At 40.7% G+C, this 144,179-nt stretch overlaps 1 protein-coding gene across 4 annotated transcripts; it reads right to left on the minus strand.

Moving 5' to 3' along the window:
• Window positions 1–17,682: 17,682 nt before the first annotated feature.
• On the minus strand, window positions 17,683–82,324 carry GPCPD1 (glycerophosphocholine phosphodiesterase 1). 4 transcript variants are annotated; one of them, XM_044263417.1, is made up of 21 exons: window positions 72,648–72,716; window positions 67,112–67,188; window positions 63,861–63,957; window positions 59,572–59,656; window positions 53,731–53,806; window positions 51,784–51,825; window positions 49,876–49,999; window positions 45,879–46,110; window positions 44,040–44,202; window positions 43,584–43,716; window positions 42,581–42,635; window positions 39,276–39,368; window positions 36,787–36,864; window positions 36,062–36,101; window positions 33,893–33,954; window positions 31,680–31,745; window positions 28,692–28,828; window positions 28,058–28,193; window positions 27,363–27,523; window positions 22,312–22,383; window positions 21,019–21,093 (listed from the first exon to the last, which is right to left on the minus strand). In XM_044263417.1, the coding sequence occupies exons 2-20, from the start codon at window positions 67,158–67,160 to the stop codon at window positions 22,359–22,361; spliced, it is 1,854 nt and encodes a 617-aa protein (XP_044119352.1). In that variant the 5' UTR covers window positions 67,161–67,188; window positions 72,648–72,716; the 3' UTR covers window positions 21,019–21,093; window positions 22,312–22,358. The 4 variants fall into 4 exon arrangements, with proteins under 4 accessions (XP_044119351.1, XP_044119350.1, XP_044119353.1 ...); XM_044263416.1 differs by lacking the exons at window positions 22,312–22,383; window positions 72,648–72,716 and adding an exon at window positions 82,177–82,324 and having other exon boundaries at window positions 17,683–21,093; XM_044263415.1 differs by lacking the exon at window positions 22,312–22,383 and having other exon boundaries at window positions 17,683–21,093; window positions 72,648–72,715.
• Between the last annotated feature and the right edge of the window lie 61,855 nt (window positions 82,325–144,179).

Below are 144,179 nucleotides of genomic sequence, written 5' to 3' on the forward strand. Positions count from 1 at the left end.
GAGGCAGGGAAAACAGAAATATTTTTAAGAAAGCATCCAACAGGATTTGCTGATGGATTGGCTATGGAGCACAGAACTGTAAGAGATGTCAAGGTTGACTCTAAGATTTGGCCTGAGCAACTGAAAGAATAGAGTTGCCTTCAATTGAAAAGGGGAGACTGCGGGTTGGTTATTGGGGGTGGTCGTGGACATCATGACTTCATATAGGGGATGGGAGGCTCAAGGACCCTGTTGAACCCTCAAGTAGAAATCTTGAAGGGGCAATTGGTTATAGGGGTCTGCAGTTCACAGGAGAGATAACGCTAGAGATATCCTGAGATCAAAGAATTCTAGATCAATCCAGTCATCTCCCCATTGCTTGCTGAATAACCACAATATAAATAAGTCCCAATTCATTTTGTAAGGTGACTTTTTTTTACAGATGTAACTTCCTTTGACATATGGCCCAATCCAGTATTACCTCAAACACAGTTCAGCTGATAGAAAGTATAAGGTCCAGAAGCCAGATTTGTATTTCTACATTTTATAACATAGAGAATCTATAGCTTCTCATCAAGAACTTTCTACCCTCTGCTTGCCCTGCTCACAAGTTGCTCCCATCTCCTTGAAAACTCTCCCTACACACTTGGAATTTTGCTACAAAAAAATAAAATATTGGGTAAAAATTTGGGGGGGTTGAACCAGCCACATCACCTGAGCTGAAGAAAGCCATTCCCTCTGTGTTAGGCCAACTGGTAAACAAGAAATCCTCCTGTTCCAACCCTCAGCATCGAGGTTCCCATACAGAAATTAACCAATAGCATACACTGAAAAACAAAAACACAGTTTAGAAACAAGAAAGTTGCATCAGACAAATCTGTCTTCCCTTTTGCAGTTCCTTGTCTACCTAAAACAAAACACCAGTCAACCCTTGTTTATCACCATTTAACCACGAGTTGGTTCCGCCTTCCCCTTTCTTCCCTCAGAGTCCCCCCATCCCCCACTTCCCATGCAACCAATACTGCAGATGCCTTTTCACATGGACATAACCAGAAAGGCATTTAAAATTGGCTCCCGGGGCGCCTGGGTGGCTCAGTCATTAAGTGTCTGCCTTCGGCTCAGGTCATGATCCCAGCTTCTTGGGATCAAGCCCACATCGGGCTCCCTGCTTCTCTCTTTCCCACTCCCCCTGTTTGTGTTCCCTCTCTCGCTGTCTCTCTCTGTCAAATAAATAAATAAATAAAAATCTTGGCGGGGGGGGGGAAGCAGTGCCCAAACCAAAGAGAGGATAAAGAACCCCAGAAATCCGGAGCTGGAAGCTGGCTATTTCAATGAACTGATTTCGCCCATAAGGAAACCAAAGCCCAGAAAGGTGAACTGACTTGGTCAAGTTTAGAACTGGTCAGTTTCTCAAAATAGAGGATCATAGGGGAATGGAGGGAAAAATAAAACAAGATGAAATCATCGAGGGAGACAAACCATAAGAGACTCTTAATCATAGGAAACAAACAGGGTTGCTGGAGGGGAGCGGTGTGGGGGGATGGGGTAACTGGGTGATGGACGTTAAGGAGGGCACGTGATGTAATGAGTTCTGGGTGTTATATAAGACTGATGAATCACAGAACTCTACCTCTGAAACTAATAAGACACTACATGTTAATTAATTTAAATAAAAAAAACTGGTCAGTTTCTGCCTTCTCTTAACTTTTTGTTAAAGAAAATTTCAAGTGTATACAAAAGTAGACAGAATAGTATAATGAAGGATGTCTGGGTGGCTCAGTGGGTTAAGCATCTGCCTTTGGCTCAGGTCATGGGATAAAGGTCCTGGGATTGAGCCCCACATTTGGCTCCCTGCTCAGCAGGGAGCCTGCTTCTCCCTTTGCCCCTCCCCTGACTCGTGCTCTCCCTCTCTCTGACAAATAATAAAAAAAAAATAGAATAATGAACTCCTAGATACTCATCACTCAGCTACAGTTATCAGCATTTTGTCAGTGTTGTTTTATCTATCTCCCCTTCTGTTGGTACTGGATTGTCTCAAAGCAAATGGGAGATACATCATTTTTCTCGTGCACTTTAGCATGCTTCTTGAACTCAGGTAAAAATACTTAAAAAATAAAAATAAAACCTGGGCACTTGGGTAGCTCAGTTGGTTGAGCAACTGACTCTTAATTTCAGGCTGGGTCATGATCTCAAGGTCGTGGGATGGAGCCCAGCATTGGGCTCTGTCCTTAGTGCTGTCTCATTGAGAGTCTCTCTCTCCGTCCCTCTGCCCCTCCCCTGGCTCATGCTCTCTGTCTCAGATAAATAAATAAATAAACAAAATCATTTAAAAAATGTAAAAACCCCAGACCATTAAACTTTCAATAAAATTAATGATGATTCCTTTAATATCACCTCACATCTGCCCATATTCATTTCCCCATTTATCTCAAAGGTGTCTTAAAAGTTGGGTTGTTTGAAGGGTCCACACATTGCATCTGGTTGTATGTCTCTGAGGTCCCTTTTGGTCTACAGCAGTCTTCTCTCTCTTTTGGCTTTAATGCCACTGATTTCTTAGAGAGTGGTGCATTCTAGAAGGTTCTGTGTTCTAGGTTTGATTTTTTTTTTTTTTAATTTCCTGGGGTGTCCTCCACATCCCATGGTGCTCTCCATTACCTGTATGTCCTGTGCACTGGATGTCAGGTGTAGAGGCTGGTTCAGATTCAGATTCAGCTTTGGAGGCAAGAAAAATCGAGAGTAGGCCAGTGGAGAATTTGCTGGTGCTACCCATTGGGGGTCATATAATAGCTTCCGGCTACCTCTGATTGTGCTAAGACCCTTGGGCAGGCGCAGGTGGCGCTGACCTGATCCCTCCATGAAAAAGCTCCGCATCCGCTTCCATGCGTGATTCCAGCATCTCGTGATGATCTCCGTCCGCACTCATTGTTTCATGGTGCTTGAGGTTGGTGGGCTTTTGGATTCTATCATTCTTTTTGCTTCTATTAGCTGCTAAAATGGAAGACTTCCTTAGCAACTACTAGGTTTTCCTGAAATGCAGCTGATTCAATAAAGATAGGATAAATGCTCGATTCTGTCCATTTATTTATCAACTGTCAGAGAACTGGGTTGTGCCCTTGAAACGTCTAATGGTGACAAGGGCAGGATTTTCTGTTATTTCATTTTGTTCTCCTATCATTATGACGTTTCTGTCCATTATAGACATTATATGCATGTCGGTGCTAAAACTGTTCAGTCTTAGGCGAGTGAAAGTCCTTTCAGATTGGCTCGTGTGTCCCTTTGACTTCATTCCATTAGCCTTTGACACTTTCCTTGCTTCTGACTTAGTGAGATGCCCATGCATGTCTCCCTCCTGCCCTGCCCAAGACCTGTTAACATCTATTTTCTGCTGGTTGAGACATTCCATTGCCTCTCTTTATACCCCCTATTCCTTTGGGCTGGTCTGCGCCTTTCCTCTGGCTAACGGTCATGGTCATTGAATACTGGTCTTAGACACCTCTATGCTCAGCAAGATACCTTGAGAGTTGTACAAAACTCTGTGAGTTTTGTATGGCTCGTTTCTTTAAAGGCCTTGGAAGCCCTTTGCATGCCCAGATCTCATGCTTTGCTTTGCTTTTAGTTTTGTTTTTGTTTTAATATGGCTGCTTCATAACCACCGAGGCAGAAACAGAGAGGAAGCGGAAGAAATCAGAACATTCTGGAGGTTCAGCTCAGGCCTTGGAAGAATCCAGTGTCAATTCAGGCATTCCTTTGTCTATCCCCTCCTCTCCGAACACCGGTGCCCTTGGCACAAGGTGGATAAGCTCCGCTGAGGCAGGTTCTGGAATCCAACATCCAAAGAACAACTTTCTACCTACTGTTGTCCACTTCTGACTCTTCCTCCATTTCTGAGGATTAGAGACAAGGGCCAGACAGCAGAGGTAGGAGCAGCAGGAGCAGGAGGGACTGAGGCTCAGAGCTGATGTGGGGAATTAGGGAGGATGAGAAAGAGAGGGGAGGCCACAGAGGGCCAGCGGAGGCCTGAAGGTGGAGTAAAATTACCCAGTGCCCACATACTGGCTAAAAGTCCACTTGAACAAGCTGTGCTTGTTTATTTAGCATGACGAAGAACTTGTAAAACAATTTTGTCCTGAGATTGCTCAGGATGATGATGACATCCTTTGTCATTTGTGTATCAAAATATTCATGCCTCCAAATGGGATCAGACCATCACCCGCCCCATTCACTGTAACGGGTGGGGGCGGGGTGTGACCAGCTCCCCATGCAGGGATGGTGGGCTCGGCATGGAAGAATGGGTGGAGCTCGGAGTTAGGCAGAGGGTGTGCCCCTGTGGCCCCTGACTGCCCAGAAGCCAGGACGGGAACATTCCAGTTGTGAGTCAGCCAGGGGCGGGTTATCAGTGAGGCCTGCCGTGGGGATGTGCGTGTTGCCGTCAGACCGTCTAGAAAACATCTGGCCCCAGACTGATAAGTTCCTTTCTCATTCCCTCCCACTGCCTTCCTATAGCCCTCACCCAGCTTTGGAGGGAAGCCCAGAACTTGTTGTGACACCATGGGTGAAGCTGGCTAGATGATGGGGTCAGAACAAGCCAATGAGTGTTTGCAACAAACATGCATTAAATTTTAATATTAGCGTTAACAGTCATCTCATTGAGGAGGGTCCTTGATGACCATCCCATCTCACGATGAGCCAGGGAGCCCTCACCACCCCTAACGCAGCTCAACTTTAAGCTTATTTGATGGTGAAGGCCTCTTAAAATACAGATGAAATGTAGGGGCACCTGGGTGGCTCAGTCGGTTAAGAGTCTGCTTTTGGCTCAGGTCATGATCTCAGGGTCCTGGGATCGAGTTCCACACTGGGCTCCCTGCTCAGCAGAGCCTGCGTCTTCTCCCTTTGCTGTTCCCCCTGCTTGTGTGCTCTCTCTCTCTCTGTCAAATAAATAAATACATAAAATCTTTAAAAAATATATAGATGAAGTGTGTTTACTCTGTGACGCCTGTCATTGTAGGAAATCAGTAAAGGTTTATACAATAACTGGACGAGCAATATCTCCCCTTGGGAGAAGCAGTTACTGGCGACAGTCCTCCTGATACCAGGACAGTGTTCCTGGACCCACCTCCCCATCTCCCCTTCGGTGTTTTAGGAAAGCTCACACAGTGCTGTCCTCCCCACCCACATGGCTTCCAAGTGCCTGCAACCTAGTATCCGGGGTTCGGACACAAGGGACACAGAGAAATGCGCTGTCCCCTCCCTTCCCTTTTTGCCCTCCCCAGAGCTTGCTCCTGGCTTTCATGCCATGGCGTGACATCACCCCTCTAGTGGAGATCTGTCCTGATGCCCAGGGCCATCCTCCCTGCTCCCAGGAGGGGAAGCCACTCCTTCCAGGTTCCAGAGCCCGGAGTGGCCTAGAGGGTCCCAGGCTGACGTTGACTCTATTCTCTCTCAGGGATTCTTGTGGCCTTTATTTTATTTTTTTAGTCTGTTAAACTAATTTTTTAAAATTAATTAAATTAATTTTTTTAAATTAATTTTTTTTAGTCTGTTAAACTAATTCTTTTCTCTTTGACGGGCTTTCACACCCTCCTCTATTCTGTGTTTCCCTGGGCTCTTGTTCCCCACACTGTCTTGCACACCTGTATTCTGGAAGGCAGGACAAGGCCCAGATATCCTGTGCCCCAAAAGATTCCTCCTGCCCTCTTTGCTGATGAGACACATTCCCCAGCACCTGCAACTGGAAACTGACCCACACTCAGGTACAGGACTGATTGGAGGCAAACCTTTCTATAGCTGTGTTTCCAAAAAAAGACTATACAGATAAGTGGTTTTTAAAGTTAACTATATTTCTCTATTTCTGATTCCTTTATTCCTTTATTATTTATTCCTTGATTGTTGATTTCTAGATTACTGAGTCCCCAGAATTTCTGATAGGCTGTTGGTCAGAATTTCTGCAGGAGGAGAGTAGGAATGTCTCCCTAAGCTTTCACCTGCAGAGCCCCATGTAGCATATCCAACATCCTACCTTTGGCTTCAGAATACCATCATACTCACTATGGAAACGTTGTCCTGAAGTTTTTGCATTTTTGAAATAGGCCTATGACTCTAACAAACTGCTAAGTGTTGAATTTCTGACTGTAACAAAATGCAGAGGAACTTTCCTGGCTCATTTGAGTGTGTGTGTGTGTGTGTGTGTGTGTGTGCATGCGCACGTGCGCACACACTCGCAACATTGTGGCAGGCAGATCTCCATGGTAATGACTCTGATCTCTTCCTGGTCAGCCTGCTCAGTTCCAGACCAGTATACCTGGTGGCCAATGTGACCATCCCCTTGAGCGTTCCCAGACAATGCAGACCAGCCAGACCCACAGGGGAAGTCACTACATGCCATCCGGCAGCACATGGCCATGGCATCCAGCCACTCGGAGTCAGTGTCACCACCCTTTCCCTCCCACGGTGTCCCCACACCAAGTCCTGTAGCTCCCACAGCTCTGTGGCTTCCCGCCCGCCCCACACCCCTCCTGCCATGCTGGTGTCAAGGTCAAGGGCTGCGTGACTTCCCTCTGGACTGACCAGCCTCCTCGTCTTCTCTGGGCAATGTCAGTAATAACAGTACCTGCCTCGTTGGGTGGTTAGGAAGAATAAAAACTTGCAAACGTAAAGCTCCTCTCTCCTTGATGAAATAGCCGCCCATTTGAAAGTGTTTCTTCTGTGCGTGCGTCATCATTTCTAGGGCACTGCTTGGTCCTCAAGCCACAGATGGAGTCGATAGTTCCTGGGCACACAGAGGGTTGATGGTCGAACAAAAGCTAATGGAGGTGAGTGTCCTGGGCACTGGAGCAGAGGCTCAACCCAGTGAGCCTTATTCTTTTAAATAAGTGTTTGTTTTGTGGTGAGAGGCTGTTTCAGTATATCTAATTTGCCACATTGCTGGAAATGGATGATGCCTCTGAGAAATCAATCAACCAATCAACCAAACCAAACCAAACCAAATCTTGATCTTGGACTTTCAGCCTCCAGAACAGAAAAATTAAATCTGTTGTTTAAGGCCCCTGCTCTATGGGACTTTGCTGGGATGGTGTTAGCAGACGGATACAGCACCCACCCATCGACTTCAACAATGAGGAACATTCTGCCGTTCTTGCCGCGTATCCCCAGGATCCCAAATCCACATTTTATTTTTGGTCAGATTGTTATTTTAAAGCACATCCATGGCAGAAAATCACTTTGCTTATGAAAACATCATTATCTGTTTCTAACAGGCAAGGAGTTTTTAGACACAGCCCTGGTATTCACATGGCGTTTGATTTAGGATTCCATTCCTGGGAATTGGCCCTAGTACACTGCTGGGCCTCTGGGGAGGGAATGTCTTCTGAGTGGTAGGTAGCTTGCTGACAACGTCCCCCCACCACTAACGCCCCCAACTCCATTTCTGTGCAGCAGTGGGGTCTCCGGTGTTCTACAATCTCCCTACTTCTCTGGAGGCTCATTCAGTAACTGCCTCAAGGGGAGGAAATGGGACACAAGGATCCTGGCATCTCACCTACTCCCGTTCCCGCTCCCTTCCCCAGCACCTTCCCTCCGCTTTCTCACCCCCTTGCCTAATATGATCCGTGAGGCAAAGAAAAATACCCGCCTTTATAACTGCAAACTCTTTTCCCAGTTTTGTACACTTGAGTTTTCTGTGGTATGTGAGTATTGCTATTGCCCCAAAAAATATTCAGAAAAAAAGAAAATTTGGATAAAACACAAACCTTAGAATTCACTTTAATTTCATGTTCTATAGAAAAATTCTAGACTACTTACATACTTCTAGCAAATTAATGCACACTTCTTTTGGCCTGGAGTGATTTATTGTTTTTTATTATTTGTTTTTATTATTTATTATTATTTTATTTTTATTATTTTATTATTATATGTGGGTGAACCTGGTTTGCCGAAACACGATTATTTTTCGAGGCTGTGGGAAGGGACATTTGTGGCATCAGGCATTTCTGATATCAGACCAGACTACTTCTTCCCAAGGCCGGGGCACAGAGCAGTCCACACCTGGTTGTGTAAGGACCCTGTGCCTGTACACAACCCAGTGTGCGTCCTGAGCAGGGGCTGGCTTATCGTCAGCCTGGCACGGGCTCTGATGCGCCACCCTGCAGGGTAAATGTTTCCGGAGCTCTGGTGATACATAGTCAGTTCTTCCCTTCCCCGCAGAAGACAGTGGTAGCTGCTAAGCTGGACAGAATCCCCTGATTCTGGAATCAGCTTTCGAACAGAGCCAAGGGCAGCAGGCAGTTTGGAGAGGTGGCAGTGGCATTGCCATTCTGGGCGAGACACAGTGGCCACTCTCTGCAAAGGCAGCAGAGGGCACCTCAGCTCAGAGATCTGGGTCCCCCCAAAAGAAGCAGGTTTGACTGTGACAGCTGACCAGCTACCATGACATTTGCCATTTATTCAATGAATGAGGAGGAGGTCAAGGACTAAGACAGGAGAGGGACGGAAGACGGACATTTCCCTCCTTATCTTAGAATTTTGTAACTGACATCAGCAAAGACGGAAAGAGAATGCATTCCAGGGTGGGAGGAGACCATCCTGAATTTTTGTCCTTTCGTGTTTATTCACCGTTTTCAAGAACAGGACCCCATGAACAGTGTGGTATCGACTCGGAAGAGAAATAAGTGACTTCAGTTACTGTTCTTTTTTTCAGACGGTATCTGTCTGTGGAGCTGGCCACATGCCCTATAAAATTCATGTGTGCACATTTATAATCATTTTCCTTTTTTAGGTCCCCAGTGTTTATAGTTTCAGTTCATTCATTCATTTGATTAACTTGGGCATGGTTTATCGTTCAACCTGCCTGTATCATTATATATCATCATATATAGTTCCCCTCGGAGTGCTCCCCTGTGACAAAGCAGCCTCATTACTGCTGGGCACTGCTGAGAACCTTGATTCTCCTGGCTCTCTTCTGCCTCCACCCCAGAAGGGAAGGAGAGAGGGGTCTCGTTATTGCAAGTGGAGGTGGACAACAGTTTCCCACTAGGCCTTCTCTGACAACACCTTGGCAGGGGGTTGGGGTGTCAGTTTCAGCCTGGCAGGGGTGCAGTCTAGGCTCTCCATTCGGTCTTTACTGGCTGGAGGGCAGGGGGAGGACGGGGCTACAGGCTTTCCCATGGCATTTGATTGGAATAGAGCAGCTATTGCCTGAAAGATTTGTCTTGCTAGCCTGCCCTTTTCCCTGGTTCTTGGGTTGGAGAGTAGGCTTTGTTGTTGCTTTGGTTTGTTGTTTTCTTCTTTTTTCTATACTTGGTGTTTCCTGGTTGCCAGCTTCTCTGGTATTATCTGGGACAGATGAGGCAAAAAGAAAACCCGAGGACCACACCACCATGGAGTTCCTTGAGTCCTTAGGTCCCTAACTAATCTGTCTTCTCTCTGGCTTTGGGTCTTCTTCTGTTTTACACAGAATGTTCAGGATTTTTAGTTGGACAAGCAGTGAGAATATGGGAAGTCTGTCTATTCCATCTTTGTGGAAGGAGTCCAATTTCTCACTATATATTAAGTCAAAAAATGAGAAAAAAGATCCATAATTTTACTAAAAATAAAATGTACTATTATACCAAATTATACTAATGGTAACATTCAGGTAGTAGGCTTATGGATATTTGTGTCTTTTGTTTACATCTATTTTCCATTTTTAAATAATAAATCGCTTTGGAAATTTAAAAATTGTTTTTCTACAGGTCACTTTCAACTGGTATCTTCCCTTCATGTGAAACCAACAGGTTATGCTCACTTTCCCTATGTGAGCATGGGTTCCAAATACCTGAAGCCAAAGTATTTGAGTCCTTATTTTTATTTTATTTATTTATTTTTAAATATTTTATTTATTTGACAGAGAGAGAGAGAGAGATAGATCACAAATAGGCAGAGAGGCAGGCAGAGAGAGGGGGAAGCAGGATCCCTGCTGAGCAGAGAGCTAGATCCCAGGACCCTGAGATCATGACCTGAGCTGAAGGCAGAGGCTTTAACCCACTGAGCCACCCAGGTGCCCCTGAATCCTTATTTTAGTATGTTTTTTAAAACTCCCAAGCAAGCTGGTGCTTTGCAGAATCACATCCTGGTCCCTACTTTCCAGGAAAAGGTCCTCTGGGTTCTTTTCTGCCCGAGGGAATCACCGAAGCCAGAGGGGAGAAAAAAGCTGGTTATCTTGGGCAAAGGCCCTCTGTGATTGCCGCCGCTAGCAAACACTCTTTGTAAGCCAGCGGGCCGACCCAGACAAACCTGAGCAATGCCACCTCCTGCATGAACGTGATGGGTGCTCTTGAGAATCAAGGTATACTTTGCCACCTTACAGCAACACTGTGATCTAGAATTCGTTCTAACAACCTTTCTTGGGAGATCCGGCTTATGTTCCAAACACCACTAGTTTTATTTAGATGGAGCTAGGATACGAAGAATTTTTTTTTTAAAGATTTTATCTATTTATTTGACAGAGATCACAAGTAGGCAGAGAGGCAGGCAGAGAGAGAGGAGGAAGCAGGCTCCCTGCTGAGCAGAAAGCCTGATGCGGGACTCGATCCCAGGACCCTGAGATTATGACCCGAGCCGAAGGCAGCGGCTTAACCCACTCAGCCACCCAGGCGCCCCAAGAAGAATGTTTTTAAGACAAGAACTTTCAATCAATATACTGAACATGTCACTGCCCCAAATTTCCCCAAGTCTTTGTATAACCCATTTCTCCCTCCCCACTTCGCCCCCACTCCTCTGCCATCACTGATTTGTTGTTTTCATATTCCAGAATTTTATGTAAGTGGATTTACATGGTACGAACTTTTGCCTTGCTTCTTATACTCAGTAAAATTTTCATGATTCATCTATGTTGTTTTAATAGTTTGTTCTTTTGTATTGGTGGATAGCATTCTGTTGAGTGGTTATACCACAATTTTTATATCCATTCGCTTTTTAATGGACACATAGGTTGTTTGTGATTTGGGACTCTCACAGCTATGCTGTGATATACATTCAAGGCTTTATGTGGGCGCAGGCTTTCACTTCTTGTGATAAACAGGAGGGAATGGCTGGCTGTATGCTAAGTACATATTAAAGAAACCATGAAAACAGCTCAAATATGAGGTCACAGGAAAATCCAGTCATTGCTCATTCTCTTGTTTTACAGGTCGTATGAGATTTTAATGTTCCAGCTCCCTAGCCCACTAATTAACGAAGTGCCACCTGTTCATGTTTAATAACTCTCAATAGGAAACCCCTCCTGACAATATAAACCCTGTCCCAATGCTTTACATCTTCTCTTCTTGGTTGTCTTTGGCAGGAAGCAGCCATTTACCATTCTCATCTTCAGAATATTAGAAATTTTTTGCAGAGACAATATATTCAGCTCAGTTCACTTCCTATGGATATTAACTGACATTAGTACAAAACAATTTCACCTGCTAGAAAAGTATTAAATATTTAAATATTACTGTACTGCTGGGCCCCTGGCCATTTGAGATTTTCAAGAGACTGTTATGACCTCTGATTGATGGTAGGCTGATTTTGGCTTTTCTTAGTTCTCAGAAATTAAAAATATCTGAGTGTCCCTGCTACCAAAACAAGAATTTCATTAGTGAAGGAAGTTCATGTATGCTATAAACAAGGCAGCTAAATCTGTCATCAGAGGCCCAGGCTCCTGTCCTTGAGGACAAGCAGGACCTTGGTCTCTCCAATTCACCACTCATAAGAAAGTTTCTGACAGGTCCTTAAGAACTAGAACCAGCCAGGGGAAAAAGTGACTTCAGAAGGTTTTTCTGAGGCAAAAATGGAGACAAATCTTTTTTTTGGGGGGAAGGTGGCTTCTTCTTTACCTTTGGTGTTGGGTAATGAAATATATCTCCTGCATGAGTATGGGATCTGCTCACTTAATGGATGAAATGGTGTGAACATCGCGCTGTGATGGGCACTCATAGGACAGAAGGCAAGTGTGCATGTATCAGGCACGGCGATAAGCCTCTCTGACATGCGATCAGACAGCGTCAGGGTGTTCTTTATGTCCTGGACTCAGACACACAAGTGACAAGGCAAGCAACTGTTAAGTGAGCAGCTGTTGGCTGTTCTGGGAATTTAGGGCAGGGGGTGGGGGAAGGCACTGCACGGTAGCTCGGGAGTTCAGAAAAGGCTTCAGGCCATTGAGCTGGTCTTGCAGGAAAAGGCAAAATAATAATAATAATAATAATAATAATAATAAAAACAATAAAAGCAGATACCACGAAGAGTGTTTAAGTGCCTTCTGAGACACCAAGTAGAGAGGTGTGACAGGAAACTAGCGCTGGATGGCCAGAGACAAGGCTGAGAGGTGACAGGGGAAGCAGGGCACCCATGAGGATAGAGAAGTCAGTCTGGCCACACTGTTCACCAGGCAGCAACAGCACGGGCTGGGGCGCTGATCCAAGACACCTGCCTGGCTAACTGAGATGTGGCCTACCCCGTTGTTCATCTATCCACATGCCAAGTACACGGAGTGTCTGACCTGCGTGAAGAAACCGCAAACTGCCATCCTGAAAAGCAGAGTACGTAAAAATTTTATCTAAACAATTACACACACATCTGTAAGGCTACGTGGTCCACCAGTCAAGCTTCCCTGGGTGTTAAAAAACAAAATTTTCCTCTAATAGTAGAAGAAAGGAGTTTACTAGAGGGATGTAGGTGATCTCACAGAAGTGAAGGGAAGGCCCGAGCACAGGTCCAAAGGAGCAAGCAGGAAGATCCTATGGGCTCCACTGCAGGAACTAAAGTTGCTCCAGAAGGGAAACACTCTAAGTACTTATTCTATCCTTTGGCTGTTCTGATTAACATACAGTGATCCAAGACAGTCGAGGGTCCAGTTGGCCTGGCTCTGTTCATGCACCTAGCCCTTGGCTGGGGGAAAGGAGGACGTTTTATTTTACAGGTCCCCACAGACTGTACCCAACAGGGGAGAGAGAACATCCGCCACCCTCACCAAAATACTGCTCCCAAAAGTAGGAGTTGGGCACTGGGCAGCTAGACAACCCTAACCCTCCACCACACACACCACACACATTAACTCTGGCACCCTCTGGGGAGGAGGAACCTATACCACGGCGCTCTGGGATGGCGGAAATTTTTAACACTGTATGATGATTTGGTGAGTTTGTGCCAAAACAAAACAAAACACCAAATCTTTTCTCCAAATATACAGGGAAAATGGGCAAACCACAAAAAGAGGAAACAAAAATAAATAAAATAGCAAAATCTCCTTGCAGCAGAAATCAAAATGATGGTACCAGGTGGCTCTGGGATGGGGTACAAAGGTTCCCACTTTCTTTGGGTATTAATTACTGGGTACAATCATATACCTGGATTTAGACCGAGATCCTGGAGCTCCTGAGGCAGGGAACCACCAGACTACCAGAGACGATGGAAGAGGGAAATGAACAAACCCCATGAGTTTGCACACCAAAACTCCAAACACACAACTCAATGCTAAGAAAGATAGCCAACAAAATTAGAACAAGCATTCCAGAAAAGCCTGAAAAGTAGAAGATAAAATAAAATAGCTTGAGAACGCTTAAAGAGATAAATGGATGTTACACTTCTATTAAAGAAAAAAGAACTACAAAGTATTTAATATTTAAAATTCAATAAAAAGAGTAAGCTACATACAGTGAAAGTGAACAAGTGACCTGGAAGACAACACTGAGGAAATCAATCATGTCCTCCTCACCAGCCCCAACACGGTCCCCGACCCCCCACAGGTCTGACAGGCATCTCAAATGTTTTTAGCCAAGGAGCCCTACCTTCAAATCACATCTCAATAGGAGAACAAAAACAGGTCAAAGCAGAGCCACTTTGACTTAAGTGGAAGTGGTAGGACTTATCTGTTATTAAACGAGCTAATATCAGGCTATAGCTTAGTGACTTTCCTTCTGTTGCTCTTCTGGACAACCGTTATAAAATCTTGCCTTCTTTAAAAAAAGATTTTATTTATTTGACTGAGAGAGAGCACAAGCAGTGGGGAGCAGCAGGCAGAGGGAGAGGGAGAAGCAGTTTCCCTGCTAAGCAAGGAGCCCGATGTGGGGCTCAATTCCCAGGTCCCTGGGATCACGACCTGAACTGAAGGCAGCCACTTCACTGTTGAGCCATCCAGGTGCCCCCAATCTTGCATTTTTTAAACATGTAATACCTCAACTAAATAATAAGCACGTTGAAGACAGAAGCTGCTTTATTCTCCCAACCAAGCCCTTGGCAAATATTTGGTCATGGTTATCCCTTAAAGAATTACAACACAAGGGAATTCAGTTAAATCAGACTAGCTAAAAACTAAAAAATAAGGTTCATACTTTACATGGTGCATACTTCCATTATTAAAGAAAAACACCTCCTTATACAGATTTTTTTTTCTTTTTCAAAAAGTACTTCTTGTTCCCCTTCTACTAAAACATATTTTTCCAAGGTCAAGTCTATTATTCTACTGTTATAGAATCAGTACCGTTTTTAGTATTGTGATAGATTCAACTCAAGGAGCAAGAAAAGGTACAAAATAAATCCAAATAAGGTAGAATTTTACACACTAAATTTAAGAGCAGTAATTAATGAAATAGTAAAAACATTGCTCAATACTACTAAAGCCTAGTTAAAAAAAAATGTTTGGCAATCTAATCAAGGATAACTTCCTACACTTCATGTCAAAGAAAATATTAAAAACAAAAAAGTGATAGTATCTCAGAAGATTTTACATATATATGATATCCAGTATTTGTATGTGTGTATATATATTACATGTTATATAATATATACACCACACTAATACAGACTACCTACAACACATGGTTGTATGTAGACAAGTAATTTTTTTTAAATCTAGGAAAACTGCCTGCTTTCCCCCCCAAATATAAATTTAATAAAAAAGAAGAGAACACAAACAGGCTATGACTAAAGAAGAAACTGTGAGGGCTGAAAAGAAACACTTGAAAATATGCAGTTTTATAGGAGTGCTTATCAAACCATCAACAGAGGATACTACATTATACACACTGTTCCACATGACAGAAAAACCTGAAAGGCTAACTCAAGTGACTTTATAAAGCGATCCTGATGGTCTCTGAAACTAGACATAAATAGCAGAAGAAAACTAAGTCAATCTCATTTATGAATATAAATAAATCCTAAATGAATCAGCCAATCATTGTCAAAAGAACAATAGGTTTATACCAATTATTGAAGGGTAATGCAACATTAGAAAACATATCAGCAACATTCACTTCATGAAAAATTAACAGATTAAGTGAAAAACTATGATTGTTTTCTAATTCCTCAAACACTCACTGAATAAATTCCACACCTACCCCTTGCGGGTAGAGAGGGGTTGGGGAGCAAAGAAGAGATTCTTTAGCAAATCAAGAAGAAATTTCCTTAATTTGATAGAAACCCCAGAAGCCATCATACTATTTCCCATTACGGTCAGTAAAGAAACAAGGATGCCTACAATTGTTTTTAGTTACTGAAATAAGATAAAGAAAAAGCTGTTATTTTAAAAATTAGAAAAATGTACTTGCAGATATGATTAACTAGAAAATCCCAGATACTTAAATAACAAAATATTTTGACTGAATTCAGCAGAGTAGCTACAGATGAGAGCAATAAGCAAAAACTGTGTATTATTGAAGATATGTAAGGAAAATGGGAATTAAAACTCACTAGTTCTTTTAAACGTAAGAAAAAAGTATGCAACACGTAAATGGAAGAACTCATTTTCCTAGAAGATGTAAAAATTCTGAAAATAATGGAGGCACAGGGACGCCTGGTGGCTCAGTTGGTTAAGCAGCTGCCTTTGGCTCAGGTAATGATCCCAGCGTCCTGGGATCGAGTCCCACATCGGGCTCCTTGCTCGGTGGGGAGCCTGCTTCTCCCTCTGACTCTGCCTGCCATTCTGTCTGCCTGTGCTCGCTCTCTCCCCTCTCTCTCTGATAAATAAATAAAATCTTTAAAAAAAAAATGGAGGCACACTCTGTGTTCTGGAAAAACCCTATTTTTAAAACATTAATCCTTCCAACATATTAATCTAGAAAATCAATCCAACACTGTTCAAAAAAATCCCAAGGGGACTTTTCTGGCACAAAAGATGATTCTATGCTATTAAGCAAAAGAATACATGAACAATTTTTTTTTAATTGAAAAGAAACAGGCAACTGACCTATCACATATCATAAAATAAAGTTCCATGAGCTCTCTCTTACTGGTAACTTGTGATTAGTGTAATACTCCTGAGTATCACTGACTGTGACATAGATCACTGGAGGAAGTGGGATGGGAACAGTTTTACAGGAAGAAGAGCGTTTTGGCGGTACACACATGTGAGGTGCCCATCACACCTCCAAGTGAAGATGCGGACCCAGAGCTAGATGTGTGAATCTGAGCTTAACAGGAGAAATCTAGGCTGCAGAGAGACACATTTGAAACCATGGGACAGATTTTTGCTATACACTTTTAAGCTTTCTTCCTGTGACATTACGTTAGTTTAGCTTTGCACATGTGCAAGCTAAGTTTCAGAAACTCACTTAACCCATCTGCATTTCTGTTTTTGGTCTGAGCAGGTAAGATGGATGCTTGGACCAATTTAGTAGAGGATTAGATAAACTCATCTTTGTATTTCTTTTATTATTCCTGTACCAATATTACTTTCCTCATTATTTTAAAGTACACTTCTCTGGGTGTGGTGCATAAGCGATGAATTTTGGAACACTGAAAAAAATAAAATTAAATTAAATTAAAAAGTACATTTCTCTCATTTTCCTTTAAAATCCATTAAAAAAAAAATCCTCTCCATTATCGGGATGGTTCCTTCATTCTCTCAACACTCCACAACTACTACCCTTGCCTCTGAGTTTACAAAAGCCGTACCCCAAAGAGGCTTCACAACTACCCTGACCTCCATCCACCCCACTCCGCAAGGGTTCAAAGAGCCTTGCTTTAACTTATTATCTCTCCCTCTTATCTCCAACACCAAGAAAATATAAAACACTCTTAATCATATGCTCTCTTGCATTTTAAACATTTCAAATCCATTTCTCAAACTATATAAACTCACAGATTATATTTGAATAGACTTCCACTCAGGAACAACAAAATAATCAATGTTCATATGTGCGTTTTGCTTCCTACCCCCAAAATACACAATCCAAACCTAACATGCAAAAGGAGTGAGTTATATCCAAATCTCAATTAACAGGCCTCCACTGCCAACCTAGAGTACCAACCCAGTAGAAACGTGAAACAGAACGTGGTCAGCTGTGAAGAGGAAGTGCCAAGGCACAAAGGGCAGTGACGCTCCACCAGGGCTAATGAGACACCGGCCCACAGGTCACCTGAGTCCTACCCGAGGCAGCACATCCCACACTCCCAGACCACCAGCTGCGGGATTTAGGTGGATCAGCCCAGGGAGGGCCAGCCAGGCCTGCGGGAGAAACCAGACCTCACCTTCCACTGGGTCCCACAGTTGTCCTTATTCAGCACGGAGCAGAAAATTGGTTTACGGTAACCTGTCTGTGACCTTCAACAACTGGGGCAGAGGGAACTCCACGAGTGTACATGCAGACACACATGCACACGCATGCACACGAGCACACACACTCCAGACGACAGAGCCAAGCAGGCCATACAAAACGGTATGCAGACTGTGAAACAATCTGAGTGAGGAAACTAGGATCGTTGCCACCGTCATTTATTTGTCTAGTTCATACCTAAGGAGAGAACATGACAGCAGTGCTAGAAATGCAAAGAAGTCCCTGCCCTTACGGGGCTTACAATCTTAGGGAAATAGAACAGGCACATAAAAAGACCGTAAGAAAGCACATGCTAGCAAATGCCACAAGAATTCAGAAGGCAGCGTAGTTTAAGAACACGGGGTTAGGAATCACAAAACCCAGTTTTAGTCCCAACCTGGTAAGTCAGTTAACTTCCCTGGGTTTAGTAGTCCAGCTGCGAAATGAAGTCGTGAGATTGAGAGGCCATAAGCATTTGTTTGCATCATGATTCTGATCGAAAGCTGAGCCAAGTTTTATGGAGGTGGTGGCACCTGAGACACAGAGGGAAGACAGAGAAGGCATTTCGGACAAGGAAAGCGGTACTGAGGTAGGTGTAAGCATGGGGTTTGGAGGGGCGAAAACACAAGGGACGATGGGAATGGTGAGGTAATGGGTGGCTGTGGTAGCCCTTAGGCACTACCGACACAGGAAAGAACTGTATTCCTCAAATTTACATCCAGTCAGTTACAGTACATAATTCCAGAGAGTAGAAAACAGCAGAGAACAACGGCGGCATTTTATCGAACATTGCACTCGATTTCCAGAAAATATAAAATGATTTTAACATTATACCTCTACATTTAAAATTGACATCAACAAACCGTTCCAACTGTCAAAAAATGTAAACCAAAGTTTACATTCTTAGTAAACATAATTAAATCTCTTAATTCAAAAGGACATTTGATACAAATTATATTATCCCAACAATTCCAACATTTATTCTCTACCGTGTTACACGCACTGTGGAAATAGCGAGTAAGACGAGTTCCCTGCCCTTGAAAAAGCCCGCAGCCTGGTAGGTGAGACGAACAACGCCATCTACTTAGAATGTGCTAGGACACAAGGCATGATCAAGGTACGAGCATACGGCTATGGAGTAAGAGATGGATTCACACCCTTCTGCATAACTTCCAGCAAGAACTCCAGAGAGGCTGATGGCTCAGGAGAAAGGAGTGTGGCAGGGAGAGAGTGTCTGTGGGGAGGAGAGGGCTTCCAGGCATAGGACACATGGCCACAGACAGGGCATAGTGTAGGAGCATGGCATGGCCAGGGCCTACCATGGGTATAATGTGGCCAGAGCAAAGTGTACAGGGCAACAGTTAGTGATAAGGAAGCCTAGACTCAGTCCTATAGCAATGGGGAGCTACTGCTATGCTTTAACTGTCTGCTAACCCTGGTTTGCAAGGTTGGGAAGGGACAGGAAAGAAAGGGAGCAGTGAGGTTCTGTCTGGGGCATAAGCAGTCCTTGTGAGTTCTTTACAGCAAATTACACTGTTCAGGAAACTCCCCCCTCTCCCCATCACCTCTCCTTTCCTTTAATGATCTGTGAGTCTTCAACATGGAAGCTGCATTGCCACTGGATGGAAAGGCAGAGGGGAAGAGAGCAAACAAACAAGATCAGAAACGTACACCTATGGCTAATCAAGTTACCATAAGGTAATGGTCACTGTATTGTACAAAGGTCTACAAAGAAAATGAATTCCTTTTTAGTAGTTTTCTAAAACTGCCAAACTCACACCAAAGCATGGGGAAAATCTCGTTCAACGTGAGAAAAGTATATAGAACACTTGCAGAAGACTGCATTTCCTAAACTCTTTTCCATTAAATAATGGTGTTATAGCCCAACACCATAGGAGTTCAAAGCCTGTCTTCACACAATTAAGACTAAACCACAATTGCATTGTTTGGCTTTAAAAAGAGATACAACGTGTAATTCCAAGTCTTAGGTTCTCAGCTAGTACTAAAATATGTCAATGCATGAATAAGTTGCCTAGTGAAGAACATGCAGTAAAAAGTAGATGCAAATAAACCATCACTTTAGGGTAGGATTCCAATTCTTAAATTCCAATTTCTCATAGTAATAGTATAGAATCAATTCTATAAAAGTAATACCTTCTTGAAATTTTGTTTTATAAGGAAGAAAATAAATCTGTATATTTTATTTAACATTCATTCTTAAGTTACAGTTATGCCAAAACAATCAGCATGTAATGAAAGAAACCTTAGTATAATCCTAAAAACACGCATATACATTTAGAAGGCTCTTCTACATTTCTAAATAAATTACATGCCTCATATACATTAACCAATAAAGAATACCAATATGAGAATTCAGGACATTTATTTTTCTGCATGGAGATTTAACTATTGTACAACACACACACAACAAACCCACAAAGCAACGGTGTGTAATAGGTAGTGAGAGACACTTAAAATAAGCATACTGAAAATGCCTACAAACAGGCTTTTTTTTTTTTTTAGCAACAAAATATTTTCAGTCCTTGACACCTTCTCACACTCACCTAGCACCACAGATGCAAGGACTTACAGTAAACGCGTACAATCTCATGCTTAAAACCTAAAGCATGCACTCAATAGGATTTATACATTATGAGCTACTCTATTAACTATGTAGACATACTTCTACTATTTCATACATTAAATTACCCTGCAGCATTTTAACATTTATGCAAAACAATTTTTTGAAAGACTTACGAAACAAGTTTTCAAGGATCACCTCCAGGCTGTTTACACAGGCATTGGTTTGGTTAAGTGGGAGAATGGCAGCAGCCTCAAGGTTCATACTGAATGGAAATGTTGTCTGTGCATGTCAATCCATGTAAAAAATACATATGTACATCGATGGCACAAAGATTTGTGCAGTTGGAATCACCAGTGCAAATGCATGCATTTGAGGTACTTATTTTTTCCATGGTCAGGTATAATTATGCATAGTCATGTTCCCCAAGTGCTAAGTGTTTCAGACCTGATCAAATGAAAGCTATAAGAACTGTAAATATATTTATATAGTTAATTTCAAAGCAGTATGCTTTTAATGAACATCTGTTTAACATTATATGTTTATATATTTCGTTTAATATGTTTGCCAACCAATAAATTTTCTCACTGGAAAGAGACTGACTGGTAATTATACCTGGCCAAGTGATTTAAATAGCATACTTGAAATTCGAGCAAGAAGTGTAGTGAAAAGAGTAAAATACTTCATTATTGCTTCAGTGGACTGAGAAACCTAGAAGGCGTAGATAAGACGATGCTCGACGATGAACAGGGAATACCCAGAACAGTGGTGCATGCCCCCAAATGGCCCCTGTCCAATAAGAACTAAGCACTCTCAACATTATTGATGCCATTGGCATCCACATGAATATCAGGCTCCCCACACAGAGATGAGGGAACAAAGCGGCTAACAGTGGGACACAAACAGCTCTTAAGCTCTGGCAATTCTTGCTTCAGGCGTTCCAACTGCTCCACTTGGAATATATTTGGCTGTTCAGGCATCCAATCATATATCCTATGATGAAACAAACACAAAACACAAAAAATAGTATAATTTTATGGTTTACTTAAGATCCGCCTGCCTTAACCTTTTCAGGGCAATCTGATTACAGAATGCCTGGAATATCCATTGTACAAGAGCCCACCTCCCTTTTAAAAGATTAAAGTTATCAGGTTCAGTTTAAAAATAACTTCTCTTCCATCTTTCCAACAACACAGAATAGCAGCATTTCCTTTTGTGCCCATAATGAAAAAGAACAGATTACAAAGCAACTGAATCAGAAAATGAAATAAACCTGTAGTTTACTAGTGATTGATTCGTCAGGTATCTTCTCTCCAAGCCAAGCACCCGGCAATGCCGCATTTTACCGATGGGAAGCTATTAAGAGGCAGGGTTGGAATTCATACCCAGGTGTGACTTCAAAGCACTAAAGATCTGGACTGTGAGAACTGTCCTAAAGTTGTGCAGCCTAGGCCAAGGTACCTCTAGTTGAAAGGCCAGAAAAAGTCCCATGTGACAATGGCAGCACTGCACTGCCCATCAGCAGAGAGAGGATGGCCTTTCAGACCTAAATGTGAGGGCCAGGCAACTCATGCTACAACAGAGGTTGTTGTGACATCATAGTAGGAAAGAATTTCTAAGAGAGTGAGAAGTGACCTCTGGGTCGAGATATCAGACCAAAATCAGAAGCAACTATACATTCTCTGTATATCCCATTAAAAAGAAAACAAAAGAATTTTAAAAGAATCCATGCGTATGGGGGAAAAAAAGAGACACACAGCAACAAAATTTTGGAAGCTGGAAAACAGATGCATAAGTAATAACAAAGTGTTTCAATTAGCAGAACATAAAAGGCCAAATCACAAGCCAGTAGTGGAAAACATGAAAAGGCTGAGTTAAAAGCAGCACCAGATTCCCCTAGAACTGGGGAAAGAGAGGGGTGGCAACTAAAACAGGGAGGATGAGTAAAGGCTCTTGAACAGCATTAAGCATCTCCCTTCCTTCTAACTTCCTGCCATGAAGGCTGCCTGGCACCCCACTCCCCCACTTAGGTTGATTTGATTTCGAGAACTTAACAGAAAACCTCTTGGAATGGAGGACTAGAAGACCAGGTGAGGGTTTGGGCGTTTTACAAAAGCCACCAGCACCAGGGGAATTAGAGACAGTCCATACATATATAACACATGCAAAATTCAGAGACATGCCCTCCCTTCCCCAGCTCTCTTCCCTTACCTGAATCCCAAGAACCCTGGGAGCCAGATCTGGGTCCTCTAGGTAGTTTATATAGACTCTTCTGTGAGGAATCTGGTCAGCCAAAAAGTAAAGTTCTAAATCTACTGACAGCAGAACTATGACCAAACAGGCCACCCAGATCACCCCTCAGTGAAATCCAAGTTAACAAGCCCCATTCACACATTCAGGAGCCTCCAACAAGTATTTAGATCCCAGTTTCTTTCTTTCTTTTTTTTTTTTTTTTAAAGATTTTATTTATTTATTTGACAGAGAGAGATCACAAGTAGGCAGAGAGGCAGGCAGAGAGAGAGGAGGAAGCAGGCTCCCCGCTGAGCAGAGAGCCCGATGCGGGACTCGATCCCAGGACCCCGAGATCACGACCCGAGCCGAAGGCAGCGGCTCAACCCACTGAGCCACCCAGGCGCCCCTTAGATCCCAGTTTCTTACCATGAGAAGGAGTCAAGGATTTCCCAACAACCGAGGAAAGCTTCTAACATGTAAGATAGTGAGTCAAAAAGAAAAAAATTCCAAAGACACAAAAGAAGTCCTTGATGCCTTCACAGAAATAGTTCACTGAACCAAAACAGGATGTTATATGTAGAAGAAAAAAGCATTCAGAGAAAAAAGACAGTTCTTAAAATTGAAGACAGAAACAACGCAATAGAATGGTGGATGATAAGGTTGGCGAAATCTTTCCAAGTAGAGCAAAAAGACAAAGATAGGAAATAGGAGAAAACAAAAGAATTAGAAGTCTGGTCCAAGAGTGAATAGTATGTAAACTAAAGGATTTCTATAACGAGCGGGAGAGAGGGAGAACCCAGAAAAACAGAAGAGACAAAAATCAGAGGATAATTCACAAAATCTCTGTGTCTTCAAAGACACATATCAACAGATTAAATGGGTTGCTGTGTGCCCAGCACAAGGGATGGAAGGAGACCCACACCAAGATCCATCTCTATGAAATTTTATAACACCAGTGACAAAAAGAAGACTCTGTAAGCTTCCAGATAGGAAACAAAGAAATCACAGGTGCAGGAACAAGAATCAACATAGTTCACACTCCTCAATAGTAACACTGAAACTATGAATGTGACAGAGAAATGCTTTTAAAATTCTGAAAGAAAATTATTCCTAACACGAAATTTTATGCCCAGCCACAATACTTCAGGCACACAAGACCAAACATTTACTTCCATGTCTTCCTTTCTCAAGGAGATACTAAAGGATGTGTTCCATAAAAATGACAGGAAAGGGTAAAGATCAGGACTACAGTTGATGGGAGCTCTGACACAGGAACAGTCAGGGAGCAGTCTTCACTCAGGATGACAGCAGTACCCAAAGAAGTCAGTGAGTCTAGGAGCAGTCTGAGTAAAAAGGAAGGCGTGTGGGGGACTACCATCATTCCAAGAGGGCCAATGCCACTGGACCAGCATTGTACCCTAAGGACAGAGCGCCCTACCAGGCCTGATTCAGAATCCTATTTACACATGGCTTAACCATGTGTTGATGATAATAAACTGTCAGGTAGACAGTTTGTTATGCACTGGCCTCCTCCTGAGAACTGGTAGCAGGCTACAATGGGTACAGAACCAAGGGATACAGAACCATCCACTCCACAGGACCATAATCCTTACATACTCTTCCAATACATGACCCACAGACACCTTACAATGGGTTGATTGCAAAACAACTTTGAAAGTTAATACTAGCTTTTAAAAACATGAAGGCCAGTGGCAAAATGGACTAGCATTTCAAAAGTACACATACAAACAGAAAATATCCGAGGGCCATTATTTTTAAAATTCGGTTTCAGGTACTTACTTGTAGATATACCTATCAATGTGTGCACCTTGTCATAGTTTCAGGTACTTATTTGTAGATATACCTATCAATGTGTGCACCTTGTCATAATGTAGAATGCATTTCTAGCTGGGCTGGGTCAAGAAGGTTTGAAAGTCATTGGCCTAGAGAAACACTACACGTTTTCTAGAAGGCCTGGTTCAACAATGTTTACAGCAAACACTGCAAAAGCAAAAACCTGGCAACTCCCTAAATGTTCTCATACAGAATAAATTGTAATAGAGACATAGTCATGAGTATTATATAACCACAAAGATGAACAAATTATAGGTATATACAACAAATAGATTAATTTTAAGAATATTATCCAAGTGAGAAAAAAGTACAAATAAAGTTTAAAGATAGTATATTATTTAGTGATAGAAACAGAATTTAAAATTTTTACAAAGAGAATAATAATTTGATAAGCAGTTTTATCTGAGGGAGGAGATAAGGAATTGGATTAGAGGTATATGGGAGACCTCAAATCTAATGATAACATTCTTCACTTTTTTTTTTTTAAAGTTTTTTTTTTTTTTTAAAGATTTTATTTATTTGTCAGAGAGAGGGAGAGAGAGCGAACACAGGCAGACAGAGAGGCAGGCAGAGGCAGAGGGAGAAGCAGGCTCCCTGCCGAGCAAGGAGCCCCATGTGGGACTTGATCCCAGGACGCTGGGATCATGACCTGAGCCGAAGGCAGCTGCTTAACCAACTGAGCCACCCAGGCGTCCCAACATTCTTCACTTTAAACGGGGGTGTTTGCTACTGGATTTATTTTTTAATCATTTGAGCACAGTAATTTTTTTAATAAAAAGAGGAAACACTGCCTAATTACTGAGGCAGTATTTTCCCCGTACCAAAATGAGACAACAACCAGTTAAGAAAGGTAAATTTAAAGGTCATCTTTATCACAAATGCAAAAATTCCAAATATCAGCGTCAAACATAGCTCTTTATATCAGATAATGTACCATAAAACCATGATTAAATGTAAAATCTATATGTTACTGCCTTTGGAAAGAAGAGAAAAAATCAGTTTTGATCAACTAAAACACCCACTCTCATCAACAATTTCCCCAACGTAAAAGAGATCAAAGGCTCCAAAATCATGAATCGTTCAAAACCCTCCCTGTTATGTCTAGATTTGACAATAAGAAAAATAACAGCATAACCACATTATTGTGCCAAAAGAAACAGCTAAAAAAAAAACCATTAGGGTGGGGCACTTGGGTGGCTCATTTGGTTAAGCGTGATTTTGGCTTAGGTCATAACCTCGGGTCATGAGACAGGTTCCATACACTGGGCAAGAGTTTGCTTAAGACTTCCTCTCCCTATGCCCCCCAACTCCGTGCCTGCATGTGCTGCGCGCGCGCGCTCTCTCTCTCTCAGTAAAAAACATTCAGGCACAAGAACTCAGCTAAAAACAGTGAAAGGGATAGGTATAGGGAACTGCTGATTTTTATTGTAAACCTTGCATACACACACACTTCTTTAATTAAAACATTTAAGAAACCCCCAAACTTTTGCAGGTAAACACAACCCTAACAGACTGTAGCAGAAACCCCGTCCTAGGCTATTTCCTCAACGGCTTCCCACACCTTCAACACAGTCCTGCCCTGAGTCACACTATTGCTTCTCCCTAAAACTCAAATCCTGTCAAAGCAAACGGCCACTCTCAAAATCCAAATCCAGGCTTCCTTTTGAAATTATTCTTACTGACTCAGGCCAGAAAGAGCTCACTTTCTTCAGGGCCTTTAATATCGCAAAGCATCTTCCTGTTCTCCATTACATGTCACAATTTGGTTCCAACCAAGTAAGGCCCTTCAAAGGATCTGTCTCACAAACTGTTTTCTTGCCTGAATCATTCCTTCCTCTTCCTCCAAGAAAAATATTCAAAAATTTTGCTAAAGCCAGCACTTCTTTCAAATGGTTACTGTAAAAATTTTATCTTCTTTTAATTAGTTGGAAGGGTCTATCATAAGTGATATTAACTACACAGGACAAACAGTAAAGTGAACTAAATTCAGTGAAAGTATTTTTAAAAGCAGGCCTGTAAGAATTTCATCACTATTCTTTATATGATGTTGCTCAAGTATTACAAAGCCTGCTAATCCCTTAACAAACTAAATGACATCCCTCCTAACCCAAACTTTCTTTATATTAAGAAATCTTTTAATCTCTCAGATCAGTGGCTCTCAAATTTCTATCATAAACACCTAGGGAGCTTATTAAAAAAGGAAAAAACTTTTGTTCAACAAATATTTGAGCCCCTACTGCATGTCACACATTGTTCTAACTTTTGGAGATACAGAAGTGAACAAAACAGGCAAAGAGCCTGTCCTCGTGGAGCTTATGTTTGTATGGGTGTGTTGGGGTAGGAGATGGAGGAAGAAAGATGTCAATCAGCTCACGTGGGGCCTTGGAAGGACCTTGGATTTTACTCTAGGTGACAAAGAGAACTGTGGGAGAGTTTTAAGCAGTAACAGGATCTGACTTCAGTTAGAACAGGCTCCCCTCTGGCTGCCGCACTGGGAACAGAGAGCAAGGAGGCGTAGATAAAGGAGTGGATGGTAAGCAGACTTCAATAAACCACATGAGAAATGAGCTTGTCTTAGCAGACAGTGACAGTAGTAAATATGGTGAGTGGATACATTCAGGTTATACTCTGAAGACAGAATCAAAAAGATTCTGTCCGATTGGTTTTAGAGTATGAGTTTAAGATGAGAGCCACAAAAGACTCCCAGGATTTGGAATGAGAAACCAGAAAGACAGGGTTGTCATTTATATTGAAATCGGGAAGTCCATAGAAAGGTTAGGTATTGATAGCTGGATATAAAAGTTTAGGCAGTCAGGGGAAAGACACAAAGGTTGGAGGTTTAAAAAAAAAACTAAAGAATAAAGGTATGAAAAGACACAGAACTGGATGAGATCCCCAAGAAAGTTGATGCAGAGAGGTATGGGGGAGATAGCGCCCCAACCCTCAAGATGACACTACATCTGGTATAGAGCCCAGTAATCCAAATGTTTAATAAGCTTCCCACATGGCTGTGCTACACTCCAGAGTTTGAAAAATTCCACTGACAAATGTTAAGATAAACCTCAAGCTGAACTACAGAATTTTAACTTAACTAAGTTTAATATTATTTTTAATTTTATAAAACAACTATTTTTTTTTCTAACAATCCATGGAAACTTTTCATGAAAAACAAATACCTATCATAAATTAGACCATTAACTCCAAGTTCCTTCAGTTTCTTTCTGTTTTCGGGATCATTGGTATCATCACCCCAGCAGAATATGACTAGTCCCTTAGCTTTTGCCTCCTGAATATAGGACGGGTTTCTGAGCAGGTCTTCAGTATGAGCATTGATCCCCTAAAAGAAGAAAAATTAGTTACTCATGAAAAAATAACTTACTAACTGCAAATGCTAAATGGTCATAATCTACATCAGTGTTCCCCAAAGTAGAGTGAGTAGAGAAAAAAAAGTTAGAACTTTAAATTTCGGAAAATAAATTGGAAGAAAAACTTCTAACATATTTTTTCAGTCTAGCCATTTTAGATGATTCATAAAATACACTCAGAAATCTACAAAAACTCACCAAAACCCAATATTAAATGTCAACTGAACTAACCTCAAAAAAAAACAAAGACTGAAAGAAAAAAAAAAAACCTATAAAAATTTACTTGACCTAGGCCAGCAAGAAAATATTTTGTTGCTCATTTAACTGCTTTTCAGTCTGAGATCTAATATCCTTATTTAAGTAAAGCTATCAGCTTGTTATAAATGTGTCAAAACTAACCAATTAGATGTGTAAAATAACATGAACACGTATTTACTACTGCTCTCAGACATTTCTTTAAAAAAAAAAAAAAGAAAAAGAAAAAAAAAAAAACAAGCATAACTTACTAGGAGGTTTTCAAACTGTGCAAAGCTCATTGCAATGGGGGTTGTCCGAGATCTGAGGTCCATGAGTTCAGGGTAAATATCAGATTTTCCTTGAGTCAGAAATAATATGGGGTATTTGTTCTGCTTCTGCCGAACCCTAAAAAAGACAATTTAAAAATACTTTTCTCATCAGAGAGATAATTCTAATATATTGTTTTAGAATTTTAGGAAACTCTAAAAATATAAAGAAACCACCTCCCCCAAAAGAGCATAATCCCATTATTGAGATATAATCACCATTAACATGTATTACACCTGTCAATCAGAAAGAAAGATTTTAAATCATTCTATACAAGAGCTGAAAGATTCTCAGAATGGGCAATAAGAAAGCCTTTGAAGGCTTATGAGTTTGTAAGGAAGATGTTACATGCCTATAAAATGAAACACAGGGTGTGAGGTACTAGGATCCAGTGGGTGTAGAGTTTATTGGAGGAGTTGGGAGGGCATCCTGCACCTAAAGGGATGTGAAAACATATGTAACCTAAGAGGTCAAGTCAAGGGTGAAGTCTGGGCAACCTTCCTACCTTCAACCACAATCTTTGTACCCTAAATCCCAGTTACTATCTAAGGGTGAAAAAACTGAATTATTACTCACATTGTGCAAATATCTGCATCAAATGAAGAAAACACTATTCTCCTCTTCCCAGAATTTTCTAAGACAGTTTTCAAAATTATATCCAAAAACAGATTCATGTCAAAATACGTTGATAAGTTACCATCCCACATTCCATCCTATGTAGAAGAAATAAATAGGAAAACAAAAGTCATTAGATACCCTAGAATCATAGTACCAGAAAAAAATCTTGAGATCACCTAATCTAACTCTTATTTTACCTGTGGAAATCAAAGGCCTAAGAAGATTAAGTAACTTGCCCAAGACCACACAGCTACTTAGTGATTGATTGTGCAGCTGTCGTAATTCAGGTAAAGACACATATACAAAGTGATTATACCATCAATAAACTTTTGCTTTAATAAAGTCAACAAAATAAAAGATAAAACTCTGGAACTCTGCACTCTAATAAAATATTAGAATAAATTAATATTAAAACTATTCAAAAAATGGGCAGAAGATATGAACAGACACTTCTCCAATCAAGACATACAAATGGCTATCAGACACATGAAAAGATGTTCATCATCATTAGCCCTCAGGGAGATTCAAATTAAAACCACATTGAGATATCACCTTACACCAATTAGAATGGCCAAAATTAACAAAACAGGAAACAACATGTGTTGGAGAGGATGTGGAGAAAGGGGAACCCTCTTACACTGTTGGTGGGAATGCAAGTTGGTGCAGCCTCTTTGGAGAACAGTGTGGAGATTCCTCAAGAAATTAAAAATAGAGCTTCCCTATGACCCTGCCATTGCACTCCTGGGTATTTACCCCAAAGACACAGATGTCGTGAAAAGAAGGGCCATCTGTACCCCAATGTTTATAGCAGCAATGGCCACGGTCGCCAAACTATGGAAAGAACCAAGATGCCCTTCAACGGATGAATGGATAAGGAAGATGTGGTCCATATACACTATGGAGTATTATGCCTCCATCAGAAAGGATGAATACCCAACTTTTGTAGCAACATGGATGGGACTGGAAGAGATTATGCTGAGTGAAATAAGTCAAGCAGAGAGAGTCAATTATCATATGGTTTCACTTATTTGTGGAGCATAACAAATAGCATGGAGGACAAGGGGCATTAGAGAGGAGAAGGGAATTTGGGTAAATTGGAAGGGGAGGTGAACCATGAGAGACCATGGACTCTGAAAAACAATCTGAGGGGTTTGAAGTGGCGGGGGGGTGGGAGGTTGGGGTACCAGGTGGTGGGTATTATAGAGGGCACGGCTTGCATGGAGCACTGGGTGTGGTGAAAAAATAATGAATAATGTTTTTCTGAAAATAAATAAATTGGAAAAAAAATATTTAAAATATTTTTATATGGGGTGCCTGGGTGGCTCTGTCGGTTAAATGTCTGACTTTGGCTCAGGTCATAATCTCAGGGTGCTAGGATGGAGCCCTGCATCAGGCTCTCTGCTCAGCGGGGAGTCTGCTTCTCCCAAACTATCCCCACCCATGTTCATACTCTATCTCAAATAAATAAATAACATCTTTTTAAAAAATAAAATATTTATATAATCTTCATGAACTGTAAGACAAAAGGACTTCATTTGCTAATTCATTACCAAAAAACCCAGGTAACTTTTTTTTTTTTTTAAAGTAGGCTTCATACCCAGTGTGGAGCCCATTACAGTCATGGCCCAGAGATCAAGATCTGAGTTGAGATCAAGAGTTGGATGCTCAACCAACTGAGCCTCCCAGGTGCCCCCCACAACAACAAAATCCAGGTAATTACTAATCACTAAATTAAAAGCTTCATTCTGGGGTGCCTGGGTGGCTCAGTGGGTTAAAGCCTCTGCCTTCAGCTCAGGTCGTGATCTCAGGGTCCTGGGATCGAGCCCCGCATCAGGCTCTCTGCCTGCTGGGGAGCCTGCTTCCCCCTCTCTCTCTGCCTGCCTCTCTGCCTGCTTGTGATCTGTCAAGTAAATAAATAAAATAATTAAAAAAAAAATAAAAAATAAAAAATAAAAAAAATAAAAAAATAAAAGCTTCATTCTTTGGCTCTTAAAGTCATATCAAGTACCCTTAACAAATAATAAAAATATTCTCTAAATACAGCTAAGACACTAAAAGCCCTACTGATATTCAAATATTAGATGTTTTATATACAAGTCATTAAAATAATGCTAAAAGCTCAGAAAACTAAAAATCACCTATTAAGAAAAATCACTTACAATGTTAACTGGGACCAGATTATCATAAACAGCTATTTAGAAGGCAAGATTTGAGGGCAGTTATAGAGTATTCTGAAAAAGGAAATCCAGGATATTGCTCTGACTGCCTAGTCACACCTGAATTAAACCCTTTCAGCAACCCCCAGGCCCAAGAACCCTCTTCCCATGCATCCCAACCATTTATACATATCCCCATTGATATATTCAATAGTTAATTGTTTTTTTCAACTAGACTGTAAGTTCCAAAAAGGTAAGGTTTATTATTTGTTCACAACTTGAACCCAGCACCCACAAAATGCCTCATTTTCAATATAAACTTTTGAACAAAAAAAACTAAATCTGGGAATGATTTACAACACACCTACGGAAATTTCTTTCTTGGTTAACTATTACTAGCTACTACTGCCACCTAACAGGACACTGCTTAGGGAATTATTTAAAATGTATATTTAGATGGAGAATAAGAAAACAAAAACTAATCAGTTATAAAGTTAACAGCCCAGTTTTCACATTCACTTTTTAAGTATATTCAGAATAATCCATATTAATGTTCACACAAGACACATGTAAACTGAAATTTATACTATGATACATTCATCATTACTTTTAAGTACTCATATATAGTATAAGGATAAAGGATGCTTTATTGAAAAGGTCCAATAATGTTGGGAGAAGCCACAGTAAGATTTCAGCTTTACTTTCCCATTAAAACAAGGAGATGGGAATAAATGCATTTAAAGAAATGAGGGGGAGAGAGGAAGAAGGCATTACATCAAGGATTACTTACCCTCTGTTGGCAGATCCATTTTATTTCTATGTTAAACCCTACATCTTCTGGCAAAGACTCTAAAACCTAGAGTTTTGTTTGTTGGAGGTGAATTTTGTTTTGTTTTTGGTGAGATGAACAGAATAAGAGAAGAAAAAAAAGAAAAAGAGAATTATTACAAAATGCTACCTATAGTAAAACATATCACTAAGTATGGATAAAATGTTTTGTGCCTTCAGCAGAAACCACTATCTTTTCTCATATCCAAACTGACAACCTGGTTGATGATTAAGTCAAATAAGAAAGTCGACAGAAATTAAACAACAAAAGCAGCAATTTCGGGCAGTGTCAGTGATGGCAGATGCACTACCATCAAAAGGTGTATCTTTCACCTCAAATCCTTCCACCAGCATAGCTCTGGGGTCTACAGCAACCCAATGCATGGAAAGTACAGCACCTAAAACTGTGTACTCAATTTCATGTGGAGCTTTTTGACTTTCTTCTCTGATACCTTTAGCCTTATTTTATTTAATGTACCTATCACGTTTTTACTGGACTAATGCAACATTAGATAAATAAGGACAATAGTGTATGATAGTGTTGAGAGTGCTAAACATCAAATTTACTAAGATTCTCCTTTAAATCAAGACTTTTAGGGGCACCCAGTGGCTCAGTCTGTTAAGCATCTGACTCCTGATTTCAGCTCAGATCAAGACCTTAGGGTTGTGAAATCGAGCCCTGAGTAGGGCTCTATGCGGAGCCTGAGCCTGCTTAAGATTCTATTCCTCCCTCTGCCCTTCCTCCCCCCACCCGCCTTGAGCACTCTCTTTACCTCTCTTAAAAATAAACAGATTTTATTTGGTCTTTTTGGTTTTAAAATTTCTGTGATTAAATCATAGTGACAGTGCCAAAGTACATGAACAGAAGTGTGTTTAAGGTATTTGGCTAAGTAAATGTTAAACCGTTAATACTTTTTTTTTTTTTTTTTAAAGATGTTGTTTATTTATTTGACCGACACAGATCACAAGCAGGTAGAGAGGCAGGCTGAGAGAGAGGGGGAAGCAGTCTCCCCGCCGAGCAGAGCCCAATGTGCGGCTTGATCCCAGGACCCTGGGATCATGACCAGAGCCAAAGGCAGATGCTTTAACCCACTGAGCCACCCAGGCTTCCCAATACACAATTTTTTAAAAAAGTTGTTTTTAACCACAAGTCTAGGAATCATAAGATTTTTCAGAACCAAATGATTTCAGATTTTTGAACCAGAAGGAATGACGTTACTTGGCTGGGCATCATAAAAATCTGGAAAATTATTCCAATCATGTTTTACGAGCTCTCTTATAGCTTCTTTTCTGTTGTGTAAATAATCATGATGAACTGTTGCCTAAGACATCTAGTGTACCTGACATCACCAGAAAAAGGCAATGGAGAAGAAAAGAAGTTAGAGATGGAGCCAGTAGGAAAGAAAGCAGACCCAGCATGAGCAAGGAGAGCCTGGCATCCACAGGGACTTGCCTGATACTGGTCAAGGGATTCCTGTATGAATTGTGTCTAGTTTTAAAATCTTTGTACTAGTATTTGTTACACTTTTTCAAGTGAATTCTTGAAATTTGTGTCTCATTTTGAGTAATGAGGGTAGTTATTTTCTTTGGCTGGAGAATCTCATTTCTCTCTAAAAGCTAAGGAACAGTTTGTTTGTTTGTTTGTTTTCCAAGTTTTTATTTAATTAAGTAAGCTCTACACCACCCAAATGGGGCTCGAACTCACAATCCCAAAATCAAGAATCACATGCTCCTCTGAGCCAGCCAGGTGCCCCAGGGACAGTTTTAAATATTGTAAAAATGCTCTCTTACCATCACCAGCCCCTCCCACCCCTTCTTCTGTGCCCTCTATTTCTTGTTTATATACAGAAATATGTGAATTTCCCATTCTTACCAAATTAACCCATTGAGATGGGGATTTTTATTCATTTGGGCAGAGAAATTACTCTTAAAAAAAGTAGCATACATACACCATACAAAAATATATCTTCTCTAAAAAAAAAATATATATATATATATATATATATATATATATATATATATATATCTTCTCTAAAAAGAATTAATGACAAGTTTATATAAATGCTATCTTTGACACAGTCTTTTTAGTGCCCATCTAAGAGACCAAAATAACTGATTCGGTTATTACAACAGAATTAATGAGACAGCCTTTGCTAGTTTCCCTAAGGAACTTACCATCTTAAGAGAAGGAAACGGCTGATTTTCAGAAAAAGAATTTTCTTCCTCAACCACAGATTCTGAAAATTAAAATTATAAAAACTCAGTAGATAGGATACTATTTTATCACTAAGATCTTATCCTAAACTCTCAGGACAAAAAAAAAAAAAAAGAGAGAGAGATGTAAAGGTAATTATGAGATCCCTTCATATGCAGTATTTTTGAAGGAAATAAGCATCCTTTATGAAAACTAGTTTACCACATTTCATAGAAACACCAAGTTTGAGGCCCCAACAGTTGAGTACTTTCTTACAGACACTGTAATACTACTTTTTACAAAGTAGTCACCAGCAGTAATTCATTATTTCTCAATGGAATTAAAAGCTGTGTCCTCGTGCTAAGGCTTCTTTTTGAAATATTAAAATCAGCTCAGAAGTTAGAAATTAAGAGAATATAAAGAAAAGTTAAAATTGTGCTTTTGTTACACTACCATTTAATTAAAAATAGATTATATCTCAAGACACCGAAGAATTTTTTTCCAAAAGGGAAAAAAAATTGATATCAAACTAATTATCAAACTTTCCTTTTGTTAAGAAAAAAAAACCTGTGTATTACAAAGACTAAAGTCATATAAAAATTTCCAACTAAATAAATAATAGTAAAAATAATAAATAACATTCATTTTGTTATTAACAGTCATGAAATAGCTACAAAGCCTACAAAGTCCTATCAGTGCTCTGGGGATAACCTCTGGAGTCTTTAACACTTTACAATATCTTTACAAAGTCATTCCAACCACCCTGTTACCACAATTGCAGATAAATATCTAACGAGCACCTACTACATACAGAGCATATAAGTGTCTTGGGGAATACAAAAACATGTTTTCCACCCTAGAGAGATTTATATTCTAGTTGAAGAGACAGGACATATATAGAATAAAGTGTTAAAAAAAAGGAGCCATTCACAGTTGCCAAACTGTGGAAAGAACCAAGATGCCCTTCAACAAACGAACGGATGAAGAAGATACGGTCCAAATATACAATGGAGTCCATATATACAATGGAGTATTATGCCTCCATCAGAAAAAATAAATACCCAATTTTTATATCAATGTGGATGGGACTGGAAGAGATCATGCTGAGTGAAATAAGTCAAGCAGAGGGTAAATTATCATATGGTTTCACCTATTTGTGGAGCATAAGGAATAACACAGGGGACATGGGGAGATGGGAGAGGAGAAGTGAGTTGGGGGAAATTGGGAGGGGGAGAAGATCCATGAGAGACTGTGGATTCTGAGAAACAAACTGAGGGTTTTGGAAGGGAGGGGAGTGGGAGGTTGGGTGAGCCTGGTGGTGGGTATTACGGAGGGCACGTATTGCATGGAGCACTGGGTATGGTGCATAAAGAATGAATTCTGGAACACTGAAAAGAAATTTTAAAAAATTAAAATTAAAAAAAAAAAAAGGAGTCACTAAACCTCAAATAAATGGCACAAACTATGAAGTTCTATGAGAGTGCCAAGTAAAGTACAATCACAAAGGGATTTTATAGGCAGGACAAGTTTCAGGGAAACTGAGGAACAAAGTGGTTAAAGTAACCTGCCCAAGGTCACAGCTGGTAAATGTCAGAGTTGGATTCAAACTCCTGGCTCTAGAGCCAGCTTTCATACTTTATATATTGTCCACTTTGTTCTTGGGTTAAGAATGTTTGGAAAAGGGGGGCCTGGGTGGCTCAGATGGTTAAGCCTCAGCTTTTGGCTCAGGTCATGATCCCAGGGTCCTGCTTGGCAGGGAGCCTGCTTCTTCCTCTCCCTCTACTGCTCCCCCTGCTCATGATCTCTTTCTCTCTCTCTCTCTGTCAAATAAATAAATAAAATCTTAAAAAATATATATTGGGGAAAAAAAGAACATTTGGAAAAAATGATAGGTACAAAATTACAGAGAGCTTTGATCATCAAACTAAGAAAACTCCTAAAAGTAAAAACTCGTAATTACTATACACATGACATAAATGCATCTGAAAATGAATATATGTAAAGACTTCATGTCTATAAAATGATTTAGACAGCCCAATATTATATTCATTAAAATGACCAAGGGTTTATTAAAAGAAAAAAAAAAAAAAGGAAATACCATATACATGTTAACTACGAAATGAAAATGGTGCCTCCATATTGGTACATACCTTTCAGATCTTTAGATTTTAGAGCAGTCACATGAGCAAGCTAGAAAACACACACACACAAACACAAAATGCAAGAAAAAAAGCCTTAGTTTATGAAGATATGGTTAACAGAACTATAACTTGAAAAGCTAGCAAGAAAACCATAAAATGTAGACTTAATCAGTTTAGTAAGAATAATCACTAATCACTACATATATTTTACATGTGCACACATACATCTAAGATCATGATTAAATACCCAAGTAGGGAAGAATATAAAAATTCTTAAGAAACTCTTTATACTCAATCAACCATTTATATAGGTATCTAGTGAAAACAGGAAGAGTAATTGTATAAAATTACATAGTATGAAAAACATACAAAGATCCTAGTAATGGAAGTATAAAAACCAAGGAGAGCATAAAAGGTCAACTGTAACAGTTCTATAAAGAAGGGCTAATGCACACCAGAGGCAACCTAGGACTGGATGAGAAGGGTCAGCCCCTATGGTCTACACACAGACTTATAGCCTAGCCTCTTCACATATGCAAAATCAGTGGGGTCTGCGGAAACTTTTAAAGACAGATGGAGTAGCACAAACCCATTCTTCCTACTAGAACAGAGAACCAAGCATACAGTCTACTGATGCTGAATATATAGTCATCTCCATGCAGAAAGAGAACATAAACAAGGTATACATCATTCTAAAACTAAAAGATCATTTTCATTTTATGTATCATTACTACCTTTAACAACTGGAGTTGGTCAAATGTTAATTCCTTTACTGGAATTTCAAATAATTCAACTGGATCAGCATCAAATTTCTAAAAAGAAAATAAAGAGAAAAATAGGCCTGAAATTATTACTGAATATTTAACCCTAGAGAGGACTAACATCCCAACATAGTGAATGATGAGAACAAATGTTCAGAGCCCACAGCAAGCCCATGCAGGGGAGCCCCCTTTTTAAAAAAAAAAAAAAAAAACAAACACCTTCCAGCTCTTAAATTCTGGTTTTTGTTTTTGATGTAGGTGGGAGTGCCTGGAAGAAACAAGCAGCTGGGAGAAGGCTAGGGCCCTGCAGACATATTGAGCCAGGAATCAGTCATTTCCCCTACTTCCTGTCATACTGCTGACATTCTGACATATGCATATCCATGCTACATGACCAGGCAATCAACATGTACAAGTACTGTACAAAGATTAATTTCTGTCAGTAAGTTTCTAAACTTTTCTAAACCTTTTAAACTTAAGTTTAGTTAAAAAACAGCCACATTTTTTCAATGGTCGTGGAAAAAAAAAAGTCTGTTTAGACTTAAGTAGTAATACTTAACAGGAACTCTAATCTATTACAAATGTTTTCCCCATGAAAAAACCCGTTTTATGAGTTTACTACCATATCAAACATCACACTATTTAGGCACCCCTACGTTAAGGAAATGCATTAACGGACCACCAATAAATCATTAATCCAACAAATATGCTAAAATTTACTACATTTATATTTGTTCACATACATAAGGTATAAACCTGTACATATGGCTCTTCTAGAAGACACACAAGAAACTGTTAAGAGTAAGGGAGTGTGACCAAAGACAAAGGGGAAAGGAAGATTTATTTTTCATTTCATAATCTTCTTCAGTTTTATAATGAACATGAATTGATTTTGTTAAGGAAAATAGCAGCTTGAAAATTAAAACTAAAAATACATATAATTTTTTACTTTCATTCTCTAACTCATCCAGATTCAACTTAAGAACAAGACAAAGTCTGGTGAAAACAGGATCAGTAATACTTTTCCATTAACTCTCATAGGTTTTTTGAAATTACGGCTTGATTCATTAAGCTCAATCTTGGTTATAAAGATCTTTCTGCTCCATTCCTTCCTGTCCACTTTCGCATTGATTTTTTTTTCCCAGGGCACAACAATCTCCTCTTTTTCTACTAAGTTATTTTATCTCTATTATCTAAATAGGTGTCTCTCCTTCCCTCTCCTAAGACTATGGACAAGAAGGGTCAGACCCTATGGTCTACCAAGAAAGACTTACAGCCTAGCCCCTTCACATATGCAAAAACATTTCACTTCTAGGAATGAAAGCATGCTTTTTCATACATCATAGCAATCCAAACCCCCATGACTGATTCAAATCCATGAGCAGGCAGGCACCTTACCATGTACACTACAACAATCATGTCTGGTAAAGTATTGTATGTTGGCAAACTAGCCTTAACGTTAAATCACCTCAACAGAAAATAATACCCAACAGTTTAATAGAAAATGCCAAATGAACCTAGTAAGTTCTTAAGAAATCACTTGGTTAATTTATACACTAAAGTTTAAGTATTACACAATTATGTTCGAACAATAATTTAAAATTTTTAAATCCCCTTCTGGACTTTCTCCTCCATCGTGCCATTCTCCATTCTATCTCTACTCTGGGCCAGGCTTACTGTACCTTTGGCCACATTACCACTCCCCCTGCCTCTGGTCTCTGTCCTCTTCAATTCCCCTGACATCAGGTACTTACATCTAGAGGTTTAGTTCTGAACATTTCTCTTCCTGACTCAAAAGTCTGTCACATTCCCCTAGCTCCCAAATCTACACCCCTTTCCTAAGGCCCTCTTCCATTTGCTTGAAAGTGCTTTTCCACTGCGGCTCTTCTCTTCTGGCCAAATCATACTAACCTATTAATCTGAGGACAAGCTTGAGGCAAAACTAGAAGGGAGGCTAGAAAACAGACACTGTGACAGCTTCCTCTCTTGCTTTACTACAGGGAGAGTGGCAGACTGATACAGAAGCCACCTGGAAGGTTCCTTTGTTAGACAGTAGAAGACAACAAATCAGCAATACAGAGACACTGCTCCAGGCAATTATTATTCTTATCTCCTTACTCAACCTTACAGGAACTTGACAGAGGAAAGAACTGGCATTAATTGCCCAAAAAAATGAATTGGTCAACTCTAATAAATAACTGCATGCATATATGTAAAATAAACTTCCTAGCCTTTAAACCTATCCAACTGTAAGAGTTTAAAATGAAGGAATTTGGGGGCAACAGGGTGGCTCGCCCAGTCAATTGAGTGACTAACTTGATTTCAGCTCAGGTCATGATCTCAGGGTTATGAGAGCGAACCCCATGTCAGGCTCTGCACTGGGCATGGAGCATAAGATTCTCTCTCCCCATCTTCCCTTTCTGAAAAAATAAATAAAATAAAATGAAGGAATTTCAACATACCTTTTTCATTGTCAAACAACAGGTGAGATCATGATACACCACAGGCACAAAATCTTTTGAAAGATGTACATCAAATTCTACAAAGGCTGCACCCTAAAAGAAATAAAGGAAATGAGTACTTGAAAAAACATTATCTAGCCCACAATACATCTAAAACTACAAGGACATAAGAAATTTACTGTTCACTATAAACTCACAGACCTGTACATAAAACAAAAAACTTCCTCATGAATTATGTTATGCTTTAAGCTTTTCTAAAAAGTAGTTTCTTCTCTTACAATGTTTTTATCATTCTTCACTGTAATAGCACAGCAATTTTTTTTTTCTGGCAAAAACATGGGCACACTGATCCATCTGAACACACTCCAGGGCCACTCTATGGCAGTAGCCAGCCTGTCACCTTTGCTACTACTATAAGCATAAACAGAGCCTGCCAGAACAGGGAGCGGGGTCACCTTATGCCTTATTTCCCCTAAGTACCATAGGCAACAGACCCTCAAAGATGAGGAGGTTAAAGGAAGAAGCCACTGTCTCAGCTCTGCACCCTGGTGCACTTGGGCGGCACACCTTACAGCCTTTCCTTGCAAAACCCCAGAAGCAGAGTAAAGAGGAAATGACAGGTGCTGCTCAAAAGATAGAAAGAAGCAAGAGGGTCAAGAACGGTGCTGCACAAGCCCAATCTCCTGACAGAGTGTCCAAAGGAAGGAGGATGATGACAATGAGTTAAGGGTGCATTTTTCTAAGTCAGAACCATTCTCACACAGGAATTAATCCAAATAAAGCTTAGAACATAAACTGACCCACAAAGGTGTGCATTCACGGAAAGAAAGCTGGCTGGGATTGGGACGCCTGGGTGGCTCAGTTGGTTGAGCAGCTGCCTTCGGCTCAGGTCATGATCCCAGCGTCCTGGGATCGAGTCCCACATCGGGCTCCTTGCTCGGCAGGGAGCCTGCTTCTCCCTCTGCCTGCCATTCTGTCTGCCTGTGATCGTTCTCTCCCCCCTCTCTCTCTGATAAATAAATAAAAATCTTAAAAAAACAAAAAAACAAAAAAACAAAGAAAGCTGGCTGGGATCAAAGGAAACTAGGTCTGAGCATTCTGTACATTACTGCAGCCTAGAGAAGTGCTTGTGTAAGGATGGATGATATGCTTCCACCCGTCCCCAAGCTTTAGGTCACATGGATCACAGACCAGAATCAAAGGAGCCTATTTCCTTGATGACTTCTGAAGCAGGAAATAAGTTTAGCTCCTTCTAGTGCTATAAACAAGACAGTAACACAAAGCAATTCTACTAGAGAACAAAACCTGCCATCCTTAAACAAATTATAGCTCTGTAGTTTAAATGTTTAACTTTACAGGATCACTACCCTTTAGGAAGGTAATTTTACTAAGAGATAAAACCTGATCCCTAGATCCATGTGTAAGCTTTAAGAAGTAAGATAATAACACACAGAACCCCTTTAAGGATATGTTTTTAGTATTAAAATAAACAAGCCATTAATAACCAGCATATGGCATTCTAAAATGCGATCTATATGACTTATAAAGGATCTCAACAGAACATGGAAGAAAAAAAGCTTAATGAAATTTTCTCTCGAAAAGCACAGAGGGATGCATGGATGGCTCAGTCAATTAAGTAACTGACTCTTGATTTTGGCTCAGGTCATGATCTCAAGGTTGTGAGACTAAGCCCTGTGTCAGACTCTGTGCTAGGCGTGGAGCCTGCTTAAGATTCTCTCCTTTCGCTCCCTCTCCCAACCTTCCTCTCTTTAAAAAAAAAAAAAAGAAGAAGAAGAAGAAGCATGGAGACACTGCAAGTTCGTTAACATGATCTTCATGTGTTTACAGAATAAATCAATGTCTAGAATAGTTATTAGGTACCATGAAAACCAGTTCCAAATAATAAAGTAGAGCCCAACACTCATAGATTTAATATCCTTTCAACAAAAAGGCAAAGAAATCCACTATTCATATTTTTAAACACTAAAATAATTAATGTAAAACGTCATGAATTATAAAATGCTTCATATACCACTAGAAAGAGGAAAAAATGCTGCCCATGATACCAGGATGCAAGGCTAAGAAAGTAGTAAAACCCTTACCAATTGTAGAGATGCTCAAATATGAAAAAAGTATGTCTTGGAATAGATGTTTGCTCATATAAGTGATAAAATTAAACATCACACTAATCAAGTTTACTTGCTGAACTATTTTATAAAGAGGCAAAAGCTTAAGGCATGCGGAGCACACTGTGGAAAAAATGAAAATAAAAGAATGAGTTGTTCCTCCACTTCCTCCCTAGTTTAACTTCAGAGTATGAAGCTTTTCAGTCAGGTACAAGGCAGCAGGGGAGACCTGGAAATCTCAGGTTCTTGATTAAAAATGTCAAGTTGGGGGCGCCTGGGTGGCTCAGTGGGTTAAGCCTCTGCCTTCAGCTCAGGTCATGATCCCAGGGTCCTGGGATGGAGCCCCGCATCGGGCTCTCCACTCAGCAGGGAGCCTGCCTCCACGTCTCTCTCTGCCTACTTGTGATCTCTGTCTGTCAAATAAATAAATAAAATCTTTAAAAAAATAAAAAATAAATGTCAAGTTGTAGTTGCTGAAAAAAACTAAAAGCTAAAAAAGTGGACTCTAACCTTTAATAAATGGTTAAAAGGAATTAAGAAATTTAATATAATCAAGTTGGTATGCAGGAGATAAACTGACAGACATCAAAAAAAAAAAAAAAAACACCACCATCAAATCCTTCTGTAATCATTATTTCCAAGGTATCTGAATGAGACAATATTCAGTTAATGAAAACCAGTGCTTAATGGGGAATGTTTTTCTGGTCCCAATCACTCAAAATTTGTAAACTCAGGGGCTCCTGGGTGGCTCAGTCGGTTGAACATTTGCATACACCAGGGGTCATGATCTCTGGGTTCCGGGATTGAGGCCCACATGGGGCTTCCTGCTGAGTGGGGAGCCTGCTTTTCTCTCTCCCTCTGTCCCTCCCCCTGCTTATGCTCTCTTGCTCTCTCTCAATAAATAAAATCTTTTAAAACAAACAACAAAAAAACCCTTGTGATCTCAAACAAAGATGCTAATGATTCTATAGTTTTCATCACAATCCTAATCAAGAATCTAAAAACAAATGCTCAAAAATACTTTACCTTTGCTTAGAATCATATTCAGAAGAATGCATTTTTAACCTACTTAACCTTTATAAGCTTTTAATGGAACAGACTACCCAGGCCCACATTTCTCTACTTTGCTACCTTTGGACCAACAGTCCCAAGTTTTCAAAAAAAGAGAGGGTCACTTACATGACTAGCAGCATTTCTTAAAGAAGCAATAGTATTTTCTTGAACTTTAGCAAGCCTGAAAGAGAAGAAATATATAGATATACAGTTATCACCGACTATAGAAAGGATGAAGAAAACAAATGTAATAAAGAAGCCAACTGGAGACCCTGGAGGGCTGAGTCATTAAGCGTCTGACTTAGGTTCAGGTCAGGATCTCAGTGTTCTGGGATGGAGCCCTGCTGACATCAGGCTCTGTGCTTGGAGTCGGGGGGATAAGTCTGTTTGTCCCTCCCTGTGCTCTTGCTGTTCCTCTCTAATAAATAAGTAAAATCTTAAAAAATAAATAAATAAAAATAAAGAAGCCAACTATGTCTCTAACAATGGAACCAGTTCAAAATTCTCTATTCTGAAGCTACTTCTGCCATCCCCAAATTAAGACTGTGACCATCACTTGGTGATGCATTTATTCCATAAAAACAAGCTCTAATGACTACAGGTACGTATAAGCCAAATATAAACATATCCCACAGCCACACATACCTCCCCCAGTAAGGTGGCCAGTCAAGGAAAACCACCTTTTGCAGTTGCATAAAGTAGAACACAAAGACTTGCTCCTTGCAATGGTGCCTCAGAGGATTTAATCCTGGTGGACCGGGAGAATGGGAAAAGGCTGAGACCCGGAAGGACAGCAGTATGGAAATGATACCAAGAAGTACGGGTAAGGAAACTGAGACCCAGAGAGGGGAGCACGCGAAAAGTTGGGACCACAACACACACACTGAGATTCAGGTTGCTTCCTGCATCAAGCTTTTCCTCCTGGCTTTCTGTTTTAATGTCCCTCTTTGCATCAGTTCAGTAGATTTTAGACAGACTGTCCAGAGTCTTATGAGAGAGTTTCTACTTAATTTGAATTACATTAAATCCCAGGTAATAAAGGATCCCTGACCTTCAGTGGGTCAACCCAACGGAGCTTTATCATGCACAAGCTACCAAGCACTAGATGCTGCTCAAATATTCAACCTACTGAGCAGTTGTTGTCGAATTCCCTGCACCTCGGTGTCCAACGTCCAATGGTGTTCTCGGCTTCCAGTACTTGGAAAATGAAGATTTCATGTCACAACTGTATCCTGGTAATGGCTTAATAATTATATAGTCAACTTCCATAGAAAAAAGGGGGAGAAATAAAGATAAAGCCGATTAAAAAGGCCACAATGAGCATCTAAATAGTGTTAACATTTAAGTACTTGAACCAACTTTATCAGTCTCTATCAAATAGAAAACAAGTAACATGCCAAAACAGATTCAAAGCAAAGCTTCCAGAAAATTTCACAGATGCCCCTTATTGCTACTATAGTAGATAATTTTCTAAAAACAAATAATTTAACACCATTCCCAAAAGCTCAATTTGAAATTAACTAACCAAAATTCAAATCTAATCTTTGCTCATTTATAAAGGGCCCCTCTGTTTCTCCCAGCTTACCTCTCACTTTGCCTATCGTTTTTCTGGAATTTCTGCTCATTATGGGAAGAGTGAGAATTCCAGCGCTCTTCCCACTCTCAGCAATGGTAGATGATAAGAGGCATGCTGTCCCTACATGTCCAGGAAGGGCATCACCCTGAACTACATGTTCACTGAGATCTTCCTGAAATAAAAAATGAGGTTTAAAATAATCCATATTCTTACACTTCAGTATTTCCCATTTAAGGGTCAAAAAACTCCCTTAAAATTAATTCAAAATCTATTGAAGAAGATCAGTAATAAATAGGAATCAAATTTATATTCAGGTAATTTAGATAGAGTCTTTGTAAAATAAATGATACATTTTCTTTTAGTATATAATATTTTAAGATTTTATATAGTACTTCATTAGTCATAACTCTGGTGATTGGCACTTCTGATTCTCTAACATGTATCAGATGAATTTCAAACACTGACAAAGTTTCTAAGTATCTTTATATTCAAAGACTAACAAACACCTGTAGTGAGCCGTTAATGTGTATTATATTCTCTAAAAATGCTTTCCAACAGAGGACATAAAGGGATAGTTAACTCTCTAGGAAACTGAATACTCATTTGGACATTACACTGGATATTTTATCAGCCCAGTCTACGAATAAAATAGTATTTCCAAAATTGCTAAACAAATGAAAAGCAAGTTAGGACATTTAAAAGTATTAAAAGGTACGTCCTTAAGAAATAAGGAAATGTTCAACAAAAACCTCACATTTTAACAATAAAGTCCCACAGATCCCCTTACTTAGGTAAGATCGAATTATAGGTTTTTTAAAAAATAAAAGTTCTTTATTATAATTTTCTGAAAGGAAACACTTTAAATTTCATACAACGCAAAGCAGCCAAAAAGCCAGTAGCAAAGGCGATGCATAAAGGCATCATCAAATTAAATAATTCAAAGAGTATAATAATTTTAATTGACAAGTGTAACATATGTTACTTGTGGGGTTAAATCCATTCTGTTTTCTGCTATTTTCACAAAACTGTGGTTGGGTGCCCTCATCTAAAGGAAATGGGAGTGGAAGTACCAAAGATCAAGAATCTAAGGAAAGCAATACACACAACCACTAGCTGGGCACAATCAAGCAAGGACCTTCATTAGCCAAGGACCCAGCAAAACTTGTGAGGACGAGAGCACTTGTACAGCCACCAAGTCAGAGGGCTCTAGTGTTAGGAGTCATGAGCAACTCTGGAAGGCTAGCAGCAGATTCTGAACAACCTGGCACAATTTTCACAGCAACTCTTTTTTGCTACATTTTTACAATATCAAGTGAAGTTGCAAAAATGAGTCCACTGTTAAGAATTATTATAATAAAATGCCTCAATAAGCTACACACTTTAGTCATGAGGAGGACTCAATCATATTGAGTCCTGGGTTGCCTATCAAGAGTTACACAGTCTGCTCATCCCTGTGTTTATCCTTGGAGGCTCCTTTGTATATTATTCATTTATACTTAGAATAGGCACAAGGGCGCCTGGTTGGCTCAGTCAGCAGAGCACACAACTCTTGATCTCAGGGTTGTGAGTTCAAGCCCCACGTTGGTTTAAAAAAAAAGAACAGGCATAAACACTACGACATCTGGTCTTGATATAAAACATCAATTCAACTGAGACTTTTTTTATATCGTACTTGAGTCTATCAACTCCAAGTTTTTAAAGCCTGCTAAAATGTATAGAAAAATAAACATCTAAAAGGATGCATGAATCATGGATTTACACTCAGAGACTAAAATAAAAATCAAAACATTTAAAAATAAGCCCATGACTGCATTCTTTCTCAACTCTCTCCATGAAATAATTACTCACCTCAAAAAAATCAAATATTAGCTCCAGGTTATCTGGTTCCATTGTCTGTATGCTGTACTCTGTCCAACGATCGGGCTGCAAGCCATACCCACACTCCGGCTGGGAATGCCTGCACTTGAACTCATTGTCGCTTATTAAGGATATCTCGAGGCTGTTGGACATTTTGTGAAGAACGGTGGGAGACACCCTATCATCATCATCTTCTTCCAGGCCCTCTAATGTCAGCTTTACCCTACATCGATGGAAAAAATAATGAAATGCAAAAAAAGGAAAAGGAAAACTCATACAAATGTTACCCAAACACCAACTTTAAAAGTGCACCCTGAATATGCTAATCCTTCAAGTAACAAAAATATGGTATTATATGAGACTACACGTATTACTGGTTAAGGCGTTAGTTATGTTTTATAAGATATTGATGTCTTTATCTACATGTATTGCTGCAAAGAATTAAAACAAGATAAATGCTCATTGTGTCTAAGGTTATCAGTAATTCTTTTTCTATAGAGGCATTTACTATTATCTCATTTATATATGGCTATCTCAATTTCTTTTGAAAAGTCTCACAAAAGAATATATGTATAAAAACAAGCACAATACTGAAACCATATTCTGTTAGTGTACATTACAAGACTAGAGTTGGAGGCTGTAAATTAAAAATTTTCTCCTTTCAGGTGCCTGGGCGGCTCAGTGGTTAAGCATCTGCCTTCAGCTCAGGTCTTCATCCCATCAGGCCCTGCACAGGGCTCTTTGCTCAGCGGGGAGCCTGCTTCTCCCTCTCCCACTCCCTTGCTTGTGTTCCCTCTCTCGTTGTAGTGTTCTGTGTCAAATAAAAAAAATAAAATCTTTTAAAAATAGGGAGAGGGTGGTTGGGTTATGGACATTGGGGAGGGTATGTGCTATGGTGAGTATGTGCTATGGTGAGGGTATGTGCTATGGTGTTGTGAAATGTGTAAGTCTGACAATTCACAGACCTATACCCCTGGGGCAAGTAACACATTATATGTTAATAAAAATAATTTTTAAAAAAATATTTTAAAGAAATTTCCCCTTTCTTCTACCTTACCACAGTGTTTCCAGGTATTCTGTGAAAAGTACATTATTTTTAAAAAATAGTACACTAAATGTTTATTTGTATGCATGCACATTTTTTACATGTGTGTAAGTACTTCCATATAACTACTTTTTAAATGAAACAAATAAACAGGGCATCTGGGTGGCTCAGTCAGTTAAGCATCTGCCCTCAGTTCAGGTCATTATCTCAGGGTCCTGGGTTTGAGCCCCACATGGGGCTCCCTGCCCCTCCACCCCACTTGAGTTGTCTCTCTCTCTCTTACTCTCCCAAAAAATAAAAAAAATTTAAAAATTACATAAAGAATAGTTCTGGATAACTGATTCTATTAGTGAACCTCAAGGAACATTCTCCACCAGGATATATGAAGAGAGACCACATTTGGACAGTAATAAATAAGCAAGAAAGGCATAAAGATAAAAATAACTATTCTGAAAACAGCAATGTTACCAGAAAAATTTTGTAAAATTTATTTTACAAAAAAATAAATAAATTCAAGTTTAAAGTAATTTATGAAAAAATTTCAGTCATTTATATTAAATGTTTTCTTCAAACAGCTCTGTAATGGTGGTAATCTCTTTCCACTTACAGAGAGAGTAAACTGAATGAGAAGCTTGTTTAAAACTTAGTGGTAATGAAAAAAATTTTTTTAAAAACTTGCTGATAATGAGAAAGAACAGCATGTCTAGCATTTTATTTAAAAGGCATAAGCTGTTGCTAAGTTTTTAAAGTCCTTATATTCTTGCAGACCAATTTATCTCCCACCCCATAAAGGTTTAGTTTATCATTAAATACGAGTTTGGGAGGAAAAGGTGGTCAGAACACAAATTTCTAGTTATACACAAATTTTAATAAAGTTTACCACCTTTTTTTTTTTTTTAAAGTAATTTCTCCATCCAACATGGGGCTCATATTCACGACCCTGAGATCAAGAGTCACATACTCTTCAGACTGAGCCAGCCAGGTACTCCATACACAATTATTTCAATAGCAATCAGTTATTTAATTTGTAGAGCCCACCGAAGTTTGGTTATACAAAAATATTCCAATTTAAGCCCGATTAACACAATAATATATACTAACACTCAAAATAACTTCTATATAAACAAGAATGGTATAGGACTCAGTATGCATTTGCAATCAGAAATCTGCAAGCAGAACCCCAACCATTAATTATCTATTAATTTCTTAACTTAAGTCAAGGAAAGAAAACAATCCTTGTAAGCCCAACCAACCATCTGGTTTATCTTCTACAGTTATTTCAAGGTCTTACTCTCTCTCTCTCTCTTTTTTTTAAAGATTTTATTTATCTATTTGACATAGCGAGAGAGCACAAGCAGTAGAAACCAGCAGAGGGAGAGGGAGAAGCAGGCTCCCCACTGAGCAGGGAGCTAGATGATCACAACCTAAGCTAAAGACAGATGCCCAACCATCTGAGCCACCCAGGCACCCCTCAAGGTTTTATTCTTATTTTAAGAAGACCCTTTATAGTTGTAACACGATTTGTTTCTTCTCTCATGTAAATAAAAGATTCAATTATGTTAAACACTCCACCCCAAGCACAAAGCCAAATCTCACCACCAAGTGAGATCAATACAGGAGCCAAATTCAAGAGGCTTTACTGACTGAGCCACCCAGTCTGCCCCTCCGCCCTAGGTGGGGGGTCAGGGTGGTCTCATGCGGGTGCATTGGAGCTCTCCTGCAAAAAAAAAACCCCTAAATAAATAAAGTTTAAAAGAAGAAAGGATTCAATTATGTATGAAAAAGGCCTAGAAGCACTATGAACAAAGATAAGATACACCCAAAACTTTTCACTTCTCAGAATAGCTAATGCAAAGGACTTCGAAATGCTACCCACTCTATTCCTTTTTAATTTTATAACTGGAATAAGTACTACAGTATTTAAGCAGTTATTACAAAATATTTACGGGTTATTACCTACAGTATTTTTTAAGTCTTATTATAAAGACACTAAGTATTGTATTATTCATTACTTCAGTTGCTGAAAATGGCCCTTTCAACCCAACCCTGACATTTTGTCAGAAAAGGATGCATTACATACCAAAACTTACAACTCTCAGTCCCTAAGTTATAAAAACTCAAATGATAGGGCTGCCTGGGTCACTGAGAAGCCAGCTCATTTAAAGGTATATATGATGGACATTACAGAAAAATCAAGTTACCCACTATGTAGCTATTTACACAAAGCTTGAAATCTACTCCTAATACAGAATTAGGAAGAAACTAATCTGGAACTGCCATGATCACTGTTAACTTTCTTCATGAAAAAATTTTCATTTTCAAGCCACAGGAACACTTCAGATCACTGAAGAATATTCCCAATAGTCATTTTTCTCTGTTTACACCATTATCCCCTCATTTAGCACAAATTCATTTCTGTCATATCAATTTTAAGACAAAATATTGCTACACTAAGAAATTTTAAATGGGGGCACCTAGGTGGCTCAGTTGGTTAAATGTCCAACTCCTAGTTTCAGCTAAGGTCATGATCTCAGGATCATGGGATCTCTGCACAGTCAGCTTGCCCCTCTCCCTCTGCTCCCCCAGCTCACATTCATGGTTTCTTTCTCTCTCTAATAAATAAATACACAAATCCTTAAAAAAAAAAAATTCTGAATGCTAGAAACCACAAAGATATATACATTTGGAAATCACTTACCTAGATAGAAAAATTTTCTGCTTTCAAATTTAGCAATTAATATTAAGAGAAGTATATTTAACTGGAACAATCTGAGTCAGGGAAGCAGTTCACTCTCACAAGACCCTTCAATAAGAAAATGTAACCTTATCTATATGTGTGCTATGTTCTTAGTTTATACACTTAAAGGCTAAAAGCAAATAGGTCAGAAATCTACAGCATTAGTAAAAATGAACAGGTTAAGTAACAAATACACATGGTCATACCTAAATCTAGATTTTTTTAATTTTTTCTTTGTTATTGAGACAGGAGGTTTTTCAGAATAATGCAAACGTAATCGTATTTCAGTCTGACATGTCAGCCATCCAGAATCCAGAGTCTCAACACCATCTGGCAGAGTAAGTAAGAAGAACAGTAATTATTATACACATTTTTTGAAACAATCTGGTAAGTGCAACACACCTTTGACAATTCTAGTTCATGTTCACATTTGCATACACTCAGTTTATATATCACTGGAACTTCTCTCCAAAACAAACACACATGTAGTTTTAAATTTGTTCCTCAAAAACTTTTATATGAAGTCAGGGGAAAAAAGATAAATGTTAACAATTAGCCATATTTAACCACTTAAGTAAATTAAAATTTCTTACTGAATCCATTATCGAGGTAACAGCATCTATTTCTGAGAGAATACCACATTCCTCACTGGCTCTAACCTAGTAGTGTTTCACTGAGGACCACTATCACACTTCCAAAGGGTCACATGAGCTACCCAGCTGGAACAAGTTCTACCACTAACGCTGGAGCTTGAGACAGAAGGTTGAAACCAAAACTGTGAGTCAATTCTGTATTCTTGCATTTAGAAATTCGGACATAAATAAATGGCAGGATTGTGATAACACTGTATTAGTATTATTTAACTTGAAGTTTCCTGTTAAAATAGGTCATAAAATTTTTATAAATACCAGACAGCTATCAGCCATTTGGGACCTAAGTTTTTTATCAATAAGACTTAAAAAAAAAAGAAGTTTTTCTCTTTAGGTATAACTTAGGTTCAATAATTACTAAATTTTAAAAGTAAAGAGAAACCACTATCCTCTCTTAATTTTAAACTGTTCTCAGAAATGGACAAATTTGGAAAGACAGTCTTCCATCCTGACAGCTAACTTAAGCTGAGTTTAAGAGAACAACTACAAAAGAGCAAAGAAATGCCTGCATTTGTAACTCTGCAGAGATATTAACATACAGTAGAGGGATATGTCCTGCCTTATAGTTAGGGACATGAGAAAGCTACTTCTCCATCCAGCAAGCTCTCTAAAACATGTAGCATAAATATCTTTTGTAAATAAAGAGAACAAGACTCTAAAACACTAAAACTAAAGCTATGCAAGTATTTTAGACTACCTTACAATGTAATATAAGTCATCCCAAATAAAATTAAGGAAAAGAAGTAAAATTTCAATCCAAAACTGCCAAAGCATGTGTACATTTCTCAAGTGTATAAACATAGGCGCCTAGTATCAGCAATTTATTTCTGGTTCACGGCCAGTGCAAGTACACCTTCTGTTCACCCCCTCTGTATCTTTGACCAGTTTAGGATCTAAAACAAAAATGCAGTTTAGCATTGTAACACTATTCTACTGTGAGAACCCCAGTCACCAAAGACAACTTGAACCTTAGTGAAGCACAAAAATATATGAATGCATGAAATTTTCAACATATTCAGAAGTAAAAGGATTATCTACTCCACCATAAATTAATTTTTAAAGTCTCAGGAGAATTACTGGAACATTTTGTTTAATCTGGATTTTACTGTAAGTGCATACACACACAAACTGCACAAACCTCGCTTAAGAGTCTAGAATGCTTGGAAACATTAATACCAAACACAGGGGTTAAAAGGGGATGATATATTAACAGTTAAGTATAATACTCTTAAATTAAGTATAGTAATTCATACATCTAAGTCACCAGTCAAAAACAAAAAGGATAAAATTTTAAAACTTAAGTATTATACTGGAAACTATTATTTAACACAATGTGGTTGTTTCTTGGATCTAGTCTCTATTTTCAGTATCATACTGTAACATTTCCCTGTGCTGTTTCTAATGAAAAGTAAGGTAACATCTCAGTGGTATCAGTAAAGACTGTCAAAATTCAGTCTCACTTACTGTGGATTCCAAACTGTCCATCGTCAATAATAATTTCAGTTTCTAGAATTGAAGGAAAATAAAAAAAAAAACCTAGTTAAAATTCATGATTTATACAGAATGCACAACTGAGAAATTACCCACCTTAAGGATTTTTAAAATATGAAATCTAAAATTTTAAAGCAGCCCAAAATGAATAAGCATATTTATTGTAGCCCTCAAAAAAGAATTCCCTTTTAAGGAGGTACTCAAACAGTAGAAGTTCTTACAAACTTGGTGATGATTCGTGGTGGTACAAGGAAGGGAAAGAAAACTCCTCAGAGAGGCCCTCTAGAGGCACTGGGACAAACCCCTACACCCACCAATTTATATGACAGGCTGCTGGACAACAGTATCTCCTGCGTGATTTTTTAAACCAAAGGTCTTGGCACAATTAAAATGCTTATTCTTATGTAGTGCATATTCTGAACTTATCTAAAACGTAACTCTCCTCGAATCCCAACTATTCTCTAGGCCAGCTACAAGCTTCACAAACAGCACAAACTTACCTGCATATACAGAGCTGTGAGGAACTACCAAAAGAATAAGTGCTAGCACATTACTTTCTAACAGAAATTTCAGCTAAATAAGAAAAGCTGGTAAGCCCCACCCTCTTCAGTAAAACACTAATGATCTTCCCTGCTACTTCCTTTCCCAGTTTAACTTTAAACGTTAAGTTTGAAATATTTGTCAAAATAGGTGTGATAGTTCCCAATAAAGATTCTTGGTAGATTTCACGCAGCTCTTAAGTTTAGAGATTATGCTTTGCAAAAGTATAAAATTAATTTTTAAAAGATCAGAAACAAACATCCCATTTCTTATAATAAGGAAATATATTTAACTGCAAGATGCTTCCAAATGCAATTATTTTTTAAATGTTTAATACCTAATAATTTCCAACCTCAGTATGGGACTATTATAATTCTATAGTATGCTGTTCATGAAAACTTTAAATATACGATCAAAAATGTATTAAAACATAAAAGAAAATCCAATAAAGAGGATGGAATGAAGTATCTGTTTAAACAAGACATGTCCTTGCCACAGGGTAAAGCAGGATCTCTCACTACTTTCTAATCTAAGATAGCTACTAGCAAGCCATTATTATCTTTAAATTCTAATTTTCTCTAGAAAATAAAAGATACAGTTCTCAGCATGAGTGAATCTACAGATGAATCCAAGTGGGTAATTTATGCATATGATATGAACTTCAAATTTTAATCTCAGTAAGGAAAAGGAAATTCAAAAATACTTGTATGAAGAGAAATGCCATTTTTTTTGGCACAAGAAAACAGAATGATGTTTTAGGGGGAAAAAAAAACAAGAACAAAATAAAATCAACTATCTGAGTATCAATTTTAACATAGCCAGCAGGTATTTAAGTAAATCAGGAGGAAAATATGTCTGCTACAACCAAGAAATCTGAATGCATTCATACAAGTTTATTCAAGTATTTACTAGTTAAAAAAAACAACAACACAGAATAAATAGGATAACTTATTCTATTGCTCCTACTATTCAAAGTTAAAAATTTAAGAATTTTTGTTTTGGATTAACTCTTTCCTCAAATGTTCTCTAAGCTCTCTGAGCAAGTAATCAAATAAAGCCATGGATGCTCAGTCAAGAAGAATGTTATTCTGCAAACTTTGTTAAATATTCCAAATGAAAATAAATATTCCACAATAAATTAATCAAATCCCCCCAAATAAAAATAACCTGGCAAGCATTTCTAACAAAGTTTATAAAGAAAGGCAATTAAGAACTGTTTAGTTTTAAAAGATCCATGATATGCTAAGTGAAATTTGCAGTACTGACAATGCATTGACCTTAAACTTTAGAATAAAAATTTATTAAATCCCACTAAGCCATTGTGCAGCATATTAGTAACTTTATGCATATGCCTCAAACAGATGCAGTTAATGCCCATACCTAAAGGGGTTATTGATCGTGGTTGTAGATGAGTCTCCCACTTGTGAACTATGACTTGGCATGGACCACCGATAGTCTGCAATTTAAAAGTTAAACGTCTGCAATAATTTCTTATATCTTATTTTCTACCCATGACTCCATTAGATGTTTGTGGCCTAAGTCTTATACTAAATATGAAACCAAAAGATTCATCTTGTTATTTATCAATATTATATGCCAAAAATCAGGATGTACCAGGTCACAAAACATGAGTGCTGGAAGAAAAGGACGGTGAGGCAGTAAACAAGAAAAAGGAGATGAAACTGGCACATAAAACCATCTTAAATCCTTTCTTAAATCTGCCTACAGTACTCCTAATTAGTTGGTCAACTCCCATAAATTAAAGTTAACACCAAATATACTTATGCCTTGTTGTCAGTGGTCAATGAGGTATTACTGAATAAAGCTATCTCAAGTAACTCTCCAAGTGTTTGGGAAAAGCCTATACTCTATGATAGTAGGAATAGTAGGTACAAGTACTAGATCAGTGATCACAAGGAACTAGAGGGCATAACAAGGTTCTTTATTATAGTAAGTAAATAATAGGAAGAACAGCAGATTTCTTGTATTATAGTAACCACTGTTTCTAAAGAGTACAGGAAAACCCTAAAAGAAAGTACATGTGCATGAGTAAATTTGAAGAATAAGTCTGACAAAAAGGGAACTACCATCTAGTTTTCCTCTTTATGCCCTACAGTTCAAAAACTCATACAGGGTGAAAACTAATACTGTCTTCTGTTATCAAATTCTCTTACTAAAAGGGAAAATAAAGCTTTATGTGTTAACATCTACAGCGATTTAAAAATAAAAATGAACTATCGACTAAGATTCCCTATATATACCTAAAGGATTGAACTACTAACTAAATGCTTCCTAATTTTAATTATTTAAAAAAAAAAAACTGAACTTATGTGCCAAAATAAAACCATTAAATACATAATGTAGAAGCAAAATTTCAAACTGTAACATTACAAGGTATTTTATATTTCTCTTCACATCTTCAGAAGACATTTAATAAAATACAAAGAAGCAAAAAGAAAACAAAAAAGTCATTCATTATCACACCACTTAGGGATAATCACTACTGATATTTTCATACATAAATCTTCAACCCCTTTCCTAGGCATATATTACATACTCTTAAAAAGCAAAGAACATATAAGCTCTCTATACACTGTGTATACCTTTAGATGGTATTAAATACTCTTCTATATCATTTTATAGCTTTCAGTATTAATAATAATGTGCTAAATGATAATCAAGTATGAGACAAATTAAGCACATTAAGTAATTAAATGCAAGAGATATTCTACTTAAAAATAACCAGAGGTTGAAATTCTTTTTAAAACTTGCAAACTTCTGAACTTTGAAAACTAAAATAGCATTTGCTATTCATTCAAATCATAAAGCAAATAGGATAATCATCAAATCCTCGTTTTCTCTTGCTGAATAACTCCTTGTTTTAAGGGTTCAACTTAGAAGTTGGTAAACTGGGCAGATGTTTTTAAAATTTTTTTTTACTGTGAAACTGCTCATCTTAAATATAGTGAATTTCATTTCCTTTACACTAAAACATGGAGATAGTTTTATTCCTATATCTGTTAGATGTTTTTTATCATGACTTTCCTGTCACATTTTTTTGAATTTCTTAAACATCAAACTTTCTGATCCTCAAAAGATACAAATATATACATTAAAAAAGGAACAATGTTTCTTAGCAATAGAGAGTATCCAGAAAGATCTAACCTATAATCTTCCCCCATTCCTCTCATGTCCCCTGCACATCCCTCTTCCCAAAAAAATAATCCTCTTTGCTACAAAGATGGTATAGCTAGTTCTACATTCTTACAGAAGTTACTAAACAAAGGTGACTTTAAAAGGTGCCAGGAACATAGTATTAAATACCAGCAACGATAAGAAGTGGACAGAAGAAAGGAGAGTTTATTTTTGTTTTTGTATCAATTCAGTGTCAGGGGATCTTTACAAACTGTTGACTACAATATCTACATCTAATGTCAGAATAGCCCTGTGGTTAAAATATTTGGCAGGAAATATATTTTAATAGTATTTTAATAACTCTACCCTCATCTGTTTTAGTAGCAAACCCACTCACAGCATAAAACCACCTAGGCTTGAACTGAATGGGGCATTCGAGGAGCAATCCAAAGAGCTGATTCAACAGATGACTTCTAACTGGGTATATAAGCGTTCACACTACAAATCACGTTTATTGGTACAACAAAGTGTTAAAATAAAAAAAAAATTAACCAAGTTTTAAAATACAGTTATCTTTCAAAATGGTACTACTTTGTCAAACTTTAGAAGGTAATCTTAAATTTTAGCTTACTGAACTTCTTAAAAAATATTTAAGCCCTGAGCACTGGGAAATTTAAAATCTCAGTAATGACTCCAAAACCTGCAATCCTATTTAACAAGCTAAATGTAATAAACTCATTCTTCAAGATCTTAGAAAAAAGAATTCCATAAAAGGCTGCCATAATTTTAAGCACTTTGGAGTCACGTGCAAGGTGGATCTTTGAAGAAAAAAGTAACATCATCAGTCTAAGACATTATTCCATTAATAGTATTGATAGAGTTGTTTCACAATTTAACATATATTAAATCAGTTGATTGCTAAAATGTATGTTAAACTGTGAAACAACTCTATCAATACTATTAAGCATATTAAGAAAAATACAAAATAATCTATTTCTGCAAAGAAAGAAAAGCATAGTGACTGCTTTCGTAAGCAGTGATCAACATCACTGAGCTAGCTACATCAAGCCCTGAGAGAAACAACATGTAGACCGAGGTTTCTGGTCTGTTTTGTTTTGAACAAAACATGTAGCAAAATCATCAACTAGTCAAGTTGTATCACGGCTTTCAAATATCATGAAAAATAAAACTTCTAAAATTTTACTGTTGTCTTTCCACATTTTGAAAAGGGGGGGGGCATGTAAAAGGGGCTCTGAGGAATTTGCATCTATGATGGCAAGGCCAGACCAACACTCATTTAAAAATAACGATTTTGAATAAGACTAATAAGAAAAATAGTCACTTATGGGTAACTAAAGTGGGAGGTGAAGAAAGCTAGGCAGACAGATATCTGTGAGATGGTTCAAGTCTGAGGTTAACAGCTGAGGGTATTTAGCATCCAGAAGAATTTCATTAAGAAAACCACTCAGCAAAATAAGATACCTGGGCTATTCTATAAGTAAACAATGATCTGCCTATCACAGATGACTGATTCTTTTGTTAAAGGATTTAAACAAAAATCAAGGGAGATTAAGAACAAAATAAGGGTTTATAACAAATATAATTATGAGTGAATGTGGACACCTATAAAAATTAGAAACAGAAGTTACTAAAAAATAAAGAGCTATTTCCACTGAAATGAAGGGAAAATCAAAGACAACATTATTATAAATTGGCTAACATTTCATCAGGTTACATCACTAATTCTGCCCACAAGTATAGAAGGATGGACATGGACTAAAAAAAAAATGTTTTAATTGATGTTCACACTGAAAAATTATCTCTGGTGAAGATGTGAAATTAATGGACCATCTGCAGCTCCCACCTGTGTTTTCATTCCATGATTACCTACAACCTTTGTTTGCTATGTTCAAGATAGTATTTGATTTGTCACCTGTAAAATTATTTTAAAATCAACATATTAACACCTCATTCTAATTCTACAGAGTGGAAGACAACAGTTAGTTATAAAAAGTTGAGAAAAGGGACTCTTATAAACTAAAAAGAATATGCCAGAAAGAGCAAAAAATGAGAAAATACAAATGGTAAAATTTTATTTATTTGCAATAAAATTTTCACAATGGAAGGGCCCTAAGAAATCCATGGTCCAACCCCTTCATTTTATAGGTAAAAAAACTGAAATATGAAGGTCAATTGACAAGACCTAAGATTTTTAGCTTAAGCTCTACAAATGCGTGGGTAGACTACCTCAGCAAAATTAATCTTATTACTCATTTCAGCTTTTCACTGTTTCATAATTACTTTGCTTTCCTATCATTCTTTATATTTATAAAATATATATTCCAATAATTTCATTTTACAATTTAAGATTCTTTGCACATTAGTTTTATCATTTGACAATGCACAACTAAGACAAAGTTTCATAATTATTTCTATTTAAAATTAAGTGTCATTTAAAGAGCGCCACCAACTTTTAAAAGAAAAGAAGTGTCACTTTAAGCTGGCATGTGGAAAATAAAAAACCTCTAGCTATATGCATGGGATTTTATGTAGCTATTTACTCTAGTCCATGAAAAACATACTTACCATGGCAGCCCCTGCATCACACGGTACATGTGTACACGATACAGAGCACCTACTTAAAGAAACACACTCACCAACACATACTGTAAACTTTTGCAAGTATTACAAGGGGAAAAACTTGTTTTTTACTGTAATCAGACTTCTTGCCAATTTTTTCAGAAGGCAGTTTGGACTGATTTGCTGCTTTTGGTTACACTTCAATGAAGAGGGAAAATACTGTAGGTTGGCTTAATTTATCTATGTTGACAATAGTCTTACTTTAGAAAACTATGCCCAAAGGATTCATTATGATTTGTCTTGTCCAAATGCCCCTTTAAGTAAAATTTAGTCGACTTCACGTATTACAAATTTCACATACCAGGATCCTCAAATTAACTTTCAATGTCATGAGTGCTATGACCTATTTATCACTGCACAACTGTTCAATTTAAACTGAAAAACTCTGCCACAATGCACAACCCTTAAGCCAAATAAATGATATTAAGTCATTAAAATGAGACTATTGTCAAGATAAGCCAACACAACGATCAACCATAATGTAATTTTAATTACTGAGTATTTACAATATATTGTGGGAATAAGAAACGTAATAGGTGCAAAAGACAGCTGAAGTGGCTTTGTCAGTTTTTTCTTTTCTATAATGGTGGCTAAGAGAATGAGGTAACAAATAGTGGCTGCTTGCATTTTTCACATGTAACAAGTATTCAATGATTCCAAAGGGAAATAAAAATTTTAAAACGGTTTAATCCACGTTTTGCTTCCTAGATGCCTGCCTAAACCCCTGCTCACATGCAGCCTAAGTGTACTCAAAGATTAAAATCTGAAGGAAAAGAATCCTTTCAGGAAATAAGCATCTTTAAAATAAGAGGGAAAGAATCAACTTTTTTCTTTTCCAAATATGAAAACAATCCCAAAATAATAAATCATTGTGAGCAAGCAGATTAGATTTAACAGATACTCCAAAGGCCTTCAGAAAAGATCCTACTCTATCAACACCATGGTTGAAAAAAAATCTAAGAGGAATTACTTCAGTTCTGATAGGAGTTAAACGCAGCCACTAAGAGATGGCTTTTATGAAATAATTTTTTAAAAATAATTACTCACTTAAAGCTGGCTATATACTCCTTCAAATGTATTTATACCACATAAGAATTAAAAAATGAAACAAAAAGAAAACCCTTTTAACTGGTTACTTTACAAAAGTTAGAGGAAAAGCACAGCTACTGAGAACACTCGTTTATCATTAAAACCAATCTCATAACAAGAATACTGCAGAATATACTTACTATTAGTCTTTTAAAAATTCCACTGCAGACATCGTCTGCCTCTGAAGTGGCTACTTGATTGCTTTTTAGCACTAAAATATCATTAATCTAGAGTTCGGTTTCCCTTATTTGATCAAAACAAACTCGCATTACTTTCAATGTTTCCAAACTTAAATTAGTTGCTTTTGAAAGAAGTAAGTTTGTTAAAGAAACTGGAAACGAGATAAAGAAAACATACCTTTGGTTCTAGAAAGCACCCTTTGAAGTAGCGATACTGAACTGATACTCCTCTAGTGAGTACAATGGTTGCTTTCCACAACATGCTGTGAGGAAAAGAGCAGAAGCATTAATATCAAACTACAATGCATAGACTTCATAATGCATAAACCCCCTCCAGCAAGGTCTGTGACCAATACCACTTGTTTATTCCTACACAGAATTATACTCCAGGGCGACCCTGCATCAGGCACTGGGAACACAGTGAAGAATAAAGCAGAAAGAGCCCTATCTTCAAGTAGATTGCTTTCTGGTGAAGGGAGACAAATAACCAAACATACATAGAAAGGGCTATTTGACCTTTCTGACGTGACAGCAAGTTTTGGAGGACAGGCCTCAATGAGGAAGAACAGTCTGAGCGGAGTCCTATGTAATGAGAAGGAACCAGCCACACAAAGACAAGGAGAAGTATTTTAAACAGAAAAAGTAACACAAAGGTGGAAGTGAGAGTCAGAATCTTTTCTGACTTTCCACTTAGTTAGAGATGTTACAGGGCTGCTAAGAGGCTTTGGGGCTGAGGCAAGTGAGTTATATTCACGTTCCCAAGTGTCCCTTGTCCTGATTTCTTCTCCAGCTTCTGGCTAATTCCCTGGCCAAACAATTAGGATCTACATATCTTACTTGTTTCAACTCAATGTCTTCCTCTGAACTATGCTATGCTAACATAGTCTACTGCTATTGTAAAGCTTTGACTCAAGTGAGAGCAGTGACTACAACTCATGATTGTAACTGATTTTTATTACCTTCCAATCACACACCAGTGGCATCCAAAGTATAATCCAAGGACCATGAATATCACCCTGGGAAACTGTTAGAAATCCAAATTTTCAGGCCACACCTAGACCTACTATAGAAACTCTGGGGGGAGAGTCCAGCAATCCGTAATTTTACAAGCCTCCAGGTGACTCTGATGATGAACACTTAAGTTTGAGAGCCGCTGTCATAGACCATTACCCAAACATTAATTCAGCATGAATAGTTTAGTGAATAAACATCAGCTCCAAATGTTCTTCCACGATACCAGATGGCTAGCACTGTTTCCCACCTGGCTCTGCCAAGGCAGGCTTTAGGGCATTATTTTCACTCGGACTCAATCCTGGGTTCCCAACAAAATACCCACAACCACCTGTCACCCCAGGTCAACAATTAGATTAATCTAGTAGTAATAAAATACATATGCCCTGGTTCCACGCTGAGAAACTCTGATTCCAGAGGTCTGGGTAAAGCCCGGTCATGTGGAGTTTGCACAGGATAGGTGACGAGAGAAGGCTGGTTGATGGCCACTGCTATAAAGCAAGACCAGCAAATGCTCAGCACAGGAGCCCATACTACTTTTCTCTGATAAGCCTCAGAGTCCTTTTCAACACAGCATTCCAGGCACACTCTACCAACTCTAAGGTGAAATTATTTCCCATCTCTGCTACAAAAAATGGCAAATTTCTAGTACTATTTCATTCATATATCGGTCAGACAGATAATGTGAAGCCAACCTCAGATATGACCAGCAGAATTAGCAGGAAGCTCTGAAAATGTATGGGATCCCTCTCTCATGCACAATTCCTCATTCCCCAGGGGTAGGATCTAGACATGTGTATTTGTTAAATCCCTCACAAGTGAATCGAAGTGAGCCCCTGGTTAAAAGAGATGCAGAGAGCAAAGCAATGAGTTTTTTATTCTACCTTCCTAAGTAAATGCTGCAAAGTTAAAAGTGAACCGGAACTGTTCAGTGGCATCAAAAATGAATATAATCTGATGAAATTCAAGAAAAGTCAGGAAAGAGGGGCAATAAGGCTTAGTGCACCTGCTTTATTTTGAATGCCCTCATATCCTCCCCCAAAATACCATAAAATCTACAAGAGCAAATAAAACCACAAGTGACCCACATTTTCTGCATTACTAGGAAACAATACCACGACTTTCAAATTATCTGTAAGTTGAAAAAAAAAAAATCCTAACAGAGCTCTTGTCACTTTAAGCCTACAGGTATGGAGAAGCTTAAGAGACTCTGAAAAAGAGCTCTGCACAAAGGACTTAGATGCACAAGACACTGAAATCCAAATAGACACAATTCTAAAACACAAGAAGTGTCCAAGGCAAATGTTTTTTGTATCCTCTTGTATCATCTACTTCCTTTCTCCATGTGAAACACTGTTTATCTGCCATATGTCAATCAATTACATTTCAGCGCATGTCAGCAAGGTAAAGTGGCTGGTCCCTTCAAGTTATGTAGTTAAGTGTTATCTCATCTGCTCACATAACTTTGATCAGGCTAGCTGAAATGGACTTAAGACAGGTGACAGTACAGCTCAAACGTTCACAGCAAGGTGTGTTTTAGGAACAAGTTCAGAAAGGCATAAGGTTTTACTTCAGACAGCAGTGGCTGAACTGAAAATGAAGGGAAAAATAGCCACTTGAAGGGAATAAACATTTCATTCCTCTGTGATTCCAGTATTATCAACTTCACTTATAAAAACAGTTGCGAACTGGCTGAGAAAATATGTCACAATCATGACAAGGAGGAAAAGGATGTTCTATAGACTTTTTTTTTTTTTTAAGATTTTATTTATATTGTGAGAGAGAGGGAAAGAGCACAAGCAGGGAGAGCAGCAGGCAGAGGGAGAAGCAGGCAGAGGGAGAAGCAGGCTCCCTGCTAAGCAGGGAGCCCAGTGAGGTACTTGAGCCAAAGGCGGATGCTTTAACTGACTGAGCCACCCAGGTGTCCTTTTTCCTTTTCCTTAATTTGTGTTATGGTACTGTATTTGTTATTTTCTTTTGCTCTGTCATCAGTGCTCCTCAAGCTATCTGCTGCAAAGGACCAGTTTTTGCTTGCTTGTCTGTCCTGTAACCAACACGTCTGATCTATGTATCTAGCACAACAAGAGATGAGTCCACGGTGACATACATGAATGCCCTAACAATCTCAAAGTGCTATAAACATTTCTTAATTTATGTATTTTTCACATAATGCACTGATTATTAGAAAAACTAAAGTTGTTTTTTTTTTTTTTTTCCCCTAGCACTGGCCCACAGGCCACTTTCAGTAGCCATGCTCTACATGGAAAACACGTTGAGCTTAATAATATGTAATCTGGTGTTTCTCCCTAGGGGCACTGCATGTATTTGTATACTGTTTAAGATCTCCTCTCTCCTTACCTCCCACATATACATCTTGACAACCCATAATGCCCCAAATATCCCTAATATTCACTGATTTTGTCCTAACCCCTTTATAATGCAGATGAGGTAACTCTCATCTGCATTATAAAATCAGAGAAATCAGATCTGCCCAAGACTGCAGTTAACTGTGGAACTGAAACCTGCACCCAGGCCCTTCTTTCAACAGTGCAATGCACCAATACACCCACACTAACTTTAGCATTCTATTTAATGTCAGTTGCAAACTCATTTCAGTATATTAGCTAAAATACCTGTTTCACACTCTGCTCTAGAAAAGTGTTTTATAGGCTAAAGAAAAAATCAGATCTTTTATCAAGAATATGTATGGAGAGGGGCTCAGGCAGTTAAGCAACTGCTTTTGGCTCAGGTCACGATCCCTGGAATAGAGCATCACATCGGGCTCCCTGATAGGCGGGGACCCTGCTTCTCACTCTCCCTCTGCCCCTCCCCCTGCTTTCTCAAATAAATAAAATCTTAAAAAAAAAAAAAAAAAAAAAAGAATATGTGCCGAAAGGCACCTGGGTGGCTCAGTTAGTAAAGTGTCTGCCTTCAGCTCAGTTCATGATCTCAGGATCCTGTGTCAGAGTCTCTGCCCAGCAAGGAGCCTGCTCCTCCTTCTCCCTTTGCCTCACCCCCACCACCGCTGGTGTGCTCTCTCTCTCTCTCTCTTGATCTCTCTCTCAAATAAATAAAATTTAAAAAATAAATATATATACCTACAGATAGATAGATAGATGTATCCATATATATAAATATATATTGAAAGCTAAAAGATAATACCTTAAAAAAGCTTAAAAAAATAAAAAATAGCAATATAATCCTGTTATTCAGAAATATAGTGGTAACTACCAAAAGAACCAGCCAAAAGTTGAAAATGGTTGAAGTGGGAAACTGAGAAACAGAGACACTTTTTTTTTTAAACAACCAACTTTGTGCAACTACTTCATTCTATGCACAAGCAAGAACTATCATAAAAATTAAAAGAGAAAAACTACATGAAGGTATCTTAGAAACCCTCCACGTTTCTAACCTGGGTGTCACAATCATTCTGTAACCTGTTATTACCCTTCTTACCTTTCACCTGTCTCATTTTCTGGAAGAAGAGCCACAGCATTCTGAGGACTCCAGTTTCCCAAAGCATCACAGCTCCCACATATGGCATAAACTTCTCCTAAAGAAAGAGAACAACCAGTTATAGTGGGCTAAGTAAGGAAAAGACTGTAGTTTTAGGAAGCCAGAAAAGAGCAGTCAGTTGCACTAGTTCACCTAGATGCAGAGTCCCCACTAGCAGAGATGGAGGAGCCTCACTGAGACATGTTTCAGACCAGGTACCACACCAATACCTGCCTCCTTAACTTGACCTAACTCTACAGAACCAAAACCAAAGAAAAGGAGGGATGGATAGGGATGAACTTACTTCATTTGTTCAACCACTTAAGTGAGCTAATAACAAGCACTAAGAAGACAAAGTGATCATGCCACAGTTCCTGCCTTCAAGGCAGCTTCTGATTTTTTTTTTTAAGATTTTATTTATTTATTTGACAGACAGAGATTATAAGTAGGCAGAGAGGCAGTCAGAGAGAGGAGGAAGCAGGCTCCCTGCTGAGCAGAGAGCCCGATGTGGGGCTCAATCCCAGTACCCCAGGATCATGACCTGAGCCGAAGGCAGAGGCTTTAACCCACTGAGCCACCCAGGCGCCCCAAGGCAGCTTCTGATTTAAAAAGGCACACACTAGGGGTGCCTGGGTGTCTCAGTGGGTTAAAGCCTCTGCCTTTGGCTCAGGTCATGATTCCCAGGTCCTGGGATCGAGCCCCGAATCGGGCTCTCTGCTCGGCAGGGAGCCTGCTTCCTCCTCTCTCTCTGCCTGCCTCTCTGCCTATTTGTGATCTCTGTCAAATAAATAAATAAAATCTTAAAAAAAAAAAAAAAGGCACACACTAAATGCAAAGAAGTATTCTAGATAAATAGTAACCAATATTTTCCAGGAACTCAAACAGTGGCTATTAAAACAAACTAAAGATTAAGAAAATTATCAATGGGACAACAACAACAACAAAACTTCTTCCAAAGACTTACTGAAAAATCAGTTCTCCTTACTAAAATAATGACTATTGTTTTAGCTGAATGCTTCTCATCAATAGACAAACCAAAATACAACTGTCACCTGTATTTGCTGAATTATATGCATTCAGCAAAAGTCTACAAGGTGCCTGGGTGGTTTAGTCAGTTGAGCGCCTCACTCTTGGTTTTGGCTAGGCTCATGTTTGGGTCATGGGATTGAGCCCTATGTTGGGCTCCACACTGAGCAGGGAGTCTCCTTGAGGTTCTCTCTCACCCTGTCCCCCGCGCCCCCACCCCAGCTTACACATGCTCTCTCTAAAATGAATAAATCTTTAAAAAAAATTCTTGGATAGAAGTATGGAGAAGTCTTTGACTTACACAGCGATATATTCTGAATTACTATTATTAAAATTCGTGGAGAAAAAGACAATGAGCTGATGCCAAGTGAACAAAGTTCAAGACAAACTCCTCCACATTCCGAGTGGCTTTTAGGCACTACTCTAGTAAAGCCAAAATTGTAGTTGGCTTTAACCGCCCTCATGAGAAATTTTTAAGGTTGGACTATCTAAAATTTAACTGAAATTTCAAATGCAATAAGCACTCAGGAGTTCGGGGGGTTCTAAATACATGTTTGTCAAGAATGGAGTGGTTATATATAGAGAGTTCATGTTAAAATATTCGCCAATCCTTTAGAGCAACCATATCTTAATTTGTAATTAGGTTATCACTACCTTCTCTGATTAAAAAGAAAGATAAAGGCTGTTGCTAAATACAAATATTCATTCCCTAGTCAAACACACTGCTGTGCACACAGTCCTCTCTTACATTCACGTCCACCACTATCTTCCCTCTAGTCCTTGAGAGTAAGACCTTGCCAAGCTCACCCTTCTAGGGCTAATTCTGTGATTGGTCCATATGCCTGACATGGCCAGCTCCTTCTACCTTAAGGTGTCTATGTACAATTCCCTGAAAGGGTATGATACAGCTCTGCAGTCTTCTCTCCACAGAGGCGGCTACACACTGGACTAGAGGTGAGCTCTGGACCTCAGTGAGCCAACTTATCAGCTGACCAGCAATTTTCAATCTGCAGAATCCTGCCCAGAAATGAGAGCTCTATACCAGATTATCTTGGCTAAGAATTTGAACTGGGACAAATATACACTCCGTCAGCCGCTCTGATGGCTGCTAGGCCAAAGATGTTGGACATACAGAGTTAATCATTTATTTATTCCTTGAACACGTATTTAGTCCTGCTCTGAGTCAGGCACTGTGTTAGGTGCATGCACTCAGCATGACAAAATAGTCACATTTTCACAGAGCTGACAATCTATCCATAAACACAATTACTCAAATAATTCCATAAAATCTGTAGGTACTACAAAAAGTCCTAGAACCCTTAATTTCACTGGAATCCTAATCTAGCTAAATGCAGGGCTGGAGTGAAGCAGAGTTAAAGGGAAGAAGGGAGGCCACAGATCTAGACAGAGGAAACAATTTTAAGAAAGGCCCAAAAGAGGGGCGCCTGGGTGGCTCAGTGGGTTAAGCCGCTGCCTTCGTCTCAGGTCATGATCTCAGGGTCCTGGGATTGAGTCCCGCATCGGGCTCTCTGCTCGGCAGGGAGCCTGCCTCCTCATCTCTCTCTCTCTGCCTGCCTCTCTGCCTACTTGTAATCTCTCTCTGTCAAATAAATAAATAAAATCTTTAAAAAAAATAATAAAAAAAAAAAAAAAAGAAAGAAAGGCCCAAAAGAGAGAAAAAATGTAGCAGATTTGAGGAACTGGCCAGTTGGTGAGTATATTAAATAAGGAGATACATGCCTCAGGCCTGATACTATTTTGATATGCTATTTACCCTAAAATTACTTCACACTGTGTTAGCAGACAGCAAAAAATACAATAAGCCAAAAAATTTACAAATAGGGAAAACAAAGTTACCTTAACCAAATATTTCACCAACTTCTTGCACTAGCAAAATTTCCCTCATTTTCATGGTACTTAAAAATCATAGCCCAGTCTTCATCCTGTGCAAAATTAAATACATTCACAGCCTTCTTGGAAACTATGAGACTAAGACATTTACTGTTTGGGGAAGTATGTTCTTCTTTCTTATTATACTCCAAGCACATTTCTGAAATCAGGTAAGTCCTAAAGATATTTTCATCTAAAAATGAGGCCTACTCTAATAACAAATAGCATATTTAAGACAATCAAGATGGGAAAAATACTCATTTAAAATTTTGTTTTAAACTAAAACTTTACAATACCTGGTAAAAGAGTTCCTCTTATTTCAAAGGTAACCTGAGAAGGTGTCATTCTGATGGATTTATTTTACAATGTTGAGCTAGGAAGAAAAAGAGAAGATGTCATTTAAAATACATAAAAAAACTTAGCTCTAGATAGCTGCCACCAAGAAACAAATTAAAAAATGAAACAAAAAAACAAAAAGAAATAAATCAAACCTATGAAACAAAAGATTTCAGAAAACTTACATAAAGGTTGAGTTATTTAGGAAATACCTAGAAATATTTAAGACCTAATATTAAAACCTATTCTGTGTGTACGGACCAGAAAAAATGCAAAACAAGTGTGTCCAAATACTTTTTTTTAAGGATTTAAGATTTTCTTGTTACAAACTTTCTCTTCTGATAAGCAGCTGTTCCAAATTCGAGCTATCTTTCACAACCAGGTTCATGTTATGATGGAGGGGAAAAAAAAGCCAAACAAAAACAAAAACAAAAAAACAACGGCAGATAGAAAAAACTTGGCTCAAGAGAGGATTTCTACTTCAGTAAGGTTACAAATTTAATAACAAGGAAACAACTGAAGAACTTAAGTACCATTCACTGAAACAAACTAGTTATGTTCTGCAACAAGATGCAGGTTCTGCTTCTAAGTAATGTAACTAATAACTTACAAAAAAAAAATCCTCCCCCATAAACCACTCTTTTCAGATTTTCTCTATATTAACCATAGGACTTTCATTACTCTAGTTCTGTAGACTCAAATTTAAAGTCTCAACTCCGTGATCTATTACCGAACCCTGTTGATTCTAATTGATCCTACATACATGACTTTCTTTGTACGGTCTGAATTTCATTCAAAATCCTAAGTATTCTAAGCTATGTTTTGGATTCTGTCTTCCTAATAATACATTTTATGTCAGTTAGAATATTCTTCCTCAGGGGCACCTGGGTGGCTCAGTCAGTTAAGCACCTGCCTTCTGCTCAGGTCCTGATCCCAGGGTCCAGGGATCGAGCCCTGCACTCAGCAAGGAGCCTGCTTCTCTGTCTGCCTGCTGCTCCCCCTACTAGTGCACTCTCCCTCTCTGCCAAATAAATAAAATCTTAAAAAAAAAAAAAAATTCTTCCTCATGTCCCTGACTTGGAATTACTTCCATTACTTACAGAAATCTAAACCCCTAATCCTTGATTTCTTATTCACATTATCTCCATAGCTGATTTTTCATTTCTTGGTTGTTTTCCCAGCCAAAACAATCTGTTTACCACTCCCTAATTTAAGTACCTGAAGGAAGATAACAGATTTTCTTAAAAACATGTACAGTATCAATTCAAAAGATAGCTATATAACTTATATATAGGAAGAACACATTCTTGGCACAAAGAGCAGATTCTACATAACTTCTCCAAACCCTCCCCCAAATTTTGTGCCTCAATTCACCAATATTCCTAAACCAATTCCAATGTCTTTACCCTGCATTTCATTAAGTTACCAGCTTAAAGGTTATTTGTATTTCTACATTATTTTAAAAACCATAAAGTAATTTTTATAGCTATTGATTCTTCTATTTCCCCTTTGCTCCCTTTCCCTCTCCATGAACACATACCCAACTCCGCAATGACCATTCAACCAACACTGCTGCTCAGGTAACTACACTTCCAAGTCAAGGTAATATACAGCAGCAGTTCTCACTGGGGACAATTCTGCCCTCCAAGGGATATTTGGCAATGTCAAGAGACCTTTTTGGTTGTCGCAACTGGGAGTGATACTGCTGGTATCTAGTGGGTAGAGGTCAACAGAGCTGTTAAACACCATGTAATGCACAGAACAACTCTTCACAAATAACTGTCCAGCTCCAAATATCAATAGGGCTGAGACTGAGAAACCTGATCCACAGGGACTGCTATGAGGGCCAAGAAACCAGACTCAATGTTTGCTATGAACTATTTATCCCACTCACATCAGTGATAAAATGTAAATGTTGAATATTCATATTAAACAAGACCATCGGGGTGCCTGGGTGGCTCAGTGGGTTAAGCCGCTGCCTTCAGCTCAGGTCATGATCTCGGGGTCCTGGGATCGAGTCCTGCATCGGGCTCCCTGCTTGGCGGGGAGCCTGCTTCCTCCTCTCTCTCTCTCTGCCTGCCTCTCTGCCTACTTGTGATCTCTGTCTGTCAAATAAATGAATAAAATCTTAAAAAAAATAAAAAATAAATAAAAATAAACAAGACCACCAGTCAATGTGGTTTCATATAACCTGAATACAGAATCCCCTATTTGTAACTCTACCATTTCAGTTAGAAAACCTGACTGTGCACTAGAGAAAATCCTGTCCTTGATCAAAATAATTTGTGTCTAAGAATAAACATGATCTATTTAAAGCATATACATCCAGTTCTAGCACTGCCAAAGAATGTTCTAAATCTAAAAATAGCTGTAGACTATCAACCCCCTCATTAAGCAATCATTATCCAAGTATCTTATTAGCTCTCCTTTAATATGACATCTGATAGGAATCAGAGTACTAATTCTAAGAAAAGGAATTATTTCCCTTCTAATAATTAAATAGTTCACTTAAACACCACACTCTAACATTTATTTTATGTTATATGAAAAAACCTCAAGACTAGCAAAAGAGCTTGGCTTTTACATAACTGAATTAATTTTGAGACACAGCAAAAAGCCCCATCATCTAGCAAAACTGCTGAATAACCAAGCTTAATCTCAACCTACAACTTCTACTTTCACCCAGTATTTACAGTTACAGTTTTCAACAAAGGACTACATAATCTCATCTGCATAATTACACAGTTGCTACAACTATTTTATGATCAATTTTAAATATCTATTTTAGCCAATTTTAGGGAAATCAAATGTAATTATTCCTATGTATTAAAATCAACAACTGGCACAAAATTACCTCTAAATTTCTACTGCATTAAATGGGAAACTTATACAAATTCAATTCATTATTAAAATTGACTTTCATTCTTAAGGTTGCTTGTAAAAGTGGCTATTGTAACTTGGTAACAGCTATAGTAACAACTGCAGTAAATGTACTGTACAAACTATATACACAAGCACAAAAATACCCCCCCCCCAAAAACCTTCCTGGATGTCAACAAAGCATCATTTTCCACTTGAATTGCCAAAAGTCCTATAGTCTAGTTTATTTTCCTGCCGTCTTCCTCCCACAATTTAATACCATACCAAATAAAAGCCTGGGGAGCTGCTCCTACACCAGTTTACTTGATTGTGGACAGAGGCCAAAATTCTGGTGCAGGATTGGCATGCATAATTTTGGCACCCAGCTACCACCAAAACAGTAGTGACAAAGTAAAATACTGTCCTGTTGTGGAATGCAAAATTTACACACCCACCAACACTTCCTCTTCTTTCAAACAAGCCAAAAAAATCATCATCATCATCATCATCATCATCATCCCAACTTGGACTGGGGAGGTCTTCCAGATATAAACAAAACAAGAGTCAGATAAAAAAAAATCTAGCCATTTTCATGTACATGAGCTGATAGTAAATGTAATTCAACCAACTCAATTTGTTTTATATATAACTTCCATTTTGTGCTTTTTGAAGATAAATATCAAACAGGATTCTCATCTGAGATTTTGAGTAGCATCTAACTGTATTTTAGCACTTTTTTCAAAGAATTAAGCAATCAGTAAAGTGTGACATTGTAATTTACATTCAAAAAATATTTCAGCGTTTACACTACCTGCTGAAATAAATTCTACTTTATTTTTGTGGTCAGAGAAACTATCCCAACACATGACCTTACTGGTTTACCAGCTTGAGGAACAAAAGGGGTATTTAAGCAAACCAAGGTACAGGAACATTTAGTTTAGAGCTAAATTGAGAGCACAGATATTTTTAGCTAAAATGTGTTTTTCTGGCCAAAAAGAACATCTCTGTCTTCCTTCAAATTTTTTCAAAGAAAAAAGCCATTTCCAAGTCTTGCTTTTTCCTAGACTCCAGCAGCTTTGGTTCTCATAACTGACTATAAGGAATATATGAAATGCCTCCATTTTCCTGAGTTAATTTCTGGTCATCCTTTTGGAGGATCGTTATGACCCCACTATTCTGACCCCAGTATACTTGAGCCAGTATTTTAAACAAATGTATGCAAAAATGAATGGATTTTCATAAAGAAAGCATTTCTGGAGATTTCACTAAGCCAGCTGTATTCCTGGTTCGACTTTCTAAGCAATGCTGTAAAAGTTTTCCAAATGTTTTCCATTTCACCTGGTCTTGATATTACTTCATGTATAGTTCATATACTTTCCCTGGTTAGGTTACATACAAGGATTTGATTCATCAACCTATTTTTTGTAGGTATCAAATTTTACTCGGTCACTATGAGATTTCTTTTGTGGTCATTATTTTTCTGAACAGAACTTTCCTAAGTCTTATTTTGTCTAGAATACTGGTTCTCCCTAGATCTTAAGTCCAGAACAGATTAGGCCATGTGCAGTTTTACCTGTTTGCTTTATCCTGAATTATTTGTATCCAGACCATCAAGAGTTGAAAAAAGGACTGACAGCTTGTATTTACTTCTTAACTAAATCACAACTGTCAAAAATGTAGCAAGAGGGAGAACATGAAGAGGTAGAGGAGAGGGTAGTTACCCGGCAAGAACAGGGAGCGTCAGAGAACACCATGAAGAAAACATCAAGTCTAAACATCCTGCTTGGTTCCTCTCTTTTTCTATGTCGGCACTACACGGACTCCACAGCTGCCTCAAAATGAAAGAATTCTCTACAATTCACGACTGAATTCATGAACGATTTCCTTTATAACCGGGCAGTGGGGGTGAGAGGGGGCTGATGAAGCCCCTAACTTTCCCCCAGCAGTCACCAAGGCTATCTGCAGAGCCTTGGGGCAAGTGCAGTTTTGGAGAGAAGATGCAGATTTCCCAAAATTGCATGGAGAGCAAAGATGTCTATGGCTGGGACCTCTCCTTAGGATAAGAAGGGACTTCGGTTTGTTGTTGTTGTTGTTGTTTTTAGAATAACTGAATTATACAAGCATGCCTTCAACTATGTGGTTAGGCAATTTCAGAAAATAAGCAGTTGCCAAAACACTATGAATTACGCATGGACAGAGCGAGTAGGGGTAGGCGAGGGGCCAGCTGCGGGCTAGGGGTGCACGAACGACTTCAGTGGCAATTTCTGTTTCTTCGTTCCCGAAGTTCGCGTACTCGTGGCGGTCGTACGCTCTATGCATTCTGGCACAAGGAGAATCCCGCACTTGGCAAATCTTTCGGAGGGTAACTAAGCACCAGGCAGCCCAACGGGATCGTGGCAGCAAACAATAAAAGTGGAAACAGGTAGAGACTGCCCACCGACGGACCGGCTCGAACGTCCAGGCCGCTGTCTCCCGGCGGGTGGGGGAGAGGGCAGTGCCCGCGGGGGCCGGGGCACGCTGCCCACCCCTCGCCCCGCTGCGTCCCCGGCCCGGCCGCCCTGACAGCTCGGCCGCCACGTGAGCTGTCGCCGCGGCCTCCGCACCGAGCGCCGGACCAGGCCTGGCGGCCCGCCTCACCTGCCGGGTCCGCGGGTCCGCGCCGTCGTCGTCGTCGCCGCCGCCGCCGCCGCGCTCGAGAGCGAGGGCCGCGGGCCGAGAAGCCGGGCACCCGCCGTCAGCGCCTCGCCAGCGCTCCCCCCGGCAGCCCGCGGCGGCGCCGAGCGGCAGGAAGCGGCTCCGCTCAAACCGGTTTCAGCTGCTCCAGACCAAACCGCCAGGCCACCCCGCGGGGCGGGGCCGGAGGGGAGAGAGGGCGGGGCCTGACGTCACGCCGGCGCCTCCTGGCCAATCGGCGACCGCGCGCAGGGGGCGGGCCCGCGCGTTCCTGGAAAGGGCTCTCGTCGGCGGCTGGGGGCGGTAGGGCATCCCCGGGGTCTCCCCCGCCCGTGAGTGTTTTCCGCAGACCCGGAGCCCGGCTAGGTGCAGCGCCAACACCCGGACTGGGGTATTAGACGCATTCCTTGGTCCCCAAAGCCGCCTTAGGACGACCAAACGTGGAGGCCGGAGCTGCAGTTTTGAATCGCATTTTTTGCCGTTCAAAAGTGAGGGAAGATAGCAGGCTTAGTGTTTTCTGGGAACTTTCTTTCGTTACAAAACAGCAAGCACATTTGGACCAAATCTTTTAAGTCGAAAACGAAAGTTGAGTGACGTAAGATGTTGGAGAGTTTATACTTTTGCTACGCAAACTCTTACAACGCCGGCAGAATCACCTGGGAGCTGTCAAGATTGCACTCCTAGGATCTTTTCAGACCTGCCTAACCTAATTTGCATTTAACAGGACGCCCGGGTTGTTTGTATGCAAACTGAAGTTTGAAGGAACTTTTCCGAAAGCAAGACAGACCCTCACAGACCCTCTCTGCAAATGTACTTTATGATTTTGTGAAAAATCAACCATACCAAAAAAAAAAAAGTTTTTTCTCTCTTTTGAAGGTCCCAGAAAATTAATCAGCATTTACCACTTACCTAACTTCAAGTGTCACCTTCCCAGCGTCAAAGTTAATGTCTGGTTAACCTCTAATATAAAATTACGTTATCAATATTTCATTTAAGTGAGATCCCGAAAATTAAAAAGCCACCTTTTTAGTGGGTGTCAAAGAACTCTTGCAGTAAGAGATAGCTCCCAATTGCGAATTGGTTGAAATGGGCCTACTAAAAAAAGCATTTGTATTAGATAAACACTAGATTTAGAAAGAGTTTCTAGTTTTATAAATCAAAGCACTCACAACCACTCACGACTCACAACTTGATATTTCAGCTTGGATGAGATCCCACAGCATTTCTGACAATGTCACCCATTCCGTTACTAAATAATTATTAAGTGCATGCTTTGTGCCAGGCATAGGATGCAATGGTTTTTTGATGGCACTCCTTTTAATCCCAAATTTCTTAAAGAATTAAAATTTCCTCCCAATTATGTACCATTATCTGCTCAAGCCTGCTATTGTACATTTCCTAATAGCTTGGAGTTTCATTTCACTGTTGTTAGTCATACTTCAGTGATGGATTTCTTCCCTTCCAGTTTGCTTCCCTTAAATATTTATAATAGATCTTTATTTTCCTGTGATCACCACTTAGTCAAGCCATTATTTGTCTGATGTTCATAGTTCAAGTTGATGGTCCAAATCCATGTTCTTTCCTTAAATCCTATTGAAATTATAGAAGAATTATACATATTTGAAAGATGTCATCAGTGGGTTGGAAGCTGAGGAACTTCTTCAAGATTTAAAATGAACCAGTAGCATTAGATGATAGGAAGAATAAAGAGAACAGAGAAACATGGACCCATACAGGGGAAGAAGATACCCCGGGAAATGCCATTTTACAAAACTTTGCTTAGAAACTCTTTAATAGTGCAACATACAGATAAGTGGCTGCCTTCAGCTCAGGTCACGATTCTGGAGTCCCAGGATCCAGTCCCACATCAGGCTCCGCACTCAGCAGGGAGTCTGCTTCTTCTTCTGATCCTACCCCCTCATGCTCTCTCTCTCTCTCTTAAATAAATAAAATCTTCAAAAAAATTAGTGCAACATATTTAGATTACAACTTATATGAGATATTGAGATACTGAAATAGAATATAGAGAATATATTCTTTCCTCCTGTCACTTCTGTGGAATGTTACAATTTTTCAAAAACATGGTTAATGCGGTTAATTAACTCGTAATTTCCAGAGGGGCTCCATATGTATTGAATTTTACAAAAGATTAACATCTTATTTGATTACATAATGAAATAGGTTATCTCATTTGCCTAAAATCAACACGGCATGATCTCACTTTATACCTTAATTTTTTGGAAGGTGGTAATGTCCCCAGCTAGACTCCAAGATCTGATCTATACAGCCTACCTGCTTGTACTTGTTGTCATCTTATATTTTCCCTTAAGTTCTTCCTTCCAGCTTTCCTCTCAACTCAGGCAAATGAAAACCTGAGACCATGCCTTAGGTGATAGCAACCGCCTTAACAAGACTTCCCTGGCCCAGAACACTCAGACCCTTTAAGCTAAATCCCAACTTTACCCTGTGCAGAGGTACCATAAAGTGATTGATGGAATGACCTACCATTACTTTTACCTCATTATAATATTAAAATGTCTGGCCAAGGAGGAGCCTCAGCCCCATTTACAGGACATAACAATGTGTCTATAGGCATGTTTCTTTAAGGCCCAAATTCTACCTTATGCCTGACCGTATACATGCTGACAAGGCGTCCCTATCTAAATATTTATCCTAACCCTAAACATAAGGTACCCATTCACCCATTCTTAGGGAGTCATGACTTTGGAAGCTGTCCTATATCATCTCCTTATTTGCTGCAAATGAAGTTTTTTTTTTTTTCTTTGTGTAACAACTCACGTGGTGTAGTTTCTGTGGGTCAGCAAGAAACAAACTAACACTAGCTTGGTTACAATAATAATATCGATGGAAAAGCTCCATATTTCGAGGCTAGACCTAGACTTGAATTCTGCCCCTCCCCATCTCTGACATTTTGAGTATAAATAATCGTTTTTCATAATGGGGACATCTTCAATTTGATTTTGACTAAAGTAAGTTTTCATCTATAAATAAGGTATCTGTGGGTACCATTGTGGGTCACTAACCAGCCCCACAGAGGTGTTAGCTCAAATTTTCATATTTAGAGTAATAGGATACTATCTGTAAATGACCAATACATTGGTAAAACCAGATATGATGAAACAGTCTCTGAAGAAAATGACCACGTGTAACATAAACATAACTACAACTCCGGAAGGCATCTGTCTTATGGGCTCTAGGAATGAAGACGTTGTAAACCTAAGAAGTACGAGTTATGTCAGAAAATGCTGAACTGAGCCATTTTGTTTTTAGCCTTTTCCACTTATTATTTTTTGTCTTTCCAAATGCCTCTCAGTCTCGTGCTTTCTGCATTAAAATGGACTCCCCAAGGGAATTCCCATTACGGCTCAAATTGTTCAACAGCGACTGGCTACCATTTTATCATTTTAGTGAAACTATTGATGACTGTCCACAGAATGAGCTGTTGTCCTCTGGGCATATCCTTACTTTGAACAAAAGGACTCTAACAGCACCACTACCACACAGCGGCCTCCAAATCCCAGCTGCTCCCTCCCGGCTGGCAGAGCGCCAGGGAGCCGGGAGTGAAGTCAGGAAGGCAGAGGTTCTTGGCAATAGTGGTGCATTTATTATGGGAATGATTTAGATGGGAGAGATTAGAGGCAATGATTCTGCTCTCTGTTGTACTCCCAACTTGTTGGCTTACGCCGTACCATTGTTATTTTTCCTATAAAACAAAAATGAGAGTGAGAACTAACACTTGATTGCCTTTATCTGTTATGTCTCTACTTTGTCCTCCTATCATTAGGCTCTCAAGGGCAAGGACTCTGTATTATTGATCTGCACATCCCAGCACAGAGCAGGTATAAACATGCTTATAGAAATTACTGAAAATTTCAGGGAAAAGTATGAAGCAAGTGTGTCAATTCCAGATGTGAACATTTAATACTAAGCAATGTTGTGTCTACCCACTGGGGAAGCAGGGATTCATGCTATGGGTTCCGTGGTATGGCTTCCCCTTGCACTCACATCACTTCGTCTTAGGAGAGTACTGCTCTGGCTATCAACACTGACATTGAGTTAGATGACATTCTAACCCGCAGTCATGGATGTGTGGCTCACATATCAGTGTTGTTGTTTTAAATTTAGTTGTGAATACACACCCTCATCCAGCAGAGACCCCGCCACTCCCTGTTACTCATCCATTGTCCTAATCATACATTTCGCTTGTCCTTCCTGGCCCAGATAGGCCTCTGAGTTTGGATTCCAAGGCAACAGAACAAACTGATTATCCTAATCCAGCTACGCTAAAGAGAACCTTGTCTTCCTTTCATGAAAATAAGTGTATGCTGTGGCTACGCTTCTTATTGCATTTCCTCCTGAAAAGGCAATTGTAAGCCCCAACCCAAGAGGCACGAAGAGAGGGTGAGAATCATCCAAATCACTTGGGATTCATCCACCTTATACAATCAATTAATGTGACTATACATAAAAATGCTAATCCCTCAAAAATTAAAATAATCAAAATATTTTCCTAAAGAAGAGGAAAAAGACACCAAGGACCTATGAAAGTGATGGCAGTTAGAATTTGGGGGCCATCTTTTTTTCTGAAGATCTAACTACTAAGCTGGGTTTTTAAAATCTGATTAAGAGGGGCGCCTGTGTGGCTCAGCAGGTTAAGCCTCTGCCTTTAGCTTAGGTCATAATCTCAGAGTTCTGGGATCAAGCCCCATATCAGATTCTCTATGCAGGAGGGAGCCTGCTTCCCCCTCTCTCAGCCTGCCTCTCTGTCTACTTGTGATCTCTCTCTCTGTCAAATAAATAAATAAAATCTTATAAAAAATTTAAAAAATCTGATTAAGTGACCTTCCTTTATTTAATACAGACTTCATATCTATGATTCATGGTTAGAGGACTAAATTCTAGCATGTGTAGTCAACCAAAGTCCATCAGAAAAGGAAATCATCTCCCTGATGATTTTCTTACCCAGCTAACAGCAGAAATGAGCATTGATAAATTCAACTATTTGGCTTTAGAGATGTTTACTGTACTGAGTCTGGGGAAAGAAGACAGATATTATAGTTTATTATAGAAAAATTCTATTAAAAAAATAGCCTCTAAGCCTGAGAAAGCTTGTCATTAAAATCAGTGGTTATTTCCTTAGGTATCAGGTCAGGGCCCAGAGAAGACACTGCAGAGTCACCAAGTCACCATTCAAATCGTAGAATTATGGTCAAAGCAGCACCCATTGTGTGAGGCAAACAAAATGAGATAAAAACTCATTTTGGAAATTTTAAGGAACTCAAAGACCTAAGAATCCTGCAATAGCCAAAAATCTCTTTTTGTCCCCAAAATAGTGCTGACTTCTGACTTCACTGTGTGCTAAACTCAGCCAAACCAAGATTCCCTCCAGGATATCTATTCATCTATTTAAATATTGTTGGCATATGTTGTCTAGGTTGTATAGGCCAAGTTGTGTCAGAAACTGTATTATTATGAATCTATGGTTTTAGAAGTCTTCCCCTTTGCTTGCATGAAGTAATTCTCCAATTATATGGCCTAAATGCAAGATGGTGATGGTGATGATGATGATGATGGTGATAAGGAGGAAGTGGAAGGAAAGGAGGAGAAAGAGAACAGGGAGAGGAAGAAAATGGCTAAGAAGGAGAAAGGGAGGAGGTCAGGAGATTTATTCTCCATAGTCTGCTTCTCTGAATTAGATTCCACCACCTCCCCCAATTTATCCCTTCTCTTTTTAGTACTCCAATGGCTCTCCACCATTAGATAGTTTTTCTTTAGCTAGTTCCCACTACCTCTCCAGTTTTGTTTCTGACCCAAGCCACTTTTTTCATTCCCAGTCATTCTAAAGGATTCAGGGCCTCCTCAATCTAGATCTTTGGCATTCAAGGTTCAATGTGTGGTTTTTGAGCCAGCGGCACTGACATTCCTTGGGAGCCTATTAGAAATGCTGAATCTCGGGCCTTACCCCAGACCTGCCAATTCAAAATTTCCATTTTAACAAAAACTCTAAGGATTCGTATGAACAGAAAATTTGAGAAGATCCCTTAAAAAACCCTTCTTCACTGGCCACCCACCAACCCACCCACTTGAACCAAGGTGAAAATTATCTCCAAGAAGCAATCAAGTGATCTGATGCTCATCCTGGAAGCATTTCTTTGTAAACACCCTCCTCCCTTCTTCTTAGTTCTTCCATTATGGATGTGCCAAAACTTTCTGTGGGTAAATCTGCCTAAGTAAATGTCCCTCACAACCCGACTGAACTCTATGGAAGGTATTAGTTTCTGGTTTTCAATCTTTTCTGCCCTCCCCAACAGAGACTGTAACCTCCTTGAAGTCAAAAACCTTATTTTAGGGGCGCCTGGGTGGCTCAGTGGGTTAAGCCGCTGCCTTCGGCTCAGGTCATGATCTCAGGGTCCTGGGATCGAGTCCCTATCGGGCTGTCTGCTCAGCGGGGAGCCTGCTTCCCTCTCTCTCTCTCTGCCTGCCTCTCTATCTACTTGTGATTTCTCTCTGTCAAATAAATAAATAAAATCTATTAAAAAAAAAAAAAGAAAAAAAAAAAAACCTTATTTTATTTTTATTTTGAAGTCCCAGTGCCAAGAACAATGCCTAGAAGATGGCTTTGATGAATTCTGTTGCCTGAGGAAGTGAAAGATTGACTTTTAGAGCCCATCCTATCTTATAATTAGACTCAGCCACTTAAAGGATCATCTAATCTTTAGTAGAGTTTTAAGGGATTTCAGAATCACAAATCTTGAATCTCACATGACTATTTAAATTTGGCACAGGGTTGAGCACTAAACTCTTCTCCATCCTGTTTTCCCCATGCAAATTAGCTCCTGATCCTGTTTCCAGTACAAGAGATGCCCTGAGCCAAAATGAAGCGATCTGTCCCCCTTCTATGCCACTGTATTGCCACAACAGGCTTACATTGTGTGCGGTGCTTTGGTCTTTGAGGTTTGAGGCCAAATACAACTCTCTTCCTCCCAGGCCCCAGGAGAGTCCCATTTGACTCTGGGTCCAAAGACTTCTCCTAGCAGCCCATGGAGCAGTTAAACCCAGTCTCTAGTTCTGTGGCCTTCAACCACTTCAGTTTCCAAGAACCCTTAATAAGGAGGCAATCACGGAAATCATCTGTTTCTGTGATAAGGGTTTATAGTACCCATTGCTGGAAGGATGTGAGGAAATGAGTGCTCTGGCATGTTAATCCTTATTGAATTCATTGATAACACTTTTTTTTTTTTTTTTGGAGACTATTTGGATCACAGCTATGAAAAATTTAAGCGTGCATCGTTTTCAACCCAGGAATTGCACTTCTAGAAATGTATATTTACAGAAATACTAATACAGGCACATAAAGATATACCAAGAATATTCATGTAGCATAGTTTGAAATTGCCTAAAACAAACACCCCCCCCCAAAAAAACCAGAAACAAAACCCAAAAGTGAACAGTAAAGCAAGGTAAACATCTGGCAAGGGGAAGGGTGACAATGGATACTTAAGTGATGCTTATTTATTTGCACATGAAAGACGCAGCCACTGAAAGGATCTGATTACTCCTCATGTACCCACTTAGAAGGACATTCAACAGTCTATTTTTAAGTTTTTTAAAAAAAATGGTAGCGTGCATATGATCCCGCTTTTTAAAAAAGTATATGTTGATAGACAGATAGGTAGGTAGATACACTTATAGCAATGGATGTTGCTATCATACTTTTTAAAAGGCTGAAGAAATGCACAAAAAGGCAGTAGGGCTATAATATTGTGGCTTTTTTGCATTTTTCTCAGTTTTTCAAAGATTCGATGTGAATAAGTGTTATTTTTTTAAAAAATTTTTTTTATTTATTTGACAGAGATCACAAGTAGGCAGAGAGGCAGGCAGAGAGAGAGGAGGAAGCAGCCTCCCCGCTGAGCAGAGAGCCCAATGCAGGGCTCGATCCCAGCACCCCAGGATCACAACCCAGAGAAAGGCAGACATTTTAACCCACTGAGCCACCCAGGCATCCCTGTAAGTGTTAATTTTTTTATTGTGCCTGAGAACGATAGGAAAGATTTTTCATATATAAGCACTCTAAATTACAAGCCCATCTTCTAAATACTGAATTATGGTAACAAAGGAAACAAAAATAAAACGAGAATATAAAATTTGGGGAACAAAAGAAAAGTATCACTTCTTGTTTCCACTGAAAATCCTCAGTCAAATCAGGCAGAGAAATGCCATCTACCAAAAATAGCACATCCTTGGCATGCAAACCGCAATCGCCCCTCCTCTGTCCACAGTAAGCATTATGCACGCATAGCCCTGCAGTACCCCTCAGAGGAGAGGCCCTGCTGTCCTTTGCAACAGAGCGTACAACATAGAGAACACTTACCAATGACTGGGCTTGGAAGAAACACATTAGCTTTCCCTAATAATAATTTGTCTGACTTTGTTCTCTCCCCATCTCTCTTGTAATATTCATGGGGGGTATAATTTTTAGCCACTATGTGTTTCCATGGGTGTCCTGACTCTGGGCCTTGGCTGCATCTCCTTTCTTAGGACCCCCAATCCAGAAAAAAAAATCATAGCACACTCGAGTTGACAATGACATTATTATTCCTCTAATTTATTTTAAAAAGTCATTTGCATACATTGGTATGCAACCTAAGCGCCCATCATGATTCAGACAAAATTGCACTCAACCATTGCTCAAATACTTCATCACTGGTAAAGTATTTCATATGCTCAGTCTGCCCTATCCAATTCATGGTTCTGCAGAACCAGAATTTTGTACCAATGTTGTTCGCAGCTAATTTTTTTTTTTAATTTTTAAAGATTTTATTTATTTATTTGACAGACAGAGATCACAAGCAGGCAGAGAGGGAGGAGGAAGCAGACTCCCCACTGAACAGGGAGCCCAGTGCAGGGCTCGATCCCAGGACCCTGGGATCATGACCTGAGCCTAAGGCAGAGGCTTTAACCCACTGAGCCACCCAGGTGCCCCCGCAGTTAATATTTTAAATTTTCTTCTTTTTTGCCAATTGGTATTTTCTAATGTTCTACAATGAATATTTATTGCATTTGAAATAGGGAAGAACTGCATACCAGACAATGTGCTAAGAATTTTACATGCATTATTTTATTTAACCCTCCCAACCATCTTGGGATACTCATATTAGCCCACTTTTCAGCAAAGGAAACAAAGGCCCTTGAGTTGAAATAACTTGCTGAGTTCAGCTCCGCTACCTGACTTTATATGAACACCTCATTCTTTTAGGCACTCAATTTTATGGCCTATAAACCTAAGATGTCTTCGACCTCATCAAGTGTAAAGATGAAAAAGAATGTCGAATGTGAAGGAGTTCTTATGTGCAACACTCAGTCCAAAGAACACATCGTTTTAAAATTTCTCTACAGGTGTCAAGTTTAAGTATTAAAATAAATTCCTAAGCAATAGCAGGCAGGAGCTAGCTCGTGAGTGGGTTGTGCATACCTTTTCCCAACTTCAAGTTCACTGTCTTTAAGGTTGGTGACTTGAAATGAGCCACGGTGGGAGTCGGAAACCAGCACGCACTGCGGATCAGAGCTTTTCCCTCCCAAGAGTTGGTTGTTGGATATTTACCAGCACACCACAACGCCTAGATTGAAAGATAATGGATTTACTGGTTTGGCTCAAGTTCAGGTTTTATTTATGTATTTAGGGAGAATGATTCATCACTTTGCTCTGCATGTCATGAGGTCTATTTTCCCAGTGCAATGTGAAGGAATTTGAAGAATGGAAAAAAGCCCCAGAAAAAGATTTTTCCTATTTCAGCTGTTTCAATCTGATTAGAGAAACAATACACCACATACAGTATCTTTGGATGTTGATGTGGGCTTTTTTTTTTCTTCTGACTCTCTATCCTGCTTGTTGTTGCCATAAAGGGCCCAGATTAATATTTTTATGAATAGCCCCCCCTTTTTTTTGTGGCATACTTGTGCCTTGGAATAAGCAAGCTCATTAATCAGACCATGTTTCTTCCCCCATGGACCCATATCTTGCAAGAATGCCTGGCATGGAGAAATTAAAATAGTTTATCAAAATAAGACAGTATTGGTCAACACTATTTTAACGGTTGGTATTCAAACCCAGAAAGCTTCCCTCTCCTCCATGATAAAAGTTCGAGAGCTTCTCAGTACGGCTGCAGAAGTGAGAAATTTTGGGGTTCATTGCCTCCTCCTGAAAGCAAAGTTGCAAGCCAACAAAGACAGAGAGTTAGAGTCCTACTTCCTTGTCTGTGTCTTCAAGCCACTGGCCACACTCCCTGGCCTTTCTCCAAGTGGGTCCTAGACTGCCAGCCTTCCTATATTAGACATGTAGGTCAGACGGCCCCACTCACAGTTACTCAGGCTGGGAAGCAAAGCTGACCTCTAACCGGACCAGGGTTAGACAGCCAAGCAGCTTCGCTTAGCGACTTTAGCTGGGACACTGTGATAGTTTCCTAGGACTCCTGTAACCAAGGACCACAATATCAGTGGCTAAAAACATCCGAGACTTACTGTCACAGTTCTAAACACCAGAAGAGCAAAATCAAGTTCCAAGAACCATGCTGTCTCTGAAGGCCCTAGGAGAATCTAGTCTATGTTTTCCTCTTCTGGTGTTGTAGAAATCCTCAACATTCCTTGACTTGTAGCTGGATTGCTCACTCCAGTCTCTGCCTCCATCCTCACATAGCATTCTCCCTGTCTGTCTGTCTTGGAGTCATCTTCCCTCTGTGTGTGTCTATCTCTGTGTTTCTTCTCTTTCTCTAAGGACACCAGTTATACTGGATTCATGCCAACCTTAATGACTTCATCCTAACCTGATTATGTCTGCAAAGACCCTTATTTCCAAGTAAGGTAACATTCACAGGGATGGGGGTTGGACTTGAACTTGTCTTTGGTGGGTCACAGTTCCTCCATAACAGACACTGAGAAGGAAGTCCTCTATAAGTGCTATGTATTTAGGCCAGTAGGTTGTAAATAATCAGGGCAAGTCCAAGATGAGTCAACAGGGGAAGGCAATAGGAAGGGGAAATGACAAGCAGAAGAGATGTACAGAGGGAAGCAGAAGGAAGAGTCTATGAAAGATGGATGGTGTGATGTCCATGCTTCCTTGCCATGAAAACATTCATTTTTTTATTTTTATTCACTTCAGAGACTCTTTGGATACTGTAAAACCGTTAGAACGCTGCCCAGAAGAGTGATTTCCCCAAAGTCAGTGTGGACAAATAATGATTCCTTGGAGCCATGTTCACTAGCCAGAAGAGAAATGAGAAATACAGAGGAAATGCCATAAATTCCCTCACGAAGCCAAATTTATCACATAAAAAGAGATCCTGTAATAAATACTATCTATGTTACTTGTTAAAGGTTAAAATAGCCATTAAAATTGAAATGAGGGGCGCCTGGGTGGCTTAGTGGGTTAAGCCTCTGCCTTTGGCTCAAGTCATGATCTTAGGGTCCTGGGATGGAGCCCCGCATCGGGCTCTCTGCTCGGCAGGGAGTCTGCTTCTCCCTCTCTCTCTGCCTACCTGTGATCTCTGCCTGCCAGATGGGTGAATAAAATCTTTAAAAAATAATAATAATAACATGTATTCTTGGGCTGGACACTGCTTCAGTAAAAAGTTCCTATACAAGATATTTGGGGGCAATTGATGAAACTGGAATATGGACTACATTAGGGAATAATATTCTACCAACGTTAAATTTCTGTGATTTCATAAGAGAATATTGTTTTTAAGAAATATACACTGAAGTATTACGAGTAGAGAAACAGGACTGAGTGTTTGTTCCCAGGGGTTGGGGGATGTGGGAAACAGGGAGGTATTAGTCAAAGGTATTATAAACTCCCAATTATAAGGTCTAATGCACATGGGGACCTAATGTACAGCAGGGTGATTAAAGCCAACAACACTGTATCGTGTACTTGAAAGTGGCTAAGAGAGTAGACCTTACCAAAGAAATGATATTTATGCATGGGATAGAGGTGTGAGAGCCAATGCTATTTTGACGATCATTTTGCAGTATAGAAATGTATCAAATCGACAAGTTGTACACCTTAAATGTACACAAGGTTGTATGTCAGTTATCTCAATAAAGCTTGGGGAAGAAAAACCAACTCCACACAAACTCAAACCCAAAAGGTGGTTAGCTCTTGTCAGTTCTCGCTATGATATGTAAAAAAAATTACACAAAAAAATGATTGGAAAGATAGCTTAAAATCTGGCTATTTGTTCTCAAGGATGATGGAATATCTAAGCAGGCATAGAGGAAAAACCAAACAAAATCCTAATTAACTCTAAGAGTGGAATTCATGGACAAGGCAGATTTTAATACTGCAAACTTTGAATTTCTTTTTTCTTGTTAAGCAATCAGTATAAATAATCTCCAAAATCTCAAACTCAAATCATGAGCCTAAGAAAATAAGATATAATCCTTACCGACCCTACATTAAAAAAAGGGCAGGGTGGGGGTAACGGGTAAAATAGATACAGCCTTCTGAGCTAATAATTCACAGGTGTGTGTATATATATGTACAAAGAGACAGAGAGCTAGCAAATATTGTCAAATGTTAAAAATGGTGAATCTGGGGGCACCTGGCTGGCTCAGTCAGTAGGGCATCTGGCTCTTAATCTTGGGGTTGTAAGTTCAAGCGCCATGTTGGGGTGAGGGTTGAGCTTACTTTACAAAAAAAAAAAAAAAAAAAAAGGCGAATCTGGATAAAGGATATACAGAATGTCCTTGCATTATTTTTTCAATTTTCTTGAAGTGTGAAATTCTTTCAAAAAAAAAAAAAAAACAGTAACAAAAGAAAAGGGGCAGAATCCTGATGCCTTGCCTCCTGTTCAGTAACTTCAGTAAGTGATGAGATCTCAGTGACTAACCACAGGCTAGCAGAGGAGGGAGGCAAAACTCACACCTTTCCACATCCACCTGTGTCTCCCCTCCTGGCTCTGCTCCAACTCGGTGGAAAGACCCATCACCACCACCTTTCGATACCCCCCTTTCAGCTCCTTTATAGATTCATGCTCCTTGTGGTTGGAATTATTTGGCTTTGCAAATACACATAAAAATGCATGAGTTGAAGGTCTCTATTTCCCTGGCATATGTTCTAGAGAGGGAGAGAGGAGAAAAAGCAGAGAGGGAGGGAGGGAGGAAGAGAGAGAGAGAGACTAAAAAGCAGGAGGAGGAGGAAGAAAGAGAACAGAGGAGAAATGGATGGAAGGAAGTGGGAGAGAGGTTGTCCTGGGTCTTTTGGATAATTCAGGAAAATCAAATACAATAATGGGATACCCTAGAATCTAGGACCTAAATCATGGCCTCTCAAACTCCAACTTAACCCTTGAATCACCAAGGATGTTGTTAAAGATTCTAATTCAGCGGGTCTGGGGCCTGAAATTCTGAATTTCTAACAAAGGAGGAGGGTGGGGAGGGGGTGGCTGATGCTATCAACCTCTTTGAGCAAGAAAGTACTCAGAGTTGCAAGACTTTGAGTAGAGAGTCTTACCGCAGTCTAGTCACAGCGGAATACGTCTTGCTGTAGGCCTTTTGTGTCTGTGATTCGTCTCTCACCTGATGTTCTTGGGTTACGTCATGTATTTTCAGGAGCTCCAGATGGCGGACCACCATCTAGACCTCAAGGTGATGCCAATATGAGTCATCAAAACACGACATGGACACCTATAATCAGAGGGTTGCCTCTTGAACGAAAGCACTCATCACTCACTACACGTGACCTGGTACTGTGATCCCGAGTTTAAATTGCCTCCCCTGTAAGGGCTGCTTTTAGGCAACAGGCTTGAACAATGGAGAGCTGAGTGAGGTAGACGTTTCCACAGGGACCAGCAGACCGAATACAACAGGCCCATTAGATGGCCCACCTCAAAACATCCACATGCCCTGGTTGAACAATGGGGTACTTACAACTGGGCACAGGTACCCAAAAAGGAAACTTCCATACTTCCTATACCTCCTCACATTCCCCCTAAAAACAGCTCCCCTCCTCCCATCCCTTACTGCTTTCTGGGCTCTTCTTGGATGCCCTGCCCCACCCCCACTCCCTTGTAGTGTATTCAGTAAACTTGTATCTTACCTCCTTTGTTGTGCTTTGGGCGAATCCTTTCACTGCTGCACCACAGGCCTCCTCTACCAGACCAGCTCCGTCCCACACCTGCCCTGGCAGACACCAGCTAATAATTTACACCCTGCCCTTATGTGGTTGCTTTTACATAATGACTCATGAAAGCAAACCAAAAGCGGGGGAAAATATTTGCATAGAAGGTAAATAAGGAACATCAAGACTGTATCCAATATCCTTGGCTCCAATTTCATTTACCTTTTCCCACAACACATTTGCCAAGAACTTTGATAAATCCCTGAACTTCTTCGGCTATTTCCACAGCCAGTAAGCAGTGGCAATATATTTACAATCCATGAGGGATGTTGTGAAAACGTTTGGGTTTGGTGATCACTCTAAAAAAAAAACAAAAAAAACCACAAAAAACAGAGATAAATTCTACAAATTTCCCAAGTCAAGTAGAAGTTAGGCTAAGCTAAAGGATACCATGTCCTTTTCACCTACAGAAATCTTTCTTTGGGACTTAAAAATTCTATATGACTTGGTTATTTGGGAAAAATGTCCTTCCTCGAAGAGTATCCTTGCTCAAAGGATAGCAATTTGTATTAAATGTGAATCATAGCTTAGAATGTAAACAATTGCAATATGATGTACTAAAAATACTATCAGGGGACACCTGGGTGGCTCAGTTGGTTAAGCATCTGCCTTCAGCTCAGGTCATGATCTCAGGGTCCTGGGATTGAGTCCCTCATTGGGCTCCTTGCTCAGCAGGGAGCCTGCTTCTCCCTCTGTCTGCCACTCTTCCTGCTTGTGCATGCTTTCTTTCTCTCTCTGACAAATAGATAAATAGAATCTTTTTTTTAAAAGGTGCTATCGATCAAATAAATGGAAAGATAATTAGGTAAAAGTTTGCTTAAATACTTAGTCCATAACTTTTTTTTTTTTTTAAGTTGGCTCCATGCCTGGTGTGGAGCTCAGTGTGGGGCTTGAACTCACGACTCTGAGATCAAGACCTGAGCTGACATCAAGAGTCTGATGCTGGGGCGCCTGGGTGGCTCAGTGGGTTAAGCCGCTGCCTTCGGCTCAGGTCATGATCTCGGTGTCTTGGGATCGAGTCCCGCATCGGGCTTTCTGCTCAGCAGGGGGCCTGCTTTCCTTCCTCTCTCTGCCTGCCTCTCTGCCTACTTGTCCTACTTGTGATTTCTCTCTGTCAAATAAATAAATAAAATCTTTAAAAAAAAAAAAAAAAGAGTCTGATGCTTAACTGACTGAGGCACTTGGGCGCCGCTACACTTAGCTCATAACTTCTAAAATTTATTTAACTCAATAAAGACTTTTGCATCCCAAAGGTATTTACCGGTATGGTGTTTATTACTATAAAAATCTACCCACTTTAGGGCGCCTGGGTGGCTCAGGGGGTTAAGCCGCTGCCTTCGGCTCAGGTCATGATCTCAGGGTCCTGGGATCGAGTCCCGCATTGGGCTCTCTGCTCAGCAGGGAGCCTGCTTCCCTCTCTCTCTCTCTCTGCCTGCCTCTCCATCTACTTGTGATTTCTCTCTGTCAAATAAATAAATAAAAATCTTAAAAAAAAAATCTACCCACTTTAATTTCACAATGCCACTTTTTTCAATAACAAAAGGATTAAAGCTATCCACCCCTAAAGTGTTCTTTAAGTGACCAAAAAAAAGTCTTCTAAGTTAAATGATACATTCATAAAATATCCTACTTATTCATTTGATATGGTGAGATTATAGAATTCTAGCTGCTTTGGTTGCCAAAATATTAAGTCATCTAAAAATTGTCCCAAGGTATATAGTAAATAACCTTTGTCTTTTACTTTTTTAGGGAAATGAAAGCCAGTGTTTCCTATCCCTGAATTCTGGGGCTTTGGTAGACATAGTAGGGTATGTACTAATCACAATACAGTAGGATAGGTACTAATTGCATTTGACTGTCCCTGCGCAAAAGATTTTGAGCCTTTCTGGATATGGAGATTAAAAACCCAACGCCATAGATACCGGTGTATTTCCTATCCTACGCCCAGTCACCGCAGTCTTGGGTTGAAATCTTGGGCTCCAACTGCATTTACTTTTCTCACTTTTTTTTGGTGAAGTATCAGCAACTTCCCAGACAGGATGGGTTCAGACCTGTTTTAATGGTTTGGGAGTGGTTATTGTAGAGTCTGTAACTTATCAGCAACCATCGAGACAGCTTCTACGGAAAACTGCAGACAATGATTCTCACATTTTGTTCTTCAAGTAAAATAACCTTGGAATAGCAGGTATACAAGGCAAGAGAGAAAACTTTCGTCCCATTAACTCTCTTAATAGCATGTACCTCCTTTCTGAAAATAAATCCTTCTTTCTTGACTGGAACAAACCATCCACTTGATAAGCCTGGGAACATTCAGTTCCTAAATCCTTTCTCTAATGTCTCAAATACTGTTTTGTTGCCAGCCGAAGGCCCTGCCAAAGGCTTATATTGGGAAAAAAAAACAAAAAACAAAAAACAAAACAAACATCCTACCTTAGCCTACCTCCCCTGAAGAATAAGCATCTTCATTATTAAATGGTCAACACATAATAGCTCAGTCTGAAGTATTTGTTTTTGGAAGCCTTACCAAAGTCAAGAGCCACCCCAAGAATGAGGAGGTTGACCTGCCCAAAAGAAGTCATCAAAGTGACCAAAAACAGTGATAGGAAGTATATTTCCAGTGTTTTGTTTGTTTGTTCTAAGTAGACTCCATGACCAACATGGGGTTCAAACTTACAACCTTGAGATCAAGAGTCACAGGCTCCACTGACTGAGTCAGCCAGTCGCCCCTCTAGTGGTTTTTTAAACTTAAATTCAATTAGCCAACATATAGTTCGTCATTAGTTTCAGATATCAAGTTTAATAATTCATCAATTGCATATAACACCCAGCACCTCATCACATCACATGCCCTCCTTAATGCCCGTCACCCAATTACTCCATCCTCCCACTACCTCCCCTCCAGCAACCCTCAGTTTCCTATAGTTAAGAGTCTGTCATGGTTTGCCTCCCTCTCTGATTTCTTTCCATTCCATTTTCCCTCCCTTCCCCTATGCTCCTCTCTGCCATTTCTTGTATTCCACATATGAATGAAACTATATGATAATTATTTCTCTGATTGATTTACTTAGCTTAGTATAATACCATCCAGTTCCCTCCACATCTATGTAAATGGTAAGTATTCACCCTTTCTGATGGCTGAGTAATATTTCAGTGTGTGTGTGTGTGTGTGTGTCTCACATCTTCTTTATCCATTTATCTGTCAATGGACATCTCGGCTCTTCCCATAGTTTGGCTATTGTAGACATTCCTGCTATGAACATTGTGGTGCATATGACCAGATCATTACATCTATACTTTTTGGGGTAAATATCTGGTAGTGCAATTGCTGGGTTGTAGGGTAGCTCTATTTTGAACTTCTTGAGGAACCTCCATACTGTTTTCCAGAGTGGTTGTATCAGCTTACATTCCTACCAGCAGTGTAAGAGGGTTCCCCTTTCTCTACATGCTTGCCAAAAGCTGTCATTTCCTGACATGTTAATTGTAGCCATTCTGACTGGAATGAGGTGGTATCTCATCGTGGTTTTGATTTGTATTTCCCTGATGCCAAATGATGTTGAGCATTTTTTCATGTGTATTGGGCATTTGTATGTCTTCTTTGGAGAAGTGTCTTTTCATGTCTTCTACCCATTTCTTGACTGGGTTCTTTGTTTATTGGGTGTTGAGTTTGATAAGTTCTTTATAGATCTTGGATACTAGCCCTTTATCTGACATGTTGTTTCTCCCATTTCTGTAGGTTGCCTTTTAGTTTTGTTGACTGTTTCCTTTACTGTGCAGAGGCTTTTTATCTTGATGAATTCCCAATAGTTCATTTTTGCTTTTGTTTCCCTTGCCTTTGTTTTTTTTTTTGTTTTTTTTTTTTTTTAAATTTTATTTATTTATTTGACAGAGAGAAATCACAAGTAGACGGAGAGGCAGGCAGAGAGAGAGAGGGAAGCAGGCTCCCCGCTGAGCAGAGAGCCCGATGCAGGACTCGATCCCAGGACCCTGAGATCACGACCCGAGCCGAAGGCAGCAGCTCAACCCACTGAGCCACCCAGGCGCCTTTGAAGTCGTGTCTAGCAATAAGTCATTGTGACTGAGGTTGTAGAGGTTGCTGCCTGTGTTCTCCTCTAGGATTTTGATGGATTTCAGTCTCACATTTTGAGTTTATCTTTGTGTATGGTGTAAGAAAATGGTCTAGTTTCATTTCTCTATATATGGCTGTCCAATATTTCCAGCACTATTTGTTAAAGATACTGTCTTTTTTCCCTTGGATATTCTTTCCTGATTTGTTGAAGATTAGTTGACCATAGAGTTGAGGGTCCATTTCTGGGTTCTCTAATCTGTTCCATTGATCTATGTGCCTATTTTGGTGCCAGTACCATAAGCTTCCAGCACTTTGCTTCATGATCAAGAAAAATGTTAACAATAAGAGGATGTTGATGTTTCTTCTTAAAAACTAAATAACTAACAGCACTACAAACCTTTATTGAAGACCTGTTTGAAGCATAAGGCAGGGGGCTACCAGGATGTTCAAAAGAACAAGATGGCCATTGCCCTATGAACTGTCACCATGTCATAGCTGGGAATAACTCAGTGCCTAAGTTATTACAGTGGAAGACAGAAAAGGGTGATGAAATGACATGGCCAAGAGTTCACAAGGAAAATGCTAATGGTCAACTATTAGCTTTGGGTTTTCTTAACAGGTTAATTTTGGGAGCAACACTGACCCTAGACAACAAGACTTTGGGAGTCCTATCTCCATCTCCATATCACTCATCTCTCCATCTGGAATCTTTGCCTCCTTTTTAAATCAAATTTAGTTTCATTACATGCCCATTTATCACCCCTTGGTTTGCTGTCTCTTCATGTCATGTGGCAAAATAATAATCTTTCCCAGTCCTGCTAGTTATTCCTCTCTTCCTGAACTTGAGAGGCTGAGCTATAGGAAGTCACACCACTAGACAATGGCTACGTTGCAAACTAGTGAGCACCTATGCATTAATAATACATCCTAGTGTTCTCTGATCAATTCCCTCTTTCATTGTTCCAATTATTTTGCTGCAGTACAAACCATTCTACAACTTAGTGTCTTGAAACAACCATGTTATTATCTCCCTCTGTTCTGTTGGCTGGCTGGGCTCAGCTGGAAGGATCTTGCTCAGGTTTCTTATACAGTTGCAGTGAGATGGCAGCTAGGGCTGGAATTGGCTGATTGACTGGACCAGATGTCCAAGATGGCTTCTCTATTTGCAAGTCCTGCACCTCAGCTGGGATGGCTGGACCAAGTAGGGGCTGGTCAGGCATCTCTCTCTTTTCTAGTAGCTCTCCAGATGGCTGGCTTGGGTTTCCTCCCAGCCTGGTGGTCTATGGTCTAACTGGCTTCCCCCAGAAGTGGTTATTTTTAATCTAACATTATAGTCTGCTGCAGTGAATATTTTTTTTAAAGAAGCTCTGACAAGAAGTATAGACTTAGGAGAAGTTTGATCTGAAGTCAGGTTATATAGGACCTATTTACTATATATTAGCATCTTCTGCCCTCCCCTACTTTCCAAAATACACATATGTGCAGGAAAATGATCTCATGTCCTTACCCCTGCCTTGAATCCATCAGTGCATTTTTTCTGTGTTATGAAATTTATCAGTTACGGATTTGAATTTAAAACAATCTTGTTTTTTAAAAATATTATTAACATATAATAAAACAATCTTCTTTAGAATGTAAATGTTATGCCCCAATAATGGGTCCTTGATTAAAGGAGCGAGACTCATATAAAGTGAAGGTCAAGCAAAGCTTTATTTCATGCCAAGCACCAAGAATCTAACCGAACATTCGGGGACGCACCTCTTACAAGAGAGGGTGACCCTTCTCTGTTTCACAGACTAGTTTTTCAGGGCAAAGGCCATGCGGTCGGGCCTGGCCATGCACAGGTGACCAATGAGATTGTGAAACACACAGGAAACTCCACAGTGATGCTAGGTGACCAGTTGAGTTACAATTTACCCTAGTAGACATTTGAGCCAGCCTATTACACCTTGATTGGGATTGGCAGCCAAAAGGCTCCCAAAGGGCGGAGCCCATTCTCCTTGGTAACCAGGGAGACAGTATGCGTCCCCGACTGATGGATGTCTCCACCTGGCCTGACCCACCTTTGTATCCGGGCTTTGTTACCTGAAGCTGGTTTCCGGGACTTGTCTCCAAGTTAATCCCCTGGGGGAAGGGGAGCAGGGACAGTTTCTAAATAGGTCCTTACAGTAAACTCTTCTGGCAAGTTTTGGAGCTGTTTCCAATATCAATCTCAGTGATGTACTGTCATCTATTACTCTATAATGCTCAAATTAAGTGTTGTAAAACAATAAGCATTTTATATCACAGTTTCCATGGGTCACGAATTCAGTAGCAGCCTAACTGAGTGATCTGACTCCAAGTCTTACAGTAGGCTGCAGCTAGGTGTTGGCTGGGGCTGTAATCATCTGAAGTCTTGACTTGAGCTGTAAGACCCATTTCCAAGATGGCACACTCACATAGTCCTGGTTATAGAGAGGAACCTTCAGGTCCTCTCCATGAGGGTCTCTCAGTGAACTGCTTTACTGTTCTCATGACCCCAGTGGCTGCCTTTTCCCAGGGTAAGCAGTCCAATAGAAAGTAAGATGGAAGCCATTATGTTTTTTGTGACCTAGCCCCAGAAGTTGTCCTCTGTCATTTCTGTACTGTCGTATTGGTCACAGACATTGATGAAGAAGCAGAAGGCAAGCTGAGGACAAAGCACAGGCTGATACACCACAGCCTAGGACCATGGGTGAGATATGTGGGACATTCTTGCAGGAAACTTCTATTTTTGTGTTAGTGCTTTGCTGGAGGGAAAAACAAAATTCGTTTGATAATAGCAAGACCTCCAGTATCCTGAGGGTCTTCTTTAGCATATGAAAGTCTTTTTGGACACCTCCCTTTTCCTTACCTCCCCCAACCATATAGTATATCATCAATTGCTCCTCACAACCCTAGTGAAGAAGCTCTTGAATGAAGAGCTTTAATAAAACCATGTTTTTGCATCAAAGACATCTCAAGAATTCTTCCTTGACAATTGGCTTTGAACCTCAATGTCTTTCCCTACACCAAGCATCGATCAGCCCTTTTCAGTGAGAGAGGGGACTACATAAGGGCATGAGGACTAGGAGGTGGGATCATTGGGGGCCATCTTAGAAACTGAGCTCAGTTAACTAAGGAAAAGATAGTTGAGAGAAAAAAAGACACAAGGAATGTACATAATATGGAAGCCAGGAGCATTTTAAGGAAAACTCAAGCAAAGATTTTTGTCTAGGAGCTGGGAAAGGGGTAGAGAGTCTTTAGGGCTGGTAGTTCCTGACATATCTTGCTGAAGAAAAGAGGTGGAACAGAAGTGAGCATGACAGACCAATTTCTCCTCTTCCAAAGTTATTATTGCACTAACAATAGGAGACAAGCTGTCCCTGCCCTCAAAGGTCATTTTCAATTTCTTGGCTGAACTATAAAGGGGATTATTTCTTCTGAATAATTTTTTGGTTTTATGAAGATAAATATTTTCAGCTTCTAACAAGAAATCAGGGCTGCCTAAATGATATCTTTATTCAGCAAGGACACAGTCATTCAGGAAGTTTACTTTTGCCAACGTAATTAGTAGTTACTTTACAGGACAATAATGTCCAGGTTTCGTGCTGGGATGAAAGGAGGTGATTTTCCAGTTAGTGCTAATTGAAAATTGAAGCAAAGAGGACTTTGCAATCAAAACAGGAAGGGAAAACCAGACTAATAAGAAAAGAATCTTAGAGCTTTGTTTTTGCACAACATGTATAGAAGCAAAGATCTTTTTAACTTACTTTCATCAGAGCCAAATTTCTTGGAAGAACGTCCTCCACATGCTGTCTCAATCTCTTTCCCTCCCCCATTCCCTCTGGCCTGGTTTTTGGCCCCATCATTTCATCGAACCTGCTTTCATCATGGTTAACAACAACCTCCTTGTTGCCCAATCTGATGGACATTTTTCTGTTTTTGTATTAACTGATCTCTAAGCATCACTGACCCAGCTGATCACCCACTGTTTCTGGAAATATTCTCCTCCTGGTCCCCGGGAGACTGATTTCTCCTTGTTTGCCATCTAGGTAAATTCTTTTTCCAATATCCAACCTCCAAATTTGGTAATTTTCTCTCTTGTCTTTCCACATAACTTTTTCCAATCCCATGGCTCTGATACCATGTGGATACCAACAATGTCAATTTTAATACCTCCAGCCTTGATCTCTTCCTGGAACTCAAGACTCCTATATCCAACTGCCTTCTTGGTATTCCCACTAAAGAATTTCATAGATACCACAATGTGTCTCCTGCTGCTCTTGTTTCCTTACCTCCCAAACCTGTTGTCCTACCCCTAAGCCTTACCTGTTTTGTAAATGGTACCACCCCTGCTTAATCTCCCTGGTGAGAAACTTCAATATATCTTGAATCATCCTTTCCCTTTCTCTCTGTATCCAATTCATTAGAAGGGCTGTTGATTTTATCACCAAAGTCCGTTTCACACCTTTCCATCTCCCTTACCATCCAGTCTCCTTGCCCTATCCAACCATTCTCTACACAGAGAACAGGTTGGTTTTATAAAGCAGATTGTGCCGGGGCGCCTGGGTGGCTCAGTGGTTTAGGCCTCTGCCTTCGGCTCGGGTTGTGATCTTGGGGTCCTGGGATCAAGCCCCATGTCCAGCTCTCTGCTCAGCGGGGAGCCTGCTTCCTCCTCTCTTTCTGCCTGCCTCTCTGCCGACTTGTGATCTCTGTCTATCAAATAAATGAATAAAAATCTTTAAAAAAAAAAAAAAGCAGATTGTGCCATCATTTATTTAACATCCTTCAATAGATTTCTATCATACTTGGAATTAAAAATAAACTTGCTGTGCCCTCTAAGCTGCTGTAGTACCTATGCACCTTCCCAAACTCATTTCATACCACTGTCCCTCAGGCTCATTATCCTGGCCCTTTCCAGCCACAGGTCCTTTGGTCATGCTGTTCCTTCTTCAGGAAAGCTCTTCCCATGCTTTTCTTACACTAGCTCTTTCTTCCTTTGGATCTTAGCTTAATTATTATCCACTCAGAGAAACTTCCCCAACTATCCTGTCTGAAATAAGCCTCTGTTCCTCTTATTCTCTTCTTAGCTCTGTCCCTTGCCCCCACCCCCAATCATCACAGTTATACCCATGGTTAAACTGACAATTTTTCCACAAATGACAACATTGGGAAAACTTTTAAGGAAACTATTGGATTTTTTTTTAAAGATTATATTTATTTATGTGAGAGAGAGAGAGAAAGAGAAAGAGAGAGCATGAGCGTGGGTTGGAGGGACAGTGGGAGAAGCAGACTCCCCAGTGAGCAGGGAGGGTGTGTAGGGAAGGGCAAGAGGGTGCTTGGTCTCAGAACCATGGGATTATGACCTGAGCCACACGTAGACGCTTACCAACTGAGCCACCCAGGGGCCCCAGAGACTTGTTAGATTTGAAACAAATCCAAGGCAACATAAACAATGAACTACTTCTGTCCTAACTGGGGATCCTGCTGGATGTGGCCAGTCACACCCAATAGAATCTGTATCTAAAAACTGACAATGGGATTCAGCATCTGAAGCCAAAAATAAGGACATTCTTGAGACCACTTCAGTGGAAAGTGCTTAGCTAAGCAGTTCCAGTTTTGCTGTGGTCTTGGCCCTCAGTGACACAGCCGCACACAACTTCAGATGCAGAGACTGAGAGAATTTTCTCACGAATCTCATTTCCTGTGTTTTTCATTGGAGTTTACTGTTCTCTTTTTTCCTCCTCTGAGATCCAAGTATTGTGAGATGGGGTAAGAGAATAAGGTTTCAGCTCAGCTTAAAGGTTTTATTTATTTGACAGACAGAGATCACAAGTAGGCAGAGAAGCAGGCAGAGAGAGGAGGAAGCAGGCTCCCTGCTGAGCAGAGAGCCCTACGTGGTGCTCGCTCCCAGGACCCTGGGATCATGACTTGAGCCAAAGGCAGAGGCTTTAACCCATTGAGCCACCCAGGTACCCCTCAGCTCAGCTTAAACTCTTCTGGGTGAGAGCATGAGTGAAACTCCAGACAAGCTTCTGGTAGCTTAATATTCTTATATTCGTAGAAGACATTGACATTAAGGAAATAGACCCTTTACAGCATAACATCTCACTTTGATGTCTATGACAAGACTTTGTGTAACGTGCATGGCGCTGACAACAGATCTCCTAATAATTACGTAACTGGGAGTTGTCATTCACTTGGCTACAACTGACTCAGGATTTGAATTCTGCTCTAATACCTTAAACAGCTCCTCTTCTGTTTTGTTAATAAATCACTAAATGTTGGGTACAAATCACCAGCAAGTTATCAGTGGAGTTTAACCCACGGAAGCTCCTACTTTCCAGCACTTGGAAAAGCCATAAATCCCCTTTGTCAGTTCATGGGTCTGGAAAGTCTAGCCTACCCTCTGTTATGTGAATTCAGATCATCTCCCCACAGAGCCAAAAAATGTCTCAAGCGCCTCAGAATAAATCATGAAAAGTGAGTGGGTAAATAAAATTCTCTGGGAAGAAATCTGTTTTGCAGAGAATAGGGCTGTATTGTCTAAACTTCTTCTGACAACTAGAAAGTTTTTTACATATAGCGAGTGAGTCACCAGACACATGGGGGTCAAAGGTTCCAGATCCATCTGTCCTTGAGGAAACCCTGCAGAGGAAATGTGCCCAGTTGTTCGTGTTTGTTTATTTCAGGACAAAAGCAACACTTTTGTATTTTCTCCTGCCACTTTGTTACACTCCCTATATTATTCAGGACCCAATTTTTTCAAAAAAAGGTTTTTTAAAGATGTATTTATTTATTAGAGAGAGAGAGAGAGCCCGCACACACATGCAAGTGTGAGCACAGGGAGGGGAAGGGGCAAAGGGACAGGGAGAGAGAGAATCTCAAGGAGATTCTGGGCTGAACACGGAATCTGACGTGGGACTCGGTCGCATCACCCTGAGATCATGACCTGAGCCGAAATCAAGAGTCAGATGCTTAACTCATGGAGCCACCCAGGCGCTCCAAGACCCAATTAGAAATCTTCGGTAATATCAAAAGAAGCATTTTTGTTTTGTTTTGTGAACTGTAAGGATCAGATGATCGGATGAAGAGATTGTCCTAAACTATCCAAGCATGCTATATTTGTTAAGACCCTTTTCTTGGCTGCTTCTAAAGGGAGTTGTTTATACCGAGCCCTGCCCTGAGCGGACCAACTGAACTTATCTGTAGAAAATCACAGAGTTTGATCTCTACTTCACCGTATCTGCTGAGCTTCTGGGAGAAATGAGAAGACGCCCCAAGCCGCAAGACACAGATCTTTTTTTTAAATTTATTTTTATTTATGCATTTGTTTATTTATTTTACAGCTCTCTTTTATTGCTTTACCAATACGGACAGAGTGCATTTTCTGCTCCCAGTGAATCAGCCAAATTGGTCAGTCCTGAGCACGGTGCATTCCTTCTCCTTTAATTGGTTCCTGTGGGTATGGGCCTCTTTCAAACACCTCCATTCTCTGGATGCAAGGCAAGACACACAAACAAAATAGTTCAGAGCTGGAAGGAGCCGAAGGGATTTTCACCCACTCTGAGGCCACCTTTTTTTTTTTTTTTTTTAAAATAATTAACTAAACTTTTGTTTTGGAGTCGATAAAACAGAGAAGTTTCCTACATTCTCAGTAAATGATTTCATTAAAAATGAATGACCACCAGACATACATTTGTGGGGAAAATGGAAAGAAAGGACTTCATTCTCTCACTGAAGGACAGCCACCAGGCCGTTACACCAGAATCTCACAAGAAACCCAAGGATGATGATTTGGCACTTTGGGTTTTCACCAGCATGGCCATCAGCTGTCTAACAGTGGAACAAATATTTAGTCAACCCCAGTTCTTACTGGGGTGACATGTGTGGAGGGTCTACTTCCCTCTCACTTTGACAAGGTGACATTGTCCAAGCCTCATTTTTCTTCTTAGCGCTCATTAAAACCGTATGCTGGCCTGTCTGGCCTCTCCCTTCCATGCTCTTTCTCCAACTCAGTGACCTCCTCCAGTGCTCCCTTCTTGTCTGTCAAAGCCTGTTCTTGAATAAATTCACGTTAGCATAAATACCTGATTATGGTTTCTGACAACACTCTCAGGGCTATGTGTATTTCAGCAGGAGGAAACACTAGAGGTAAAAAAAAAATGAATCTCTAATTGTGGAATTTGCAAACCTCTCATTTTACTTTATTTTATTTTTTAAAAAGGATTTTATTTATTTATTTGACACAGAGAGAAGACACAAGCAGGGGGAGTGGGAGAGGAAGAAGCAGGCTTCCCGCCGAGCAGGGAACCTGATGCGGGGCTCAATCTGGGACCCTGGGATCATGATCTGAGCTGAAGGCAGACGCTTAATGAGTGAGCCACCTAGGCCCTTTTCAGATCTCCCACTTTAAAGAAGAGACATCTGAGGCTCTAAGAGGCCAATGAGATGGGCCAGAGGTTACTTTGCTGGCTAACGGCGGGTTGAAGCTGGAGCTCTTGGCTTCCCGTCCCATGCCACTCTCTTTTCTTGCTACCCAGATGTCCTAGTATCTACCAGAAAATGTGCCTGTATTTCATGGACCTGGTACTCGCATAAGGAATCCTCCATAGATAGTGATATGATGTCCCATGGTACTGAATTTCTCTCTTTAAGAAATGCACAGTCCCCACAACTTCTCTGAACAATCACTAACATGATCTCACATTTCCAATACAGGAAATGTTGAATAAATATTTTCAGTTCTGCAGAGAAATGTTTGGAATGGATTTTGATTACTCTCTGCTAAGGAAAAAAGCTTATTTACCCTACTTGTAACTCAAGAGTCAGTCTTCTGGACCCGTTAGGATCTACACATACTTATAGGACACAAAAGTTTTCTGACATTCATCATGGACCCCACCCACCCCCCAGTCTTGATGGGCCCTTCCCTCCTTTCTTTGCTTTGGACGGAGATGGACACCCTTGTACAGGTGTCCCCAGGTCCCATGGCCCTTGATTGCCATGGCTCACAAGGTATGCAGCCATGTCAAATTTCACCGTACTCTTGAGGAAAACCCAGATCACTATGATAGGAAAGACGTGGTTTCAGATGAGTCTGTGCAAGAATTCCCTTCTAGTTTAAGGGAACCCTTTCCCAACAGTCCAGCTGTTCATTGAGACTTCTTGTTGGCACACCCCAGTTCTGAAATCTGCCCCCGCCAACTCATCTCCCACTCTGTGATAGGCTCTCTAGCTCTTCTGCTCATTCAAACCTGACATAGTCTGTCTCTCCCTGAGCAGTTCATGACCCTGAGGCTGATTTATCTGGTCCTGGTCAACACCTTGTGGGCATGGGTGTCAAGATTGCTCTTGAAGGTATTGGTATTCCAAGTCCCTTCCAAGAGTCCAGCAGAGACGGGGGTCTTTAAATCCCAGTCCTGAAATCTCCCTACCAGTAGAGTTGCAGATAAAATACTTTATTCCCTAATTGCCTATCAGGAAGCTGAAGACTCTCTCTCTCTCTCTCTCTCTCTCTCTCTCACACACACACACACACACACACACAGAGTCTCCCAAGGACAGATGTAAATTCTTAGTCTAAACCCAAAAGGAGGATATGAAACATTTTCCTATATACCCTATAACTGGCATATTTCCTCTTCCCAGTGAATATAAAATTTCACATTTCTATATAAGGTTATATTCCTTCCTTTCCTTAACCTGCCTTCCTTTCTCCTTTCCCCTTACAGATTGTTTTCTCAGGCCTGTTTGGAATAGGTTTTGCACTTGATCTTAGCCAAAAGGCCGAGAAGCAATTGGAAATATGAGCTTTGTGACTGAGCTGTTATGTTTCTCACAATGGCTCTCAGCCCCACAGAGACCCAGCTAAAGTTCTGAAATAAGTGTGTGTGTGTGTGTGTGTGTGTGTGTACGCGCTCTTATGCGCAGATGCAGCAATTATTTTAGGCTATTTTTGTTACATATTTCTGCTACATATATTCTATTTCCTGGTTTTAAAAGAAAGTCTTGTGACCCCAAAACTGCATTCACAATGTCCATTACTCAGACTAAATAGTGATGATACTCATCAAATTCCACCATTCTCTGTATCATTGTGAATATATTCATGAAGTTTTCCAGGAAGTACAAGCGACAATAATAGGGTTGTTGGAGGGGTCAGTGAATTCATACATAACACAAGTACATGCAAATAACCTAAAAGTAAAATGCATGGTACCTGACATACAGAAAGCGCTGTCACATTTGGGAGATTATCACGTATATATGTATCTATGGGTTTCCACACAAGATCTCAGTTTTAAAAATGCCACTATGTGAAGGCTGAAAATCTTAAGCTCTGGATTAAGCTTTGAACTATAGGTTGAAGGGAAGCCCAGACATTGTCCAGTACAGACCTCTGTACCTTTGAGGAACCCATGTTTCCATTAGATAAATCAGCTGTGGGTTTTGAAATCCATATGAATCACTAACATCCATGGGATACTTCTGATGTGCTGCGTCCACTGAAAATTTATTCTCCAAAACCTCCACGTGAAGAAGATTCTAGAGTCATCAATGTCATTTTATAGTTGGGGAAGTTGAAATGGACTTAGACAATAGAATGAATTAATTGGTTCACAGGTCGAGAAGTGCACAGGTAGGCTGACTGCAGATGTGATTGGTGCAGATGTGGTTTGAGTCAGTCGTTTGAATCTCGTGATTACTTCTCACCTCCACTTTCCCGTGTTGCCTGTGATCTCGGCAAGCGTCTCTTATCATCTTTAGATGCCCGTCAACAACTCAAAGGCCACATGCTGCCTTGTTCACATCCAATGACAGAGAACATGTCTTCTGGTAGACCTTGCAGAAAATTAGGAAATCTTCATTTTCAGGAGTCTTCATCAGACCTCTTCTCATGGTTTCATTGTCCTAATTCAGACACTAGTTGTGGCCTGGGAATGGAGGAGCACATGGGCTTTTCCAACTGCCTTAAACCCAAGGTTGAGTATGGAACAAACCACTCCAAGCTTGTACTGTAAAAATAAGAGAAGGGACTTCTCAAAGGAAGTTTAGGTTTGTTGCAGATTTTTATCCCAGGAGCAGATTCCGAGATGGACATTCAAGTATCCATTTATGAGGGTGTATCCTTGTGAGCAGCACTCTTGAATGGGAAAGGAAAGAGGCAAGGTTGAGCAGAGGGAAAAGTTGGACTGCAAAGACATCACAACAAGGACTTTGGCCAACTCTAGAGGAGGCTCTCGGTTGCTGGGATGACCTTCCAGGGGGATCTTGAGTTGGAGTACGGTGAGTGGGAACGAGGGGCCCAGGCCCTCATACCACCTCCATCTTCACCCCCTGTAAACCAATTGTTTGTGGGATGTCCAGGGAGGAAGTAGGGCTCCGTGGGAGCCAGCTCTTTTCAGGAGAAGGCAATTCCTGGAGAGAGATCGCTGTCAGCTGACAACACTTCCAGCAGCTGGGAGAATAAATCCTTCTGGCCCCAAAAGGAATCTGGGCCGTGCATTCCAGTGATCATCGAGCTATTGTGGGAGAGGAAGCAAGTCACCCGGTTTCTGGAAGCAAAGCCCAGATTTGCACACAGGCCTTTGAGATGGCCTTGCCCCAGCTCTCACCTTGTTGCTGACTGTCCGCTATGGGCTGATTTCTACACACTGACCGCAGCAGAGTCTCTCTGGAAAGAATCCCAGATACACAGCATCTAAGTGTCAGTGGCCCATGCACGTGTGTCATGTGAGTAACTAAGGGCAGGATGTGAGGAGGAAACCAGGGATGCTACACCTCATTGGGTGGTTAGGGAGACAAGATGTCTGGCCAGACTAGTACCGGACAACGGTCCAGTCGAAAACAAATGAGGAATGTGAAGCATCTGGAAAGGTTACAAAGAAGCCACTACAACAACGAATGTTTTTTTCTGAACCAGCATGGTCAGGGAAGAGAAGACTGCAAATCAGGGACGGCTTTGGTGATCTCGCAGAGCTGTCTACACTGGGATGCAAAAAATGCAGCATGGACACATCTAAAATTTTACGATGACAGCGTCTCCAGACAAATATGCCAAGTTATGTCACTCCTGACAAGCTAATCAGACACTACTAATCTTAGGTTCGCGCGCTTGGTCATTTTATTTCAAAGGTTTGGGTGTTCGTGGGCGGTGAAATTAAAAACGTACCAATCAGAAGAAAACACCCTGGTGGCTTTGTAACACCTGGCACTTGGATGAAAACCTGACCCAGCTTTAGAATGTTGGTCCACGGAAGCTGCATTCAATAAACTACTTAATCACGTCTGGTTGTCATGGCAACAGGCACGGAGGCAGCCTAGCTGAATAAGACTGAATGTGATCAACTGCCAACATGGAAATAGAAATCCTCCCCTATTTCCTCTCTATTTCTCAGCATTTCTCTCTGGGACACGTCCTGTGTTACAAAGCAGCACTGGGAACACCATTTGTAGCTCTCTCCTCCTAACACTCCCAAAATTGTAATGGTGAAGCCCCTATCCTCTATGTTTTCAGCACTGATTGCAGAAATGGGGGCAGAGAGCATTACGTGTGTCCTAAAAGGCAAGGGAGGTAATTCTAGATAGTACATTACCCATCCATGGCCCTCACTAAGAGCCCTGTTTTTGGTGATTTTTTTCTTTTGTGTGTGTGTGTATGTGGGGGGGTTGTTTGTTTTGGTTTTTTTCTTGTTGTTGTTGTTTTCTTTCAGGCAGTAATCCCTTTTTTTCTGTTGGAATCAAATCAAAGCATGTTTGTGCTCAGGAGCAACACAGATTTCCTAAGTAACACAGAAGCTATTTTTAGAGGATCTTAGGAGGGGGAAGATCTTAGGATCCACCTAAACTTAGATCCAGCCTATGGCGTGGTCTCTCTCACAAGGAGCGCTTGTACATTTCATCCCGCTTGTTATGAAGGGCCTGAGATGCCCTGCAGGGCTGTGCCCCATAAGCCTGGAGCTGCCCATTGCAGCATCACACAGTCTTTCCCTTCTTCTCCTTTAAAGCACACTGCTTTCTACCTCTTGGAGAACCCTGTGATGAGGCCAATTTGTGCTGACCGTGACATATTAGTGGTACAGCTGGACTGTCTGTCGGTGCTTTTGGGTAAGTTGTTTCGAGGGGACAAAGTCAGTAGCAGTGTGTGGTTGGGGTTAGCTCTGCAAATATGAATGTGAACCGGGAGTTTGCATCTCAGGTATGTGGCCTGGAGTGTATGCAGGCACAGACGACACTGTGTGGTTCAAACAATGTGGTAAGGGATGTGCAGTCAACGCATATATATTATAGATCTTAACTCAGTGAAAAAATTTAAGGGTTATTTTGCAAAGTGTGAACTTGGGATCTTGATTCAAACAAACAATTTAAATGATTTTTTTTTTTTTAAAGATTTTATTTATTTGGCAGAGAGAGAGAGTGGAGGATGCAGGCTCCCCGCGGAGCAGAGAGCCCGATGCGGGGCTCGATCCCAGGACCCTGGGATCATGACCCGAGCCGAAGGCAGAGGCTTTAACCCACTGAGCCACCCAGGCGCCCCCAATTTAAATGATTTATGAGACAATGAAGGGAATTTGAACACTGATGGAATATTTGATGCTATGCCATTATCCGGTGATGCTGAGTGATGGCTGAGAGGGATTCCATGGTATTGTTTTCACTACTGTGAAGTACAGTAAACATGAAAACCACATAACCAGCCTTGGGGAGGGTAATCTGAGGTTTTCTGGAGGAAGTGTCTTCAAAACTGAGATATCAAGAATGGGAGAAGCTAGCAGGCAGAAACTGAAGGTAAGGGGATGAGAATGAGGTATTAGGTGGGTCAGTCTTTCTCGTAGAGGGAACTACACGGCACAGCCTTGGGGGTGAAGGGGCATTTCCTGAAAAGAAACTTAAGAGGATTGCATCACAGTGTGGCAAGAGAAGAGGCTTGGAAGTGGAATTGGGGGTCTGCTTTCTGTGTATTTTTTACAGAGCAGTTGGGAGCCATTGCATAAGGAAGTACCAGATTGGATTCAGGGTTTAGGAAATCTGCAGTTAGGCTTGCTGGTCCCAAGAGAGTCCCAGCTTTAGAAAGTCTATTTTGAGTACTCTAGCCTGCCTCTTTTTGAGCTATGGATTCCACACTCCTTACCATTTGGCGCTGCTTCGTGCATCACAAGCTCCAAGTTGAGGGGAGGGATGGACTCTGTATTCTTTGCTTAAGAGTGAATTGTATCACCCACAATGCAGAAGTTGGAATCCAGAATCCTACTATGACTGTATTTAGAGATGGGCTGTTAGGGGGTAATTAAATTTAAATGAGGTCATAAGGGTAGAGTCCTGATCTCACAGAATTGGTCCTGATGTAACAGAATTATAAGAAGAGGAAGAAAGAGAGAGAGATGGCTCCCTATCCACACGCAAGCCCTGAGGAAGGCGTTGTCAGGATCCAGTGAGAAGGCGGCAGTTTGCAAGCCAGGTGGAGAGCTCGCACTGGAACCTGACCATGTTGGTATCCTGATCTTAGACTTCCATACTCAAGAACTGTGAGAAAATAGAGCTGTGGAAGACTGTTGGGGAAGTCACCCAGTCTATGGTCTTTTGTTATGGCAGCCCAAGCCGTCTAAGATATTCTTCAAAGTCCCCCTCTACCCACATAGATTATCCTTAGACATTTCAAAAACTTTTTTTTTTTAAGGTTTTTATTTATTTGCGAGAGATTGAGAGAGAGAGGGAGCACACACGCAAGAGCACAAGCAGGGGGAGCAGTAGGCAGAGGGAGAAGCAGGCTCCCCACTGAGCAGGAAGCCAGATGTGAGACTCCATCCCAGGACCCCAGGATCATGACCTGAGCCGAAGGCAGATGCTTAACCAACTGAGCCACCCAGGCGTCCTCATTTCAAAAACTCTTGATCCACTGATCTTAATCATTAAAGATCCTCAACATTATACTCACAGTTTCATATTTATCTATGCAAGTGCCTTTCTCAACTATCATGAAGCCAAGCTATTACATAAGGAGATGGTTCTCCTGAAGTCATAAATATGTATAATAAGCTGATGTTAACATGATCATCTATCTTTCAGGTTTACCTTGAAAACACACCTTTTGTGTTGGTGGGGTTCTTCCCTAATTGAAACTAGCAACCGTCACATTAGCAGGCAGCTGCTAACTCCCAAGGTCGGGTGAGCTGCCCATGGTATTTAGGGCATGTGTTTATAAGAGGAGAGACTTTATTTATGTTGATGTGATACTGTGTTATCTTCTGCTGGCTGCCTTTTGTAGACAAGGCAACTCTTCCAAACAAATTGTATGGCAAGTGATGGTCTTTGCAAGTTAGGACAGGGTACTCAAACTGACTTTCCACTTCCTTACATGGCAGATCACCCAAGTACGTGTCCCTGAAAAGTCTCTAAGCCCAAGAAAGCAGGGGGCGAAGCATGAGCCTCTAGCAAGATCTCAGCGGAGTTAGAGCCCTGCTGCGGCCAAGGCATTCTCCCACCACCTCTCTCAGTGCCAAAACCACCTTTAGTCGCCCTTTTCTTTGAATATTCCATTTTCCCTAACAGCCCTCTATTAATATGATTTTATGTTCATGTGTATGAATCTGTATGAATATGTTCCGTGAGAATCAAACTCAAGAACTTTCACCTTCCTTTATGCTCCTAAATGAAACTAAATCAGACTCAACCTGTATTGGCTTTCGTAGTGGAGAAACCCAACCCCAAGACTTCTGGTGAACAGTTCCCTCCCTACACCCTTAGGATTCTAACAACCCTCAGGGTTTGCTCAGAACTGGTATCTCGGCTCTCTGATCTGCTGGAAGAGATAGAGTTCTACTTAATCCCTCGATTGTCCCCTATCTTCATTTGGGTGGGGGCTCTTGGCCAAGGTCTCTGGGTACCACCTAGGTTCCCAAACCCTTTGAGTACTTGTAGCCATGCCGCACAGAGGCCCTATCTCTGCAGACCTTCCTTATCCATTTTCAGAATTAACACCTCCACTTGGACCCCGCCTCTCATCCTGGTGCACTGTAGCTCAACTCTCGGACAAAGTGTGTGTGTGTGTGTGCGTGTGTGTGCGTGTGTGTGTGTGTGTTTAATTTAAAGAAATATTTATTTCTTTATTTGAGAGAGAGAGAGATTGAATGGTGGGGAGGGGCAGAGGGAGAGAGACAAAATCCCAACCAGACTCCCTGCCGAGCATAATATGGGGCTCGACCTAACCACCCCAAGATCATGACCTGAGCCGAAATCAAGAGTCAGACACTTAATCGACTGAGACACCCCGGTGCCCCATCTGACAAAAAGTTTAATTGCCACTCCAGGCAAGATACAGACCATTTCCATTACCCCCAAACATTCTGGCCTTTCCCTTTCCCTGACCCCAGCCCTTCATCGACCACTAGTTAGTTTTCTGTCTTTACAGTTTAGCCTATTCTAAAATTTCTAATACATGGACTCATACTGTGTATACTCCTCTATGTCTGGGTTTATTCATTTGGCATAATGCTTTTGAGATTCATCTGTGTTGTATTAGCAGTTCACTCATTTTTATTGCTGAATATTGCTCCATAATAAGGATATACCATACTATCGATTCCTACTTGGTTGACACCTGGGTTGTTCCTAGATTTTAGCTCTTATGAATTGTGCTGCTAGAAACATTCCCACATAGGTTTTTGTGTGAACACATGTTTTTCTTTCTCTTGAGCTGTTACTTAGGAATAGGAATATAAATCACAGGGTAGGTGTGGTTCACCATGATAAGTTTTCATTCAACTGTATAAAAAACTGCCCAACTCTTTTCTATAGTGGCTGTTCCATTTTGCATTCCTACCAGCAATGTATGAGAGTTCCAATTGCTTTATATTCTTGCCAGTAATTGGTTTTGTCAGCCTTTGTAATCTTAACTCTTCTAGTGGGCATGTACTAAATAAAATTTAAAAATAAATCTCCATTCTAAATATACATAGAAATAACTGATTACAATGTCAATGCCTCTGAGAAGGATATAATTTAAGGTACTACCACCGAATATCTTAGCTAGTATTTGCTCATAGAGTCATTCCCACATAGGGCCCTTGGAATTCAGTGACCTCCCTAGAGGCTGTAACAATGGTTCTTAAACTATTTGCATTCCAGAAATAGAAAAATGAATTATTATCATTACTAGAGAAGACAGACTCTTTTCACACATGCAAAGGGATTCTTTTCTGGGAAAATCCTTCGAGATCAAAAAGGTGAGAACTGGTAGCGGGTAAAATCTGGAGGAAAAGGTTTACCTTGTTACTATTTTGGAATTACTGTGCTTATTAGACCCATCGCTACATCTTATTGCTGAATGTGTTAACGTGGAAGCAGGTATGTTATTATATCACAAACTTGTTTTCTTAATATTTTGATTTCTCTCTTCTACTATAAGAGAGTTCCTTTGTAAATGTATGGATTTAATTTTGTGCTTTATAAAAATGCTATTCTGAGAAGGAGTCCATCGGTTTCTCCTAATGCCACAAGGTCGATGGCATATAAAAATTTCCAGTGTGTGGGCCTAGTTAGTTGATCTTGGGTGATACCAGCATCTGTCTATTTTTACAAAGCTACTGCCATGCCAGGGTGGGATCCTGCAGGGTTGACAAAAGGGGTAGGAACCAATTTTACAGTGTCATACAGAATGGCCTTATTAGGGAAACAGAAAGGCAGGCAGTACTACCTACCTCCTTTCATATCTCAAGGAAGGAATGCGAGGTCCAGGTCATTTATGGATATGCCATAGGTTCTATTCAAATGGAGAAACTCCCCTCCCTCCTATGGCATAGATTGGTGCCAAGTAGTCTGGATTTGGGATGTCAGCTGTTGGGAGTGAAGTTGTCAGGGGATGCCAAGGGCTTTGCATCGGGGAGATTTGGGGACTTTGCAGTCCAAGAGCTGTTGTATTTGCCCTGCTAGCCAAATAGCCCAATATCCCAATGGGTCACAAGTTTGGGTACTGTTCCTTCACTGGAATGAGCCCACACTGGGTCTGGCAGTTGTCCTGACTCTGGAAGATCACTCTTAGATTTAATGAGAAATTGAAGATCATGTGTGAAACTGTCTTGCTCACCTTGGCCTTGTCGGTTTTGCCTTTTCACAGGAAAGCCTTCTTTTCAACCAATGCTGTACAAAGTAGTGAAATGTGACCACCTTTTTGCAGGATGAATGGCAGCCCTGAGGGGACCCATCTGGCACCATGGCTGATTTTCAGCATGCAGCTAGAAGTGACTTAACCAGAAAAGCTTGGCACTTGGGTAGATATTCAATGATCACTTGGGGTCCAACTGCTACATTTTACTGATAACATACTTTGAGAATCCATTGGGTTCTCAAGATTTATCACCCACTTCCCATTTTCAGGAAGGGTTTAACAGCAATAAGATTGGGATAGGACTCTGAGCCCAAAGAACTCTGAAAGTTTTCAAGTCTTGAGGGACCCCTTCGGAGTCCAAGAGCACAAGAATTTTTGAGTGCATATTCTAAAGGCACTCTTTTTTTTTTTAATGATAAGATGTTATCATATGTAGGATTTATCAGTTCACTATTGCTGCATTAGCAAACTACCTTTTGATTTGCTGATAATTCTGTAGGTCATCTTTTGGATTTTAGCCAGGTGGTTCTGCTGATGCTCCCATCTGGCGTCACTATGGCAAGTAAAATAACGCCCCTCCTCCAAAAATGCCTATGCTCCAATCCCTGGCATTAGAGCTATGTGTTACACTGTACAGTAAAAGGGACATTGTAGATGGGATTAAATTTATGGACTTCTGGATAAGGATTTTATCCTGGATTGTCTGGGTGGATCCAATGTTGTCACATGGGCCCTTAAAAATGGAAGAGCAAGGCAGGAGAGTCAGGCAGAGAGATGCTATGGAAAAAGAGACATGAGAAACTTGAATATGAAAGACATTTGACCATCACTGCTGACTTTGAATCTAGAGGAAGGGGGCCATGAATCCAAGAATGCAGGAACAGCCCTCACTAACAGCCAGCAAGGGGATAGGAACTTCAATCCTACAACTACAAGGGACTGCAACAGCCATCTGAATGAGCAAAGAAATAGATTCTCTTCTAGAGCCTCTGTAAAGGAGCATAGCCCTGCTGACAGCTTGATGTTAGCCTGTTGAGCCCACATTGGATATAGAGAATTGTGAGATGATAAACATGTGTTGTTTAAGCTGCTAAGATTGTGGTGATTATTATACAGCAATAGAAAGCCAATAGAGTCACACATGTTGCTGCAATCAGGCATGACTGGGTCTGGGTGACCTGAAAGCCCCATTTGCAGGTCTGGTGGTTGGTGCCAGGTATCGACTGAACCACTCTGTCCACATGGTCTCTTGTTCTCAAGGGTGCGAGCCTGGGCTACTTTACCTGGCATCTTCAGGGTTCCAAGCAGATGTGAACACAGCTGCAAGGGTCCTTGAAACATTGCTCAGAACCCCTCTCCCCCCATCTCAATCCAGCAACTCAGAAGGTCTGTCCAGATTCAAAGGGGTAGAGAAATCGTTTCCACCCCGATGGGAAGAGATGAAAAGCCACAGTGGGAAGAAGCAGGCAATGTATGGATTAGAGGGATTTGTGGCCATTTTTCAGAACCTGCTATCTCATGAAAGTCTTGTGCAATAAGATATTAAGAGGGACTTTCCATGTTGCTACCTTGGGAACACTAGTATACACTGTTGACAACATCAAACACAAACACCTCACTTTTTTTTTTTTTTAAAATTTGACAGAGAGATCACAAGTAGGCAGAAAGGCAGGCAGAAAGAGAGAGGCAGAGGTTGGGGGGCAGGCTTCCTGCTGAGCAGAGAGCCCGATGCGATGTGGGGCCAGATCCCAGGACCCTGAGATCATGACCTAAGCTGATGGCAGAGGCTTAACCCACGGAGCCACTCAGGCGCCCCCAAACACCTCACATTCTTAAGAGGTCTGCCAACCTGGGGGACAAGATACTTCCTTCACAGGCTTCTGTCAGCCACACCCCATCTCTTCACTTCTCCCCCACTTCTTTTTTTTTTTTTTTTTTAAAGGAACAAACATGCTTCTTTTATTTTTATTTTATTTTATTTATTTGAGAGAGAGAGACAGTGAGAGAGAGAATGAGCGAGGAGAAGGTCAGAGAGCGAAGCAGACTCCCCATGGAGCTGGGAGCCTGATGTGGGACTCGATCCCGGGACTCCAGGATCACGCCCTGAGCCGGAGGCAGTCGTCCAACCAACTGCGCCACCCAGGCGTCCCTCTCCCCCACTTCTTGATCTACATAGAAGAATATTAAGGAGGGGCGCCTGGGTGGCTCAGTGGGTTAAAGCCTCTGCCTTTGGCTCAGGTCACGATCTCAGGGTCCTGGGATCGAACCCCGCATCAGGCTCTCTGCTCAGCAGAGAGCCTGCTTTCCCTCTCTCTCTCTGTTTGTCTCTCTGCCTACTTGTGATTTATGTCTGTCAAATAAATAAATAAAATATTTTTAAAAAGAATATAAAGGAGTGGTGTTGGAGGTAACTGGTTTAATGAGGAGTGGAGTAAATTAGAGTTGCCTTTCATTTCTCCTTGAATTAAATAACTGGGGAGACTCCAAGGTAATCACTTAAAGAAAACAGTTGGGTTTGCAAGAAGGGGAGACCAATCCTGGCTGCCCAAATTACAAATCTTCAGGAGAACCTGAAGGTGGGAGTTCATCCATTTAAAACAAACATTTCTTGGGCACTGTAATGCTTAATTTTATGTCATCCTGACTGAGTCAGCCCCCATAGCTAGTTAAACATTATTCTGAGTGTGTCTGTGAGGATGTTTTAGGATGAGATTAGTATCTGTGCTGGGGAACTGAGGAAAGTTCTCATGAGGCTGGGCTTTGTCTAGTCTTTGGAAGACCTGAATAGAACAAAAAGGGGAGTAAGGAGAATTTGTTCTCTCTCTGCCTAATTGTATTTGAGCTGGGACATTGGTCTTCTCCTGGTTTTTTTGGACTCATACTTGGACTGAAACTTACACGATTAGAGCTCCTGGTGTTCAGGCCTTTGGTTTTGGACTGGAACTCTACCATTGACCCTCTTGTCTCTGGTTTACCAACTGCAGATCTTAGGATTTCTCAGCCTCAATAATCACATAAGCCAATGTCTTATGATAAACTTCTTTACATTTGTTATGGCTTTGCCTCCCCTCAAAAGTAATATGCTGAAATCTTAACCCTCAAAATGGTGGTTTTAGGGGATGGGGCCTTTTGGAGGTGAATAGGTCATGAGGGTAGAAGCTTCATGAATAGGATAGGTATCCTTTAAAAATATATATATATATATATATATATGTATTTATTTTTATTTTTAAATTTTATTTATTTGTCAGAGAGAGAGAGAGAGAGAGAGCACAAGCAGGGGGAACAGCATGTGGAGGGAGAGGGAGAAGCAGACTCTCAGCTAAGGAGGGAGCCAGTTGTGGGACTCCATTCCACCACCCTGGGATCATGACCTGAGCCAAAGGCAGATGCCAACTGACTGAGCCACCCAGGCATCCCAGGATTAGTGTCCTTATAAAAGAGAGCCCTAGAAAGCTCCCCTGCCCCTTGTGCCATATTGGGGCTCAGCGAGAAGACAGATGCCTATGAATCAGGAAGTGGGTTCTCTCTAGACACCAAATATGCCAGCACCTTGGTCGCTTACTTCTCAGCCTCTAGAACTGTGAGAAATGAATTTCTGTTGTTTGTAAGACATCCAGTCTAGGTAATTTGGTTTAGCAGCAGCCCCAAAGGACTAAGGTAGATACTGATACAGATAAAGTATACGTCTAGATATAAGTATAGGTGCAAATATATAGATCATTTTTTTAAAGTATTTTTAAAATTTATTTTTGTGAGAGAAAGAGAGAGAAAGAGCATGAACGGGGGGAGCAGCAGGCAGAGGGAGAAGCAGGCTCCCCGGTGAGCAGGGAGTCCAATGATGGACTTGATCCCACGGCCCTGAGATCATGACCTGAGCTGAAGGCAGACACTTAACTGACTGAGCCATGCAGGTGCCCCATAAATATATAGAGTCTACATATTCTCTTTCTCTGGAGAACCTTGATGAATACAGTTTTCTACTGGTTCCTGATGTCATGTTTTAAACTCTCAGAATTCAACAGTAAAAAACAAAAACAGAAAAACCCAAACAGACAATTATCCCTGCCCTCAGGGAATTCCTGCCTGCCTGGATGTCTACTGGGGAAAATAAGATAAGACAGTAAGTAAAATGTATGGAATGTGAGATGGAAATAGAGGTTGGCGGGGAAGGCAGGGGCTGACGTTTTAGATAAAGAGTTCCGGGTAAGACTTGCCAAGAAGGTGACATTTGAGAAGACCTGAAGTAGGTGAAGGAGTGAGCCATGCAGTTATCTAGAGCAAGAGCATTCCGGGCATGGAGCATTCCAGGCACGTGCCTGCCTCTGGACTGCTGGCCCAGCCCAGGAACCATGAGGAGGGAGTGTGGGAAAGCAGTGCTCAGGAAGGAGATGGTACATGTGGTATAAGAAGGCTAAGGAAAGGGCTCTGGTGTCACAGGAGGGTCTGTGTTTTGTGGTGGTAATGCTCACATAACATGGCATTTACCTTGTGACCATTTTCAGACGTAGAGAGCAGCAGTGTTAACATGTTCACATCATTGAGTAACCAACCTTCAGAACTCTTTCATCTTACAGAACAAACTCTATACTTCCCACCGGCCCCTCCCCTCCGGCTTCTACTTTCTGTTTCTGTCATTTTGATGACTCCGTGTATCTCATATAAGTTGAATCATACAGTATTTCTTTTTTTGTGTCTGGATGATTTCACGGAGCATATCCTCAAGTTTTAACTTGATACATGGTAGCATGAATATCATCCCATTGTACAGAGACAGTGTATTACGTTCATATCTTCACTGATGGACATTTAGGTTGCTTCCATCTTTTGTCTTTTGTAAATAACACTGCTATGAACATAGATGTACAGATCTCTTCTCAAGACTCCACTTTCGGGGCGCCTGGGTGGCTCAGTGGGTTAAGCTGCTGCCTTCGGCTCAGGTCATGATCTCAGGGTCCTGGGATCGAGTCCCGCGTCGGGCTCTCTGCTCAGCGGGGAGCCTGCTTCCCTCTCTTCTCTCTCTGCCTGCCTCTCCATCTACTTGTGATTTCTCTGTCAAATAAGTAAATAAAATCTTTAAAAAAAAAAAAAAAGACCCCACTTTCAATTCTTTTGCCTGTATACCCAGAAGTGGAATTGCTAGATCATATGGTAATTCTGTTTAATTTTTTTTTTTTTAGAAACCCTCGTACTGTTTTCCACACTGACTGCATTATTTTACATTCCCACTAACAATGCACAAGTGTTCCAATTTTCCTACATCCTTGCCAATGCTCGTTATTTTCTGGGGTTTGGTTTTGTTTCCATAGCCATCCTAATGGGTATAAGGCGGTATCTCGCTGTGGTTTGATTTGCGTCTCCCCAGTGAGAGCTGATGTTGAGCATCTTTTTCATGTCATTGGCCATTTGTGTATTTTCTTTGGAGAAATGTTTATTCAAGTCCTTTGCCCTTTTGTGAGCTGGGTTGTTTGTTCTCTTGCTGTTGAGTTCAAGGGTTCTTTATATATTCTGAAATGCTAACCTCTTGCCAGATATATATGACTTGCAAATATTTTCTCTCCTTGCATAGGTTGCCTTTTCACTCTGTTCATGGTGTCCTTTGCTGCCCAGACGTCTTTAATCTTGAGTCCAATTTATTTATTTTTACTGTTGCTGCCTGCACTTTTGGTGTTGTATTTAAAAAATCATTACCAAACCCAATGTCATGAAGCTTTTCCTCTGATTTTCCCCCAAGAGTGTTATAACCGTGAGAGGGTTTTCAGCAGAGAAGTGATGTGTCAGTGTAATATTCCCAAGGCATATGTGGTATGTGGGAGGTTGAGTGTATGAAAGACCCCAGTCCTTTACTTCTTCTCTCATCCACACCCTTTGCCATGTCAAGCTGTTCCCAACAAGAGACACCATGCATTTCCCTGCCACTTGATTTGATCTAAGCCACAGAACTTGGAAAGGATCACTCATTCTGACTCTGAGCTTAATCTATTACTTGCTTCCGCTGACAGAAAGAGCCCAAAGGGATGGCAGTCAACCCAACCAGCAAACCCCCAGGCATGAACACGAGTCACCCCGCTGATCCCCAGTGAGCCCTACGTGCATCATTATTGTCTGCTACTGCCAAGGTTTTGTGGCTGATTCTTAAGGCATCTTCGTGATGGCAGTGGATAACTGATACAGGGAGCAAGCTGGAAGCAGGGAGATGGGTTAGAAGGACATTACAGTAATTTAGGCAAGAGATGAGGATAGCAGGGAAAGTGGTTAGAAGTGGCTGGATTCTGGATATATCTTGAAGGTAGAAGTGACAAGATTTTCTCTCAGATTGGCTCTGCGGTATGGGGAAAAGAGAAGAAGAATCAGGAAGGGTTTTGGTCCATTGGAATGAGGGAACTGCTATTGGAATGAGGGAACTGCTATTAGCTGAAATGAGAAGAGGAACAGTTTTGGGGACGGTGTCTGAGAATCAGTTTTGGACATTTGTGATTCTTGGGAGAGTTGACATATGACTCCTATCATAGGTCAGTAAGAGTTCCCGTGAACTTAGAGATCAACAGTGCTTCTTGAATGGGTAATTCTGACACAGGGAGATGAATACAGTTTTTTTACAAGGCCGCCTATACTAGCTAAGCCGTGACCATACTGTAATGTGATCCAAAAGGATGAGATGAGGAGACTTTTACTCACCCTTTTTCTCTTAGGTTGAGGGCATGAAAGAGAACCGCAAGGGGTCTCAAGGCTCCTCCTAAGGGAACACAGAATAGGTTAGAGGTCTAGACTAAGGGGCTTCCCAAGTAGTTGTTCAACAAAGAGATGTTTCACCCAGAGAGAGTCTGGGACCTGGAGGCTGAGGGGAGCTGTGACTGCCCCGCCTGAGGTCAGTCTTCAGTGGCAAAAAGGGTCTGGATGAAGTTAAGCAGCACTCCAGAATTACCACATATGCCCTCTCAGCAAGAGCCCCACCTATGTGGGGCCCACCAGCAGCAGACCCCGCCTGAAGGAGTCCTCCCAGGAAGCGGTCACACAGGAGGAGGTCAGAGATCAGCGACAACTCTTCTCAGAGTCCCAACAGCAGAGAATGAGGCTGGGAAGGGTGGAGTTTTGAGGAGGCAGAGAGTTCTAGAACATAGATTTCCAGCTCTGTGAGAGGGTGGGTCTAACTTTTTGATGACCTTCTGTGTCAACCCATTGTTTGGTAGTTTATAACAAGTTATTTGAGCTACTTGGAGAGAAGAGGGGGGATTTCTTATACCTATGTAGACATAATTCACAGACTAGGATGTAGGAGGGCTGCAGGAAGGGAGGTAGCCTGGAGCAGGAAGCCATCTTTTATCTCTGATTCTCTTGCCCATCCTCTTCTCTCTCTCTCTCATCTCTTCACTCCCACTCCACAGACTGGCTTTCTTTGCTTCTACACGTGTGTGTGATACACTATGACCCCGCAAAGCTCCTGAGTTCACATGTGAAAGGCCCAGCCTCCTGCAGACACTAGAAAATATACTTTATGAAAATTCTAAAAAGACAGTCCAATTGGCACAGTCAGGTGCCCACCCAGCCAGCTACAGCTAGGTGCTGAGAATGAATTGTATGAATATTGCTGTAGGCTTCCCCTAGAAGCAGACCAAAACACAAGGTTATGCACACAAGCAGTTTATTTGGGAGAGGATCCCAGGAAACTCCTGTAGGGGAGTACAGAAGCAATATGGAGAGTGGAGAGAAGCCATGGATATGTTAGTAAAGAATGGGAAACTGACCCTTACCTGCACAGGGACTTCTTGGAGAACATGAAGAGCACACCTCAGAGTTGTCCTGCCTGAAGAAAAAGACCCCTGGGGTATTCACCCACTTACTCCCATCTGTCACTGGTTGAGGGTTGCTTTCAGAGATGTTAATTTCCTGCCCTCCCAGGAGGTCGCTCAGGTGGAAATTCCAAAGACTTGCATCAAAAGGCACTTGGTGTAAAAGGTGAAAGCCCTATGATCAAGGTACTGATAGCATTTGCTGTAGATATCATTCAGAAACTGAGAAGATATTCAAAAGAACATGGTTGAAAATCTGGAGAGAAAAGAACTCTCTTTTTTTAAGATTTTCTTAAATTTAGAGAGAGAGAGAGAGTGCATGATTGGGGTGAGGGGCTGAGGGAGAGAGAGAAACCCAAGCAGGCGCCACACCAAACATGTAGACCAATGTGGGACTCAATTCCAGGACCCTGGGATCATGACTTGAGCCAAAATCAAGAGTTGGCTGGTCAATGAACTGAGCCACCCAGGTGTCCTGAAAATAGAGTTTTCAATTCTTCTCTGCTAGACTTCCCAGTGAATCGACAATATACATGAATTAAACCAGGGATGGCTTAATAGCCAGAGAGAGATCACAACAGCCAGAGAGAGATGACAAGCATAGACAGAAATGAACATATGTATATTGTAAGTAAAGTGCTTAACACACACCGATGAAATTCACCAGCAGAGAATTTGTCTTGTACTATGAGTGATTTTAGGTGAGAAGAAGGAAATGAAATTGTTCCTTTAAACATGCTGCTTTTGCTGGACGGCATCAAAAATGTGAAAACAGGTGGTAATGGGACAATGAATTTTTTTTTCCTTTATCTTGTTATAATGATGTTTGTGCACTGATAGGACTTGAGAGAGAAATGATACTTCTAAAATATATTTTCTCCCTAAAAAATGTCCCCCATTTCCTAGTGTTACAAAGTCCTATATTTTTCTAACAGCCTCAGGAGCTCAGTTAGTGCAAGTCCCCTTTGAAAACAGTGGAAGCTGTGCTCAGTCAGCCTCTTTAGTGCCTGGAGCAAGGCAGCAAATGAGACTCATGAGAATTTTGGGCTCAGAGAGTTTCAGATGACATATGGGGCTTAAGTGCTCAGATGGGGCCTGTGATGGAGGGAGGGAGGATTGGTCTTTAGGGGCCTTGGTTACCCACTTAGAATGCAAGGGGTAACCAGAGATGTTTGGGGGTAGAGTGTCCTATGGGAGGCAGAGTCATCTTTCCAACATATGGAGCTGTCTGTGTTTCTCCAGGTAGCTTCCCCTCACCTTGGAAATAAAAGAGGTAAATTCTACAAACTGGTGGGAAATGTCCCCTTTACATTTCTCCATCCCAGATTGGGAAGGACCCAGTGCTTTCCTTCGTTTGTAATCATTACCCTACAGTCAAGTGTCTTAAAAGAGTATACCAAATATTAAAAGATAGTAACACCAGAACATTTTTATTTTAAAAAAAAGTACTGTTTATCTTTAAAAAAAAAAGTTTATAATAGAGACTCCTGGGTAACTCAGTCTGTTAAGTGTCTGCTTTTGGCTTAGATCGTGATCCTGGGTTCCTGGGATTGAGTCCCACATCAGCCTCCTTTCTCAGTGGGGATCCTGCTTCTCCTTCTGCCTGTTTACCCTGCGGCTACCCCTGCTTGTGCTTGCTCGCCCTCTCTCTGACAAATAAATAAAAGTCTCTAAAAAAACACCTTATAATATTAACGGGGGTATTGATTTAAAATACCTAAATATTTATAACAAAATATTTAATTTATAATATTAATAGGAAATAACTAAAACATTAACATTTTTTGGTTTGTACCTGGAGGATAGGATTATACCTGACTTTTACTTTTACTTTTGGTTTATTTGTAATACAATACTATATATTACATATTTTTTTCCCTAAAAGTCAGGAATTAGAAAGTCTCAATCTCAGAAACCAAAAAGAAGACTGATGAACTTGTCTTTTTTTTTTAATATTTTATTTATTTATTTGACATAAAGACATCACAAGCAGGCAGAGAGGCAGGCAGAGAGAGAGAGAACAGGGAGTAGACTCCCCGCCGAGCAGAGAGCCTGATGTGAGGCTCAATCCCAGGACCCTGAGATCATGACCTGAGCCGAAAGCAGAGGCCCTAACCCACTGAGCCACCCAGGCACCCCCTGAACTTGTCTTTATAAATACTAAATACTTCTTGAGTCAAGAGACACCAAAAATAAATGTAAAAGACAAAGGATAGGCTGGGAGAAAAAAATCGCAGTATGTATAGCAGGACAAGAATTTTAATTCTTATGTATATCATACAAATCAATAAGAAAAAGAAAATGACACAATAAAAAATTGGACAAAAGATAACAGCAGGGATGCCAGGGTGCCTGGGTGGCTTAGTCGGCTAAGTTCAACTCTTGGTTTCTGCTCAGGCCCTGATCTCAGGGTCAAAATTAAAGGTCAAAATTAAAATGTCCAATAAACATATAAAAAGATCTTAATCTCACTAAAAACGAAGGAAATAGAAGCTATGACCACTAGTGAAATGTCATTTTTGCCTATCATTTAAGGAAACATGTTAAAAATTGGTAGTATCCAGAGTTTGTGAGGGTATGAATTTTCTTAAAATTTTTAAAAGGCTAATAGTGCCAGTGTCTATGAGGATATGTACTTGTAAAATTGGCAGCATGCCCTCTTCAACATATGGTGTTGGGGAAACTGGATAGCTCAATGCATAAAAAATGAAACTAAACCACCTTCTAACACTATATGCAAAAATAAACTCAAAATGGATTAAAGACCTTATTGTGAGACCTGGAACTATAAAAATCCTAAGAGAGAGAACAGGCAGTAATCTCTCTGACATTGGCTGTAGCAATGTTTTTCTAGATATGTCTCCTGGATCAAGGGAAACAAAACAAAAATAAACCACTGGAACTACACCCAAATAAAAAGCTTCTGCACAGCAAAGGAAATCATCAATAAAACTAAAAGACAATCTACTAAATGGGAGAAGGTAGTGATAAAGGGTTAATATCCAAATTATATAAAGAACTTCTACAACACAACACCGAAAAAAACAAATAGTCCAGTTAAAAAATGGGCAGAAGATATGAACAGACATTTCTCCAAAAAAAGACATATAGATGGCCAACAGACACATGAAAACATGTTCAATATCACTCATCATCAAAGAAATGCAAATCAAAACCACCACAATGAGGTAGTACCTCATAGCTGTCAGAATGGCTAAAATCAAAAACACAAGAAACAACAAGAGTTGGAGAAGATGTGGGGAAAAGGGAACTCTTGTGCACTGTTAGTGGGAATGCAAACAGGAGCAGCCCCTGTGGAAAAGAGTATGGAGTTTCCTCAAAAAGCTAAAAATAGAACTACTCTATGATCCAGCAATCCCACTACTGGGGTATCTACACAAAGAGCACAAAAACACTAATTTGAAAAGATACATGCACTCTTATGCTTATTGCAGCATTATCTACAATAGCCAAAGTGCCCATTGATAGATGAATGGATAAAGAAAATGTGGCATATATATACAATGGAATGTTTTTCAGCCATAGAAAGAATAAAGTCTTGTCATTTGCAATAAACATGGGTAAAACATGAGAATGTAATGTTAAGCAAAATAAATCAGTCAGAGAAAGACAAATACCATATGATTTCATTCATGTGTGGAATTTAGGAAACAAAAGAAACAAAGGGAAAAAAAGAAGAGAGAGACAAACCAAGAAATAGTTTCGCCTGGGTGGCTCAGTTGGTTGGACGACTGCCTTCGGCTCAGGTCATGATCCCGGAGTCCCGGGATCGAGTCCCGCATCAGGCTCCCAGCTCCATGGGGAGTCTGCTTTGCTCTCTGACCTTCTCCTCGCTCATGCTCTCTCTCACTGTCTCTCTCTCAAATAAATTAAAAAAAAAAAAAAAAAAAAAGCCTAGTTTCTTAAGTAGAGAAAACAAACTGACATTTACCAGAAGGGAAGTGGGTTGGGGGAATGTCTGAAATAGGTAATGGGGATAAAAGAGTACACTTACCACGATATAAATAAATAAATAAATAAATAAATAGCACTTTCTGAAGAGAATTTAGTGACATATGTCAAAACATTAAGGAGGGCGTGTATTGCATGGAGCACTGGGTGTTATATGTAAACAATGAATCTTGGAACACTACATCAAAAACTAATGACTCACTGTATGGTGACTAACGTAACATAATAAAAAAAAGATGGTAGATTTAAATCAGTGTTGATAATCATATTACATGTAAATGATCTAAACACCCAAATTAAAGGCAGAGATTATCAAACTGAATGTAAAAAAAAATTAAGTGTACATACCCTGCTTCCAGTTCTAGCCCAAAGAAATATTTATGCATGTACAGACAAAACTAGACACGAGTCATGAAACACTGGAAACAATATAAGTGTTCAACATCAGAGAATGGTTACATAAACTACAGTTAACCCATTCTATCGGAAACCATGATGCACCTAAAAAGACTAAAGAAAACCTACATGGAATGACATGACAAGATCTTATAAAGATGAAGGCAGGGGTGCCAGGGTGGAACGGTCAGTTAAGCATCTGCCTTTGGCTCAGGTCAGGATCCCAGGGTCCTGGGATCAAGCCCCCCACTGGGCTCCCAGCTCAGGGGAATCTTATTCTCCCTCTCCCTCTGCTGCTCCCCCTGCTTGTGCACTCTATCTCTTTCTGTCTCGATCTCTGCCAAAAGAATAAATAAAATCCTAAAGAGAAAGAAAGGAAGGAAGAAAGAAAGAAAATGAAGGCAGTATAACACAGAGGTACCCAATGAGGGCTTTAACACCACCTGCTTGGGCTCCAATCCTGGTACTCGCATTTCCTGGCTGGCTGAGTTCAGGTACGCTCTATATGCTTCCACTTCCCCTTTTGTAAAAATGGGAAAAATGATGGTATATGCCTCTTAGAGTTCTTTATTTTCTTTTAATGAGAATTAAGGAAAGCATTTGAATTATACCTGTCTCGTATCAACAAATGCTAGTCGCTCTTATCTATTAGATGAGAAAATCAAGTTGTAAAACACTGAGAATGGTATCAAAGCTTTGATATTAGAAAAGTATCTCCATGTTCACATGCCTATACACACATGGAAAATGGCCCAGGAGAAAACAGCACATTATTAGCAGTGTTTATTTCTGAGGAGGGGAGAGGCTTGGGTGGAGCTGGAACAGCCCAGCAGACTTGTCCCGTCAACTCCACACTTCATGTTTACTTCTTCAGAACAATAAATGTAACTTGTGTAAATACCAGAGAAAGCAATACAAATATTTTAAAAATATTAAAACAACAACCAGCTGTACCTAAAGACAAGGCAACACAGGCTTCCACTCTAAGCTCTAAACTTTAGAAAGTTACAAATGCATTACTCAGGGAAGATGAACAATTGTGCAACTTTCGATACTGTCTTGTGTCTATTTTGGCTATACAAGCAACTTCCTTAGCAACAAGAGTTCAGGCCGTAGTTAACAGTACTTTGTAGAAATAGAAAGATAGAAATGACATCTCTTTTAAAGATTTTATTTACTTCTTTTTAGAGAGAGAGGATGAGAGAGAGAGAAAGAGCACGGGGCGGGGCAGGGAGGGGTAGAGGGAGGGGTAGCGGGAGAAGCAGACTCCCGGCTAAGTAGGGAGCCCGACACAGAGCTCTATCTCACAACCCTGAGACCATGACCTCAACCATTATTAAGAATCAGACACTCAATAGATTATGCCACCCAGGCACCCCTTAAGATTTTATTTAATTTTTAATTTTTATTTTTTAAAAGATTTTATTTATTTGACGGAGAGAGAGTGTACATGAAAGAGCGCAAGCATGGGGAACAACAGAGGGAGAGGGAGAAGCAGGCTCCCCACTGAGAAAGGAGCCCAATGCAGGACTCGATCCCAGGACGCTGGGAACATGAACCTGAGACAGAGGCAGATTCTTAACTGACTGAGCCACCTAGGTGCCCTAAGCCCCCAACCTGGGGCTGGAACTCACAACCCTGGGATGAACACTTACATGTTCTACCCACTGAGCCAACCAGGTGCCCCCAAATGATCTGTCATGTTAACCCGCTGGCTGTCACCCACCACGATTCCTTCCAGAGTTGAACAGGGGCCAATTTTATCCTCTTTTCATCATGTGTGTTAGTTTTCATTGCACGTCTGTGCTGTCTCATAATCTCTAAGCAAAGAGGATGGAATGTCCTCATCCGATTGTGCAGAATTTATCTTGAGTCCTTGGAAGAAATGCTGGTGAAGAGAGATTCCTGGGTGAGGTTGAAGAACTTTCCATCAGGTGCAAATGTGCCTTGGGCTTCATGTTACACTCTTGTGCCGATCTGGATGAAGAAGCATTTCACTTTCTAAAGTTTGTTATTAAAAAAACATTTTTAGAAATACTTAAATCAAAACATCATACAATACCCATGTATTAATGCAACCATGTATTAATCACTCAGATTTAACTGATTTAAGTACTTTTACATAATAGCTTCTGCTGTAATTTTCAAAATTTTGTTTAAAAAAAAAAACATTTTGTAAATACAGCACAGCTAAAGTTCTCCCCTCTACTCCCTGATCCTTGATTTTATTCTCCTTGGCAGGGGTGACCAGTCTCCTGAACTGAGTGTATAACTTTAGAAGGCACAGTTTTAAATTTTCCCATACAAATATGTCCTTCATTCAGGATTATGGCAGGCACATGCGAATGAGCTGAGGTAGTCTAATAAAGGTTCTATTTGCAAATGTGTAGACTGTGATGAGGAAACTCACAAGAGATGGTGAGGCACCTTGGGGGAAGCAAATGAAGGGAGTCATCATCACATCGAGGCTTGGAAGGACTTGTTGGAAGTACCTGCTATAGACCCAGACAGACCTGCCTCCCTGGGAGCCCTGTTACCTGATAGCAGCTCTGGTGTTCAGTGAACAAATGTAGCCCCACAAGGAGGCAGTGGGCAGGTAGGGGAGGAGTTAATCTCCAGCCTCCCTCTCCTCCTACTGGTGCCTCCAATTGGATGAGCCCAACTCCAGCCACAGGAAGAGAACTCCTTAATGAAATTCTTTTCTCTTTTTAAGATTTTATTCACTTATTTGAGAGAGATGGAGAGAGAACCAGTAGGGGGAGAGGCAAAGGGAGAGGGAGAAGCAGACTCCCTGCTGAGCAGGGAGACAGGTTCAGGGCTCAATCCCAGGACCCTGGGATCCTGACCTGAGCTGAAGGCAGGCATTTAACTAACTGACTGAGCCACCCAGGTGCCCCCCACCCTTGACCCCGCCTGAAGTTCTTAAAGCCTCCCAGAGCCAGAGCCTGGTGGAGAAGGCTGGAAGGTGGCTCTGGAGAGTGGAGAAATGTATTCAAAACAAAACAAAGTGATGGTTGTACAACTCACAAAGGTACTTAAATGGTATCAGATTTTTTTTTTAAGATTTTATTTATTCATCTGACAGACAGAGATCCCAAGTAGGCAGAGAGGCAGGCAGAAAGAGAGGAGGAAGCAGGCTTCCCGTGAGCAGAGAGCCCGATGCAGGGCTCCATCCCAGGACTCTGGGATCATGACCTGAGCCAAAGGCAGAGGCTTTAACCCACTGAGCCACCCAGGGGCCCTGGTATCAGATTTTTACTTGTGCTTTTGCAGCTTGTTTTTTTTCATTCGCCGTTATATTTTTGCTATTTTATCCATGCTGAACAGATGTAGCTCTAATTCATACACTCATTTTCACTGCTCTGTAGTATCCCATTATTTTACTATCACAACCAATGCTGCAATGAACAGGCTTACTTACAGATGGCCGACCCACATAGGCAAAAACCTCACTTGGGAAAATACATAAAAGTGTGAGTGTCGAGTTGAGACGATGTACACATGAACATTGCTAAGTATTACAAAACTGCCTCCTATCGAAATGACTCCAGGGTCCATGGCCACAGGCTGAGAATGAAAGCCCCCACTTCTGATTTTCCACTTTTACCACAGTGGATCAGACTTAAAAACATCGCCAACCTAATGGCTCTGACATCATAGCTCCTTGTTGTCTTAGTCTGCATTTCCCTGTTAAAGAGCACTGTTTACTTTGCTATGCCTCATAATCCTCAACAGTGACACCGAAGACGGGACAGAACAGTAATACCAGGAAGCACCTGCTAATGCTATTATTAATGTTCACAGTCAATGGTCATGACAAAGGATGCCTTCGGTCGATTCCTCACGTCTTCTATTCTTTGAGTTTTCTACATACAGCTCATGAATGCCAGAGTACAAGTGGGTGCTTTCATGAGCCAATACTTGCTAACCAATTTACTCATGAGAAAGCATTTCAAAACAGTCTTCGTTTCTCGTGTTTTCTGACACTTTTGAGAGATTATGTTGAAGGGAAAATCACTAGAAAATGAGCTCCAAGATTTTTTTTTTTCTACATGAGAAAGAATGGGTATTTTTAAAAAGAAGGAAGAGGGACGCCTGGGTGGCTCAGTTGGTTGAGCAGCTGCCTTCGGCTCGGATCACGATCCTGGCATCTTGGGATCAAGTCCCACATCGGGCTCCCTGTTTGGCAGAGAGCCTGCTTCTCCCTCTGCCTCTGCCTGCCACTCTGCCTGCCTGTGCTCTCTCTCTCTGACAAATAAATAAACAAAATCTTTAAAAAAAAAAAAAAAAGAAGGAAGAAAGAATATTTGGAAAAAAGAGGCTATGGAACAGTAGGTGTTAGAAAGTCTGTGTTTGGTTAATATTTTTATTTTTATTTATTTATTTTGTTGAATATTTTAAAAGTTATAACATGCTTATATGTGCATGGGATATTTTAGGAGCCATTTTCTAGAAGCAAGAAATGGTTGCCTCTTGGGAGGGAGGAGACTGAGAATTTCAGGCTTGGGGTGAGAAATAGATTCATATTCGATTATAGAGTTCTCGGCATTCTTGGGGCGCTTGGCTGACTCGGGCAGGAGAGCGTGCTACTCTTGACCTTGGGGTTGTGAGTTTGAGCCCCACATTGGGTGTAGAGATAACTTAAAAAAATAAATTTTTTAAAAAGATTATAGAATTCTTGACATTCTTGGCTTTTGTTTTACTACCTCAAACAAATCAGAGAATATGTCTTGATTAAAATACAAATTCGTGGCTTTTTAATCCCAAATATTTTTTTTTAACTAGCCATTAAGTTGACTATGAAGTACAGAGCTATATGAAAGGGAAATTAACCTCTTATAATTGTAAACCAGAAATGTCAATACTTTGGCCTTATATTTTTCACCATCACAGATTTCCCTCTCACAAACAGTACCCATTATGCTTTCAATTTGAAAGTCAGTAATGGATGGAGGCCAGTTTAACATCCTGGAAAATACGGGCAAACGGCTGTCAAAGTATTGCTAAACTACTTAGAAAACTTTAGGCCAGTTTCATGTTTTTACCTCAGGAAAGTGAGAACATTTACTGTTCCAAATATAAAACAGATGATAATGTGACGGTGCTATGTTGGAATTATCTTTTTCTTTTTTTAAAAGATTTTTAAATTTTTTATATATTTGACAGAGACAGAGAGACACAGAGAGAGTGCAAGCAGAGGGAGGAGCAGAGGGAGAGGGAGAAGCAGGCTCTCTGCTGAGCAGGGGGCCTGATGCAGGGCTTGATCCCAGGACCATGGGACCAGGACTTGAGCCAAAGGCAGACACTTAATTGAATGAGCTGCCCAGGCATTCCGTACTTATTTTTTTTTCCTTTGAGAAAAGATGCCAAGGTACATTCCTCTCCTATCTCTGACACATTTACCTAGGTAGATCGCAAGTTGTTTTGTCATCCTGGGTAGCCTTACGTGTGGCTACTTTATTCTCTGCAGCTGCCTCAAGACAACCCCTTTGTATTGCTCTTGTTCTTTGCCCTCATGGAGCTTCGGTCCTCAGAGAAGGGACACACACTTCCTGGATAAGTGACAGCATTTTCCTCAGAGCAAGCAACTATCCAGATCAATCAAATCCCTTTTCCCATGGAAAATAAATAATTAAAGAATTCTTTAATTAAATAAATAAAATAAAGAAATAAAGAATTTCTACCTACTGAATATTAAAGCAAAGCAAAACAAAACAAAACAAAAACAACTTTTTTTTTTGATCAATCAATACCTAAAAAAGTTGTTTGTTTGTTTGTTTTAAATTTATTTCTCACAGTTTTGGAGTCCAGGATCATGGTACCAGCAGATATGGTGTTTAGTAATAACTTGATTTCTGGTTCAGAAATGGCTCCTTCTTATTGTGTCCTCACATCATGGGAGTGGACTAAGGACTTCTGAAGGGTCTTTTTTTTTTTTTTTTTTTAAGATTTTATTTATTTGACAGAGATCACAAGTAAGCAGAGAGGCAGGCAGAGAGAGAGGAGGAAGCAGGTTCCCTGCCAAGCAGAGAGCCTGATGTGAGGCTCGATCCCAGGACCCTGAGATCATGACCTGAGCCGAAGGCAGAGGCCTTAACCCACTGAGCCACCCAGGTGCTCCTAAAAAAGTTGTTTTGATTTGGGGGTAAGTTGTGTGTTGGCTGACTGGTTTTCTGGGAAATGATGTAAAAAGTGACCTTATAATAGTAGATATACTAGTTATGATGATTATTTTATACACTATTTCAGTGTACTTATAATCACATAATAATTTCTAGAGTGTTTAAAATTTGAAAGAAGTTTCATAAACTTTCTGCCCTTCTTTCTGTATCACAAGTTCTTTTGGAACTTTAAGGATAATTTTAAAATCAAAATCCATGCAGAGAAGTCCATCCAGGGGTGCCTGGCTGGCTTTGTCCATAGAGCATGTGACTCTTGATCTCAAGGTTGTGAGTTCAAGCCCCATGTTGTGTGTAGCGAGTACTTAAAAATAAAGTCTTAAAAAAAAAAAGTCCATCTGTTCACTCATTCCTTCAACTATTCATTTATTTAGTAAGTAAGTACACATCAAGTGTGCACTCTGTAACAGGTACAGGTTAGGTGCTGAGGGAAAAAAAAATGAAAAAGAAAACCCCTACCTGCTCAGTGGGATAGAGGAGATATGACATATGGATAACTAAGGGCAATAAAGAACAATTGGGGCTGTGAGAGTCAGCTGTATCCAACACAATGTGTCAGTTAGCTGTTGCTGTGTAACAAACAGCTCCCACATCTTTATGTGATACAGCACTAATAATTTATTTGCTCAAGGGTCTAAGACTTATCTGGCTGGGTGACTTGACTCAGCTCCATGTAATTCTCTTCTTTCTCCTGGAACCCATGGGCTAGCTTGCACATGTTCTCTTCATTCTTTCGGTAGAGGAGCAAACAGAAACACACATGGCTTAAGGCCTAGACAGAACTGGCACACTGTCACTCCTTTCCAGATCCCATTATCCAAAGTAAGTCATATGGTTAAACTCAAAGTCAAAGAGCTGGAAAATGGTATATCATTCCTTTTTTGTAATGTCTGTTGCCATCTGTAATCACAACACTCAAGACCTCTGTCCCTGACAGATAGGTGATGAATTAGGGCCTGTGACCATTTTATGGTTTAGGGGGGATCTAGATACACCTTCAGCTTCACAGCTTTATCTCCTCCCGATTAACACCTGTAGCAAATGCTATTGCTGTCCTCCCACGCTCCCTTGCATTGACTCCTTCAGGGAACAAGCCTTACTTCTAGCTGCCAGGGCTTCCTCTGGCTGCTTGAGCCTACTCTGCCCACCCATGGGAAAGGGCAGAGTGCCCAGGAATTGTCACTACTCCTCAGTGGCCCTTGATACCTGACTGATGGGAAGTGGCAGTGGGACACTCTTAGGGGTGTTCTGCTCTGGCTCCAGAGATCCCCTGCAGACACAGCTCTAGCTCTCTGAGCCGTGGCTTAATTCGCCCTGATTGACTGCTTGCCTGTAGCCTCCCACTGGTCCTCCCTCTGGGCTCTCTGCTATTATCTCTCTCATAGATGACTACTCTGAGTCTCTGTCTCAGAGTCAGCTTCTAGGGTTTCCAAGTTAAGGAATGACCGGTGCATTGGGTCATCCCAGGAATTAGAGGCCCTCAATAGTCACTGAATGACCAGATGGCCTCAGCTCAACCACTTTGGAAATGGAAGTGGTTGGTCAGGCTAAGATAGCATTTTTTTTTTTCAGATAAGGTATTAAACAGGCTGATTGGATAATTACTTTTTTAAAAGAAATCTCTTTATTTTTCCTCTGACTCTAAAGGCAGAACATGACCATTGAAAAGTTCAAGAAATACAGGAAAGTAAAATGAAAAAAATGTAATCAGCCATAATGCTTCACTCAGTGATTTATTATTATTATTATTATTATTAAGAAATTTATTCATTTGTTTATTAAAAAGTGTTATTTATTTTGGAAGGGAGGGGCAGAGAGAGAGAACCTCAAGCAGACTCCCCACTGAATGCGGCGGAGCCTGACTCCGGAGCTTGATCTCAAAACCTGAGATCATGACCTGAGCCGAAATCCAGAATTGGCCACTCAACCGACCAAGCCATCCCAGGCGCTCCTATTTATTTATTTTTAAATTTTAATTTCAGTGTAGTTACCATACAGTGTTACATTAGTCTCAGTCTCTCTGCACAATATAGTGATTCAATGCTTTCATACATCACCCAGTGCTCATCAGGACAAGTGTGCTCCCTAATCCCCATCACCTATTTCACCCACGCCCCCCTTGAGGATTTAAATCATGGCTCCTTAAATCCTACCATTTTGTTTTTATTTACCTCCCTCTGGTTTTATTGAGATATAATTGAGATAACATTGAGATATAATAATAACATACAACACTGTATAAGTTTAAAGTGTACAACATACTAATTTGACTTACACATATTGCAAAATAATAACCGAAAAAGTTTAGCTAACATCCATCGCCTCATATAGGCACCAAAAATTGTTTTTTTGCTCTTGGTGAGAATTCTTAGGATTTAATTTCTTGCCAGCTTTCCTGTGTATCATACAGCAGTGTTAACTACGGTCACCATGTTGCCCATTACATCCCCAGTACTTACTTATCTTATACCTGGAAATTTGCACCTTTTGGCCACCTTCTGCAAAGCTCCCTTCCTCCCCCAGCCAAACCCCTCCTGTCAGGACCACAAATCTGATCTTTTTTTCTGTAAGGTTGGTTGGGTTTTTTTGTTTGTTTGTTTGTTTGTTTTGTTTCTTTTGGGATTTCACACATAAGCGATGGCATTCTGTGCTTAGATTCTGGCTGTGCCCAGGGACTCTGATCCTAAGTTGCTTTATGCAGACACAGTTCCATGTAAACTGCTTGTACGGCATGAGGAAGAAGTGGCTGCCGGAGCCTTATGTAACAGAAAAGGAAACTGGCTCTGTAAACAAGGCTTTCTTCTTCGAGAAACAGAAATTACCAAAGCTGAGGGGGGAAAAAAAGGAAGTTATAGAATGTAGTAGAGAAAAGTAGGAAATGAAAGTCTATAGCCTCAGCATGAAGTTTATTTAGGTGATGGGACTATTTTTCTCAAGCTGTGAGGAAACAGATGGCTGAAGCAGGACAGATGGAGTTAGTAAGGCTGACTTTTGATTGTAAGGGGGCCTGGGGTCTGGGCCATCAGGTAGGGCAGGAATGGGGTCTGGTTATGTGTTTTTTTGTTTTTGTTTTTTTTAAGATTTTTTATTTATTTATTTGACAGAGAGAGAGATCACAAGTAGACAGGCAGGCAGAGAGAGAGAGAGGGAAGCAGGCTCCCTGCTGAGCAGAGAGCCCTAAGCAGGACTCTATCCCAAGACCCTGAGATCATGACCTGAGCCAAAGGCAGTGGCTTAAACCACTGAGCCACCCAGGCGCCCTGGTTATGTTTTTAATAAGAACAGAAAACACTTTGCAAAGGTGACATACTTAGAGATAGATGGAGACCAGGGAGAAACACGGTGAGAAGCGCATGCCAGGAAGTAACAGGAATAATAAGGAAAATGTTGTCTGTAAGGGTAACAGCCCTAAGTTAAGGACCTAAATTCAAGCCCTTTCTTGGGGAGGGGAATCACAGAAAGCCCAAGGGAGGAAGTGGGGAAGGTGAGGCAGAGAGAGAGGAGAGGAAGACTTTTCAGAGGACTTGTTGTGGGAAACTGAGGCTTAGTTTCAGTGGCACTGCAGCAGAAGAAATGTCAAGCCAAACTCAGCCCCAGCTGTGGAATCATGAGGACACAAAATGGTGGTTGGTGGAAGCCACTGCTTTTTCTTTAAGAACTAAGTAACTGACAGAGTGGGGGAAGACGATGTGGTAAGCAGCACGGCCCCTCAAAGAGGTCCACTTCCCAATCCCTAGAACCTGAAAATTATATCACATTACATGATCAAAGGGACTTGGCAGATGGGATTAAGGTGAAGGATCTTAAAACAGGGGATTATTTGGATCATCTGGGCCTAACCTGATCATGTAAAGCCTTATAAGCAGAGAACTTTCTCCAGCTGGACTCAGAGGGACATGGCAGAAGAAGAGTGGGAGAGGTTGAAGCTATAAGGAAGATCCGACCTACTTTCCTGGGGTGCAGGAACGCCGAAACTCTAAGTACCCCAGAAAGCCTCTCAAAGGAGCAGAGACCGGCCCTAGGCTGACAACCAGAAAGGAAACTGGGACCCCAGTCCTACCACCATGAGAAACTGAACTTGGCCAACAGCCCAAATGGGCTTGGAAGCCAACCCAACCCCAGGCTCTCCAGGAGGGCACAGAGCCCTGCCAGCGCCATGATTGCAGCCTCGTGAGACTTCAAGGAAGGGACCCAGCTGAGCCATGCTATGCCTGGACTTCTGACCTACAGAACAGTGAGATAAGAAATGGGTGTTGTTTTTAGCCTCTGTGTGGCAATTCATTACAGCGCAATAGAAAACCTATACCTGACGTGTAAACTGACCACTAGCAGGCAATGTGAGCCCCATGACCTTCAAGGAGTGCGCCCTAGGCCATGGGCAGAGGAGAGTGGAGAAGGTTTCTCGGAGAAGAAGGAGTTTGAGCAACACTTTGAAGGAGCAGTGTCTTACATCAGACTTCCCTGGAAGCTGGCCCTGAAGCCAAGATTTGAGGACAAGTAGTTGTTTTAGGTGATAATCCCAGAAGATTCCAGCAGAGGAATGAGAAAGTGAGGCAGGGAAAGGAAAGAAAAAAATAAAAATGAATCATTGAGCAAGTGAAAGGTTGCAGGCAAAGAGCACTCAATCCTTCAGGGGAGAGGGGTACAGGGAAATAGTGTAGATGATGCCTCAGAACAGCCATATTGGAGTGACAATAGGACAGGAGGATGACCAACTCCTCTCATCATTGGCTGAGAGCCTTTTCTGGGGCCATTCAGTTCCTGGCACTTCTGGGTCTGTTGTGTGTGCCCAACAGCCACCAGCAACTTCAAAAACCTCCCAGGCAGAAAGTTGCAGGTGTTGGCAGTTGTAAGTCTGGGTGACATGAACTGAACCGCAAGGATACCCGGAGGTATGGGTGCGACACCTACAACATCTGCTTCGAGGGGGGAGGGTTTGCCAGGCACAGACCAGAGAAGCCCTTCCCAGCAGAGGTATGAAACATTCCCCAAAGAGGGCTGTAAAGTGGGTAATGGAGTTGGGTCTAGAGTCAGAAAAGCAGGGTTGGATTCTGATTCCACCCCCTTACTAGTTGTGCCTTGTTGGGCAAGTGACTTTACTGCCCTTTGTGTTATCTATATCACAGGGATTATCTATAGTACCTACCTGACCAGGTTGTCACAAGGACTAAATTAGATAATGTTTTAAAAAGATAGGGTAGATCCTTACCTAACAGCGGAGACAAAAGCCAACTCAAAATGGATCAAAGATCTAAATGTAAGAGCATTCAAAGAAACCCTTCGAAGAAAACACAGGACAAAATCTTTCATGCCATCGGATCTGGCAAAGATTTCTTGGCTATGACGCCAAAGACATAGGCAGCGACACCAAAAAATAGACAAATTTGACTCCATAAAATTTAGGAGCTTTGGCACATCAAGGAATATATCAAGTGAGTGAAAAGACAACCTACCGAAAGGGAGAAAATATTTGCAAATCACCTATCTGATAGGGGTTAATATCCAGAATATAAAAAGAGCCCCTATAATTCAATAACAAAAAAAAATCTAATTAAAAATGAACAAAGGACTTGAGTGGACATTTCTCAAAGAAATATGAATGACCAATAAGCATATAAAAAGATGCTCAACATTACTGATCATTAGTAAAGTGCCTATCAAAACCGCAATGAGATACCATCTCATACTCATTTAGGACAGGTACTATTAAAAAACAAACAAAAAACCCCCACCACCATCACCACCACCAACAACAACAATAACAATAAAAACCCAGAAAATAGCAAGGTGTGGAGAGGACATGATGGAATTGGAATCCTTACGCACTGCTGATGGAAATGTAAAATGGCACAGCCCCTGTGGAAAATAATGTGGAGGTGCCTCAAAAAAAAATGAGATAGAATTACCATATAATCCAGCAAATCTACTTCTGGCTATTTACCCTCCAAAGAGCTGAAAGCAGAATCTGAAAGAGATACCCATATACCTATAGTCATAGCAGGATTATTCACAATAACCAAACAGTGGAAGCAACCCAAATGCCCATTGACAGAAGAATGGATAAGTAAATTGTGATATATACATAAATTGAATATTATCCAGTCTTTCAGAGGAAGGAAAATCTAACACCTGCTACAATATGAATGAATCTTGAGGACATTATGGTAAATGAAATAAGTTAGTCAAAAAAAGACCAATCGTGTATGATTCCACTTATATGAGGTACCTATCATCAAAATCATAAGGAAGGAAAGTAAAATTGCGGTTGCCAGGAGATGAGGGAAGGGGATATTGGGTATTATGATACAATAGGTAGAGAGTTTTGATTCTGCAAGATGAAAAATGCTGTGAAGATTTATGGTGGTGATACAATGACATGTATATACTTAATACCACAGAACTGTACATTTAAAAATGGTGAAGATGGTACATTTTGTTATACATATTTTACTGCAGTAAAAAAAAAAAAATTGAAAGAAAAAATAACTTAAAAGAGGGTTGGTGCCCGGCCACCCCTAGTAATGATACAACTAGCATGGGTGAATGTTGATTAGCTAGTTGTACCCAAGAATAGAGTGTCTGGGGAACAGGGGTCCAGTGTGCCTATCGGGCCAGAAAGGTGAGGATGAGTTACTACCTCTGGCGTCTGTGTTTAAAAATGTGGGCTTACTTTGGGGGATGATAGAATCATAATCCAGGATTTCTGAATCCATAGCCTCCTTAGAAACCATGGATAAATTCAGGAGGTCCATCAGCTTGGAAAGGAAAAGAATTATCTTTAATTTCACGAGCTTGTAACTGAAATTCACCCTTCCTTTTAATGATGAATGTGGGAAACAAATCACAGTGCTGCTGGCAGGAATTAGAACTTTGTCACTAGTAAAATACACAGGTATTTCTGGATTGCAAATTCATCACTACTCCAAAATCTTGGTTTTTAGATCTGCTGTTAAATTTTGATATTTTATGAATTAACAAAGAAGCATTTGGGGTACCTCGGTGGCGCAGCCAGTTAAGCGTCTGACTCTTGGTTTCCGCTCAGCTTGTGGTCTTAGGGTCATGGGATCGAGCCCTGATTGGGCTCTGCTTAGCTTGGAGTCTGCTTGGGACTGTCTCTTCCTTTCCCTCTGCCCTGCCCCAATGAATAAATCTTTTTTTTTTTTTTAAGATTTTATTTATTTATTTGACAGACAGAGATCACAAGTAGGCAGAGAGGCAGGCAGAGAGAGAGGAGGAAGCAGGCTCCCCACTGACCAGAGAGCTCGATGCGGGGCTCGATCCCAGGACCCTGGGATCATGACCCGAGCCGAAGGCAGAGGCTTTAACCCACTGAGCCACCCAGACCCCCCTGAATAAATCTTTTTTTAAAAAAGAAGCATATATAACAAACATTTGTTTATTTTTAAATATTTGGGTAACTGCATTTCAATATAATTGGTTTTCTTTGTATCCTTATGTATTTTGTTTTATGAAATTTGAAACATTGTTCTAAGAAGGAGGTCCACACACTTCACCAGCTCTTCAATAAGTCTATGCAAAAATTTGAAAAAAGCAGGGCAGGGGCGCCTGGGCGGCTCAGTCAGTTAAACCTCTGATTCTTGGTTTTTTGTTTTTTTTTTAATTTTGGTTTTGGTTTTTTAAGATTTTATTTATTTATTGGCCAGAGAGAGGTGGGGAGAGCACAAGCAGGAGAGCGGCATGCAGAGAAAGAGGGAGAGAAGCAGGCTTCCCGAGGCACAGGGAGCCTGATGACGAACTCAATCCCAGGACCCTGGGATTATGACATGAGCTGAAGGTAGATGCCCAACCGACTGAACCACCCAGGTGTCCCCCGACTCTTGGTTTTAGCTCAGGTCACGATCTCCAGGTCCTGGGGTCCAGCCCTGTGCCAGGCTCTGCACTCAGTACAGAGTCTGCTTGTCCCTCTCCCTCCCCATCTGTTCCTCCCTCTCCGCTCCTTCATGCATGTACAAGTGTGCTGCCTCCCTCCTCTCTCTTAAATAAATAAATAAACAAATAAAGGGTAACAAATATAATCTGACACATTGTTGCATGATAGCTGGCTTAATTGAATGTGGCTATGTTCTAGGGGTCATGATCTGATTTGTGACATTATACACAATTATCGGATAGTAAATTCATACAAGTAAAAGTTCTGACCGTATTTGCAGGCTTGGGTGATAAAGGTACATCTGTGGTCCTCAGTCCCTCTTCCACCCCACACATCGCTATCAACAGCTATAGCTCACGCTGGCACTGAGCCTCACGGAGCCAGAGCCAGGTTTCCTTGGGGACAGATATGCTATCTGTGGGGGATAGGGGGTGTATGTGTGTGTGGGTAGGAAAAAATCCCTTGGGTTTTCTGATAGCACTCTCTTACCCTCAGCAGCTGCCCTTTCTTTCCTCCTTGGTAAACCCTGTGAAAACAAAAATACTGACACCCAATACTCTAGGTCTGAAGGGAAGGTGGTCACCATGGACTCTTTCTGGAAAAGTAGAATTTGAACAGACATATTGAAATAAGTGATTTTGTTCATGGTGAACCTCTGGGGATAAATACAAATTCCAGTTAGATTAGAAAGGGTGAGATTTCAGAGGTGAACTTACCAGACAGAAATGCCTACCTGTTCTTAAAATACTTATCTGCTTCCTCCCAGAGCTTCCAGACCACATTTCCCAGCCTCCCTTGCCACGGGGCATGGGAGGGGCATGGCCACAGGACTGTGCTCTGGTGAATGGAAGCTTAGCAGATGAGAAGGGCATCGCTTCCATGATAGGCTCTTGAGAACTTCCCACAAGCAGACATCCCCCATCCTCCTATTCCTTTTGCTGCAATGTTGGTGGACTGCATATAATCAGAAGGGTCTTTACGGGTGGCAGGACAATGGAGGCCACAGCATATCCCAGTTAAGGGGCTGGTCCTCCTATATCATGTGCTTGTTCTTGCATGAATCACTGTAACCCGGGAGGTGGATGACTATATCATGATCTCACCCCTGGGGTGACAAATTGGACCAGTCAGCCTCATCAAAGAAGATGGAGTATATTAGTCTCTCATCGCTGCTATAATAATCTACCACAAATTTAGTGGCTTAAAATAACACAAATTCATTATCTTATAGTTCTGGAGGTCAGAAGTCTACAATGGGAAACCCTGAACATAAATCAGGCTGTTGGCCAGACTGCCTTCCTTTTGGAGGCTCTAGAGGAGAATCCATTTCCTTGCTTTCTCCACTTGATAGAGACCTCTTGCATGTCATGGCTTGTTCCCAATTTCTCCAATGTTGAAGCCAGGAACATCCACGTCATGCTGTCATTTTTCTGTTCATCTTGTGTTCAAGTTCTGTCTCCCTCTCCCACTTATAAGCACCCTGGTGATGACATTGGGCCCATTGGATAATTCAGGAGATTATAATCCCACTGGATTATCTTCCCTATTGAAGTCACATGACCAGCGATCTTTATTCCTTCTACAAATTTAATTTCCTTTTGCCACATAATTTAACATATTTATGGGTCCCAGGGATTGTGACATGGATATCTCTGGGGCACCATTATTCTGTACACCACATAGAATAAATACAGTTTCAATGAGATGGAGAGAAGGGTGATTTCCCGAAGGAAGAAATTCTAGGTAGACAAAAAGCATATGTCCTCTCCCATACTTTTAGATTTAGAGGGATGTGGGCTCCTATCTTAGTGCACTTCATCTGTGCCTTTATTAAGCATTTGTAGCAGATGTTCATGATGTCCTATATCACACCTTCTCAACTCACCTGATTTTAGAGCACCTTGGATGGTTAGTTTGCACGCTTTGCTAACATCTTTTATAAAGCTTCCATGGAAACTACTCTCTGCTTTTACTAAGACAGTGTGTTTCTTTGGGCAAATTCAGGTAACTGGAAAGTGCAAGGGCATTAATAGGGAGAGGGAGAGATGTTCATCTAATGGGGGATGGAATCAACGGTTAAATGCCATAGCCTCCATCCTCCAGTGGAACACTCCTCATGTGCTTTCTCCATGGTTCTCCAGAAGGTCCCAGTGGGATTGAGCTTCTGTTGCTTACAGGAGTAACCTGCTTGTTAACACACTGCACTGGCTTTTTTCCCTTTCCTGTCTCCTTCTCCCCACTCCTCCTCCTGCTTCCTGGGATCATCTCCCCAACAGACAACCCACACCCATGTTCTTCTCTAAGATTGTGCTTTTTGGAGGAAACCAACTAAAATAGCACTTACCCCTCCTGTTTTATGGAGAGCCAGTGATGCAGGGCTCTAGAGGGTAGACCCGGCACAGCTTGTTTATGGGCATCTGTTATGACTGGATGACATCCAGTCGGTTGGTCTGTGCCCATGTCATACAGGTCATTTCCCACTTACGAGATCTGTCAGCACCATAATATAAATCACTGTCCCTGACATGCCCTTCTTGGCTGATTATGAGATTCTCATTCAAGACGTGAAGGAAGTGAATATAAATATCTTAGGACACAGTACTATTAGGCCATGTGCTAAAAAGGTCTGCATTCCATAAATGGGGAGAAAAGGTTATCTGAGGTTATTTATTTTTTTCCCCCTTCAGTTCAGACTGAGGTCAGGGTTGTTTATTTGAATTCTGGCAATAACCCTGGGAATTTATTTAGGTGCCAAGGGAAACACGAGGACAGTGGACTCCAGTAACAGTGTGCTCCAAGGCACATAAGAGAACAGGCATGAACCCAGAGGAAGACACCAGGGCCTGCCCTAGACACAACAAATGCCTGGTGACTTTTGAGGGGGTCACACATTCTGGCTTGGCTAATGCAGACATCATTTAATCTATATGCCGGAGGGAGAGAAGACAGAAGACAGAGACACAAACTTCAAGAAGACTTTGATCATCTCTCTGTGGCCCAGCACCCCCTTTGCCCCGAGATGCAACATCTCTTATGAAACCTTGTTCCTTCTGCAGGTGCTGGCAGAGCCGAGAACAGGGTCCTAGCACAGTTAGCGTACCTGGCAGCCCCCCTCCCAGGGTCAGGGGAGCTGAGTCTGAGATGCATGTAGGAAGTTTAGTGGGGAGTGCTTTGGGGAACAAAATACATTTGAGGGAGTTAGCAAGGGGGTTTGGGGCAGACTGGGAAGTTAGGCAGTGATACTGTTAGTATACAGGTCTCAACCCAGCCCACCCAGAGTTCTGCAGCTGGGTGGCCCTTGAGAGCTAGCTTGATTTGAGGCAATCAGTCTTTGGACTCAGGCTACCTGCAGGAGGGGCACAGAGCCCTGGTCAATGTAGCCACCGGGGGCCAACCGTCCTGGCAACGGAGGGGATGAGTATCTTGGGCCTGAAGTGGGGATCTTAACAAGACACCCAAGCATCTGTTACCATTACCTTGCACTACTGCCCCTGGTCCTACGAAGACCCTTACACCCCACCGCCATCTCCAGTGACCTTCAGCCTTCCTTGGAAATAGGACGAGCTGCTTTTACCTTGCAGAAGCTAGGCGCTGGCTACACACACAAAATAAAAACAGATTCACATTTCAGTAAATTATCCTGGCCCTCGAGTGGAGTGTTTTAGAGCTCTCAAAGCACACTCAGATTTGGTCTTATTTGATGTTCCCATAAAGGTTAACGTTAACAATGAACATAAATAAGGTGGGATAATTCCCATCTGACAGATGAAAAAACCAAAGTTTGGAGAAAGTAAATGACTAAATGACTAGGCAGAGGACCCAACCTAGAGCCCAAGCCTCCCATCTTACTATTTCCGTCCTGCGTGGGAATAAAATACATTGAGCTGTCCCACAGAAACTTGTCGGGGAGACATTACCCCCCTGCCCCTGCTCCCTGCCATGGTCCTTGCCTCGCTGCAGGGCTTCTAGAAAGGATGGCAATTTAGAAAGCAGCTTCTTTACAAAGAGAACTTTCTAAAAGCTCTGTTTCAATCCAAATGCTTTAAGAAGGAAGAAAGATGCCAGTACCTGTGATACAATGTCCCTTTGTCCTGGGACAGCAGGGAGGTCTGTGAAGGTGAGGGCATGAAGGTCAAGAAAAAAAGTTGGCCAGAAACAGCCCGTGCTTCAACTTGCTCCCTACTGAGGCAGAGCCAGTAGCCTCTAGGTGGGGCCCACCTTGCTCATGTCCTGTCCGCACCCTGAGCCCTCGGTGGCTGTGGAGGAAGGGGATTCCATTTCCCAGCAGGAACCCAGGTGGAGACTTGTGTGTGGGACTTGCATCAAGACACCCTGCTTCTCAGGGCTTCCCCTTCCTCACCCGAGAGGCAGATGGTGCTAGAATAACGGATGTGTTGAAAGGATGGGTGAATGGAGCATCTCAGAAAGTTTAAGGGGACAGAAGAGGAGGAGTCACGCAAATCATCTTCCTGGGTGTTGTGTGCTGGATCCTTTGAGGCAAAGCCACTGACCTAAAAACCCTTAAGTAGGAGGTTCATATATAGATATTCCCAATGATTCTGGTATGAGGTCTGGGGCTTATGTCGGCCTGTGTGTCCTGTAAAAAATTGTTCTTTTCTCAGACTGGCTGCTCTTGGCAATGTTCCCTGTCCCACTCCTGCAGCCGTCCCTGTACGCCACAGAGAGCTCCACATCTGCCACATCTGCCACAGTGGACTCCACAGCTTTATTACCGAAGTCCCCCACCTGGCGCTTTTTACTCAGTTGTGCCCCCCGCCCCACACTAGCAAGTCTCTGGGTACTGGAAGAAGGACAGAAGGACACCATGGAGGAGGCAGATCCTGGGAGAGGCACCTCTGCTAATGGGAATGCTAACGGTGAAACTGGGAGCAGGAGGCTGGCCAGGGTGGAAGAAGAAGTCTCGGGGTGAGGAGGAGGATGGAGATGAAGGTCAAGGGATTAAGGGAGCTGCAGACAAATGGGGTAATCATGTTGCCACTGACCGGGATGATCGAACAGCACAAAAGGAAAGGTTAAAGAAGACAATAAACAGAGACAGAGAGAGAGGGCGACTGTCCCGCTCAACCTATGCTCACCTTCCACTTCCTGTCTCAGAATCACAGCGTCGTCACTTTGGGGGAGGGTCCACACCCCCACAGGCAAGGCCACCGCAAATGACGCTCATGGCCGACACCCAAGCAAAACCACCACATGAATGTGGGACAGGGCAGGAAGAGAACCAAAAGTTCAAAGCCCTGCTTTTTTCCTTAAAAGTAGTTTGAAAAGGAATTCTTTTGAGTATTTTTAATTTCTGCTTTAAATTTTTTTAACATTAAAAAACCATATGTGATACTTCATACTTACTAACATTTTTTGACACACATATTTTCTATATATATGTATATTCATACATGTATGTATATACATATGTATATACGTGTGTGTGTGTGTGTGTGTGTGTGTGTGTATGTGTATAAAACATCGTGTTAGGGGTCAGCCATGCTTAACAATCTCCAGTGAGCAAACAAGCCTTCAGAGCCTCCTCTGTCCTACTTCTGACTTGACTTGTGGTGGGACCATGTTTATTACAATGTCAAAGGGGGGTGGAAAAACACCTTGTAAAAAGAAAAGCAAAAACAACTATGAAAAGTCTTACTCCAAGCATTGCATTAACTTTTTTGTGTGTTTGTTTTGGAGACCCATCTGAATCCCAGAATTAGTTTAAAGATTATTTTAAGCTGATGATATTTGAGATCAACAGATGAAGAAAAAAGCCTTCTTGAGCTTCCCTTATCTGACTAAAATTTGCAACTTCTATAAACCCCTAAAAGGGAGGAGTTTTAGGAAGACGGAAATACCACTCATACCTGCACAGACAAATGTTACCACAAACCTGTTTATCTTCCTTCTGTTGTAACAACTTATTCCTCTTTCCTAAATAAACTTATTAGTTCTTCACATGGAAGCTTTTCTCCTTTCTCCATTTCTGCTACTAAGTTTGGTGCATAGGGCTTTAAATTTAACCATTTGGCAAGTTAGCCACTTCTTCTGCTGGTTCCTACATGTGTAGGAGATAAACCTTTTTCTCCTTCGTCAGTTTAATTCACAGGCCTCAGGTACTGAACTAAGAGCGTGAAAGAAAAGTTTTTCCTCCCTTACAATGTACTTAGCTGTCCTGTAACTAGTTGGTTTTTATAAGGTGGTTTAAAAACCCCAAAATAAGGTCCAGCCTCCTCCCTTTTTTGTCACTGAAGTTGCTGTTTGTTTGTTTGGTCTGTTTGATGTGTGTGTAAAACAATATCCAACAATTAGCTGGAATCTTATTTTGCTGAATTGTTCTAACAACAACAGCAGTAGCAGCAACAACAAAAAGTAATAATAATGGATAATAATTATAGTATACTCACTATGTGCCAGACATCATTCTAGACCTATTGATTCATTTATCCTTATAACTCCATGATACATGGAGATGCAAAAATGGGGGCGCAGAGAGGTCAAGTAAATTGCCCAAGGTCACTGAGCCAGGTGGCATCTCTATGGACAGCTGAGAAATCCTGACCTTATCTAGAAGTATCTCAGCAGTAGCTCCAAGGATATCAGATTCTAAAACCTGAGAGGTCTCCTCTTTTCCTTATGACCTTCCCATATCACAGATGCACAATCCTTTCTGTAGTTCTGTTTTTGAAAACGTTTTCTTATTCTGGGTTTAAGGAGAGTGTGCTTCCTCTTCCCCTTTGAATTCCAGGTTAATCCTCGTCCTACAGGATTTCCTGTCTCACTTGTCCTCTTTGCCTTGTTTTGCCCTCCTCCTTTTAACAGGGCCTGTCTTTGTTTCTTTGATCTGGGTGTATCTCCTTAGTGTAGTGGGAGTGGTTTATCCGTGAAGGCTGGAACACCCTGGAGTGTGCCAGTACATAACCGTAATACCATTCGGTTGTTGGGGCTGAACAAATTCATGCAGGCTGTAAATTGCATAACAGTGTGGGAATCACTATACTTTTCTCCACCAGAGCACAAAAAATACTGATTGAATTGCACTGCCATGACTATGCATGTGGGGAATGAAGTCACCAAAGTAGGATGGGCTGTTGCGGGGATGGGTAAGGCTCAGGTGGGGTAAGACTCACGTATCCCCAGTGGTCACTGAGCTCACTCGGACTCTGGGCTGGGCGAATTTAGCTACAATCTGGCATAATTCAGCAATGATAAAGTGTGAACTTTATTTACTCGTGTATGAAAGTATACAGTCAGTATACTTGTCAGTCCATTCAGTAGGCAGGCAAATGCCTTCTATGTGTTTGGAATCCCCTGGGATTTGAAGAAGCAAAGACAAGTAAGACCCTATAAATTCCTTGAGGAATTTATAGCTGAAAAAGGAAGATGGGTAGATAAAGTAACAGGTAGGAAACTCATGCACCAATCCAGGTGCAAATTCAAGATTCGGGAGTCTGAATCCTCCATAAAACCCAAGGAAGATTCATGATCAAACAAATCTTTGTTTCTCTCTTTAAAGTTTCATAATATGTACCTAAAGCCTTGGTGAAATGACTTTGCTGTTGATAGGCCAACATTCTTTCTTTCTTAATGGATTGGAAGCCCAGCTGTCTTTCCCCCTTTATATGTAAAAATAAATGGGAAACAAAGGGAGAGAGAGAGAGAGACAGAGAGACAGAGAGAGAAGGTCTCATACAATAGCATACTGACCTGCTAGGTAACAGGTTTTTTCTCAAAGCTCCAGGACATTTCCCATACTACAAAACCTTTCATGATTACATTCATGGTGAGTTTATTCACAGCAATATTGTCACTGGCATGAGTCTTTGATGGATTTTCCAGCTGAGTGAGGAACTTCGGGCTACAACAATCAGAAGCCAAGTCTAGATTTCCCTGGGGAGCGAAGAGAATGAACTCCAGGAATGCTACACCACTGATGTTAACATTGCTTCAATCTGGAAACTTCATCATGATGGGAGATGATGGAAGGAAGATTCTAGCCCTAGCTGCGCCTTCTACCGGGAAAGTAGCATGGAACCCTCCTTTAATGATTAAATGACTGTACTATACCCAGAGCAAACTGCAAAGGATAAAGAGAATCCGTTTGTAATCAGGCGGAGCCGAGGCCAATTTTTATTCAACCTGCTTCGAGTGGTACCATGTCAGCCTCCACTCTCTGGTTGTCAGGGAGAGGAAGCTTTTGCCATCAGATGTTTTCCCAGAAGAGAACTGGTTGAACGCATAAGGAAAATGTAATGATGAAATTAATGTAAAACTTTTCATCGTTGGGGCGCCTGGGTGGCTCAGTGGGTTAAAGCCTCTGCCTTCAGCTCAGGTCATGATCTCAGGGTCCTGGGATTGAGCCCTGCATGGGGCTCTCCGCTCGGCAGGAAGCCTGCTTCCCCCCACCACCTGCCTGCCTTTCTGCCTACTTGTGATTTCTGTCTGTCAAATAAATAAAATCTTAAAAAAAAAAAAAAAGAAAGAAAGCTTTTCATCGTTAAGCTATAGAAAAGAAGAGGTATAAGAGGACATTCAATATGGCAAAATGTGTTACCATCCAGGTAGCAAATATATTACAGTTGGTTTCTGGACTAAAGGAGTTAAGATACTTAAAGCACTTAGTGCTGGCTCATAGGAAGTATTATTACTTGATAGTTCTTATCCCTGGAGTCCCCCTCCTGTATTCGTTTCTATGGCCTCTGTGACAAATTACCACAAGCTTGGTGACTAAAACTGACACAGATTTATCAACTTACAGTTCCGCAGGTTGGAAAAGATAACCTGAGGCATAATAAAATTTTAAGAGTGGGAGCAAAAATGGGTTCAAATTGAGCGGTGCCAAACCAGAAGTGGGTAGAAGCGCTCTATGGACAGGAGCTAGGAGAGTCTTTTATAAGGGAAA

Source organism: Neovison vison, chromosome 8, assembly GCF_020171115.1.
Source record: "Neovison vison isolate M4711 chromosome 8, ASM_NN_V1, whole genome shotgun sequence".
NCBI lineage: Eukaryota > Metazoa > Chordata > Mammalia > Carnivora > Mustelidae > Neogale > Neogale vison.

Bases quoted from the DNA above. Each gene is read 5' to 3' on its own strand.
- GPCPD1 (XM_044263416.1), bottom strand. From the start codon at position 67,160: ATGACACCTTCTCAGGTTACCTTTGAAATAAGAGGAACTCTTTTACCA. The intron at 59,657-63,860 runs GTAAGAAGGGTA...TTTTCCTCACAG, and splicing joins GAAAATGAGACAGGTGAAAG to CATGTTGTGGAAAGCAACCA. The intron at 36,865-39,275 runs GTATGTTGAAAT...TTTTCTTTTTAG, and splicing joins GTTGTTTGACAATGAAAAAG to AAATTTGATGCTGATCCAGT.